Below are 138893 nucleotides of genomic sequence, written 5' to 3' on the forward strand. Positions count from 1 at the left end.
GGCCCTGAGGCGCGGGGCAGTCGCGGGGCAGCCGCGCTCCGGCCCCGTCAGCGGCAGCGCCGCTTCGTGCCGGGCAGGAGCGGCAGAAGGAGCCGGGCGGCGGCGGGGGCTGAATCCCGGCAGGAGGAGGAGGAAGAGGAAAGGGCCGGGGCCGCCCGCGGTGTCCGATCCCCGGCAGCAGCGGCGAGGCCTCGGGGAGCGGCGGCGGGCGGGGCCCTTTGGAGCCGCCCCGAGGCCTTGGTGCCGTCCCGGGTCCCAGTCACTTCCACTTGCCCCAGTTGCCCCTAGCTTGGTCCCAGTTCAACCCAGCACATTCCCAGTTGCTTCCAGTCCCCACCCAAATGGTCTCAGGCACTCCCAGTATATCCCAGTTATTCTGAACATTCTTGTAGTCATTCCCAGGCATGGTCCAGTTGCCCCCAGTACTATCCCAGTCACTCCCAGTACATCCCAGTTGTCACCAGCATGCACCCTGTCATTCCCCGTTGTTCCCAGCTCCTCCCAGTGTGTGCACAGGTGGCTCCCAGCATGGGCCTGGCAGCTCCCAGTAACCCCCACTCAGGGTCCAATCACACCCACCATTATTCCAGTGTCATTGTAGCCACTCCCAGCATGACCCCCGTCACTCCCAGTCACCCCCAGTATGATGCCAGTGGCCCCCAGTGTGATCCCAGTCACTCCCAGTCACTCCCAGTCACTCCCAGTATGATGCCAGTGGCCCCCAGTGTGATTCCAGTCACTCCCAGTCACTCCCAGTATGATGCCAGTGGCCCCCAGTGTGTTCCCAGCTGCTCCTGGGTCATGCTGTCAATGCCAGCATGACCCCAGGAGCCTCCAGGATGATCCCAGTGACTCCCTGTCTCTCCCGCCTCCTCCCAGTTGCTTTCAGCTTGATTCCAGTTGCTCACAGCCACTCCCAGTCGATGCCAGTATGATTCCAGTCACCCTCAGTGTGATCCCAGTCTCACCCACCATGGATCCAGCTGCTCCCACTGTGCTCCCAGTATGAACCCAGTTGCCTCTAGAGTAGTTCCAGTTGTCCCCAGTTCCTCCCAGTATGAACCCATTTGCCCCTAGGATAGTCCCAGTCCCTCCCAGGGTAGATCCCAGTCACACCCAGTTGCCCCCAGTGTAGATCCACTGCATCAGGCCAGCTGTTCCCAGTGTGGTTCCAGTTCCCCCAGTATGGTTACAGACACTCCCAGTAGATCCCAGTTGCCCTCAGCATGTTCCTAGTCATACCCAGGCACTCCCAGTGTCCCCAGTAAGGTTCTAGTTACCTCAGAATGATCCCAGTCTTTCCCAGTTTCTCCTGGTTACCTCCAGGACAATCCCAGTTTCTGTCAGTGTCCCAAAGTGTGGTCGCAGTTGCTCCCAGTATCATCCCAGTTGTCCCAGTTGTGGTCTCAGTCCCCACAGCATGGTTCCAGTAACTTCCATTGTATCCCAGTTGTTCCCAATGTTGCCCCATTTTCCTCCCAACATGGGCCCAGTAGTTCCCAGTAACCCCCAGTCAGGTTCCATTCACACCCACTGTAATCCCAGTGGCTCCCAGCATGATCCAATAGGACCCAGAGTCACTCCCAGTATGGTTCCAGTCACTTCCAGGATGACCCCACTCACTCCCAGTATAATGCCAGGTTCCCCAGTCGTGATCCCAATTGCTCCCTCTCAATACCAGTATGATCCCAGTAGCCTTCTGTATAATTCCAATCCCTTCCCACCACTTCCAGTATGATCCCAGTTGCACCCAGTCACCTCCAGTCTGGCCCAAGTCACTCCCAGATACTCCCAGTATTATTCCAGTCACACCCAAAGTGAGACCCTGTTACTCCCAGTCTGGGCCCAGTTGCTCCAAGTCTCTTCCAGTATGGTTCCAGTCATGGCCAGCACCTTTCCAGTCAGTCCCAGTCTGATTCCAGTAGGATCCCAGGCACTCTCAGATACTGCCAGTACTATTGCAGTCACTCCCAGTATGATCCCAGTCAATTGCAGTAGGATCCCAGTATGACCCCAGCATGGGCACAGCTGCTCCCATTATCATCCAGTGTGATTCCAGTTGCTCCCAGTTACCCCCACTGTGGTTTCAATCTCTCCCAGTGCATCCCAGTTGCACCCAGCATGTTCCCAGTCACTCCCACTTGCCCTGAGCTGCTTCCAATGTGATCCCAGTGTCTCACAGCCACTCCCAGTCACCCTCAGTGCAGTCCCAGTTGCCCCAAATATGATCCAGTAGGATCACAGTGCAGTTGTCCCTAGAATAGTCCCAGTCCCTCCCCATATGATCCCAGTTCCTCCCAGCATGGTCCCAGTCATGCCCAGTTGCCCCCAGTTCAGACCCAGTCACTCCCACTCGCTCCCAGTTACCCACAGTGTGGCCCCATTTCTCCCCACCATGGTCCTGGTTGTTCCCAGTGTGGTTCCAGTCACCCCAGGATGGTTGACAGATGCTCCCAGTATATCGCAGCTGCCCTCAGCATGCTCCTAGTCATTCCCAGTCACTCCCAGTGGCCCCAGTAAGGTTCCAGTTATCCCAGTACAAACCACTCAGTGCCAGTGGTGCCACTGCTGGGATCCCCCAGCCCTCTCTGCGTTCCCCCTCCCGGCTCTCCAGGCTCTCGAGAGGAGCCCCAAGGGCTGCAAGTCCCCAGGCAAGGTCCCCAGCAAGGCCCAGTTTGGATCTGCAGCCCCCAATGTTCCCAGTTTCCCTCTCCTTTTCCCCGGGCCGGGTTCCCCCGCCCCCAGCGGGTGGGAGCAGCCGAGAGCCCCGCGCTGCCCATCCCGACCTGTCCCGGCTCCATCCCCGCTGCTCCCGCGGGCTGCGAGCGGCTCGGGAACGGGGCAGGAGGAGAGAGGGAGGGAGGAGGGGGAGGTGGGATTGGGACGGGGCGGGAGGAGGAAGAGGAGCAGGAGGAGGGAGGAAGAGGCGGAGCGGCAGCGGGAAGCTGGAAGAGAGGAGGAGAGGCGGAATCTCGCGGCTCCAGCGCTCGCTGAAGTCGCAGCCCCCCGGGAGCATCGCCCCCCATCCCGCAGGTGCGGCTCGGGGGGAGATCGGGGGTCCCCGGGAGGTGTTTTTGGGGCTCCCGGTGGCGGTGGCGGCAGAGCCCCGGCGGGGGCGGGGGGATGCGGGTCCCCCCGCGGTGGGGGTTGGGCTTCCCGGGCCGGGCCCTCCGAGCTCTGCCGGGGCCGCGTGGGGAGCGCGCGGGGCCGGCGGGGCCGGGGGGACACCGGTTTTGGGGAGCCCCGGGAGCCCCGGCTTCCGTAAGCGGGACCGCAGAGAGAGGAGAGCCCCAGGACCCCAAAGCGGGGACCCCGAGAGGGGGGACCCCTGGGATTGGCGGGACCCCGGCGGGGGGGTCTGGGGGCTGCAGGGGCGGCACGGCCGGGAAAGGGGCTCAGGGGTCCCGGGGCCCGCAAGTGGCTGCTCCCAGTAGGAGCCCAGTCAGTCCCAGTATGATCCTGGTCACTTCCCCTCCCTCCGTGCATGATCCCTGGTGCTCCCAGTAGGAGCCCAGTCACTCCCAGTCATTCCCTATTGTGATACCATTTTCCCCCAGCACGCTCCCAGTTGCTCCCAGTTCCTCCTCCAGCTTTTGTCCAGTGTGTTCCCAGTTCTCCCAGTTGCCCCTAACATAGTCCCAGTCAGTCCCAGTATGAAGGCAGTCTTTCTCAGCAAGGCCCCAGTCAGTTCCACTTGCCCCCAGTTGCTTCAAGCTTGGTCCCAGTTCTCCCCAGCACATTCCCAGTTGCTCCCAATGTGGTTGCAGTCCCGACCCAAATGGTCTCAGGCACTCCCAGTATATCCCAGTTATTCTGAACATTCTTGTAGTCATTCCCAGGCACTCCCAGTTACCTCAGCATGGTTCAGTTGCCCCCAGTATCATCCCAGTCACTCCCAGTACATCCCAGTTGTCACCAGCATGCGCCCTTGTCACGTTTCTGTTGTCTGGTGTTGTGTCACGACCTTCCCCAAAGCGCCTCCAAGAAAGCCTCTCGGTGCCGCCGGCACATTGCACACACCCACGGATCGCCCGCGAAACAGTCCGAGGATGACGGAGCAAGAAGAGTTTTCGCAGAAGGGTTTGCAGGAGAGCTTTAATGCATCCGCACTCGTGCGAGGTCTCAGAGAAGTCCCGGGGCAGAGCAATGGGGGGCCCAGGGTAAAGGAACTCATTGGGAAACTCTGAGGGGGTATCAGGTAACCAGGGCTGTGGCGGCCAAGGGAGCCAAGGAGGGGAGCAGAACTGGGGTACATGAACAGAACAGAACAAAGCATTCTGGGCAAGGTTTTCAGTCGCCATGAGCTGGAAAGGGACCGAGGACTTATCCCACCGTAGGACTCCTTTGGTTCCTTGTCCAGCAGGCCCAGCGGCCTCCACACACCCTGTCATTCCCAGTTGCTCCCAGTTGCTCCCAGCGTGTGCACAGGTGGCTCCCAGCATGGGCCTGATAGCTCCCAGTGACCCCCAGTCAGGGTCCAATCACACCCACTATAACCCAGTGTGATTGTAGCCACTCCCAGTATGATGCCAGTCACTCCCAGTATGACGCCAGTAGCCCGCAGTGTATTCCCAGTTGCTCCCTATCAATGCCATTGTGACCCCAGGAGCCTCCATTATGATCCCCGGGGCTCCCTGTCTCTCCCAGTATACTCCCAGTCACTCCCAGCATAATCCCAGTTTCTTTCAGCGTGATTCCAGTTGCTCACAGCCACTCCCAGTCAATGCCAGTGTGATTCCAGTCACCCTCAGTGTGATCGCAATCTCACCCAGCATGGACCCAGCTGCTCCCACTGTGGTCCCACTATGAACCCAGTTGCCTCCAGAGTAGTTCCAGTTATTCCCAGTTCCTCCCAGTATGAATCCATTTGCCCCTAGGATAGTCCCAGTCCCTCTCAGCATGGTCCCAGTCATCCCAGTTGCCCCAGTGTAGATCCAGTCACTCCCAGTTGCCCCCCAGCATGGGCCCAGCTGTTCCCATTGTGGTTCCAGTTCCCCCAGTATGGTTACAGAGACACCCAGTAGATCCCAGTTGCCCTCAGCATGTTCCTAGTCATACCCAGGCACTCCCAGTGTCCCCAGTAAGGTTCTAGTTACCTCAGAATGATCCCAGTCTTTCCCAGTTTCTCCTGGTTACCTCCAGGACAATCCCAGTTTCTGTCAGTGTCCCAAAGTTTGGTCTCAGCTGCTCCCAGTATGTTCCCAGTTGCCCCAAATGTGATCTCAGTCCCCACAGCATGGTTCCAGTACCTTCTAGTTGTTCTCAGTTGCTCCCAATGTTGCCCCATTTTCCTCCCAACATGGGCCCAGTAGTTCCCAGTAACCCCCAGTCAGGTTCCATTCACACCCACTGTAATCCCAGTGGCTTCCAGCATGATCCAATAGGACACCAAGTCACTCCCAGTATGGTTCCAGTCATTTCCAGGATGGTCCCAGTCACTCCCAGTATGATCCCAGTCACTCCCAGATACTCCCAGTATTACTCCAGTCATGCCGAGAGTGACTCCCTGTCACTCCCAGTCTGGGTCCAGTTGCTCCAAGTCACTTCCAGTATGGTTCCAGTCATGGCCAGCACCTTTCCAGTCAGTCCCAGTCTGATTCCAGTAGGATCCCAGGCACTCTCAGATACTGCCAGTACTATTGCAGTCACTCCCAGTATGATCCCAGTCAGTTGCAGTAGGATCCCAGTATGACCCTGTCGAGGGTTGGGTTTGTAACCGGGCAGAAACACCAATTTAGTGTAGTGGTTTGGTCTAAAATACTCATTACTGTTTATCTTCTGTGAGATAAGAATTAGGAGAAATGCAAAGCAGGCACCAACTTGAATGAATATAAAGAAGTTTATTAACAGACCTAAAAGAAGAAAAGAAAAAAAAATTATCACACCTTCAGAACTCTCCTCCTCCCCCCACCTTCCTCCCGTCTCCCACTGACAATGTAAAGACAACCCTTAAGATGTTCAGTCTGTTTACCACTTCCATAATAACCTTGTTCAGTCCATTTAGAAAGAGAAGTCTCTTCTTGCTCATGCTATGAAAACAGTATCACACCGAGACAGCCACCCACTTCCAAATATTGTTCAGTCCATTTAGGAAGAGGAGTCTCTCTGCTTGCGATGTAAGTCCCTTCCCCCGACTTGCAGCTTTTCCCGCAACTGCTTTCGAGGGTCCACTCTTGAAAGTTTTCTGGGGTACAATTTCAAGGTTGAGCTGTTCAGAAACAAAGAAACAGAGGCCCTTCTCCTTCCCTGGGAGCAAAGGGTCTTTCTTATCTTCAAGACTATCTCTGGGAGCATCTCTAGGAATTGAGGTTTTTCTCCTTTCCTCTTTGGAGCAAAAGTCCTCATCTGGTTCATCTCTCTCTGTCCAAACTTCTCATGAAATTACAGCTGCGTCAGCATCTGCTTATTGCTCACGAGTTGAACACTCCACCCCCCATATCTTCATGAAATTACAACGGGATACTCTGATATATCATAGCTTCACAACAGACTTTCAGCTTTAAGCATCTCCTCTCTCTCTTCCCTCAGGTTTTCAGCTCTTCACAGCAATAAAAAGGGTTAATCTCACCTCGGCCTTACAGCTGGAATGTGGCTTATCGCTGTTGGTCACCTGACCTCTGCCGGACAGAGGTGCCGCTTTGCTGAATCTCGGCCGCAGTGGAGGAGGGGGGGGAGTTCCGAGCCTCTCTGGCCGCCCACGGCAAGGCAGTGGGGGGGGGTTCCATGGCTGGAACAGGCCCATGGCTCCAGGCTGGCCGTGGCCCGGCCCGGCCCGGCCCAAGCAGGGCCTGGCCGGGCCTGCTGGCCCCCGCACGGGGCCTGCAGCCACCTGTGCCAGCGCCGGAAACGAGAGAGAGCTTGGGGGGGAGTTTGTCTATTCTTAAGTGTGTATCACAGAGGCGGTCACAACTTTAAGTGGCTTAAAGAATTGTCCATATTCAAACTGGCCACTGATAGGTTCTATCAGGTCCCAGAGGAAACTGTAAGCACCCCTTAGCAAGGATATCCCTTCCGGGACTATGCTTGCTAACCTATGACAGACCCCAGCATGGGCACAGCTGTTCCCATTGTCATCCAGTGTGGTTCCAGTTGCTCCCATTTACCCCCACTGTGGTTTCAATCTCTTCCAGTGCATCCCAGTTGCTCCCAGCACCTTCCCAGTCACTCCCATTTCCCCTGAGCTGCTTCCAGTGTGATCCCAGTGTCTCACAGCCACTCCCAGTCACCCTCAGCGCAGTCCCAGTTTCTCCAAGTAGGGTCCAGTATGATCCCAGTCTCCCTCCGCATGGGCCCAGCTCCTCCCACCGTGATCCCAGTTGGATGCCAGTTGCCCCCACCATGGTTCCAGTTGCTCTCTGTTCCTTCCAGTGTGATCCCAGTTGAACACGATTCAGTCCCAGTCACACCCCATATGACCCAAGTCCTTCCCAGCATGGTCCCAGTCATGCCCAGTTACCCTCAGTGTAGCCCCATTTCTCCCCACCATGGTCCCAATTGTTCCCATTGTGGTTCCAGTCGTTCCCAGGATGGTTGACAGACACTCCCAGTATATCCCAGCTGCCCTAAGCAGGCTCCTAGTCATTCCCAGTCACTCCCAGTGGCCCCAGTAAGGTTCCAGTTATCCCAGTACAAACCACTCAGTGCCAGTGGTGCCACTGCTGGGATCCCCCAGCCCTCTCTGCGTTCCCCCTCCCGGCTCTCCAGGCTCTCGAGAGGAGCCCCAAGGGCTGCAAGTCCCCAGGCAGGGTCCCCAGCAAGGCCCAGTTTGGATCTGCAGCCCCCAATGTTCCCAGTTTCCCTCTCCTTTTCCCCGGGCCGGGTTCCCCCGCCCCCAGCGGGTGGGAGCAGCCGAGAGCCCCGCGCTGCCCATCCCGACCTGTCCCGGCTCCATCCCCGCTGCTCCCGCGGGCTGCGAGCGGCTCGGGAACGGGGCAGGAGGAGGGAGGGAGGGAGGAGGGGGAGGTGGGATTGGGACGGGGCGGGAGGAGGAAGAGGAGCAGGAGGAGGGAGGAAGAGGGATGGGAGAGGACCCTCAACAGCCTGGAGAGGGGCAGGGGGGACTCCTTGGAGCCCATCACCCCCAGCATTCCTAAGTGGGGAGACGGAAGAGGGGGGAGCTTTTCGGATTCCTGGGACTCCCAGCAGCCTGGGGAGGGCGGGGACCAAGTAGAGAGGGGGATCCCCAATACAAGCGTGACCCCCAGCAGCTGGGACAGGGGGGAACCCTGAACACCAAAAGGGAAAGACCAGACACAGGGAACACCTGAGAGGCTTTTTCAGAGCAGGTTTTTATGGATGGTGGCTGTCTAGATGTCTGGTGGCTTCTAGAGATGGACTTGGGCAGAGGGACCTTCAAACACAACGTGCTTATCCCTTGTTTTCCCCCAGACCAGGATTTCCCTTTCCCAAACCTTGGCCAGATACAGGAGGAGGCTGCGAGGAAGAGGAAGATGCCCCGGGACCCCCAGGCAGGTGAGGAGGAAGTCAGTGCCCCTTTCCCCCTCTCTCCTGCTCCATCTCCCAGCCCAGCATCGCCCCCGGCTGCAGGACAACCCCGCTGCCGACGCCGTCCTGCCGGGGACGGACTGGGGGGATCTCCTTGCCCTTCCCTGTGGCATGGAGGCAAATCCCGTCCTCTCCTTGTCCTTCCTCCCCAGACAAGGAGCTGAGGACGGAGCCCAGGGAGGACAAATCCCCACAGTGGAACCTGGTGGAAGAGGCCGTTTTGAGCAGCTCCACAGTGCAGGAATCCAACGGGGAGGAAACAGCGTGGAGAACCCGCAGGAGGAGGGGCTGCAAACGCAGCCCAGGGTGCTCTGAGGAGGAAAGACCAACCCTGTGCCGGGAAGGCGGCCGGAGATCGAGCCAGAGCTCGGACCTGATGGTCCGTGAGCGGCTTCACACTGGGGAGAAGCTCTACAAGTGTGGGGAATGTGGGAAGACCTTCAGCCAGAGCTCCCACCTGATCCGCCACCAGATGATCCACACTGGGGAACGGCCCTATGAGTGTGGGGAATGTGGGAAGGGCTTCAGAGACAGCTCCACCCTTCTCCGCCACCAGAGGGTCCACACTGGGGAACGGCCCTATGAGTGTGGGGAATGTGGGAAGAGCTTCAGCCGGAGCTCCAGCCTGATCCACCACCAGATGATCCACACTGGAGAACGGCCCTATGAGTGTGGGGAATGTGGGAAGAGCTTCCGAGACAGCTCCACCCTGCTCCGCCACCAGAGGATCCACACGGGAGAGAGGCCCTACAAGTGTGATGAATGCCAGAAGAGCTTCAGCACGAGCTTCACCCTCCTTCAGCACCAGATGACCCACACTGGGGAACGGCCCTATGATTGTGGGGAATGTGGGAAAAGCTTCAGCACGAGCTCCAGCCTGATCGTCCATCAGAGGATCCACACTGGGGAACGGCCCTTTGAGTGTGGGGAATGTGGGAAGAGCTTCAGCCAGAGCTCCAGCCTGATCGTCCACCAGCGCATCCACACGGGAGAGAGGCCCTATGAGTGTTCCGAGTGTAGGAAGAGGTTTCACACCAGCTCCAGTCTCCTCCTGCACCAGCGGATTCACACAGAGGAGAGGCCCTTCCGCTGCCCCGACTGCAGGAAGGGCTTCAGGCAAAACTCCGGCCTCGTCAGGCACCGGCGCATCCACACCAGGGAGAGGCCCTAGGAGTGTCCCCAGTGTGGGAAGAGCTTCTCCAGGAGCTCTCACTTGACCCATCACCAACGGAGGCACCGGTAAGGGAAGCCCTGCGAGTGCCCCGAGTGCAGGAAGAGCTTCATCCTCTACTCCAACTCCATCCCCCAATTGGGGGACCCACGTTTGGCAGAGCCCTGGTGACCCACATTCCCCGTGATCCAGTTTGGGAAGAGCCCTGGCTGGTGCTCTCCACGTCCTCCTGGATCCCTGTAGGCACCTGGGTGAGCGCCGGGGCTGGAACATCCATCGGGACTCTGATTGAAATTGGAAATTCATTGGGAAGAGCTGATTTGTTGAGTTTACGGCCCAAAAATTCTCACCTGCTCTGTCCAGTTGTTTCTTCTGGTGGCATCCAGCAATCCTGGATGATCTTGGAGGTCTTTTTCAACCTAAATAGTTTCCTCCTTCATCCTGTCAAAACAAGCAAAATTGGGGTAGAAATAAAGGAATTCAACAAAGGTATCTAAAGCAGCACCATTTTACCGGGATTTGGGGGTGAATTTGGGGTTGGTTCAGGGGAATATTCGGGAGGATTTGGGTGTTGTGAGGCCATTGGCTGGGCAGACGGGGCCACGATCTCGTAGTTGTGCTGGCAGAACGTGTCCACCTGAGCCCGTCTGTCCTCCAGGGATTGCAGGTGTCTGTCCCAGTCCCTGGCCTGGGTCTCCCCGTTTGGGGTGTGCCCCCCAAAGTGCCCAAATCGCTGCTGAAGTGCCTGAGCTGCTCTGGGCTGGGGATGTTCCTGTCCACCAAGCTCTCCTGGTCAGTGCCATGGGGGGCTGGGAGGGGATTGAGGGGCTCGTGGGGGGATTGGGAGGGGCTTCTGTCACTCTGGATGGGCATTTGTGGTGTTTGGAGGGGGCTTTTGGGGTGGTGTGTAAGGGAGTTTTGGGGATCTTGCCTTGGCTGTGTGTCTTGGAGAGAATTTGGGTGGTTCTTGGGGTCTTTTATGTTGCGGGGAATGGTTGAGGGAGTTTCTGGCACAGAGCTGTGGGGTGGTTTGAGGGGTCTGGGCGTGGCTGTGGGGCTGGGAGGGGTTTTTGGGCTGCTTGTGATCCCCCAGAGCCCCAAAACTGCCACCAGACCCTGCCCCCCAAGATGCTGCTGGGCTTTTGGGGCTTCATGTTGGGGTTCATCCTCCTGGCGCTGCGGGAGAAGGTGAGGGGGTGTCCCCAGGGGCTGTGCATGTCCCCCCCAGAGCGTGTGTGGCCCCCCCATCCCGGTGTCACCCCCTTTTCCCTCCCCACAGAGCTCCTGCCCCAGCCCATGCTGCCGCAGGAGGGAATTTGGGGAGGGGGCAGAGGGGGTGCGCAGCCCCCGCCGTGGGATGACCCCGGCCCAGCGCCCTTTGTTCAGCACCGAGCTGGGCTTGAGGCCGCAGGAGGAAGAGGCCGATGGGAAGCAGATCCTGCAGGGGGGACAGGGCTTGGGCTCAGGGCAAGGTCCTGCCCTGCACACCTGGCTCAGGTGTGAGCCTGCCCCAGGAAGGGAGCGGGACATTCCCATCCCCATGGATCAGGGCTGGGAGCAGCACTGGGACCAGGGACATGGAAATACTGGGAACCGCTGGGACCGCACTGGGGGGTGAATTATCGCCCCCAGCACCTTTCCAGGCTGCCCTGTGACCTGAGAAATGCTCGCTGGGCCTCGGCCTTGGCCAAGAGCCCCCGGGCTCAGCTGCTCTGAGCTCAGCCGCTGCCGGCTCCCGCAGCCCGCCCAGGGCCGCCCTGCCCGTGCCGGGGCTGTGCTGGAATTCTCTGCTGCTGCTGGGCCACTCGGGGGGTCTGACCCAGCAGGAAAGGTGACCTTGAGCCAGGAGCTTTCCTTGGCCGCAGCAAAGCCTCAGCATGGAAAGACCTTCCCAGCGCTGTGCCCTGGGCCGGGAGGGATTGTGCCACCAGAGCCGTCCCTCCATTTCTTCTGCCCGGCAGCTCTAGGACATGGAAAGTGGAGAAGCCAGAGCTGCCTCTCAGCTTTCCGCAGCCCTCCAGAGGAATCCTGTGTGGGAAGCAGCCTGGGAACAGGGTTTCTGTGCCAGGGCAGGGGAATTCAGAGCCCTTTCCTCCCCCGTGGGCCGAGGCTCTGGCCCTTGCCCTTTGCAATGGCCCTGCAGCTGCCAGAGGGGCCTTTTTGGCTCAGCTGAGAGCAGTCCTGCTGCAAGGCTGTCCTCGAGCTGCTTGGGCTGCACATGTGCCCAGGGAATGCTCATTGCTTGCAGTCTCAGGTGCTGTGGGTGTGCAGGTGTAACTACTGCAGGAGGGAACAGCTCTGCTGGGGGGAGTTCTCTTTTTCTTGGTGTTTTTTATGTTGAATGAACGTTCCCTGCCAGCTCTGGGCAGAGCTGTGCAGCTGTATGTGCCACTTGTCTGTGGCACTGTGGCTCAGGAGGTGTGGCCAAGGGGAGCTTGTCCGAGGTGTGGGCAGAGGAATGGCCATCAGGCCAGGCTGGGGGGTCAGCGGCCGGTCAGTTGCGTTGCGTGGCCGCGGCTCTGGACGCTTGTGTGGGAGCGTGTGCAGGGCTGGAAGGCCGGGGCTGCCGCCGCTGTGTCGCAGAGCCGGGAAGGCCGGGGCTGGCCCGGCCCTGGCCCGGCCCCGCCAGCTCTGCCAGCTGCCGGCGGGGACACAAAGGGCAGCTCCGAGCTGCGGCCGCTGCGCTGCGGCCGCACAAACGCAGCGCCCGCAGAGCTCCAGGGCAAGGTGCTGGCCCTGGCTCGGGGCTGGGCCGGGGCCAGCGGCAGAAAATCAACTTGCAGCTCGGGCCCCGCAGCAGGGAGGAGCAGCAACTGCTGGGGGAGAGAGACTCTTGCCAAGGGCCTGCGGGGCCGGGCCCCAGGGAACGGCTTCCCGCTGCCCGAGGGCAGGCTGAGATGGGATGTGGGGCAGCAATGGTTCCCTGGCAGGGCGCTCAGGGCCTGGCACAGGCTGGCCCCAGAAGCTGCGGCTGCCCCCGCATCCCTGCAAGTGTCCCAGGCCGGCTCGGCCATTGGGGCTTCCTGCCCAGGAGGGCTGGGCTGGGCTGGGGCTGCTGAGGGCGGGATGGGCTCTGGCTGAGCCAGCTGAAGGCTGCGCATGATGAGGCTGGGGAGACCCCATTCCTGAGTGGGTTCTGGGGTATCCCACTTTCCTGAAGGGATTTTAGGGTATGTCCCATTCCTGAGGCAGTTTTGGGGTCCCCCCAATGCTTCAGGAGGGGTTCTGAGAGGGGGGCTCTGGTGCTTGGAAGGGGGACCTATTGTCAGGGAGCCGGGGAGCCCATTTTGGGAAGGATGCTGCTGTTTCTGGCAATGTTGAGAGGTTCTGAATGGCCTGAGGGACCCTGGCTCTCCTTTTGGGACTTGAGGTGAGCCCATGGGCACAGCAAGGGCTGAGGAGAGGTTCCAAGCTCCCATTTGGGATGGAGGGATTGAGCGGGTGCCTCCAATAAACTCAATCCCAGCCCCAATGTGTCGATGGCAGCCCCAAATGGCTCGATCCGTCAGCCCCAAGCCCCGTGTGTGGGGAGTCAGGAACCACAGAAGGGGAATTGGTGTCCAGGAGGGATGGGATGGGATGGGATGGGGATGGGGATGGGATGGGATGGGATGGGATGGGATGGGATGGGATGGGATGGGATGGGATGGGATGGGATGGGATGGGATTTTGGGGGTGCGATGAAATTTGGGAGGGATGGGGTGCTTTGGGCACTTGGAGTGGGGCACTCCCGGGAGGAAAACCAGGAGCTGCTTTTGGGGAGGCTCCTGCTCCTTTTGACAATTTTGGGGCCTCTAAGTGGCTTCTGGGAGGTTGCAGGGAATTTGGGGAAAGGGACGTAAACCCATCACAATTTGGGGGCTGAGGTAAAGTCCCCACATTTTGGGAGGGTGAGGGTACCCCAATTGGGAGGGGACCCTGCTGCATTGCACCCCTTCAATGGGGTGAGAAGTGGCTTGACAAGCTGGAAAGAAAGAAAGAACGAAAGGCGGCAGAAAAGTACAAGAGAAGTAAGAAAAAAAGAAAGGAAACAAGCAGGAAAGCAACAAGAAGCAGGAAAGAAATGAAAAAAAGAAAGAGAACAAAGGGGAAAAAGATCGAAAAGAAAAAGAAAGAGAGATAAGAAAAATAAAGGAAGGAAATGGAAAGACAGAAATCAACAAGAAAATGAGAAAAGAAAAGGAAAAGGAAACGACAAGAAGAAAGAAAGGATGAAAATTTGTTCTTAATAAATATGAAAGAAAGAAACTGAATGGAAGAGAGAAAGGGAGAAAGCAGCAATAAAAGGAAAGAGGAAAGTGAAAAGAAAAAAGAAAAGGAAAAAAATAAGCAGAAAGATACAAAGGAAGGAAGGAAGGGAGGACGGATGGACGGAAGACTAAATAAAATGAAACCAACCAGAAAATAGAAAATAAAAAAAAAGATAAAGAAAGAAAGAAGGAAGGACGGAAACAAAGAAGGAGAGAAAGACCAAAAAAAGAGGGGGAAAAGATAGAAAAAACAGAAAGAAAACAAGAAAGCAAGCAAGAAAATAGATTAAAAAACAGGGGGAAAGGAGAAAGAAATCAAAAAGAAATAATGAAAGTATGTGTCATACATGAAATCCCTATTTGTGCTTGGTCTTTGCATATTAAGTGCTCTAATTAATTAATTTTGAGTTAAATATTTTTAAATTGAATGTTAAAATTAACCCATCAGCCCAGGTACCAAAAATTAAGTTCCATTAATCACTTGTACACCCTAAGAGTTATCTTTCCTGTGTTTACTGTATACTTGTACAAGTGTTTCAAGATGTGTTGGATGTATTATTTTTATGTTTTTACTTGTACTTTGGTTCCAAGGCAGATTTCAAAACCCCAGTTCCAACAAACAGCCCAGCCCCCATAGCCATTACCCTATAAGCTCCATGGCAACCTGAATTTTAATGACCCTTATCTCAGATAATACCACCCCTCTGACAAGGATGAGCCATTGGTGGACAGAGATAATCTGTCAAAGGGAAAACACCAATCACCTTAAACCTGTGGGCAGGCTGTGGGCAGAGCAAAGGCACTATAAAACAAGGAGTATGAGAAAGACACGCCCCTTCTCTCCAGTCTTGAGGTGGAGTTCAGTGCTGGGAAGGCGTATTCCTATCAAGGAACTTTTAGTAATTTTTTTTGGCTTCTGGACCAGCCAAAGGCCAGCCTAGCACTGCAAGCCCTTTTTCTCTACCTGAGGTCGAGTGCTGTTTCAGCTAGAAGATCTAACATCCCTGCGCTCCTGGGGCATACCTCCTGAGCCACTAGGATCCCAAATTTTTATATTTTTCTAATTTCTGTAATTTTTCAATTTTTCCATTTTAATAAATTGTTTTAATTTTTAACTAAGCGTTGTCTCATTTCTCACAACTCTTTTGGCGGTCTCGTCCGGGATCCTATTTTTGCCCTAAAATCCAGGTATTTTGGTTAATTTTACTATTTTCGAATTTTTGCAATTTTTTGGGGTTTTTTTCCCTTGGATTTTCTGGGCTCCCACAAGGATTACTGCAGCAGAGAAAGGACACCTCCGGTGGAGAAGGACTTTGTGGTAAGGCTTGAACCCTTCTTAAAGGGATTTTAGTTAGGGACTTACCCTTTTTAAGGGCTACTAGTTTTTGGGGAGCCTCCGAGTGGAATTCCTTTGTGAGAGTGTGTGTGTGGGGGTTGGCCGCCCCCAGTGTGTGTGTGAGTGTGCTTGAAAGGGTTCATTTTTAAGGGCACCATGAGGGATCACCCTTTAGAGACACAGAGGGGAGGATCGAGTGTGGTGATCAGCCTTTCTGGGGGGAGGTTTCCACGTTTTAGGGGTGTGCGCAGCCCCAAATTCAGTTTTATTAGTGTCTCAGTCTCCTCGGGTCTATGACTGAGGAGAAACCTCATTTTAAACCCCTTCTTTTCTTCTTTTCGGCGGGGGCGGCCGCCATTTTGAAGTTTTGAATTTCGGCGTGGTCTGCTGCCGCGTGGTCAGCCGCCATTTTGAAATTTCGGGCCGCCGCGTGGTCGGCTGCCATTTTGAAATTTCGAGCTTCGGTGTGGTCGGCTGCCACGTGGTCGGCCGCCATTTTGAAATTTCGAGCCGCTGCGTGGTCAGCCGCCATTTTGAAATTTCGAGCCTCCACGTGGTCGGCCGCCAATTTGAAATTTCGGGTTTTGGCAGGGGCAGCCGCCATTTTGTCTCCTTTTAATTTGAACTGCACCCTTTTGCTGTTCTAAGTGCATGTGTGAACTTGTTTTAGCTGCACTCTTGTGGTCAGTGCTATCTAGCACCTTTATACTTCCTGTTAGTTTGGAGTGTTTGAGTTATTGGATTATAGTTGTAATTTGCTTTATCTGCTTTAATCATAAGACACCACCTTGATATTTTGAATTACTGTTTGAGTTATTCATTATAATCTTTTTCCTTTAATTCGGTTATAAATATTTTAAATTTTTTTTTCTCCTTTGCTAATAAAGACAACTCTTGTTTCTTAAGTTTTAAGTATTATATATATATATAGCCATCTAAATTTCAGTTATACTTTAAACAATTTAAATACACATGAATTATTCTTATTATAATTAAAGTTCTTTTTTTGCACCATATTTGTTTCTCACCAGCCTACCATATTTTTCCCACAGATTCACCATCATTAATTCCCTTATATATCTATTATCCCTACTTACTTTTCTCTACATTAGTTGTATTGTATTTTATGCTTATAAATCTATTATAATTGTGATTTTTTTTTTATTGTGATAGTGTATTGATTCTAGGTTATTTTGTAATATTATCTCCTTATACAATATCCTAATTGTTTTATATAATATAATACTTTGGTTTATTTAATTAAAAAAAAAAATTTTCTTCTGCACAAGCTACTTGTTTGTTTCCCAGTAACAAAATGGGACAAGCAAATAGCAAAAAGAAAGACCTAATGAAGAAATACAAAATCTTCCCAGAGAGTCCATTAGGACAAATGCTCCTAAAGTGGGAAGAAAATCTTCTAACTAAAGAAAAAGACCAGTGCCAAATGATTAGGTACTGTGTTTTTAAGTGGCCAAAACATAAAATTAACAAAGATGGTCTCAAATGGCCCAAGTATGGGTCTTCTGAAAAATGGCTTTGTGAGGCTTTGCATTCTTATGTACATTACAAAGCTCCAAAACATTCTGACGAATTAGACTATGCTAAAATTTGGTCAAATTATCGGCAAAACCAAAATGAAGACCAAGGTAAAAAAATAGAATTGGAAGACGAAACTAATTCTAATTCAATTGGACTTAATAAAAATTCAAACCAAATTTTTCCATTGCAGAAGAACACAAACAGAAAGAAAAACAAAAACCTAAATCAAGTCAACCAAAGTGGGACCCCCTAGACTACCTTCCTCCAGTAACTCCTCCAGAAAGGAGGGTCCAAATTGAACAAGAAAGGGTCCTTCCTTCATCAAGCCATCCAACCGAAAGGGACTCAGAAAGTGAAAAAGAAAATTCTGTTCCTTCCTACTCTCACAAAAAGACAACCGGACAAAGGATTTCTTCTAGCCAGGATGGCCCAGCATCTTGCACTAGAAAGAAATCATTTAAAACACCTGACTGTCCCACGTGCCTTAGCACTCCCCATGAGTCTAAAATTTTACCTCTTAGAGAGGTACCCATGGGAAATGCTCAAGGAGGAATTGGTTATGTAGTTGTACCTCTAGCTTCATCTGAGGTACGAGAATTTTAAAAAGAAATGAAAAGCCTGATGGCTGACCCAATTGGTCTAGCTGACCAATTTGATCAATTCCTCGGCCCTAATATTTATAATTGGGGAGAGATACAATCCATCCTACACTCCTTATTCACCATTGAGGAACGAAAACTGATTAGAGCCGCAGGAGTGACAGTCTGGGACAGAGAAAATAATTCTAATCAGGGCCCAATTGGAGAACAAAAATTACCACTGACAGACCCTGAATGGAACCCAAATTCAGAAGAGGGCAGGAGGAACATGAAAGACTACAGAAATTTAATTATAAAAGGGATTAGAGAAGCTGTTCCTCGAGTTAATAATATGAAAAAGGCATTTTGGGGGGAGCAGGAAAAGGATGAGTCCCCAACAGCTTGGATGGCCCGGTTGAGGAATAACATCCAACTCTATTCTGTCATTGATTTAGACAGTGAAGGAGGCAAAACTATGCTAAAGGTACATTTTGTGCTTCACTCCTGGCCTGACATCAGGAAAAAAATGGAAAAATTGGAAAAATGGCCAGAGAGGGAACTAGATGAATTACTGGAGGAAGCCCAAAAAGTCTTTGTTAGGAGGGATGAAGAGAGAATGAAGGCTAAAAGCGGAATAATGAACAACAGTACTAGTGCTCCAATCCACAACCCTCCTACACAAAGAACTTTCCAAAGGGGCATCCCACAACAGCAAACCCAAATTTGCCCTCAGCAACAGCCACAGGTTTGCGCTTGCAATACACAATCTACCTCGATTGTTCAAAGACCTGAGAGGTTAATTTGCACATACTGTAATAAACCAGGCCACAGGCAGTGGTACTGTTTTAAAAAGCAGAGAGACCAAGGAGTCCTTCAAATGGAGGGACAAATTTTGAACAACTGAAGGGGTCAGGGGCTTTATTCTCTGGGGCAAAAACATCTTAAAGAGCCCTTGATAAAGTTAGAAGTTGGATCCCAGAGACAACAAGTGGAGTTTTTAGTGGACACAGGTGCTGAAAGAACCTGTGTCACTGAAACACCTCCAGGATGTTTTATTTCTCAAGATACATTAGATATATATGGTGCTAATGGTGAAAGCTTTGCTGTTCCTGTAATTAAAAATGTAACCATTTCCATACAAGGACGCACCCATACAGGGGATGTGCTATACCTACCTCAAGCTGGGATCAATCTTTTAGGACGTGACTTCCAAATACCTCTGAGGGTTGGGGTGGTACCGCAAGGTGGAAAAATGACCACTAAATTGTTTGTTTTATCTTTAGTAGATGAGCAACACATTGACCCAGTAGTGTGGGCCAAACCTGGCAACCAGGGAAAAATGGACATCACACCTCTAACAATTGAGTTGCTCCCAAATAGCCAGCCAGTACGTGTACCACAATATCCCCTCTCCAAGGACAAAAGAAAGGGCCTGAAGCCTGTTATCATGGACTTATTACAAGATGGAATTCTTAAGACCTGCAAATCCACTTACAACACTCCAATTTTGGCTGTCCAGAAACCAGATAAGTCATTCCGGCTTGTACAAGATCTGTGTGAGGTCAATAAGAGAGTCCAAACCAGGTACCCACTGGTGCAGGACCCCTATACACTCCTGAGTCGGGTACCCCCAGCACATGCCTGGTTCTCTGTTATTGACCTTAAAGATGCTTTCTGGTCATGTCCTCTGGATTCTCATTGCAGAGACATCTTTGCATTTACCTGGGAGGATCTGGACACTGGACGGAAGCAGCAGCTGCGCTGGACTCATTTGCCTCAAGGTTACACCGAGGCACCAAGCCAAGCGCTAGAAGATTTGCTAAGTTCCTTTTCTCCACCCGAAGGGATTCAGGTAACTCAGTACGTAGACGACCTGCTCCTCTCTGGGGAACAGGAGTCTACGGTAAGAACTGCTACAATTCAGTTACTGAATTTTCTAGGGAGGAACGGGCTGAGGGTGTCAAAACCTAAATTACAATTTGTGCTACAGGAGGTGAAGTATTTGGGACATCTAATTGGCCATGGCACAAAAAAACTCAGTGCTGAAAGAGTAGAAGGAATCCTAAATTTACCACCTCCAACTTCAAAACGAGAAATTCGGCAATTATTAGGCCTATTTGGATACTGCAGACGGTGGATTGATCAGTATTCACAATCTGCCAAATTTTTATATGAAAAACTAATGGAAGAAGAACCTTTTAATTGGACTAATTCAGACACACAAAAATTACAAAATCTGAAAGAGAAATTAACAAAAGCACCTGTTTTAAGCCTCCCTTCACTAGAAAAGCCCTTCGATCTATTTGTTAATGTGGAGAAGGGAATTGCCTATGGCGTCTTGACCCAGGAGTGGGGTGGAGTCAGGAAGCCAGTTGCTTTTCTTTCCAAATTACTAGATCCAGTGTCCAGAGGATGGCCCGTCTGCATCCAGTCCATCGCCACAGCAGCCGTTCTGGTCTCGGAGAGTCAAAAACTCATTTTTGGTGGAGACTTGACAGTGCATACACCACACTCAATCAAAACCATTTTAGCTCACAGGGCTTCAGAGTGGTTAACTGACCCAAGAGTAGTCAAATATGAAGCCATTCTCATGCACTCGGACCACCTGAGGTTAGTTGTGTGTACACACCAAAATCCAGCTCAATTTCTTTATGGGACCCCATCAGAAAAAGAAATTGAACACAATTGCATTGAGATAATTGACATCCAAACAAAAGTTAGAGAGGACCTGGTGGACTGTCCCCTCAATGAAGGGGAAATCCTCTTCATTGACGGGTCATCTCGAGTGGTGGATGGAAAACGATGCTCTGGGTATTCAGTGGTCGATGGACACCAAATGTGCGTGCTAGAAAAGGGCAAATTGCCACCAACCTGGTCAGCTCAAGTCTGTGAGCTCTATGCCCTAGAAAAAGCACTCCACCGACTAGCAGGAAGCATCGGGACCATTTACACTGACTCCAGATACGCTTATGGCGTAGTCCACACCTTTGGAAAAATCTGGTCCGAAAGGGGGTTCCTAAACACCAAAGGGAAAGATATCCTACATAAGGAATTGATCCTAAAAATTCTAAAAGCACTGCAACTGCCTCAGGTGATCTCAGTGGTGCATATTCCAGGCCATCAATCAGGAACCACAAAAGAAGCTCGAGGGAACAACCTAGCAGACTTGGCAGCAAAAGAAGCAGCAGTGGAAGAAGAGGTAAAAGTGATGGAAGTGAACCAACTTCCAACCAACACCACCACAACTGACACTATTCCACAAACTAACATTTTACCCATGCCCATTTTTACTGATCAGGAAAAACAAAAATTAGCTTTAATTGGAGCTAATGAGGATTCTCAAGGCCGCTGGTATTTACCAGATAAATGCCAAATTTTAAACAAAAATTTAACCCGAGAAATTCTACAAAATATCCACCAAAGCAATCATTGGGGTTCAAAGGCTCTGGCGGATCACTATCTCAGAACCTTTGGATGCACTGGTGTTTATGAAATAGCCAACCAAATAACCCGGGACTGTGTAATCTGTCAAAAAGTTAACAAAAAGGCAATGAAAAAGAACACTGGCGGAGGAATTGAATTAGCAATCAGGCCTTTCCAAAACATTCAAATTGACTTTACAGAAATGCTGCCTGTCCAGAGGTGGAAATACCTATTGGTAATCGTTGATCACCTTACTCACTGGGTGGAAGCTATTCCAACTGCCAACGCAACAGCCCAGACAGTGAGTAAGGTGATCCTCGAGCAAATTATCCCTCGTTATGGGATAGTCCACCGCATAGATTCAGATCGAGGTACCCATTTTACCTCCCAAATTGTACAACAATTGGCTCAGCAATTAGGAACAAATTGGAGATTACACACCCCGTGGCATCCACAGAGCTCTGGGAGAGTGGAACGGATGAACCAGCCAATCAAGAACACCCTCACAAAATTAATGCTGGAAACAAAATGGACCTGGGTAAAATGCCTTCCACTTGCTCTTCTTAGAATTAGAACGCAGCCAAGATCTGATTTGGGTTGTTCACCATATGAGATGTTGTATGGATTGCCCTACCTTGCTACACCACAAGAGCTAAATGTGAAAGAGTGTGGAAACACCAGTGTACAACAATATGTACAGATAATTGCCAAAAATCTGGAGTTGCTAAGGGAAAGAGGTTTTCTTCCACAAACTCCCCCACTTGATTTTAATTTACATTGCATCGATCCAGGTGACTGGGTGTTAATAGAATCCTGGAAAGAAAAGTCATTAACCCCATCCTGGGAAGGTCCATTTCAGGTCCAGCTAACCACTGAAACAGCTGTCCGAACATTTGAAAAGGGCTGGACGCATGTCAAGAGGGTGAAGGGTCTGGTAACACCACCAATTGAAGAAAAGAAACCTCCAGACAAACCATCAAACTAAACACCCTGCTTGAAAGCTCCACTCAGCATCCCTCAGTCCAAGTTAATAAAATCTTGTACTCCCAGTTCTTCCCCAGTTATACCTCAGTAATAAGTGCTAGCTACAAGTTGTTAAATTAAGTTGAAAATATTTCGCTGTTAATTCTGTTCTTTGTTATTCCCTTTTACAGATTCTGCCTTCACACAACCATATTGTCACATCAACTGTATAGTAAGGCTCCATTTGAAGCCAGCATTCTCTTTCAATAACAGTCCAATCAGACTCCAAAATTACGGGCACGATAACTCTAATCTTTGACAAGGCCAACCCTAAAATAACCATGAGTTTCCAGAAGCCTGAGATCACTGAAGAACCATCTGAAGGTGAGAAGCCTGAAGAAAGGACTAAAGAAACAAAGATGACAAGCCCCACCAGCAGAGGCAAACCAAATGCTGACAGCTCCTCTCGGGTATGCCTAAAGGGGAAAGTGAGCAACATCCTGCTACTAAATGTCATCTGTCTCTGGGTCCTCTGGCCTCCCTTCACCCAAGCAGCCGACAGCCGCTGTAACAGATGTTACAAGACTGTGTATCAGGCAGAAGGAGGCTCATTCCAAATCCGACACTTTTTCCGAGCACATACCTATGTTAATCCATCTTGTTACAACATAACAGGGTTGAGTATCTGCTCAGAAAAAGGTCACAGGTATTGGATTGGCAGAAACATTGGCACCCAAATACATAAGCAGAAGGGAGAGTGCCCCTCCCAAGACAATTGGCTCTGTTTCAATTTTAGATACATAACCAAGAGAGAAGATTTGTTAAAAAGAAAGACCTATGACGCTGACCTGATCCAAGAGGTGGTCATAGAAGAAAAGGAAAAACAAAAAGAAAACAATCCTTTGATGTCAAGGAAAAACTTGTTTATTGACCTGGCAGAAAGGATTGGACAACAGCTAAATTTAACAAATTGCTGGGTGTGCGGAGGAACTTTAGAATCGGAAAGTTGGCCTTGGCGGGGAGTCAGTCTTGGACCCCCCGATTTACTCCAACTGAGTAATCTTTCCCCCACAACCCGACATGACAATGAAACCTGGCTGCTAAGCAATACCGTTATTGGAGAAGAATGCATCTGGAGGAAAGGAAGAAAACTTTTAGAAGAAGTTGGTGAGACAATATGCAAAAGGTACCTGGTAACTGATGGGCAAAACCACTGGTGGATACCCCAAGAACCAGATGTATTCTGGTCTGCAGAAAAGATTAAAAACAAAAATTGCATTTTGAATCCTGTTAAAAAACTCTGGCAGTGCTGGGATCAAGGAAATCCATACTCTGTCCTGCCACAAATTTCCAAGTACTGGATCACAGCAGCAAGTATACAACCCCACTTCTGGGAAGCACCACAAGACCTCTATTGGATCTGTGGTAACCGAGCTTATTCCAACTTACCACCTCGCTGGAAAGGGAGCTGCACTCTCGGAGCCATTCAACCAAACTTCTTCCTACTTGCTGAAAACGCTGGAGCCCACCTTGGAATCTCCCTTTATGATGAACTTTCCCGTGCTAAGAGACATGTAATAGGAGGGACCCAGAGATGGGGAGAAGAAGAGTGGCCAGCCAAGAGGATCCTAGAGACTTACAGACCTGCAACATGGGCACAGGATGGGAGCTGGGGGTACCGAACTCCCATCTACATGCTAAACCGAATCATCAGACTGCAAGCACTAATTGAGGTAATCACTAAGGAGACCTCTCTTGCTCTTGAACTGCTTAACACACAGCAAAGGCAAACTCGAGCAGCCGTGTACCAAAATCGGCTAGCATTGGACTATTTACTAGCAGAAGAAGGTGGAGTATGTGGCAAGTTTAACACCTCAGACTGCTGCATCCACATTGATGATCACGGTGAAGCCATCACCAAGATTACCCAAAACATCAGGAAACTAGCCCACATGCCAGTGCAGAAATGGCAGCCCCTGATCACTTCTGAATGGTGGGGAAATATTTTTCAAGGAGAATGGTGGAAGAAAGCTTTAATTATTGTTGGACTTTCCCTTACAGGACTTATTTTTCTCCCTTGTTTAATCCCTTGTTTCATCCGTCTAATCACCACTGTTGTCCAAAGCATGCCACTGATCCAGGATCTTCAAGGACAACAGCAGCATCCACCATTTGCTCAAAAGATTATGTATATCAATAATAGTAATAATAAGAAAACCAGAAAGGAGAGAAAAATTGCCCAGCAAGTGTGGGACAGTTTTAAAGAGCTTGAATCTATCCCTGAAGAGCTATCCACCTCCACTTAAATGCAAAGACCAAAGATGCAAGCATAAGAGAAAAAGGGGGGACTTGTCATACATGAAATCCCTATTTGTGCTTGGTCTTTGCATATTAAGTGCTCTAATTAATTAATTTTGAGTTAAATATTTTTAAATTGAATATTAAAATTAACCCATCAGCCCAGGTACCAAAAATTAAGTTCCATTAATCACTTGTACACCCTAAGAGTTATCTTTCCTGTGTTTACTGTATACTTGTACAAGTGTTTTAAGATGTGTTGGATGTATTATTTTTATGTTTTTACTTGTACTTTGGTTCCAAGGCAGATTTCAAAACCCCAGTTCCAACAAACAGCCCAGCCCCCATAGCCATTACCCTGTAAGCTCCATGGCAACCTGAATTTTAATGACCCTTATCTCAGATAATACCACCCCTCTGACAAGGATGAGCCATTGGTGGACAGAGATAATCTGTCAAAGGGAAAACACCATTCACCTTAAACCTGTGGGCGGGCTGTGGGCAGAGCAAAGGCACTATAAAACAAGGAGTATGAGAAAGACACGCCCCTTCTCTCCAGTCTTGAGGTGGAGTTCAGTGCTGGGAAGGCGTATTCCTATCAAGGAACTTTTAGTAATTTTTTTTTGGCTTTTGGACCAGCCAAAGGCCAGCCTAGCACTGCAAGCCCTTTTTCTCTACCTGAGGTCTAGTGCTGTTTCAGCTGGAAGATCTAACATCCCTGCGCTCCTGGGGCATACCTCCTGAGCCACTAGGATCCCAAATTTTTATATTTTTCTAATTTCTGTAATTTTTCATTTTTTCCATTTTAATAAATTGTTTTAATTTTTAACTAAGAGTTGTCTCATTTCTCACAGAATGGAAAAAAGAGAAAAAGAAAGAAAAAGAAAGGAAGCAAGAAAGAAAGCAGCAAGAGAAGGAGAGAGAAAAGGAAAAAGAAATGCAGAGAAGAAGAAAGAAAGAAAGAAAGAAAGAAAGAAAGAAAGAAAGAAAGAAAGAAAGAAAGAAAGAAAGAAAGAAAGAAAAAGAAAGAAAGAAAAGAAGAAAGAAGAAAGAAGGAAAGAAAGAAAGAAAGAAAGAAAGGAAAGAAGAAGAGAAAAGAAAGAGAAGAGAAGAAAGAAAGAAAGAAAGAAAGAAAGAAAGAAAGAAAGAAAGAAAGAAAGAAAGAAAGAAAGAAAGAAAGAAAGAAAGAAAGAAAGAAAGAAAGAAAGAAAGAAAGAAAGAAAGAAAGAAAAAAGAAAGAAAGAAAAAGAAAGAAAGAAAAAGAAAGAAAGAAAGAAGAAAGAAGAAAGAAAGAAAGAAAGAAAGAAGAGAAGACAAGAAAGAAAGAAAGAAAAGAAAGAAGAGAAGAAAGAAAGAAAGAGAAGAAAGAAAGAAGAAAGAAAGAAAGAAAGAAAGAAAAAAGAAAGAAAAAAGAAAGAAGAAGAAGGAAGGAAGGAAGGAAGGAAGGAAGAAAGGAAGGAAGAAAGTAAGGAAGGAAGAAAGAAAGAGAGGAAGAAAGAGAGGAAGAAAAGAGAAGGAAGGAAGGAAGGAGGGAAGGAGGGAAGGAGGGAAGGAAGGAAGGAAGGAAGGAAGGAAGGAAGGAAGGAAGGAAGGAAGGAAGGAAGGAAGGAAGGAAGGAAGGAAGGAAGGAAGGAAGGAAGGAAGGAAGGAAGGAAGGAAGGAAGGAATTCGGAAGGAAGGAAGGAAGGAATTCGGAAGGAAGGAATTCGGAAGGAAGGAATTCGGAAGGAAGGAAGGAAGGAAGGAATTCGGAAGGAAGGAAGGAATTCGGAAGGAATTCAGAAGGAATTCGGAAGGAAGGAAGGAATTCGGAAGGAAGGAATTCGGAAGGAAGGAATTCGGAAGGAAGGAAGGAAGGAAGGAAGGAATTCGGAAGGAATTCGGAAGGAATTCGGAAGGAAGGAAGGACATTCGGAAGGAATTCGGAAGGAATTCGGAAGGAATTCGGAAGGAAGGAAGGAATTCGGAAGGAAGGAATTCGGAAGGAAGGAATTCGGAAGGAAGGAATTCGGAAGGAAGGAAGGAATTCGGAAGGAAGGAAGGAATTCGGAAGGAATTCGGAAGGAATTCGGAAGGAATTCGGAAGGAATTCGGAAGGAATTCGGAAGGAAGGAAGGAAGGAAAGAAAGAAAGAAAGAAAGAAAGAAAGAAAGAAAGAAAGAAAGAAAGAAAGAAAGAAAGAAAGAAAGAAAGAAAGAAAGAAAGAAAGAAAGAAAGAAAGAAAGAAAGAAAGAAAGAAAGAAAGAAAGAAAGAAAGAAAGAAAGAAAGAAAGAAAGAAAGAAAGAAAGAAAGAAAGAAAGAAAGAAAGAAAGGAAAGAAAGGAAGAAAGGAAGAAAGGAAGGAAGAAAGGAAGGAAGAAAGGAAGGAAGAAAGGAAGGAAGAAAGGAAGAAAGAAAGGAAGAAAGAAAGAAAGAAAGAGAGAAGAAAGAGAGGAAGAAGAAAGAAAGAAAAGAAGAAAGAAAGAAAGAAAGAAAGAAAGAAAGAAAGAAAGAAAGAAGAGAAAGAAAGAAAGAAAGAAAGAAAGAAAGAAAGAAAGAAAGAAAGAAAAGAAAGAAAGAAAGAAAGAAAGAAAGAAAGAAAGAAAAGGAAAGAAAGAAAGAAAGAAAGAGAAGAAAGAAAGAAAGAAAGAAAGAAAGAAAGAAAGAAAGAAAGGAAGGAAGGAAGAAAGGAAGGAAGAAAGTAAGGAAGGAAGAAGAAAGAGAGGAAGAAAGAGAGGAAGAAAGAGAAGGAAGGAAGGAAGGAGGGAAGGAGGGAAGGAGGGAAGGAGGGAAGGAAGGAAGGAAGGAAGGAAGGAAGGAAGGAAGGAAGGAAGGAAGGAAGGAAGGAAGGAAGGAAGGAAGGAAGGAAGGAAGGAAGGAAGGAAGGAAGGAAGGAAGGAAGGAAGGAATTTGGAAGGAAGGAATTCGGAAGGAAGGAAGGAATTCGGAAGGAAGGAAGGAAGGAATTCGGAAGGAAGGAATTCGGAAGGAAGGAATTCGGAAGGAAGGAAGGAAGGAAGGAATTCGGAAGGAAGGAAGGAATTCGGAAGGAATTCAGAAGGAATTCGGAAGGAAGGAAGGAATTCGGAAGGAAGGAATTCGGAAGGAAGGAATTCGGAAGGAAGGAAGGAAGGAATTCGGAAGGAATCGGAAGGAATTCGGAAGGAAGGAAGGAATTCGGAAGGAATTCGGAAGGAATTCGGAAGGAAGGAAGGAATTCGGAAGGAATTCGGAAGGAATTCGGAAGGATTCGGAAGGAAGGAAGGAATTCGGAAGGAAGGAATTCGGAAGGAAGGAATTCGGAAGGAAGGAAGGAAGGAAGGAAGGAAGGAAGGAAGGAATTCGGAAGGAAGGAAGGAATTCGGAAGGAATTCGGAAGGAATTCGGAAGGAATTCGGAAGGAATTCGGAAGGAAGGAAGGAAGGAAGGAAGGAAGGAAAAGAAAGAAAGAAAGAAAGAAAGAAAGAAAGAAGAAAGAAAGAAAGAAAGAAAGAAAGAAAGAAAAGAAGAAAGAAAGAAAGAAAGAAAGAAAGAAAGAAAGAAAGAAGAAAGAAAAGAAAAGAAAGAAGAGAAAGAAAGAAAGAAAGAAAGAAAGAAAGAAAGAAGGAAGAAAGGAAGAGAAGGAAGGAAGAAAGGAAGGAAGAAAGGAAGGAAGAAAGGAAGGAAGAAAGGAAGGAAGAAAGAGAAGAAAGAAAGAAAGAAAGAAAGAAAGAAAGAAAGAAAGAAAGAAAGAAAGAAAGAAAGAAAGAGGAGTGGGGAGGAGGGGAGGGAGGGAGGGAGACCTCAAGGATGACAAGCTCTTGCTCAGCCTGGGCACCTTCTCCAAAGACACGCTCCACGCCCCATGTGCAGGTGAGTCCAGAGCCAGGGGGATGCTGCCAGAGCTGGGCATGGCACGGCCTGGCCGGGCACCAAAGGTTCCCCCTTTGCTGGGGCGGCTGCAGGGAATTCTTCAGTGGCTGCCAAGCTGCTTTTGGGCTCTGGGCAGCTGCGTGAGGAGGTGGCTGTGCCATAGCTGGCTGGGCACATGTCCTCTGCCCTCCTGCTCTGCTCCCCACGGCAGCAATGCTGGGCAGCTTTGGGCCCAGCTCTGAGCACGGCCAGCATGGCCTGGGCACTGCGGGCGGCTGGGACAATGTTCCGGTTTGGCCAAATTTAGAAATATATCCTCTGAGGGAAGGCACAACCACCCTTCCCCCCACCAGGTTCGGGAAAAATAAATTTTCCTCAAAGGAAAGTGAAAGAGATAAAACTATTTATTTAACAAACACACGGGAAAAGGATAATAATGCTAAATAATAAAAATCTCTCGCTGTGGAGGAAAAGCTGGGAAAGTGTCAGAGTCCGCCCTTTGGTCTCCTCGGAGCTGGGGCTTGGCCCAGGGCCAGGCCCTCTGTGCCCGGTGGAAAGTCCTCCCGATGTGCTCTGATGTCCACAGCAATCAAGCAGTCCAGTAGAAAAGGAGAAAATCTGAAATTCCAGGGAAGAAAAAAATTTAACTCTCAGTCTCTCTCTGGAGAAAAAACAGCTGAACCAGTGGCCAAAAAAACTGTCCTGGGAGCAGCAAGCCGGGTGCTTCCTCCCTCCCCTGCCTCTGCTGGGAAACCAATTGCTATCTGTGTGTGACCTTGAACAAGCTGCAAACTGCTTTGAAAAAGTTTTGCTCAGTTTTTCTTTCCCCCTCTCAGGCTCAGTCTAGAGGCATAGAAAGGCACAGGAATTAATTTCTGGGCATGGGCAGTGATGTGGGATACACACCATAAGGTCACCCCAAGACAGACAAGGGGACAGGAGGCTTCAGCTGACGGGCGGGTTCTGCTTTCTCTCCTTGCAGCCGGGCTCTGCCGATGCTGAGGCTGCTCCGAGCTCTGCCAGGGCTCTGCTGGGGCTCAGCCCCGGGCACGGCTGGGCCCGCTCTCCCCTCACAGGGCTCTGACAGCTTTGCATCAGACGAGCCCCTTGCGAGCACAGCGACGGAGCTTTCTGCTTTTGCAGGTGAGTGAGACTCTGGTGCCGGCCAAGAGATTGCAGTCAGGGACACACATGCCACTGGCAAGAACCCAAACTCTCCACAGTGCCAGCGGAACGCCTGGATCTGCACAGGATGTTCTGTCTGTCCCACTCTTCCTTCCTTTTGGGCTGGAATTGTGCCGTTGCACTTTCTTCCTCCTCTGGAAGTGCCACGAGTGGGCCAAAGCTGGCGAGTGGGCCGTGTTCCTGAGGCAGTGCAGCCTGGAGCTGATGGAGGAAGAATTGCCCTTCTCCACTGCCAAACCAGAGCAAAAAGCCCGAAGTGGGACTTTGCATCTTTAAGAAAGCCCTGACAGTTTCCGAGGGAATGTGCAGCTCATTGGCAGGGTGAGAAGGAAGGGCATCTTCTCAGAGACTTGGGGTGGGACAGAGTTTAGATTGCCAGTCCTGCTCGGAGCTGGCAGGGCACAGAGCCGTGCTCAAGGCCAGCTGTGCCCCACAGCAGTGTCTCAGGGCTGCTGTGCCAGGTTACGGTGTCATTCAGAGCCGCTCTGCAGCCCTCAGCTGTCCTCACTGCCGTGTTCCCACTGCCTTTTCCTCGGCCCTCCACCACGATGAGCTCTGTGAATTTTTTCCCAGCTCTGTGCACAGAGCAGCTGTCCAAGAGCTGAAGGGAGCAGCGTTTAGAAGCAGTTCCAAGATTTCTAGGCAGAAAGGGGAGCTGGTGGCCATCCACGGAACTCGCCATGTTCATCAGGAGGGGGTGCTGGTTCTTTGGGAATATGGAACAATGGGAACACAAGAGTTGGGAAAATCCCAGTTTTCTGTGGATCTGTGCAAAGGGGGGAGCAGCAGAAACACTTTGTGTCTGCTTTTGGGGACACAAGGTCCAAGGAGCTGCGGTGGCAGAGGGGGACCTGGGCTGGTGGCCGCTGAGGTCGTGTTTCAGGACATCCTGCAGTGGCACAGGACAGAGCTCCAAGCACCCACAGCCACACTGCTGCAGTCTCTGGGATGCTGCACATCCTCCAGGAAAAGCTGCTGTCACACAATGCACTGGGATTGGTAATCTCTATTTGCAGCGCTTTAGGTCCGTGTTTCAAACTGCAATAGTTTTACACTCAGGACACAAGCCATGCCCAATCCATATTTCAATTGCTTTAGCCACAATTTAAATTAGCAGTATTGGAAACAAACCTCAAAATCCTTTAAAAAGGCTAAAGAGCTCAGTTAGGTGGATCCACACCATCAGCACATTCACAAAGTAAATTCCTGAGTTCTTTTTTTAAAAGACCTCTTCATCCAGAGTTACAGGAGATTTCTTCACTACACATTTGGGGTTTGATTTTATCTTTCATAGCTTTTCTTTTCTTTTCTTTTCTTTTCTTTTCTTTTCTTTTCTTTTCTTTTCTTTTCTTTTCTTTTCTTTTCTTTTCTTTTCTTTTCTTTTCTTTTCTTTTCTTTTCTTTTCTTTTCTTTTCTTTTCTTTTCTTTTCTTTTCTTTTTTCTTTTCTTTTCTTTTCTTTTCTTTTCTTTTCTTTTCGCTTTGCTTTTCCTAACTTTTAAACTGAAACCACAACCTGAAAAAGGAGTGTCCTTTGCTCCTTGTTCCCGTGTGGAGCAGCTCCCTTCCCGCTGGCTGAGCTGCTCAGGCAGAGCCCGGCAGCTCCTGACCCTGCAGGGCTGAGGCTTTTCCCCATTGCTGTGCACAGAGTGATGGAGCAGCACTGCTGAACACGGGCACACGCAGAGGGACCAGAAGCAGCTGCCTTTGTCCACCTGAAGCTCCCAGGCCCAATCTCAGAGCAGACAGGGCTGGCAGAGACTGGCAGGCTCCCTGTTTGCTGTGCTGCCCCACTTGTGAGCGGCCCAGCTTTGCGTGAGGCACAGGGAGAACAAGGGGCAGCTCCCTGCCAGCCCCGCAGCCCAGGCACCCCTCGGGCCCCGGGGCTTGGGGCACTGTCAGCACCCACTGCTCCAGCGCCCGCTCCTGCTGGCACTGACAGCAACACCCAAACTGTGGCTGATCCCGAGGGAGCAGCAGCAGGGCCTGGATCTGATCCCTGACTCTGGGGCAGGGCTGGACAAATGACCCCCACAGCAGCAGCAGCAGCAGCAGCAGCAGCAGCAAATGGAGCTGACTTTCAGCACAGCCCCTGCCGCTGTTCCCTCCCATTGGCAGCGGTGTCACAGCAGCCTGGGGCACCTGGGAGCCCTCAGTGCCAGCAGGGACTGGAGATGGCAGCCCTGGGCTCCTGGAGGGTGTGCAAGGAGCAGAGGTGGGCATTCCCTGTCCATGTGGAGCGTCCAGGTGGCAAAGGCTGCTGTGAGCAGGCAGCTCCAAGGGCAGGGAAAGGAGGGTCTCGAGCACTTGATCTGTGCCAGTTCCAGAGCCCTGGGCAGCAGCCACCGAGCCCCGGGGCCACAGAGGGCACAGCAAGAGGGACAAAAGCAGTCAAGGGCAGAGACTGGGAAGGGTGAGAGCTGGGAGCAGGAACAGCTGCTTCATTGCACTCTTGGAGAAAGCTCTTGGCTGTTTCAAAGCGCTGAAAGGCGTGAAGGGCACAGAGGAGGCCACAGCAAACAATGCTCCTGTTTTCACAGCCTCCCCTCTCCATGTGCCAGAAGGAATTGGATGAACTGTATTCTTCTCTCCGAGTCGTCGCGTTCAGCATGAGCAGCTCAGCACCAGGAGCTGAAGGAGCTGAAGCCTTGAGCCACAAGAGCTGAGCAAGAGGAGACTTTTGGGCAAAGTAATGCTGGTGCCATGGACCTGGCTGAATGCAGCAGACAGAATCCTGGAATTACAGAATCCTTCCTGTTGGAAAAGACCTCTGAGCTCATCAAGTCGCACTGTTAACCCAGCACTGTCAAGCCCAGCCCTAAACAATGTCCCTGAAGTGCCAAGGCCTGAACAAGAGGCCTGACTGAGGCCTGAACAACAGGCCCTGAGCCAAAGGTGACCTCTGGATGAACCTTCCAACCAAAGGTTATCTTTGTATCTGCTCATTAACGACATTTGCATGATCATTAGCACTGTAATAGATGTATCCCATCATTAGTGAAACATGTACTGACCTTTCTATCTTTAGAAGCTGGACAAGGCCATGAAATCCGACATCTGGCCTTGTTTGGGGCTGTATGGTCAAAGTCAGCTCCCTTGGCTCCTCCTTGAGCCCTGGCCAGGCTTAGGAGGAAGCCAAGAGGAGGATGAAAGCAGATGTTCCTGTACTAGAAGTGCTGTCAGTTTGTTTCTCCAGCACTGTCAAAGCTGGGCCCTCTCCCAGTGGGGTTGGAGCCTCAGCTGTGGCTGGAGGCAGCTGCAGGAATTCCCAGTGTCCGGGAGTGGCTCTCCAGTCCTTGGCTGGGACAGCTTCCCCCAGCTGATGGGTGGCTCTGGGTGATGGTAAAGTCTGAGGGTCACTGGGGCTGGATCTTGGTTAATCACTGCAGGCAATCTTTGGCACTGATGACTGGGGGCATTGCTGAGCTGCTCCTGCTGTGATTCTTTGCAGATCTGCATTCTATAAATTACACAATTGCTTCAGTTGGTGTCTGTGTCTTTGGTGCTGACCCTGCCCACCGGCAAAACAGGGCCCTGTCCTGCCTGAGTGTTACTTGAGAAGACAAAAACCCTCACTGCAAATGTCCCCCCTTCCTCCTTGTTCCCCCCACTTTATACACTGGCCATGATGTCCTGTGGTCTGGGATATCCCTGGGGTCAGTTGGGGTCACCTGTCCTTGCTGTGACCCCTGCCAAGCTCCCCCTCACCCCCAGCCCCTCCCCAGCGTGGCCGGACGAGGGGCAGGAAAGGCCTTGGCTCTGTGCAAGCTCAGCAAGAACAAAACCATCTCCGTGTGAGCAACGCTGTGCTCAGCCCAGAGCCAAACACAGCCCCAGAGAAAGGCCTGGCAAGGAAATTCCCTCTGCCCCAGCCCACAGCAGCACCCCATGGCCATCCACCATCACCACGGCTCCACGGGTTCCTTTCCATGCCCCCAGCCCTGGCTACGGGACCTTGGGCTGGTGGCCACGGCAGCCGACTGTGGCCCAGGGCTCAGTGCCCGTGTCCATGGCAGCAGTGCCCGGCCACGGGCCCTGAGTGCAGGTGACCGTGCCAATCCCCATGGCAGTGGGGCCAAGCGTTGGTGTCCGTGGCACCAAAGGGAGGAACGGGTCCCTGTGGCCGCTGCCGTGGCACCTGAGGGCATCAGCGAGTGTCAGTGCAATTGTAGCTGGCACCAGCCCCGGCACCGCTCTGTCCTGAGGGCTGCCATGGCAGCCGAGGGCAGCCACAGGTCTGCGGGCAAGTGGCCACGGACCCTGAGTGCAGCAATGGGTCCTGGGGGGGTTTCCAAGGGAACTGGAACTGCTGAGGGTTGCCATGGCATCCAACCCCCTGGGATGTCACACAGCCACCCTGGGATGTCCCACAGCCAACCTGGGATGTCACAACTCATTCTGTGATGTCACAGCCTGATCTGTGATGTCACAACCACCCAGTAATGTCATAGTCCACTCTATGATGTCAGACCTCTGCCCTGGGATATCACAGCCATATCTGCGATGTCACAGATCACTCACTGTGATGTCACATAGCCAGCCTGTAATGACACAACCCACTCTGTGATGTCACAGCACCCATCTGTGACGTCACAGTCCTCTCTGTGATATCACACAGTTGCTCTGTGATGTCACAGCTGACTCGATGATGTCATACAGCCACCCTGTGATGTCACAACCCACTCTGCCTGTTCTGGGATGTCACATGACCACTCTGTGCTATCACACAAGTTCCCTGTGATGTCACAGCCTTAACGGTGATGTCACAACTCCTATGTGTGAGGTCAAACCTGTGATGTCACAGCCTGCTCTGTGATGTCACTATTGCTCTGTGATGTCATAGTCTGCTAGATTATGACTGACCTCTGACTTGTGATATCAGACCCCGTTCTGTGATGTCAGAGCTCACTCTGTGATGTCACAGCACCACTCTGTGATGTCACAGAGCTGCTCCATGATGTCACTGTCGACTCTATGATGTCATACAGCAACCCTGTGATGTCACAACCCATTTTGTGATGCCACAGCCTGTTCTGGGATGGCCCAGCCCTCTCTGTGATGTCACACCAATACCCTGTGATGTCACACAGCCCCTTTCTGACATCACAGCTGCTCTGTGGCTCTGTGACACAGGCACAGAGGTGTTACCAAAACTTCAGTGAAACAAAACCTCCTCAGCACCAGCGCAGCACGAAGCAGCAGCATTCTTTATTGGGCCGGATGCACGAGGGGAGAGCCCCTCCCAAGGTCGTGTGTGCCGAGTTCAGGAATGTTCCTGTTTGCAGACTGTGTTTCACAGACACATTCCCAGATTGTCCCACAATAAACACACACACGACAATCATTTCCCCAAAATCATTGCATATTTCCCCCACCCCTTTGCACATCCGTTCTTCTGCCCTGGGGCTCTCTTTGGGGGTCCCTGGTGGTCGGTGACCCCAAAGCCAGCCCTGACTGCCCGGTGAACTGGTGAAAGTTGGCACACCTGGGCTGGTTGCTGCCTACAGAATCAGCCTTGTGCGGTTCCATGGCCAGTGGCTTTTGGAGAAGAAGCATTGTATGAACCCAGCAGGTGCAAATGATTTTTCATCTGGAAAATTTCCCCTCCTTGGAGGGTTGGGAAGCTTCTCTTCCCTTCAAGCCTTCGTAAGCCTCACTCTGCTCCTTTACTCACATCCCATGAGTTCCTCAGCTGCTTTCACAACCACGTTCTTTACACAGCTCAAAGCAAGTGTCACAAGCACAAGTAGTGCTGTGATCCCAATTATACCTGACAAAAGTGAGGCCAACCATCAGTCAGAGAAAATCCAAGTCCTTAAATATTTTATCCAGCCAGTTACTGTCCAACCCTCCCCTTAATTCCCTGCTGGACGCAGCAACTGATTTTATCCTCTCTACCCGATTATCCAATCCAGCATCACATTTGGAATGTGCACACAACAAGTGCTGCTGTTTCAGTTCAAGAATCCACATACTCCCTGTCCGTGTAACAGCAATAGGGCTAAAGCCAATCTGCTCTGTGAGGTCATTTTAGCTGTGGCTGGCAATTGTTCCTTTATTTCAGCAAACCCCAAAGGAGCTGCATTCACTCAAGTTTCCATCTGCAGAGCCCAATGGTGTGTGGCTGCTCTGTTCCTAAAGGCAGATCTTTGCGGAGCAGAGATGAATTCTAAAATCCATCCCGCTGTAGTTCCCGCACTGGGATGTTTCCAAGTTCCATCCCCTTTAACCTTTCCCCACAGTCGGGTTCCCGGTGGGGACTCCTTGCACGAGGGACGGAACGTTAATACCCCCAGTGTCCATGGTGCTCCTGATTCTCCCAGGGCCAAACGTGTGCTCCAAATTCCATCACTTCCCACCCATCCCGGGGCTCCTAAGGATCTGACCGTGTCCTGCTGACACTGTGTCTCTCCAAATCTCGTTGTTTGTTGGCTGAGCCCAGGTGCCACTGAGAAAGGCAGAATCATTTCTACAAACACAGCCCAGCCTCAGAGCCTGGGCCACAGCCAGGAGCTGCTGCACCTCAGGATTCCAAACAGCTCAAGTGTCTGTCCCAGGGCAATCCCACTTTTCCTTTGTCCTGGGATCCTTTGGCCTTGACCTTGTTAAATCAGGATATTTTATACCCACCTGTAAGGGGACCTGTGGGAGGCCTGGGCTCCCTTCCCAGCCCAGACACCCCTGAACTGCCTGGAAACATTCCCATTGTCCTGTCTGAGGGCAATTCCATACTGCTGGAATTTGACAGCCCCAGGGGCTATCAGTGCAATCTGTCAGATGATAAATATTTCCTGAGGTAATTTCCAGATCCAGTTTGGAAATGTTACAATTCTCAGCAGTATTGTTCTGATGTGCCCATGGTAAGGAATATTCTCCTTCCATTCCTGTCCAGGTGCCCTGGGTGCTATTTCCTTCCCACACGCGTTCCCAGATTTTTGTCAAATTGCTGACTGAAGCTCCCCACGGAACTGGATTTTCTGCACAGGTTGGTGTTGGCAAACAAGCTGTTACAGGGGTCACATTCTGTCATCTGCCAACATCTTGCAGTGACTTTGAAAACCGCATTTCCCTTCCCAGAAGTCAGGAACATATTTTCTATTATTATTATTATAGATACACAATTATTGATCATCTTCATCTAGATCCAATAAATAGTATCCCCTTAGAAAATCCTATTTGATACTTAAAACAACAGGATTTATGTAAAAACCCCAAACTCCACGGGTTTCAGTCAATCTTGTTTCTGCTGTGTTTAATGTGTGCTTGCTGGTTTTACCCACATGTGATGAACCCTGAGTTTGATTCCTTCTACCTTGAGTGCAGGGGAGGTTACCAGGAGGACTTGAGATGGTCCCTTCCACTTTGGCTGGATTGTTCCAAAATTCCAGGTTCTGATGCACACCGCATCTCCTGGTTGGAAAGAATGTACAGGTGAGTCCAGCCCCAATGATCTGTTGAGAACCATGCACCTTTTAAGGCTTACAAGAGTTAGTCCCAGTGCTATTAAATATTCATTGCAGCAAAACTTCTGAGACTTCCCTTGTCGGTGCCACATGGGAAAGCTTCTGGCCATCCAGAAAAAGGATCCACCAATACCAAAATGTGCCAGTCCCCCTTCTGCCTGGGCAGTTCTGCAAAATCAGTTAGCCAAAATCACCTGGTGATTCCCATGTAACGAGCCCTGGAGGCAGCCTTCTTCCTTCAAAACCAATCACTTCTTTCTCAACAACTGATCTATTATTTTTTGCCATTTTTGTGCTTACTAGATGCCTTTGTAAACTGGCCACCATATTCTCCATTTCCTAATGTGTTTCCTGGTGTTTTAGTTCCATTATACGTTAATTGTGGAGCTACAATTACCTGCCCACACGGGGTTACCAATCACCTGCTGGGATTTTCCGTAGCTGCTGCTGCTGGGGCTGACTGCCTGTCCTGATCACTGGAATCTGGCTTTTGTTGCAGAACGTTCACGTTTTTGCTAGGTATTAGTGCAAGGAGAGCTTTTTCAGCAATCTCTTGAGCTGTTTGGTCAGCCAATGGATTCCTGTTGGAAACAGTCCGTGGACCCCAGCGGGGGGAGGAATTGCAGTCCAAGTTGATAAAAGCAAGCTCCCTTTATTATCAATCCAGAGGCACTTATATAGTATCCCAGCTTGTTAACTCTTAAGTGGCTTAAAACCTATCAAAGCACATTTCTGCTTCTACGTAATTAGACTACATTGGCAAGCTTCTACTAGTTATGTTATGATTAAAAGAATTCAGAGTTCACCCTCCCTTCTCCTAGTAAGCACATCTTATCTGCACAGCTGCATCTCTTCAATCTCCCTTTTTGTTCTCAGGCCTGTTTCTCACACAGGCACTTATCATGCAGGCAATTTCTCACACAAAACTTTGCTTTCAGGCCTTTTGCTTGTACAGTTATTGATTTGTTCCCTTTATCAATGATCCATGTCCCTGATCCTCTAACCATTTCCCAAGAGATTCCCTGTATTAACTGGGGAGTCTCCAAACCCATGGGCTTTTACAAGGGCATCAGGGCCACTTCTTTTGGCTTTGGCACACTCTGCAGTAGGTGACTGATTTCTTTTTGTACTCACTGGAGACCTCTGTGCCCTTTCCTTCCATGTGGCTCCCTGGGCGTCTATTATTCCAAACCCATAGTTCAAATCAGTCCATATGTTCACCCTTTTTCCTTCAGTGATTTCTAGGAAAGGTCATTCATTCTGCTTTTTGTGCTGATGTGTTCAAGGCTAAAGCCTGGGCTTCTGTGACCTGGGTTGAGGTTCCCACTGCACACCCAGCTGCCCGTTTTCCATCCGTACCACGCTGCTCCCACCAGGGTGCAGGTCCAGTGCTGCCTCCTGGATGGGATTGCTCTCGAGGTCCCAGAGTCTGCCAGAACACACTTGTTCCATGGATCCCAGGTAGTCATAGCACAAAGACTCCAACCCTTCTCTTAGAAGGGACTCGAACACTTCCCTGTTCCAACCTTGGGTACCTTGAACCAAACCCTGCAAAGCTTTTGCTGCACCTTACAGGCAACAATCATCACTACCATTACAGGCAGGCTAGCACTTTACACGTTGAAAGGAAAAGGGAAAGGGAAAGGGAAAGGGAAAGGGAAAGGAAAAGGAAAAGGAAAAGGAAAAGGAAAAGGAAAAGGAAAAGGAAAAGGAAAAGGAAAAGGAAAAGGAAAAGGAAAAGGAAAAGGAACTTCTCTTAAGATTTATTTTCCGGTTGGTTTCATATTATTGTGTCTTTCTTCCTTTCTTCCTTTCATTTTTATTATCTTTTTGCTTTTTTCTCTCTTTCTTCATTTTTAAATTTTTTTTTCTTCATTTTTTAATATTTTTTATTCTTTCTTTTTGCTTTCTTCTTTCCTTATTTTTTTTTTCATTTTTCTTCTTGGTTTTGCGGTATCGAGTCTTTCTTTCTTTTATCTTTAATTTTCTTTGTTTTTTAATTTTCTTGTGTATTTCTTTTCATTTTCTTTCTTCATTCTTTAATCTTTTGTCTTTCTTTTTCCTGTTTTTTCTGTTGCTTTCTTTCTTCTTTCTTCTCTTTTGGCTTTCATTTTCCTTTTTTTTTTCTTGTGTATTTCTTTCTGTTCTTTTTTTCTTTCTTCCTTGTTTATTTCTTTCTACATTTTTTTCTTTTTATTTTCTTGTTGGTTTCATGTTATTTACTCTTGCTTTCTTTGTTTCCTTCTTCTTTTATTTTTCTTCACTTTTTTTGTTTTCTTGTTGATTTATCTTTTCATCTCCTTCCTTCCTGCCTGCCTTCCTGCCTCCCCCCTCCCTCCTTCCCTCCTTCTTTTCTGCTTTTCTTTCCTTTTCTTTATATCTTTCCTATTATTGCCGCTTTCTCACTTCCATTCAAGCTCTTTCTTTCATATTTAAAAACAAACTTTCTTTCTTTCTTCTTTTCATTTCTATTTCCATCCCTATTATAATTTTCTTGTTGATGTCTATCTTTTAATTTCCTTTCTTTCTTTTTTCCTTTCTTTTTCTTTTCAATAATTGTTTATCTCTGTTTTCTTTCTTTTTTTTCTTTTCTTTTCTTTTTTTTGTTAATGGCTTCCTTGGTTTCTTTCTTTTTTCTTTCTTCTATTCTACTTTTCTTCCTCCTTTCCTTGTTGCTTGCTCTTTCTTTCTTTCTTTCTTTCTTTCTTTCTTTCTTTCTTTCTTTCTTTCTTTTTCTTTCTTTCTTTCTTTCCAACCTCTCAAGCCACTTCTCACCCCATTGAAGGGTGCAAAGAAGCAGGATCCCCTCCCAACTTGGATCCTATCACCCTCCAAAACTATAGGGGACATCACCTCAGTCCCCCAAATTGCATGGGGTTTAAGTCACTTTCCCCAAATTCCCTGCAACCTCCCAGAAGCCACTTAGAGGCCCCAAAATTGTCAAAAGGAGCAGGAGCCTCCCCAAAAGCGGCTCCTGCTTTCCCTCCCTGGAGTGACACATGCCAAGTGCCCAAACCACCCCATCCCTCCCAAACTTCATCCCACCCCCAAAATGCCACCCCCATCCCATCCCATCCCATCCCATCCCATCCCATCCCATCCCATCCCATCCCATCCCATCCCATCCCATCCCATCCCATCCCTCCTGGACACCAATTCCCCTTCTGTGGCTCCTGACTCCCCACAGCCAGGCCTTGGGGCTGACGGATCGAGCCATTTGGAGCTGCCATCGACACATTGGGGCTGGGATTGAGTTTATTGGAGGCACCCGCTCAATCCCTCCATCCCAAATGGGAGCTTGGAACCTCTCCTCAGCCCTTGCTGTGCCCATGGGCTCACCTCAAGTCCCAAAAGGAGAGCCAGGGCCCCACAGCCCATTCAGAACCTCTCAACATTGCCAGAAACAGCAGCATCCTTCCCAAAATGGGCTCCCCGGCTCCCTGACAATAGGTCCCCCTTCCAAGCACCAGAGCCCCCCTCTCAGAACCCCTCCTGAAGCATTGGGGGGACCCCAAGACTGCCTCAGGAATGGGACGTACCCTAAAATCCCTTCAGGAATGTGGGATACCCCAGAACCCACTCAGCAACGGGGTCCCCCCGGCCTCATCATGCGCAGCCTTCAGCTGGCTCAGCCAGAGCCCATCCCGCCCTCAGCAGCCCCAGCCCAGCCCAGCCCTCCTGGACAGGAAGCCCCAATGGCCGAGCCGGCCTGGGACACTTGCAGGGATGTGGGGGCAGCCGCAGCTTCTGGGGCCAGCCTGTGCCAGGCCCTGAGCGCCCTGCCAGGGAACCATTGCTGCCCCACATCCCATCTCAGCCTGCCCTCGGGCAGCGGGAAGCCGTTCCCTGGGGCCCGGCCCCGCAGGCCCTTGGCAAGAGTCTCTGTCCCCCAGCAATTGCTGCTCCTCCCTGCTGCGGGGCCCGAGCTGCAAGTTGATTTTCTGCCGCTGGCCCCGGCCCAGCCCCGAGCCAGGGCCAGCACCTTGCCCTGGAGCTCTGCGGGCGCTGCGTTTGTGCGGCCGCAGCGCAGCGGCCGCAGCTCGGAGCTGCCCTTTGTGTCCCCGCCGGCAGCTGGCAGAGCTGGCGGGGCCGGGCCAGGGCCGGGCCAGCCCCGGCCTTCCCGGCTCTGCGACACAGCGGCGGCAGCCCCGGCCTTCCAGCCCTGCACACGCTCCCACACAAGCGTCCAGAGCCGCGGCCACGCAACGCAACTGACCGGCCGCTGACCCCCCAGCCTGGCCTGATGGCCATTCCTCTGCCCACACCTCGGACAAGCTCCCCTTGGCCACCTCCTGAGCCACAGTGCCACAGACAAGTGGCACATACAGCTACACAGCTCTGCCCGGAGCTGGCAGGGAACGTTCATTCAACATAAAAAACACACCAAGAAAAAGAGAACTGCCCCCAGCAGAGCTGTTCCCTCCTGCAGTAGTTACACCTGCACACCCACAGCCCCTGAGACTGCAAGCAATGAGCATTCCCTGGGCACATGTGCAGCCCAAGCAGCTCGAGGACAGCCTTGCAGCAGGACTGCTCTCAGCTGAGCCAAAAAGGCCCCTCTGGCAGCTGCAGGGCCATTGCAAAGGGCAAGGGCCAGAGCCTCGGCCCACGGGGGAGGAAAGGGCTCTGAATTCCCCTGCCCTGGCACAGAAACCCTGTTCCCAGGCTGCTTCCCACACAGGATTCCTCTGGAGGGCTGTGGAAAGCTGAGAAGCAGCTCTGGCTTCTCCACTTTCCATGTCCTAGAGCTGCCTGGCAGAAGAAATGGAGGGACAGCTCTGGTGGCACAATCCCTCCCGGCCCAGGGCACAGCGCTGGGAAGGTCTTTCCATGCTGAGGCTTTGCTGTGGCCAAGGAAAGCTCCTGGCTCAGGGTCACCTTTCCTGCTGGGCCAGACCCCCCGAGTGGCCCAGCAGCAGCAGAGAATTCCAGCACAGCCCCGGCACGGGCAGGGCGGCCCTGGGCGGGCTGCGGGAGCCGGCAGCAGCTGAGCTCAGAGCAGCTGAGCCCGGGGGCTCTTGGCCAAGGCTGAGGCCCAGTGAGCATTTCTCAGGTCACAGGGCGGCCTGGAAAGGTGCTGGGGGGGATAATTCACCCCCCAGTGCGCTCCCAGTGGCTCCCAGTATTTCCATGTCCGTGCTCCCAGCGCTGCTCCCAGCCCTGATCCGTGGGGATGGGAATGTCCCGCTCCTTTCCCGGGGCAGGCTCACACCTGAGCCAGGTGTGCAGGGCAGGACCTCGCCCTGAGCCCAAGCCCTGTCCCCCCTGCAGGATCTGCTTCCCATCGGCCTCTTCCTCCTGCGGCCCCAAGCCCAGCTCGGTGCTGAACGAAGGGCGCTGGGCCGGGGTCATCCCCCGGCGGGGGCTGCGCACCCCCTCTGCCCCCTCCCCAAATTCCCTCCCGGGGCAGCAGGGGCTGGGGCAGGAGCCCTGAGGGCAGGGAAAAGGGGGTGACACTGGGATGGAGGGGTCACACACGCTCTGGGAGGACATGCACAGCCCCTGGGGACGCCCCCTCACCTTCCCCCGCAGCGCCAGGAGGATGAACCCCAACATGGAGCCCCAAAACCCCAGCAGCATCTTGGGGGGCAGGGTCTGGTGGCAGTTTTGGGGCTCTGGGGGATCACAAGCAGCCCAAAAACCCCTCCCAGCCCCACAGCCACTCCCAGACCCCTCAAACCACCCCACAGCTCTGTGCCAGGAACTCCCTCAACCATTCCCTGCAACATAAATGACCCCAAGAACCACCCAAATTCTCTCCAAGACACACAGCCAAGGCAAGATCCCCAAAACTCCCTTACACACCACCCCAAAAGCCCCCTCCAAGCACCACAAATGCCCATCAAGAGTGACAGAAGCCCCTCCCAATCCCCCCACGAGCCCCTCAATCCCCTCCCAGCCCCCCATGGCACTGACCAGGAGAGCTTGGTGGACAGGAACATCCCCAGCCCAGAGCAGCTCGGGCACTTCAGCAGCGATTTGGGCACTTTGGGGGGCACACCCCAAACGGGGAGACCCAGGCCAGGGACTGGGACAGACACCCGCAATCCCTGGAGAACAGACGGGCTCAGGTGGACACGTTCTGCCAGCACAACTATGAGATCGTGGCCCTGTCTGCCCAGCCCGTGGCCTCACAGCACCCAAATCCTCCTGAATATTCCCCTGAACCAACCCCAAATTCACCCCCAAATCCCGGTAAAATGGTGCTGCTTTAGATACCTTTGTTGAATTCCTTTATTTCTACCCCAATTTTGCTTGTTTTGACAGGATGAAGGAGGAAACTATTTAGGTTGAAAAAGACCTCCAAGATCATCCAGGATTGCTGGATGCCACCAGAAGAAACAACTGGACAGAGCAGGTGAGAATTTTTGGGCCGTAAACTCAACAAATCAGCTCTTCCCAATGAATTTCCCATTTCAATCAGAGTCCCGATGGATGTTCCTGCCCCGGCGCTCACCCAGGTGCCTACAGGGATCCAGGAGGACGTGGAGAGCACCAGCCAGGGCTCGTCCCAAACTGGATCACAGGGAATGTGGGTCACCAGGGCTCTGCCAAACGTGGGTCCCCCATTGGGGGATGAAGTTGGAGTAGAGGATGAAGCTCTTCCTGCACTCGGGCCACTCGCAGGGCTTCCCTTACCGGTGCCTCCGTTGGTGTTGGGTCAAGTGAGAGCTCCTGGAGAAGCTCTTCCCACACTCAGGACACTTGTAGGGTCTCTCCCCGGTGTGGATGCGCTGGTGGGTGACGAGGTGGGAGTTGTGCCTGAAGCCCTTCCTGCAGTCGGGGCAGCGGAAGGGCCTCTCCTCTGTGTGAATCCGCTGGTGCAGGAGGAGATTGGAGCTGCTGTGAAACCTCTTCCCACACTCGGAACACTCGTAGGGCCTCTCTCCCGTGTGGATGCGCTGGTGGCGGATCAGGTTGGAGCTCTGGCTGAAGCTCTTCCCACACTCCCCACACTCAAAGGGCCGTTCCCCAGTGTGGATCTTCTGGTGGCAGAGCAGGGCGGAGCTCGTGCTGAAGCTCTTCTGGCATTCATCACACTTGTAGGGCCTCTCTCCCGTGTGGATCCTCTGGTGGCGGAGCAGGGTGGAGCTGTCTCTGAAGCTCTTCCCACATTCCCCACACTCATAGGCCCGATCCCCAGTGTGGATCCTCTGGTGGTGGATCAGGCTGGAGCTGTGGCTGAAGCTCTTCCAGCATTCCCCACACACATAGGGCTGTTCCCCACACTCATAGGTCCGTTCCCCAGTGTGGATCCTCTGGTGGCGGAACAGGCTGGAGCTCCGGCTGAAGCTGTTCCCACACTCCCCACACTCGTAGGGCCGTTCCCCAGTGTGGATCCTGTGGTGGTGGACCAGGCTGGAGCTCTGGCTGAAACTGTTCCCACATTCCCCACACTCATAGGGCCGTTCCCCTGTGTGGATGCGCTGGTGGGCAATCAGGGTGGAGCTCTCGCTGAAGCTCTTCCCACACTCCCCACACTCATAGGGCCGTTCCCCAGTGTGGATCCTCTGGTGGCGGATCAGGTGGAAGCTCCGGCTGAAGCTCTTCCCACATTCCCCACACTCATAGGGCCGTTCCCCAGTGTGGATCATCTGGTGGACAATCAGGTGGGAGCTCTGGCTGAAGCTCTTCCCACATTCCCCACACTTGTAGGGCTTCTCCCCAGTGTGAAGCCGCTCATGGACCACCAGGTCTGAGCTCTGGCTCGATCTCCGGCCGCCTTCCTGGCACAGGGTTGGTCTTTCCTCCTCAGAGCACCATGGGCTGCGTTTGCAGCCCCTCCTCCTGCGGGGTCTCCGCACTTTTTCCTCCCTGTTGGATTCCTGCACTGTGGAGCTGCTCAAAACGGCCTCTTCCACCAGGTTCCACTGTGGGGATTTGTCCTCCCTGGGCTCCGTCCTCAGCTCCTTGTCTGGGGAGGAAGGACAAGGAGAGGATGGGATTTGCCTCCGTGCCACAGGGAAGGGCAAGGAGATCCCCCCAGTCCGTCCCCGGCAGGACGGCGTCGGCAGCGGGGTTGTCCTGCAGCCGGGGGCGATGCTGCGCTGGGAGATGGAGCAGGAGAGAGGGGGAAAGGGACACTGACTTCCTCCTCACCTGCCTGGGGGTCCCGGGGCATCTTCCTCTTCCTCGCAGCCTCCTCCTATATCTGGCCAAGGTTTGGGAAAGGGAAATCCTGGTTTGGGGAAAACAAGGGATAAGCACGTTGAGTTTGAAGGTCCCTCTGCCCAAGTCCATCTCTAGAAGCCACCAGGCATCGTGTGTCCATAAAAACCTGCTCAGGAAAAGCCTCCCAAGTGTTCCCCATCTCTGGTCCCTCCCCTTTGGTGTTCTGGTTTCCCCCTGTCCCAGCTGCTGGGGGTCACGCTTGTATTGGGGATCCCCCTCTCTACTTGGTCCCCGTCCTCCCCAGGCTGCTGGGAGTCCCAGGAATCCGAAAAGCTCCCCCCTCTTCCGTCTCCCCACTTAGGAATGCTGGGGGTGATGGGCTCCAAGGAGTCCCCCCTGCCCCGCTCCAGGCTGTTGAGGGCCCTCTCCCATCCCTCCTCCTCCTCCTCCTGCCCCGTTCCCGAGCCGCTTGCAGCCCGCGGGAGCAGCGGGGATGGAGCCGGGACAGGTCGGGATGGGCAGCGCGGGGCTCTCGGCTGCTCCCACCCGCTGGGGGCGGGGGAACCCGGCCCGGGGCAAAGGAGAGGGAAACTGGGAACATTGGGGGCTGCAGATCCAAACTGGGCCTGGCTGGGGACCCTGCCTGGGGACTTGCAGCCCTTGGGGCTCCTCTCGAGAGCCTGGAGAGCCGGGAGGGGGAACGCAGAAAGGGCTGGGGGATTCCAGCAGCGGCACCACTGGCACTGACTGGTTTGTACTGGGATAACTGGAACCTTACTGGGGCCACTGGGAGTGACTGGGAATGACTAAGAGCATGCTGAGGGCAGCTGGGATATACTGGGAGCATCTGTCAACCATACTGGGAACAACTGGAACCACAATGGGAACAATCAGGACCATGCTGGGGAGAAATGGGGCTACACTGTGGGTAACTGGGCATGACTGGGACCATGCTGGGAAGGACTTGGGTCATATGGGGTGTGACTGGGACTGAATCACGTTCAACTGGGATCACACTGGAAGGAACAGAGAGCAACTGGAACCATGGTGCGGGCAACTGGCATCCAGCTGGGATCACGGTGGGAGGAGCTGGGCCCATGCTGAGGGAGACTGGGATCATACTGGATCCTACTCGGAGAAACTGGGACTGCACTGAGGGTGACTGGGAGCGGCTGTGAGACACTGGGATCACACTGGAAGCAGCTCAGGGCAAATGGGAGTGACTGGGAACATGCTGGGAGCAACTGGGATGCACTGGGAGAGATTGAAACCACAGTGGGGGTAAATGGGAGCAACTGGAACCACACTGGATGATAATGGGAGCAGCTGTGCCCATGCTGGGGTCATACTGGGATCCTACTGGAACTGACTGGGATCATACTGGGAATGACTGCAATAGTACTGGCAGTATCTGAGAGTGCCTGGGATCCTAATGGAATCAGACTGGGACTGACTGGAAAGGTGCTGGCCATGACTGGAACCATACTGGAAGAGACTTGGAGCAACAGGACCCAGACTGGGAGTGACAGGGAGTCACTCTGGGCATGACTGGAGTAATACTGGGAGTACCTGGGAGTGACTGGGATCATACTCGGGAGTGACTGGGATCATCCTGGAAATGACTGGTACCATACTGGGGGTGACTCGGTGTCCTACTGGATCATGCTGGGAGCCACTGGGATTACAGTGGGTGTGAATGGAACCTGACTGGGGGTTACTGGGAGCTACTGGGCCCATGTTGGGAGGAAAAAGTGGAAACATTGGGAGCAACTGGGATACACTGGAAAGTTCTGGAACCATGCTGTGGGGACTGAGACCATAACTGGGACAACTGTGATCATACTGGGAGCAGCTGGGACCACACTTTGGGACACTGACAGAAACTGGGATTGTCCTGGAGGTAACCAGGAGAAACTGGGAAAGACTGGGATCATTCTGAGGTAACTAGAACCTTACTGGGGACACTGGGAGTGCCTGGGTATGACTAGGAACATGCTGAGGGCAACTGGGATCTACTGGGAGTGTCTGTAACCATACTGGGGGAACTGGAACCACAATGGGAACAGCTGGGCCCATGCTGGGGGGCAACTGGGAGTGACTGGATCTACACTGGGGGCAACTGGGATGACTGGGACCATGCTGAGAGGGACTGGGACTATCTTGGGGCACATGGATTCATACGGAGAGGAACTGGGAACAACTGGAACTACTCTGGAGGCAACTGGGTTCATATTGGGAGCACAGTGGGAGCAGCTGGATCCATGGTGGGTGAGACTGGGATCACACTGAGGGTGACTGGAATCATACTGGCATTGACTGGGAGTAGCTGTGAGCAACTGGAATCACACTGAAAGCAACTGGGAGGAGGTGGGAGTGACTGGGATTATGCTGGGAGTGACAGGGATATACTGGGAGAGACAGGGAGTCCCTGGGATCATACTGGAGGCTCTTGGGGTCACACTGGCATTGACAGGGAGTGACTGGGATCACACTGGGGGCCACTGGCACCATACTGGGAGTGACTGGGATCACACTGTGGGCCACTGGCATCATACTGGGAGTGACTGGGATCACACTGGGGGCCACTGGCACCATACTGGGAGTGACTGGGAGTGACTGGCATCATACTGGGAGTGGCTACAATCACACTGGGTTATAGTGGGTGTGATTGGACCCTGACTGGGGGTCACTGGGAGCTACCAGGCCCATGCTGGGAGCCACCTGTGCACACGCTGGGAGCAACTGGGAGCAACTGGGAATGACAGGGTGTGTGGAGGCCGCTGGGCCTGCTGGACAAGGAACCAAAGGAGTCCTACGGTGGGATAAGTCCTCGGTCCCTTTCCAGCTCATGGCGACTGAAAACCTTGCCCAGAATGCTTTGTTCTGTTCTGTTCATGTACCCCAGTTCTGCTCCCCTCCTTGGCTCCCTTGGCCGCCACAGCCCTGGTTACCTGATACCCCCTCAGAGTTTCCCAATGAGTTCCTTTACCCTGGGCCCCCCATTGCTCTGCCCCGGGACTTCTCTGAGACCTCGCACGAGTGCGGATGCATTAAAGCTCTCCTGCAAACCCTTCTGCGAAAACTCTTCTTGCTCCGTCATCCTCGGACTGTTTCGCGGGCGATCCGTGGGTGTGTGCAATGTGCCGGCGGCACCGAGAGGCTTTCTTGGAGGCGCTTTGGGGAAGGTGGTGACACGACACCAGACAACAGAAACGTGACAAGGGCGCATGCTGGTGACAACTGGGATGTCCTGGGAGTGACTGGGATGATACTGGGGGCAACTGAACCATGCTGAGGTAACTGGGAGTGCCTGGGAATGACTACAAGAATGTTCCGAATAACTGGGATATACTGAGAGTGCCTGAGACCATTTGGGTGGGGACTGCAACCACACTTCGAGCAACTGGGAATGTGCTGGGGAGAACTGAGACCAAGCTTGAGGCAACTGGGGGCAAGTGGAACTGACTGGGGCCTTGCTGAGAAAGACTGCCTTCATACTGGGACTGACTGGGACTATGCTAGGGGCAACTGGGAGAACTGGGAACACACTGGACAAAAGCTGGAGGAGGAACTGGGAGCAACTCGGAGCGTGCTGGGGGAAAATGGTATCACAATAGGGAATGACTGGGAGTGACTGGGCTCCTACTGGGAGCACCAGGGATCATGCACGGAGGGAGGGGAAGTGACCAGGATCATACTGGGACTGACTGGGCTCCTACTGGGAGCAGCCACTTGCGGGCCCCGGGACCCCTGAGCCCCTTTCCCGGCCGTGCCGCCCCTGCAGCCCCCAGACCCCCCCGCCGGGGTCCCGCCAATCCCAGGGGTCCCCCCTCTCGGGGTCCCCGCTTTGGGGTCCTGGGGCTCTCCTCTCTCTGCGGTCCCGCTTACGGAAGCCGGGGCTCCCGGGGCTCCCCAAAACCGGTGTCCCCCCGGCCCCGCCGGCCCCGCGCGCTCCCCACGCGGCCCCGGCAGAGCTCGGAGGGCCCGGCCCGGGAAGCCCAACCCCCACCGCGGGGGGACCCGCATCCCCCCGCCCCCGCCGGGGCTCTGCCGCCACCGCCCCCGGGAGCCCCAAAAACACCTCCCGGGGACCCCCGATCTCCCCCCGAGCCGCACCTGCGGGATGGGGGGCGATGCTCCCGGGGGGCTGCGACTTCAGCGAGCGCTGGAGCCGCGGGATTCCGCCTCTCCTCCTCTCTTCCAGCTTCCCGCTGCCGCTCCGCCTCTTCCTCCCTCCTCCTGCTCCTCTTCCTCCTCCCGCCCCGTCCCAATCCCACCTCCCCCTCCTCCCTCCCTCCCTCCTCCTGCCCCGTTCCCGAGCCGCTCGCAGCCCGCGGGAGCAGCGGGGATGGAGCCGGGACAGGTCGGGATGGGCAGCGCGGGGCTCTCGGCTGCTCCCACCCGCTGGGGGCGGGGGAACCCGGCCCGGGGAAAAGGAGAGGGAAACTGGGAACATTGGGGGCTGCAGATCCAAACTGGGCCTTGTTGGGGACCCTGCCTGGGGACTTGCAGCCCTTGGGGCTCCTCTCGAGAGCCTGGAGAGCCGGGAGGGGGAACGCAGAGAGGGCTGGGGGATTCCAGCAGCGGCACCACTGGCACTGACTGGTTTGTACTGGGATAACTGGAACCTTACTGGGGCCACTGGGAGTGACTGGGAATGACTAGGAGCATGCTGAGGGCAGCTGGGATATACTGGGAGCGTCTGTCAACCATACTGGGAACGACTGGAACCACAATGGGAACAACCAGGACCATGGTGGGGAGAAATGGGGCCACACTGTGGTAACTGGGAGCGAGTGGGAGTGACTGGGTCTGAACTGAGGGCAACTGGGCATGACTGGGACCATGCTGGGAGGAACTGGGATCATATGGGGATGGACTGGGACTATTCTAGGGACAACTGCACTGTGATCCTACTGGATCATATTTGGGGCAACTGGGACTGCACTGAGGGTGACTGGGAGTGGCTGTGAGACACTGGGATCACACTGGAAGCAGCTCAGGGCAAGTGGGAGTGGCTGGGAACATGCTGGGAGCAACTGGGATGCACTGGGAGAGATTGAAACCACAGTGGGGGTAAATGGGAGCAACTGGAACCACACTGGATGATAATGGGAGCAGCTGTGCCCATGCTGGGGTCATACTGGGATCCTACTGCAACTGACTGGGATCATACTGGGAATGACTGCAATAGTACTGGCAGTATCTGAGAGTGCCTGGGATCCTACTGGAATCAGACTGGGACTGACTGGAAAGGTGCTAGCCATGACTGGAACCATACTGGAAGTGACTTGGAGCAACTGGGCCCAGACTGGGAGTGACAGGGAGTCATTCTGTGCATGACTGGAATAATACTGGGAATCTCTGGGTGTGACTGGGACCATACTGGAAGTGACTGGGAGCATCTGGGCCCAGGCTGAAATAATTCTGGGAGTGACTGGGATCATACTGGGGGTGACTGGGTACAACTGGGATCATACTGGAAGTGGCAGGAAGTGACTGGAATTATACAGGAGGCTACTTAGATCATAGTGGCATTGAGAGGGAGCAACTGGGATCACGTTTGGGGAACCTGGAATGATACTCGGAGTGACTGGGATCATCCTGGAAATGACTGGAACCATACTGGGAGTGACTCCGGGTCCTATTGGATCATGCTGGGAGCCACTGGGATTACAGTGGGTGTGAATGGAACTTGACTGGGGGTTACTGGGAGCTACTGGGCCCATGTTGGGAGGAAAAAGTAGAAACATTGGGAGCAACTGGGATTCACTGGAAAGTACTGGAACCATGCTGAGGGGATTGAGACCACAACTGGGACAACTGGGATGATACTGGGAGCAGCTGGGACCACACTTTGGGACACTGACAGAAACTGGGATTGCCCTGGAGGTAAGTGGGAGAAACTGGGAAAGACTGGGATCATTCTGAGGTAACTAGAACCTTACTGGGGATACTGGGAGTGCCTGGGAATGACTGTGTGCATGCTGAGGGTGACTGGGATCTACTGGGAGTGTCTGTAACCATACTGGAGTGACTGGAACCACAATGGGAACAGCTGGCCTGATGCAGTGGATCTACACTGGGGGCAACTGGGATGACTGGGATCATGCAGAGAGGGACTGGGACTATCCTAGGGGCAACTGGGTTCATACTGGGACCACAGTGGGAGCAGCTGGATCCATGGGGGGTGAGACTGGGATCACACTGAGGGAGACTGGAATCATACTGGCATTGACTGGGAGTGGCTGTGAGCAACTGGAATCACGCTGAAAGAAACTGGGATTATGCTGGGAGTGACTGGTATTTACTGGGAGAGACAGGGAGCCCCGGGGATCATAATGGAGACTCCTGGGGTCACACTGGCATTGATAGGGAGCAACTGGGAATACACTGCGGGCCACTGGCGTCATACTGGGAGTGACTGGGATCATGCTGGGAGTGGCTACAATCACACTGGGTTATAGTGGGTGTGATTGGACCCTGACTGGGCGTTACTGGGAGCTACCAGGCCCATGCTGGGAGCCACCTGTGCACACACTGGGAGGAGCTGGGAACTGGGAATGACAGGGTGCATGCTGGTGTCAACTGGGATGTACTGGGATTGACTGGGATAATTTTGGGGGCAACTGAACCATGCTGAGGTAACTGGGAGTGCCTGGGAATGACTACAAGAATGTTCAGCACTACTGGGATATACTGGGAGTGCCTAAGACCATTCGCGTGGGGACTGGGAACAACTGGGAATGTGCTGGGTTGAACTGGGACCAAGCTGGGGGCAACTGGGGCAAGTGGAAGTGACTGGGACCCGGGACGGCACCAAGGCCTCGGGGCGGCTCCAAAGGGCCCCGCCCGCCGCCGCTCCCCGAGGCCTCGCCGCTGCTGCCGGGGATCGGACACCGCAGGCGGCCCCGGCCCCTTCCTCTTCCTCCTCCTCCTGCCGGGATTCAGCCCCCGCCGCCGCCCGGCTCCTTCTGCCGCTCCTGCCCGGCACGAAGCGGCGCTGCCGCTGACGGGGCCGGAGCGCGGCTGCCCCGCGACTGCCCCGCGCCTCAGGGCCGGGCCGGGCAGTGACCGCACGGCTGGGGAGGGACCCCCCGCTGGCCAGGGCAGGGACTGACCCCATGGGAGGGACCCCCCGCTGGCCAGGGCAGGGACTGACCCCATGGGAGGGACCCCCGCTGGCCAGGGCAGGGACTGACCCCATGGGAGGGACCCCCCGCTGGCCAGGGCAGGGACTGACCCCATGGGAGGGACCCCCGCTGGCCAGGGCAGGGACTGACCCCATGGGAGCGACCCCCCGCTGGCCAGGGCAGGGACTGACCCCATGGGAGGGACCCCCCGCTGGCCAGGGCAGGGACTGACCCCATGGGAGGGACCCCCGCTGGCCAGGGCAGGGACTGACCCCATGGGAGCGACCCCCCGCTGGCCAGGGCAGGGACTGACCCCATGGGAGCGACCCCCCGCTGGCCAGGGCAGGGACTGACCCCATGGGAGGGACCCCCCGCTGGCCAGGGCAGGGACTGACCCCATGGGAGCGACCCCCCGCTGGCCAGGGCAGGGACTGACCCCATGGGAGGGACCCCCCGCTGGCCAGGGCAGGGACTGACCCCATGGGAGCGACCCCCCGCTGGCCAGGGCAGGGACTGACCCCATGGGAGGGACCCCCCACTGAACAGGGCAGGGACTGACCCCATGGGAGGGACCCCCCACTGAACAGGGCAGGGACTGACCCCATGGGACGGACCCCGCGCCGGAGCAGGGAAGGATTCCTGTCCCCGAGGGGAAGCAGCGGCACGAACTGAGCGCGACTCCCATCCCTTCTCCCTGCCCCGCTGGGCACAGCAGGGAGGAGCTGGGAATAAAGGGAACTCCGGCAAGGAGAAAGAGGTCGCGGGAAGGTTCTGTACCAGGGTTTATTTTCCTCCTCACTCTCCTGTTCTGATCCGCTCCGTCCCAAATGCACTTCATCTCCCCACGTCGGGGCTCTTGTGGCCGCGATGGCGATCCCTGAGTGACCTCTCCCTGCCCTTAGGCCGAGCCACGAGGACTCGCATCTGTTCCAGTTCCGTGCAATTCACGGGCATTTGGGGCAGCTGGAGCGAAGCAGCTGGAAAGCACAGCGGGCTCGAGAGGGACTCAAGCAGGGCAGGAGCCGGGGCTGCCCCGAGGGAGCTCTCCCAGCACGAACCTTCCCGGGCTCTTTCTAGGGGAATTTCCTTGAATGTTTCCATTCATCGCTACAAAGCAGAGTCACAAGTGGAGCTGAGTCTTCACCTTGAAATGAGGGAATCGAACGCGTGCGCTGGGACTGCTGCAAACTCAAGGTGTTTCTTGATACTTTAATCTTGCAAATATTCAGCCCCTCAGCAGCGATATGTCTGCCAGCCCACCGGTTTCTTGCTCAGACGTGGCTCGGAGCTTGGAGGGAAATCCAAAGTCCCAACAGAATAACCTCTGCCATCATTTTATTTTTTTCATAAGTACGATGTCTTATTTTATTGTATATACTATTTTACTTTGATTTTTTTCTCTTATTCTTTTTTTTTCTTCTATTTTATTGTGGTTTTTCTCTATTCCCTTCCCCTCTCCCCCCGCCGTTGTTCTCCTCCCGGAGGTTTGTGGTGAGGGGTTTTCCCACCGGTTCTCCCCCGGAAACCAACGAAATCGATCAAAATAATGATGAATTTTTGAATTCTTTCCGCTGCTGTTTCCAGAAGGTCCCGGGAGGAGCCGTGGGCGGGGAGGGGGTTCCCGGTGCCGGGGGCAGTCAGCGGTCGCCGGGCAGATCCCGGCGGCGAAGGTCCGGAGGCAGAGAAGCCAAAGTGTCCGAGGGAGCGCGGGGGGAGGGGACGGGGCAATTCCAGGGAATTCACCTGGATCCCCTCCTGGCATCCCCCGGGACCCTCCTCGGCCGCGCCCTGCGGGACCCCCGGGCCGGGCTGGGCTGAACTCCCGGGCCCCGCGGCCAAACTCTGCCTGGAACCCGCTGGGTTCGGCCCGAAGCGGGGCAAGCTCCGGGACCCGCGGATCCATTTTGTCCTGCGGCTGCGGGGCCCCAGCCCCGGCGGAGCAGGACGGGGCGCTGTGACCCCGATCCCTGACTCCCAATCTGCTTCTCTCTCGCCTCTCCTGTCCCTTTCCTTTGGGTGATCGTAAATCCCGGAGCGGCTGCAGAGCCCCGTGCCCAGCTCGGGTTTCCCAGGAAAGGGAGGCCTGGGGCTGAGGTGCCCCCGGGGTCAGGGAAACAGGGGATGCAGGGGCTGGGAGAGGAGGATACCCGGGAAAGGGGGTGCAGGGTGGTGTTGGTGCAGGATGAGGCGTGCAGGGGGGTCCCAGTGCCCAGGAATGGGGATTCAAGGGGGTCTCAGGGTGGGTCCCCAAAGCCCCTTGCAGGGAGGAGCAGGAGCTGGGTCAGGAGCGCTGTGGGAGAGAAAAGGGGTGACCCTGGCATGGGGGGACATGGGGGAGTCACACGCACTCCGAGGGGGGGGACACGACCCCCGGGGACCCCCCTCACCTTCCCCCGCAGGTGGAGGCCGAGCCCCAGCCCAGGAGGACGAAGCCCAACACGAAGCCCCCGACCCCCGTCAGCGTCTTGGGGGCCGTCCGGCGGCAGCTCCGGGGGCGGGAGGGGCAGGATCCGGGAAACGGCGGCGGCTGCCGGGAAGGGACCCGGACGGAGTGGGACAGGCTGGGATGGACTGGGACACATTGGGACCCAGCGGGATACACCAGGACCAGGACTGGAACCCACTGGCACCAGAATTGGGGTAACAGGGGCCACACTGGGAGCAACTGGGACCACACTGAGGGCTAGCGGGAGCAGCTGGGAGTGGCTGGGAGCAGCCGGGACAAACCGGGCGAACATGGAACAGACAGGGGACACGGAACAGCCAAGGGACACGGGATGTCCAAGGACCGTGGAAGGTCCATGGAACGCTGAGCGTCGCTGCCGCGGCTGGAAAAGGTTGAATGGAGTTTTTATCCCGTGCCGTTCCCGGCGAGCAGCGGCAGCTCCGCGTCCCCGGCCCGGGGGTTGGGGCAGGGGAGCCGCTGGCAGCACCTTCGGGGCACAGCCGGGGGCTGGGGGGCTCCTCGCCACAGTTCCTTTTCTCTCCCCAGCTAAAATCGTTCCCTCCCATTCCAATCCCCTCCATTCACATTTTCTCCCCAGAATTAAAGTTTTCTCACTCCAGTTAAACTCTTCTCCCCAGTTAAGCCCTGAGGCTCCTCCGTGCCCCCGGCTCCTCCTGGCAGGACGTGGCCGGGACCTTCTGGAAACAGCAGCGGAAAGAATTCAAAAAGTCATCATTATTTCGGTTGATTTCGTTGGTTTGCGGGGGAGAATCGGTGGGACAGCACCTCACCACAAACCTCCGGGAGGAGAACAACGACGGGGGGGAACGGGGTGGAGGGAATTGGAAAAAAACCACAATAAAATAGGAAGAAAAAAAAGAAAAAAACGAAAATAAGAATAAGAGCAAAAATAAAGTAAAATAGAATATACAACAAGATAGCATAACGTACCTATGAAAAAAATTAAATAACGGCAGGGGTTGTTGTGTTGGGACTTCTGATTTCTTCTCCAAGCTCCGAGCCGGGTCTGAGCCAGAAACCGGTGGGCTGGCAGAGACATCGCTGCTGAGGGGCTGAATATTTCCAAGACTGAAGTATCAAGGAACACCTGCGGTGTCCGATCCCCGGCAGCAGCGACGAGGCCTCGGGGAGCGGCGGCGGGCGGGGCCCTTTGGAGCCGCCCCGAGGCCTTGGTGCCGCCCCGGGTGCCTGAAGGAGCCGCTCGGCGGGACGGGGGAGCTGGGAACGAGAGAAAACACAGAGAAAAGAATAAAATCCTATCAAAGAGCCGCACCGAGGGGAGGGGGATGAGAGGTGTGAATGGAATAAAATGTAGAGATTAGAATAAAAAATTATGAAAGAACCGCCCCGGGAGTGGCCGCTGCGCAGCGACTAAAAAGCGGCACCGGGGGGTTCCGGGGGTTGTTCCCGTCAGCTCCGCTCAGCCCTCGGGCACCGCGCTGGGGCCCCGCGCACTTTTCCAGCCCGGCCGCCCCCACGGGCCGGACCCCGCGGCTCCCGCTGCCGCCGCCTCGGACCCGGAGAGCCAAAAAACCCCGGAAAATCGCTGCCAAGCACTAAAGAACCTTTCCGTGCTCAGCGAGGGGCGCAGAGGGGGGATCCTTATGAAGTCCCCTCAGTCCCTGCTGGGCACGGCCGGGCATTAGCGCAGCTCCCGGGGCTGTGTCCCGGCACCGGCTGCTGCCACAGGGCACGGCGCTGCCGCGCTTGGGCATCAAACGCGACAGATTTGGGGAGCAGGGACGGCCACAGAAACCCTCGGGGAGCCCTCGGGAGCCTGGAGCTGCACGAGGGACACAAAGGATGCCCCGGACACAGCGATGGCCCCAGCAGCGGCTCTGTCCCCCAGCACGGGGCTGTGTCCCAGACCCCACGCTCCAGCCCGAGGTTCGGGGGCGGCAGCGGAGCTGCTGGACGGAGCTTCCAGCCCCGCCAGCTGCAGCTCCGATCCCTTGGGCCGTGACGCCGGTGACGGGTGTCCGTCGGCGCTCGGCGTCTGTCAGCTTTTGCAATGCAGAGGGAGAAACTGAGTCCCAAGTGGAGTCGGTTTCCATCAATTGCTATTTCTCCTTTCTTTTCCATGACGGATTTCACAGCGCTTCCTTTCGGCCCGGAGATTTGGAGAACAAAATTCCCGGCTGCCCCGGCATCCCTGCAGCTCTCCACAGCCCCAGCCTCGTCCCTCCTCTCCCGTTTCCTTCTCTCCAGTCTCTCCCTCGTGGCGCTGCCGGCTCAGAGGAAGGACATTCCCCCGGCACCCGCTGCCTCCTCCTCCTGTCCCGTGGGGCGCAGTTGGTGCTTCTGGAGCCGCCTGCCCGCGCAGCCGGACCCGCCCTGCGGCCGCTCAGCGCCGGAGCCGAGGGAATGAACTGCAGGCACCGCTGGGCTGGGCTGGCCCCGGCCGGGTGCCCGGTGCCACCAAAGCCGCTCTGGCACTCTGCTCACAGCCGCAGCACACGGAACACAGAAGGAAAGGCTTGTGGGCTGGGATCGGGGCAGGGAGAGCTCACTCACTGCTCACTGCCAGCGCCACAACAGACCCGAGCTGGGGAAATTAATGGAATTTATTTCCAAACCAATCACACCAGGAGAAGGAGAACTAAAACAAATCCTAAAAAACACCTTCCCCACCCCTCCCTCCTTCCCGGGCTCCCAGTCTCCGCCCGCAGTCCCTTCTCTGCCCTCCCTGCACGGCAATCTTGTCACCAGCCATGAACTTGGCTTTTGCCTCATCCCGGGATCTCTTCCCAGACAGGAAGAACTTTCCCCAGCAGAGATGCAGGCCCTGACGGCCTTTGAGGCTCAGGGTGTTTCTCCTGCAGCTCCTTGCAGGTCTCCTATTCCCGAGCCGGCTCTCCTGCGCCACAGGACTCTGCCGGCTGCAGCTTTGCAAACGACAGGTCCAGGTCTGGATGTTCCTGCACGATTTGCTCGAGGTCCTTGGGGGCTGCAGCCGATCCATTGTTGCTCTGTTCCTCCTCGGCACGGAGCCCATGGATCTGATGGCCCCTGGCCAGGCCCTGGCACAGGAGGTGGAACCCGGGTGCTGCTGCAGCGGTGCCGGGGGAGCCCCAGGACTCGCTGTGGCCGCTGTGGCAGCCGCAGCACAGCCCGTTCCCAGCGAGGAGCCGAGGGCTCCGTGGGGCTCTGCAGGACCTCGGCCCTGGGGCTCATCTGCATCAGCCCGGGCAGCTGGGCTGGACTTGGCTTCGTCTGTGTCTCGGGCTGCCCTGGCACAGCAGCTGCCCAGCGCCCAGGGGACAGCAAAGGGAGAGGGGCAGGTCGGGGTGAGCTTCAGTGTCTGTGCCCGGCAGAAATGCCAAAGCCTTCCCTAAGGAGCAGGGAGTGCTGCCAGAGCACAGGATGCTGCTGCTGCTGCTGCTGAGCACGGCACGGCCCCAGGGCTGATGTCAGACAAAGCCGGGATGGGAGCCACAAACAACAGGAGGAGGAGGAGGAGGGGCAGGAGAGGAGGAGAAAGGACAGAAGAGCAGGAATAGCGATGGGGGAGGATGGATGGAGGATCTGGAGCGGGAGGAAGAGGAGGGATAAAGGGGGAGGAGCGGGAGGAAGAGGAGGGAGACAGGAGGCAGGAAGAGGAGCCGCCACGTGCATCCATCGCTCTCTGTGTCCGCAGCTCTCGGCCTCGCTCCCCCCATCCCGCAGGTGACCGGCGAGGGGCAGCTGGCCCCAAATATCTTGGGCGGTGCCTGGGGTTGTTTTGGGAGAGGGGATTTTTGGAGCTTGGAGGACTCCAGCACCGAGCCCCAAATATCTTTGTTGGTTCTTGGGGGAAGGGGGGTTTGGTGGGGCGGGGGGGGAGGCGAATGTTTGGATCATGCAGGACTCCGAAGGTGAGTCACAAATGCCCCTTAGGGGATCTTGGGGAGCTCCCGGGACGCGGGATGGGGCCCGGGAAGGGTGGGATGTGGATTGGGGTGTGGGATGAAGTCTGGGGGAGGGGGATGGGCGGGATGGGGCCTGGGATGAGGCAGCCGAAGGTTGGGGATGATGAGGCCGGGGGGACTCCACTCCTTAGGGCCCTGCGGGGTATCCGCCGGCTCCGAGGGAGTTTTGGGGCACCCCTAATCCTGAGGGGGGTGGTGCTGGCAGCGGGGGGACACGTGGCTCCGGAACCTCCCGACCCAACCGGCGCCCCCCTCGCCCCCAGCGCCCCCCGGAGCGGAATTTGGGGAGGGGGAGGTGGGGGCGGATTGCTTGCGGGAGCCCCGCGGGGCCCGGCCCTGCCCGGGCACGGCTGATGCCGCCCGCCCGCGCTCCGCACTGGTCCGGACTGGTGCTCCCAGTGCCGTGCGGGGCGGGGCCACTCTGGGGACCCCCCAGGGCACAGCGCGGCTGCTTTGGGGCTGTCGGCAGCGCCCGGCGCTGGGCATGGGGCGTGTGGGGGAAGCTGGGGCCGCACTGGTGGCACTGGGGGTGCTGGGAGCCCCCTCGGCCGCGGGCGAGGAGCTCTGGGATGAGGGTAGGGGTGGAAAAGGGGGAACCCGTTGGCAACAGGGGGAGAGCAGTGAAAAGGGGATCGGACTCCTCAAACTGAGTGGGAGAGGGGACTGAGGGCCCCAAACCAAGCGTGTGGGACACTGAGGCTTTGGGGAAAGATGAGAAAGGAGGCGGATTGGGGGGAGAGGGAGGAAAAAGGGAGTGGGATCCTTCCCCTTAGTGGGGTCGGTTGGTGGCTTAGGAATGGGGCATGATGGGAAAAGGGTGGAGGAGGGGGAAAAATGGGGGGTGGGACCTCCAGTCGAAGTGGGAGGGGTGTGGGGAACCCCAAAGTTGCCATCATGGCAAGGGACTGATCTCCTGTGGGAAGAGCTTTGGCTGGAGCACGGAGCTGATCGCCCAGCACAGGATCCAAGTGGGGGAGAAGTCCTGTGTCTGCCCAAGCTTTGCCCAGAGGTCCTATCTCAGAGGAGAGAGACCCTACAGGGGCCAGGAGTGCAGGAAAAGCTTTGATAGGAGTCCCAACCTCACCAGGTACCAGGGGATCCACACTGGGGAGCCCCTATGGATGCCCAGACTCTGAGAAGGGCTTCACCGTGAGCCCCAAGGCCCTGGAACACCTGGAGGAGACACCTGGAGGAGGGTCCCTACAAGTTCTCGGCTGGAGGACGAGCTCCAAGGAGCCCAGGTCCCCCCAGAACCACCACCTGAAACAGAAGGTGGTGACAACTCTCCATCCCAGGGCCCTGGGAACACTGTGGGGTCTCCAGCCTGACCCCCTCCAGCAGGGGCTCCCACCAGCCCTCATCCTGCCCCTAAAATCCCTTGGGATCTCCCATCAATCTCTGCATCCCCCGTTTCCCTCTCTATCCTGATATGAGACCAAAGGGCTGGAAGTCCCCACCCATGGTGACCACAACACCAAATTTTTATCTCCAACCACCAGTTTTGCATCTTTTCCCTTGGCCAGGTTCCCCCTCAGTGGGTGGGAGCAGCCCAGAGCCCTGCACTGCCCATCCCGACCTGTCCTGGCTCCATTCCCATTCCTCCCGTGGGGTGTGAGGGGTTTGGGGAATCAGGGGAGGAGGAGGAGGGATGGAAGAGAAGAAGGAGGGAAGAAGGAGTGGGAGAAAGGATGAAGAGAGGAGGAGCAGGAGATGGGATTAGGGAGAAGGAGGAGAATGGATGGAGTAAGATGAGAAGAAGGCAGAGGAAGAGGAGGAAGCTCATGGGTCCAGCGCTCCCAGAATTTGCAGGCCCCTCACCCCAAGGAACATTGACCCCCCCCATCCCACAGGTACCGGGGGAGGGGGAGCTTGGCCCAAATATTCTGGGGAATCCCTGGGCCGGTGTTTTTGGGGGGGATGTTTGGATCTTGTGGGACTCCAAAGCTGAACCGCAGGTGCCCCTTGGGGGGACACTGGGGGGTCCCCAGGAGGTGTTTTGGGGGGTTCCTGTGGTGGCTGCTGGCAGAGCCCTGGTGGGGTCGGAAGCATGCGAGTCCCTCCCGCAGTGGGGGTTGGATCCACCTGGGTCAGGCACTGCTGCCTCCATCCAGGAGTCAGGGGCCTGCAGGACCCATCAGTGGAGACAGAGGGGGAACCTCGGGAGCCCCAGAGTGAGGAGAACAGGGAGGGGCAATACTGGGACCAGGGGACCCCCGGCAGTCTGGAGGAGCGAACCCCTGTGACGCCCAGGACCCCAAAGTGGAGAGCCCAGAGAGGGGGGAGCGCTGCGATTTGTGGGACCCTCAACAGCCTGGAGAGGGGAAGGGGGGGACTCCTGGGACCCGCTGTACCCTGAAGCCGAGAATAAGGGGAGAAGGGACCCCAGGACCATAAGTGGAGTTCCCTGGCATCCCTAATTGGGGAGACAGAAGAGGGGGGAACTTTTTGGATTCCTGGGACTCCCAGCAGCCTGGGGAGGGCGGGGACCAGGTAGAGAGGGGGACCGCCAATACAAGCGTGACCCCCAGCAGCTGGGACAGGGGGAACCTTGAACACCAAAGGGGAAGGACCAGAGACTGGGAACTCCTGGGAGGCTTTCTCAGGGCTGACTCTTGGTGTTTGGGAGGTTTTTATGGATCCTAGATGCCTGGTGACTTCTAGAGCTGGACTTGGGCAGAGGGACCGTCAAACTCAGCGTGCTCATCCCATTTTCTCCCCAAACCAGGATTTCCCATTCCCAAACCTTGGCCAGATGGAGGAGGAGGCTGCGAGGAAGAGGAAGATGCCCCGGGAGCCCCAGGCAGGTGAGGAGGAAGTCAGTGCCCCTTTCCCCCTCTCTCCTGCTCCATCTCCCAGCGCAGCATCGCCCCCGGCTGCAGGACAACCCCGCTGCCGACGCCGTCCTGCCGGGGACGAACGGGGGGGATCTCCTTGCCCTTCCCTGTGGCACGGAGGCAAATCCCATCCTCTCCTTGTCCTTCCTCCCCAGACAAGGAGCTGAGGACGGAGCCCAGGGAAGACAAATCCCCTCAGCAGAACCTGGTGGAAGAGGCCATTTTGAGCGGCTCCACGGCGCAGGAATCCAACGGGGAAGAAAAACCGCAGAGACCCCACAGGAGGAGGGGCTGCAAACGCAGCCCAGGGTGCTCTGAGGAGGAAAGACCAACCCTGTGCCGGGAAGGCGGCCGGAGATTGAGCCAGAGCTCAGACCTGGTGGTCCATGAGCGGCTTCACACTGGGGAGAAGCCCTACAAGTGTGGGGAATGCCGGAAGAGCTTCAGCCAGAGCTCCCACCTGATCCGCCACCAGATAATCCACACTGGGGAACGGCCCTATGAGTGTGGGGAATGCCAGAAGAGCTTCAGCTGGAGCTTCCACCTGACACGCCACCAGAGGATCCACACTGGGGAACGGCCCTATGAGTGTGGGGAGTGTGGGAAGAGCTTCAGCCAGAGCTCCAGCCTCATCTGCCACCAGAGGATCCACACTGGGGAACGGCCCTATGAGTGTGGGGAATGCCAGAAGAGCTTCAGAGACATCTCCACCCTGCTCTGCCACCAGATGATCCACACTGGGGAACGGCCCTATGAGTGTGGGGAATGCCAGAAGAGCTTCAGAGACAGCTCCACCCTGCTCTGCCACCAGAGGATCCACAGTGGGGAACGGCCCTATGAGTGTGGGGAATGTGGGAAGAGCTTCAGCCAGAGCTCCACCCTTCTCCGCCACCAGAGGATCCACACTGGGGAACGGCCCTATGAGTGTGGGGAATGTGGGAAGAGCTTCGGCCAGAGCTCCACCCTGCTCCGCCACCAGATGGCCCACACGGGAGAGAGGCCCTACAAGTGTGATGAATGCCAGAAGAGCTTCAGCACGAGCTCCACGCTCCTCCAGCACCAGATGATCCACACGGGGGAACGGCCCTATGAGTGTGGGGAGTGTGGGAAAAGCTTCAGCACGAGGTCCAGCCTGATCGTCCACCAGCGCATCCACACGGGAGAGAGGCCCTACGAGTGTTCCGAGTGTAGGAAGAGGTTTCAGACCAGCTCCAGTCTCCTCAGGCACCAGCGGATTCACACAGAGGAGAGGCCCTTCCGCTGCCCCGACTGCAGGAAGGGCTTCAGGCACAACTCCACCCTCATCAGGCACCGGCGCATCCACACCAGGGAGAGGCCCTAGGAGTGTCCCCAGTGTGGGAAGAGCTTCTCCTGCAGCTCCCACTTGACCCATCACCAACGGAGGCACTGGTAAGGGAAGCCCTGCGAGTGGCCCGAGTGCAGGAAGAGCTTCATCCTCTACTCCAACTTCATCCCCCAGTGGGGGACCCACTTTTGGCAGAGCCCTGGTGACCCACATTCCTCGTGATCCAGTTTGGGAAGAGCCCTGGCTGGTGCTCTCCACGTCCTCCTGGATCCCTGTAGGCACCTGGGTGAGCGCAGGGGCTGGAACATCCATCAGGACTCTGATTGAAATTGGAAATTCATTGGGAAGAGCTGATTTGTTGAGGTTACAGCCCAAAAATTCTCACCTGCTCTGTCCAGTTGTTTCTTCTGGTGGCATCCAGCAATCCTGGATGATCTTGGAGGTCTTTTTCAACCTAAATAGTTTCCTCCTTCCTCCTGTCAAAACAAGCAAAATTGGGGTAGAAATAAAGGAATTCAACAAAGGTATCTAAAGCAGCACCATTTTACCGGGATTTGGGGGTGAATTTGGGGTTGGTTCAGGGGAATATTCGGGAGGATTTGGGTGTTGTGAGGCCATGGGCTGGGCAGACGGGGCCATGATCTCGTAGTTGTGCTGGCAGAACGTGTCCACCTGAGCCCGTCTGTTCTCCAGGGATTGCGGGTGTCTGTCCCAGTCCCTGGCCTGGGTCTCCCCGTTTGGGGTGTGCCCCCCAAAGTGCCCAAATCGCTGCTGAAGTGCCCGAGCTGCTCTGGGCTGGGGATGTTCCTGTCCACCAAGCTCTCCTGGTCAGTGCCATGGGGGGCTGGGAGGGGATTGAGGGGGTCGTGGGGGCATTGGGAGGGGCTTCTGTCACTCTTGATGGGCATTAGTGGTGCTTGGAGGGGGCTTTTGGGGTGGTGTGTAAGGGAGTTTTGAGGGTCTTGCCTTGGCTGTGTGTTTGGAGAGAATTTGGGTGGTTCTTGGGGTCATTTATGTTGCAGAGAATGGTTGAGGGAGTTCCTGGCACAGAGCTATGGGGTGGTTTGAGAGGTCTGGGAGTGGCTGTGGGGCTGGGAGGGGGTTTTAGGGCGCTTGTGATCCCCCAGAGCCCCAAAACTGCCACCAGACCCTGCCCCCCAAGATGCTGCTGGGCTTTTGGGGCTTCATGTTGGGGTTCATCCTCCTGGCGCTGCGGGAGAAGGTGAGGGGGTGTCCCCAGGGGCCGTGCGTGTCCCCCCCCAGAGCGTGTGTGACCCCCCCCATCCCGGTGTCACCCCCTTTTCCCTCCCCACAGAGCTCCTGAGCCAGCCCCTGCTGCCCTGGGACGGAATTTGGGGAGGGGGCAGAGGGGGTGCGCAGCCCCTGCCGGGGGATGACCCCGGCCCAGCGCCCTTCGTTCAGCACCGAGCTGGGCTTGGGGCCGCAGGAGGAAGAGGCCGATGGGAAGCAGATCCTGCAGGGGGGACAGGGCTTGGGCTCAGGTCAAGGTCCTGCCCTGCACACCTGGCTCAGGTGTGAGCCTGCCCCGGGAAGGGAGCAGGACATTCCCATCCCCACGGATCAGGGCTGGGAGCAGCACTGGGAGCAGGGACATGGAAATACTGGGAGCCACTGGGACCACACTGAGGGGTGAATTATCCCCCCCAGCACCTTTCCAGGCCGCCCTGTGACCTGAGAAATGCTCGCTGGGCCTCAGCCTTGGCCAAGAGCCCCCGGGCTCAGCTGCTCTGAGCTCAGCCGCTGCCGGCTCCCGCAGCCCGCCCAGGGCCGCCCTGCCCGTGCCGGAGCTGTGCTGGAATTCTCTGCTGCTGCTGGGCCACTCGGGGGGTCTGGCCCAGCAGGAAAGGTGACCCTGAGCCAGGAGCTTTCCTTGGCCGCAGCAAAGCCTCAGCATGGAAAGACCTTCCCAGCGCTGTGCCCTGGGCCGGGAGGGATTGTGCCACCAGAGCTGTCCCTCCATTTCTTCTGCCAGGCAGCTCTAGGACATGGAAAGTGGAGAAGCCAGAGCTGCCTCTCAGCTTTCCGCAGCCCTCCAGAGGAATCCTGTGTGGGAAGCAGCCTGGGAACAGGGTTTCTGTGCCAGGGCAGGGGAATTCAGAGCCCTTTCCTCCCCCGTGGGCCGAGGCTCTGGCCCTTGCCCTTTGCAATGGCCCTGCAGCTGCCAGAGGGGCCTTTTTGGCTCAGCTGAGAGCAGTCCTGCTGCAAGGCTGTCCTCGAGCTGCTTGGGCTGCACATGTGCCCAGGGAATGCTCATTGCTTGCAGTCTCAGGGGCTGTGGGTGTGCAGGTGTAACTACTGCAGGAGGGAACAGCTCTGCTGGGGGCAGTTCTCTTTTTCTTGGTGTGTTTTTTATGTTGAATGAACGTTCCCTGCCAGCTCCGGGCAGAGCTCTGTAGCTGTATGTGCCACTTGTCTGTGGCACTGTGGCTCAGGAGGTGTGGCCAAGGGGAGCTTGTCCGAGGTGTGGGCAGAGGAATGGCCATCAGGCCAGGCTGGGGGGTCAGCGGCCGGTCAGTTGCGTTGCGTGGCCGCGGCTCTGGACGCTTGTGTGGGAGCGTGTGCAGGGCTGGAAGGCTGGGGCTGCCGCCGCTGTGTCGCAGAGCCGGGAAGGCCGGGGCTGGCCCGGCCCTGGCCCGGCCCCGCCAGCTCTGCCAGCTGCCGGCGGGGACACAAAGGGCAGCTCCGAGCTGCGGCCGCTGCGCTGCGGCCGCACAAACGCAGCGCCCGCAGAGCTCCAGGGCAAGGTGCTGGCCCTGGCTCGGGGCTGGGCCGGGGCCAGCGGCAGAAAATCAACTTGCAGCTCGGGCCCCGCAGCAGGGAGGAGCAGCAATTGCTGGGGGAGAGAGACTCTTGCCAAGGGCCTGCGGGGCCGGGCCCCAGGGAACGGCTTCCCGCTGCCCGAGGGCAGGCTGAGATGGGATGTGGGGCAGCAATGGTTCCCTGGCAGGGCGCTCAGGGCCTGGCACAGGCTGGCCCCAGAAGCTGCGGCTGCCCCCGCATCCCTGCAAGTGTCCCAGGCCGGCTCGGCCATTGGGGCTTCCTGCCCAGGAGGGCTGGGCTGGGCTGGGGCTGCTGAGGGCGGGATGGGCTCTGGCTGAGCCAGCTGAAGGCTGCGCATGATGAGGCCGGGGGGACCCCGTTGCTGAGTGGGTTCTGGGGTATCCCCCATTCCTGAAGGGATTTCAGGGTATGTCCCATTCCTGAGGCGGTTTTGCGGTCCCCCCAATGCTTCGGGAGGGGTTCTGAGAGGGGGGCTCTGGTGCTTGGAAGGGGGACCTATTGGCTGGGAGGTTCGGAGCCCATTTTGGGAAGGATGCTGCTGTTTCTGGCAATGTTTGGAGGTTCTGAATGGCCTGAGGGGCCCTGGCTCTCATTCTGGGACTTGAGGTGAGCCCATGGGCACAGCAAGGGCTGAGGAGAGGTTCCAAGCTCCCATTAGGGATGGAGGGATTGAGCGGGTGCCTCCAATAAACTCAATCCCAGCCCCAATGTGTCGATGGCAGCCCCAAATGGCTCGATCCATCAGCCCCAAGGCCTGGCTGTGGGGAGTCAGGAACCACAGAAGGGGAATTGGTGTCCAGGAGGGATGGGATGGGATGGGATGGGGATGGGGATGGGATGGGATGGGATGGGATGGGATGGGATGGGATGGGATGGGATGGGATGGGATGGGATGGGATGGGATGGGATGGGATGGGATGGGATGGGATGGGGGTGGCATTTTGGGGGTGGGATGAAGTTTGGGAGGGATGGGGTGCTTTGGGCACTTGGAGTGGGGCACTCCAGGGAGGGAAAGCAGGAGCCGCTTTTGGGGAGGCTCCTGCTCCTTTTGACAATTCTGGGGCCTCTAAGTGGCTTCTGGGAGGTTGCAGGGAATTTGGGGAAAGTGACGTAAACCCACCACAATCTGGGGGGCTGAGGTGAAGTCCCCACATTTTTGGGAGGGTGAGGGGACCCCAATTGGGAGGGGATCCTGCTGCTTTGCACCCCTTCAAGGGGGTGAGAAGTGGCTTGACAAGCTGGAAAGAAAGAAAGAAGGAAAGGCGGCAGAAAAGTTCAAGGGAAGTAAGAAAAAAAAGAAAGGAAACAAGCAGGAAAGCAACAAGAAGCAGAAAAGAAATGAAAAAAGGAAAGAAAAGAAAGGGAAAAAGATCGAAAAGAAAAAGAAAGAGAGATAGGAAAAAGAAAGGAAGGTAATGGAAAGACAGCAATCAACAAGAAATTGAGAAAAGAAAAGGAAAAGGAAATGACCATAAGAAAGGATGAAAATTTGTTCTTAATAAATATGAAAGAAAGAGCTTGAATGGAAGAGAGAAAGGGAGAAAGCAGCAATAAAAGGAAAGAGGAAAGTGAAAAGAAAAAAGAAAAGGAAAAAAATAAGCAGAAAAATACAAAGGAAGGAAGGAAGGAAGGGAGGAAGGAAGGAAGGACGGAAGACTAAATAAAATGGAACCAACCAGAAAATAGAAAATAAATAAAAGATAAAGAAAGGAAGAAGGAAGGACGGAAAGGAAGAAGGAGAGAGAGAAAGAACGACCAAAAAAAGAGGGGGAAAAGATAGCAAAATCAGAAAGAAAACAAGAAAGCAAGCAAGAAGATAGATTAAAAAACAGGGGGAAAGGAGAAAGAAATCAAAAAGAAATAATGAAAGTACGGAAAAAGAGAAAAAGAAAGAAAAAGGAAGCAAGAAAGAAAGCAGCAAGAGAAGGAGAGAGAAAAGGAAAAGGAAATGCAGAGAAGAAGATGGAAAGATGGAAAGATGGAAAGATGGAAAGATGGAAAGATGGAAAGATGGAAAGATAGAAGGAAAGATAGAAAGAAAGATGGAAAGATAGAAAGAAAGATGGAAAGATGGAAAGATGGAAAGAAAGAAAGAAAGAAAGAAAGAAAGAAAGAAAGAAAGAAAGAAAGAAAGAAAGAAAGAAAGAAAGAAAGAAAGAAAGAAAGAAAGAAAAAGAAAGAAAACAAAGAAAAAGGAAAGAAAGAAAAGAAAAGAAAAGAAAAGAAAAGAAAAGAAAAGAAAAGAAAAGAAAAGAAAAGAAAAGAAAAGAAAAGAAAAGAAAAGAAAAGAAAAGAAAAGAAAAGAAAAGAAAAGAAAAGAAAAGAAAAGAAAAGAAAAGAAAAGAAAAGAAAAGAAAAGAAAAGAAAAGAAAAGAAAAGAAAAGAAAAGAAAAGGGAAGAGAGAAGGAAGGAAAGAAAAGCAAGAAGAGAAAACAGGGAGGGAGGGAGGGAGGGAGGGAGGGAGGGAGACCTCAAGGATGACAAGCTCTTGCTCAGCCTGGGCACCTTCTCCAAAGGCACGCTCCACGCCCCATGTGCAGGTGAGTCCAGAGCCAGGGGGATGCTGCCAGAGCTGGGCATGGCACGGCCTGGCCGGGCACCAAAGGTTCCCCCTTTGCTGGGGCGGCTGCAGGGAATTCTTCAGTGGCTGCCAAGCTGCTTTTGGGCTCTGGGCAGCTGCTGAGGAGGTGGCTGTGCCATGGCTGGCTGCAGGCTGGGCACATGTCCTGCCCTCCTGCTCTGCTCCCCAAGGCAGCAATGCTGGGCAGCTTTGGGCCCAGCTCTGAGCACGAACAGCACGGCCTGGGCACTGCGGGCGGCTGGGACAATGTTCCGGTTTGGCCAAATTTAGAAATATATCCTCTGAGGGAAGGCACAACCACCCTTCCCCCCACCAGGTTCAGGAAAAATAAATTTTCCTCAAAGGAAAGTGAAAGAGATAAAAACTATTTATTTAACAAACACATGGGAAAAGGATAATAATGCTAAATAATAAAATCTCTCGCTGTGGAGGAAAAAGCTGGGAAAGTGTCAGAGTCCTCCCTTTGGTCTCCTCGGAGCTGGGGCTTGGCCCAGGGCCAGGCCCTCTGTGCCCGGTGGAAAGTCCTCCCGATGTGCTCTGATGTTACAGCAATCAAGCAGTCCAGCAGAAAAGGGAGAAAATCCGAAATTCCGGGGAAGGAAAAATTCAACTCTCAGTCTCTCTCTGGAGAAAAAACAGCTGAACCACTGGCCAAAAAACTGTCCTCGGGAAAACAGCAAACCAGGTGCCTCCTCCCTCCCCTGCCTCTGCTGGGAAACCAATTGCTATCTGTGTGTGACCTTGAACAAGCTGCAAACTGCTTTGAAAAAGTTTTGCTCAGTTTTTCCTTCCCCCTCTCAGGCTCAGTCTAGAGGCATAGAAAGGCACAGGAATTAATTTCTGGGCATGGGCAGTGATGTGGGATACACATCATAAGGTCACCCCAAGACAGACAAGGGGACAGGAGGCTTCAGCTGACGGGCGGGTTCTGCTTTCTCTCCTTGCAGCCGGGCTCTGCCGATGCTGAGGCTGCTCCGAGCTCTGCCAGGGCTCTGCTGGGGCTCAGCCCCGGGCACGGCTGGGCCCGCTCTCCCCTCACAGGGCTCTGACAGCTTTGCATCAGACGAGCCCCTTGCGAGCACAGCGACGGAGCTTTCTGCTTTTGCAGGTGAGTGAGACTCTGGTGCCGGCCAAGAGATTGCAGTCAGGGACACACATGCCACTGGCAAGAACCCAAACTCTCCACAGTGCCAGCGGAACGCCTGGATCTGCACAGGGTGTTCTGTCTGTCCCACTCTTCCTTCCTTTTGGGCTGGAATTGTGCCATTGCACTTTCTTCCTCCTCTGGAAGTGCCACGAGTGGGCCAAAGCTGGCGAGTGGGCCGTGTTCCTGAGGCAGTGCAGCCTGGAGCTGATGGAGGAAGAATTGCCCTTCTCCACTGCCAAACCAGAGCAAAAAGCCCGAAGTGGGACTTTGCATCTTTAAGAAAGCCCTGACAGTTTCCGAGGGAATGTGCAGCTCATTGGCAGGGTGAGAAGGAAGGGCATCTTCTCAGAGACTTGGGGTGGGACAGAGTTTAGATTGCCAGTCCTGCTCGGAGCTGGCAGGGCACAGAGCCGTGCTCAAGGCCAGCCGTGCCCCACAGCAGTGTCTCAGGGCTGCTGTGCCAGGTTACGGTGTCATTCAGAGCCGCTCTGCAGCCCTCAGCTGTCCTCACTGCCGTGTTCCCACTGCCTTTTCCTCGGCGCTCCACCACGATGAGCTCTGTGAATTTTTTCCCAGCTCTGTGCACAGAGCAGCTGTCCAAGAGCTGAAGGGAGCAGCGTTTAGAAGCAGTTCCAAGATTTCTAGGCAGGAAGGGGAGCTGGTGGCCATCCTTGGAACTCGCCGTGTTCATCAGGAGGGGGTGCTGGTTCTTTGGGAATATGGAACAATGGGAACACAAGAGTTGGGAAAAATCCCAGTTTTCTGTGGATCTGTGCAAAGGGGGGAGCAGCAGAAACACTTTGTGTCTGCTTTTGGGGACACAAGGTTCAAGGAGCTGCGGTGGCAGAGGGGGACCTGGGCTGGTGGCCGCTGAGGTCCTGTTTCAGGACATCCTGGAGTGGCACAGGACAGAGCTCCAAGCACCCACAGCCACACTGCTGCAGTCTCTGGGATGCTGCACATCCTCCAGGAAAAGCTGCTGTCACACAATGCACTGGGATTGATAATCTCTATTTGCAGTGCTTTAGGTCCGTGTTTCAGACTGCAATAGTTTTTCACTCAAGACACAAGCCATGCCCAATCCATATTTCAATTTCCTATTGCTTCAGCCACAATTTAAATCAACAGTATTGGAAACAAACATCAAAATCTTTAAAAAAGGCTGAAGAGCTCAGTTAAATGGATCCACACCATCAGCACATTCACAGAGTAAATACCTGAGTTCTGTCAGAAAAATTAATCCACAAACACCAGAGGTTTGTGTCCAAAAAGGAGACAGAGGAGTCCTGTTTCTTTATTCGAATCAAGGGAGAGGCCATGGGGCATTTCCCCTGGGGTCTCTCAGATTTTTGGAGGGTGCAGCCTCCTTTTTATCCTGATTTCCCGGCCGCATTTCCCTCTCTGTTCCCCCATTGGCTGAGGTACTTGCGAGGTGCAGACTTCCAAAAATGCCTAATACCCAAGACTCCCTTCTAATGTATAACCCCGGCCCTCTGTATTTTCATTCTTATGGAATTTAATGGTTCTTCCCATTGTTTCTTTCATTTCTCAATATCCAATTTCATTTATCAGCAGACCTACAGCTTATTTGTAAGGACAAATCTCTTTCTTTCCAGTCATCACTCAGTGGAATCCTTCCCTTTGTTTCTTTTATCTCTCAGTACAGTTTTATCTTCCAGCGGGCCCACAGCTTGTTTGTAAGGACAAGTCCCTCATCCCTTTCAGTAGAAACGAGATGAAGGTAAATTGTAACTTCGAAATAGTTGTAATATGTGAAGAAATGTATTAATACTGACGTGGTAATAAGTGTCTTTTGAGTTGAGAAACTACAGAGGCAGGAGCCAGGACACCTTAAAGAAACAGAGAAGATAAACCGCACATGCCAGGAAGATTGTTATCTCATCAAAGCTCACACCTCGCAAGGAAACTGTCAGCTACAAATTAGGCTGGAGGCTGGGGAGGCACCGGAGAGAGGGGTCCGTCTTCAATTCTGAAGCCATCCCGAGGACAGAAGCGGCGGCGTGCTGGGGGAAGGGGGCAGCGACCGGAGAGGGGGGAAAGGTGAGTGAAGTGTAAATTACTTTCTGGGATTAATGAATATGTAACAGTTTAAGAGAATACTTAAGTGCACAGTAAAATGAATGGAGTGCGCCTCTGGCAATATTGCCAAGCGCCCCAGCGCTCTGACACGCCTTTGTTCTACTAATAAATGTTCATTAATATATTGCTAAAAATTTTAACTCCTGAATTCATTTTCCTGAAGAGGAGACCTGCAAGGAGCTGCAGGAGAAACACCCTGAGCCTCAAAGGCCGTCAGGGCCTGCATCTCTGCTGGGGAAAGTTCTTTCTGTCCGGGAAGAGATCCCGGGATGAGGCAAAAGCCAAGTTCATGGCTGGTGACAAGATTGCCGTGCAGGGAGAACAGAGGAGGGACTGCGGGCGGAGGCTGGGAGCCCGGGAAGGAGGGAGGGGTGGGGAAGGTGTTTTTTAGGATTTGTTTTAGTTCTCCTTCTCCTGGTGTGATTGGTTTGGAAATAAATTCCATTAATTTCCCCAGCTTGAGTCTGTCGTGGCCCTGACAGTGAGCAGTGAGTGAGCTCTCCCTGCCCCGATCCCAGCCCTCGAGCCTTTCCTTCTGTGTTCCGTGTGCTGCAGCTGTGAGCAGAGTGCCAGAGCGGCTTTGGTGGCACCGGGCACCCGGCCGGGGCCAGCCCAGCCCAGCGGTGCCTGCAGTTCATTCCCTCGGCTCCGGCGCTGAGCGGCCGCAGGGCGGGTCCGGCTGCGCGGGCAGGCGGCTCCAGAAGCACCAACTGCGCCCCACGGGACAGGAGGAGGAGGCAGCGGGTGCCGGGGGAAATGTCCTTCCTCTGAGCCGGCAGCGCCACGAGGGAGAGACTGGAGAGAAGGAAACGGGAGAGGAGGGACGAGGCTGGGGCTGTGGAGAGCTGCAGGGATGCCGGGGCAGCCGGGAATTTTGTTCTCCAAATCTCCGGGCCGAAAGGAAGCGAAAAGAAAAGAAAGGAGAAACAGCGATTGATGGAAACCGACTCCACTTGGGACTCAGTTTCTCCCTCTGCATTGCAAAAGCTGACAGACGCCGAGCGCCGACGGACACCCGTCACCGGCGTCACGGCCCAAGGGATCGGAGCTGCGGCTGGCGGGGCTGGAAGCTCCGTCCAGCAGCTCCGCTGCCGCCCCCGAACCTCGGGCTGGAGCGTGGGGTCTGGGACACAGCCCCGTGCTGGGGGACAGAGCCGCTGCTGGGGCCATCGCTGTGTCCGGGGCATCCTTTGTGTCCCTCGTGCAGCTCCAGGCTCCCGAGGGCTCCCCGAGGGTTTCTGTGGCCGTCCCTGCTCCCCAAATCTGTCGCGTTTGATGCCCAAGCGCGGCAGCGCCGTGCCCTGTGGCAGCAGCCGGTGCCGGGACACAGCCCCGGGAGCTGCGCTAATGCCCGGCCGTGCCCAGCAGGGACTGAGGGGACTTCATAAGGATCCCCCCTCTGCGCCCCTCGCTGAGCACGAAAAGGTTCTTTAGTGCTTGGCAGCGATTTTCCGGGGTTTTTTGGCTCTCCGGGTCCGAGGCGGCGGCAGCGGGAGCCGCGGGGTCCGGCCCGTGGGGGCGGCCGGGCTGGAAAAGTGCGCGGGGCCCCAGCGCGGTGCCCGAGGGCTGAGCGGAGCTGACGGGAACAACCCCCGGAATCCCCCGGTGCCGCTTTTTAGTCGCTGCGCAGCGGCCACTCCCGGGGCGGTTCTTTCATAATTTTTTATTCTAATCTCTACATTTTATTCCATTCACACCTCTCATCCCCCTCCCCTCGGTGCGGCTCTTTGATAGGATTTTATTCTTTTCTCTGTGTTTTCTCTCGTTCCCAGCTCCCCCGTCCCGCCGAGCGGCTCCTTCAGGCACCCGGGGCGGCACCAAGGCCTCGGGGCGGCTCCAAAGGGCCCCGCCCGCCGCCGCTCCCCGAGGCCTCGTCGCTGCTGCCGGGGATCGGACACCGCAGGTGTTCCTTGATACTTCAGTCTTGGAAATATTCAGCCCCTCAGCAGCGATGTCTCTGCCAGCCCACCGGTTTCTGGCTCAGACCCGGCTCGGAGCTTGGAGAAGAAATCAGAAGTCCCAACACAACAACCCCTGCCGTTATTTAATTTTTTTCATAGGTACGTTATGCTATCTTGTTGTATATTCTATTTTACTTTATTTTTGCTCTTATTCTTATTTTCGTTTTTTTTCTTTTTTTTCTTCCTATTTTATTGTGGTTTTTTTCCAATTCCCTCCACCCCGTTCCCCCCCGTCGTTGTTCTCCTCCCGGAGGTTTGTGGTGAGGTGCTGTCCCACCGATTCTCCCCCGCAAACCAACGAAATCAACCGAAATAATGATGACTTTTTGAATTCTTTCCGCTGCTGTTTCCAGAAGGTCCCGGCCACGTCCTGCCAGGAGGAGCCGGGGGCACGGAGGAGCCTCAGGGCTTAACTGGGGAGAAGAGTTTAACTGGAGTGAGAAAACTTTAATTCTGGGGAGAAAATGTGAATGGAGGGGATTGGAATGGGAGGGAACGATTTTAGCTGGGGAGAGAAAAGGAACTGTGGCGAGGAGCCCCCCAGCCCTCGGCTGTGCCCCGAAGGTGCTGCCAGCGGCTCCCCTGCCCCAACCCCCGGGCCGGGGACGCGGAGCTGCCGCTGCTCGCCGGGAACGGCACGGGATAAAAACTCCATTCAAGCTTTTCCAGCCGCGGCAGCGACGCTCAGCGTTCCTTGGACCTTCCACGGTCCTTGGACATCCCGTGTCCCTTGGCTGTTCAGTGTCCCCTGTCTGTTCCATGTTCGCCCGGTTTGTCCCGGCTGCTCCCAGCCACTCCCAGCTGCTCCCGCTAGCCCTCAGTGTGGTCCCAGTTGCTCCCAGTGTGGCCCCTGTTACCCCAATTCTGGTGCCAGTGGGTTCCAGTCCTGGTCCTGGTGTATCCCGCTGGGTCCCAATGTGTCCCAGTCCATCCCAGCCTGTCCCACTCCGTCCGGGTCCCTTCCCGGCAGCCGCCGCCGTTTCCCGGATCCTGCCCCTCCCGCCCCCGGAGCTGCCGCCGGACGGCCCCCAAGACGTTGACGGGGGTCGGGGGCTTCGTGTTGGGCTTCGTCCTCCTGGGCTGGGGCTCGGCCTCCACCTGCGGGGGAAGGTGAGGGGGGGTCCCCGGGGGTCGTGTCCCCCCCCTCGGAGCGCGTGTGACTCCCCCATGTCCCCCCCATGCCAGGGTCACCCCTTTTCTCTCCCACAGCGCTCCTGACCCAGCTCCTGCTCCTCCCTGCGAGGGGCTTTGGGGAGCCTCCCTGGGACCCCCTTGAATCCCCATTCCTGGGCACTGGGACCCTCCTGCACCCCTCATCCTGCACCAACACCACCCTGCACCCCCTTTCCCGGGTATCCTCCTCTCCCAGCCCCTGCATCTCCTGTTTCCCTGACCCCGGGGACCCCCGGACCCCCATTCCCGGCCATCCCGGGGCACCTCCGCCCCAGGCCTCCCTTTCCTGGGAAACCCGAGCTGGGCACGGGGCTCTGCAGCCGCTCCGGGATTTACGATCACCCAAAGGAAAGGGACAGGAGAGGCGAGAGAGAAGCAGATTGGGAGTCAGGGATCGGGGTCACAGCGCCCCGTCCTGCTCCGCCGGGGCTGGGGCCCCGCAGCCGCAGGACAAAATGGATCCGCGGGTCCCGGTGCTTGCCCCGCTTCGGGCCGAACCCAGCGGGTTCCAGGCAGAGTTTGGCCGCGGGGCCCGGGAGTTCAGCCCAGCCCGGCCCGGGGGTCCCGCAGGGCGCGGCCGAGGAGTGTCCCGGGAGATGCCAGGAGGGGATCCAGGTGAATTCCCTGGAATTGCCCCGTCCCCTCCCCCCGCGCTCCCTCGGACACTTTGGCTTCTCTGCCTCCGGACCTTCGCCGCCGGGATCTGCCCGGCGACCGCTGACTGCCCCCGGCACCGGGAACCCCCTCCCCGCCCACGGCTCCTCCCGGGACCTTCTGGAAACAGCAGCGGAAAGAATTCAAAAATTCATCATTATTTTGATCGATTTCGTTGGTTTCCGGGGGAGAACCGGTGGGAAAACCCCTCACCACAAACCTCCGGGAGGAGAACAACGGCGGGGGGAGAGGGGAAGGGAATAGAGAAAAACCACAATAAAATAGAAGAAAAAAAAAGAATAAGAGAAAAAAATCAAAGTAAAATAGTATATACAATAAAATAAGACATCGTACCTATGAAAAAAATAAAATGACGGCAGAGGTTATTCTGTTGGGACTTTGGATTTCCCTCCAAGCTCCGAGCCACGTCTGAGCAAGAAACCGGTGGGCTGGCAGACACATCGCTGCTGAGGGGCTGAATATTTGCAAGATTAAAGTATCAGGTAACACCTTGAGTTTGCAGCAGTCCCAGCGCACGCGTTCGATTCCCTCATTTCAAGGTGAAGGCTCAGCTCCACTTGTGACTCTGCTTTGTAGCGATGAATGGAAACATTCAAGGAAATTCCCCTAGAAAGAGCCCGGGAAGGTTCGTGCTGGGAGAGCTCCCTCGGGGCAGCCCCGGCTCCTGCCCTGCTTGAGTCCCTCTCGAGCCCGCTGTGCTTTCCAGCTGCTTCGCTCCAGCTGCCCCAAATGCCCGTGAATTGCACGGAACTGGAACAGATGCGAGTCCTCGTGGCTCGGCCTAAGGGCAGGGAGAGGTCACTCAGGGATCGCCATCGCGGCCACAGGAGCGCCGACGTGGGGAGATGAAGTGCATTTGGGACGGAGCGGATCAGAACAGGAGAGTGAGGAGGAAAATAAACCCTGGTACAGAACCTTCCCGCGACCTCTTTCTCCTTGCCGGAGTTCCCTTTATCCCCGGCTCCTCCCTGCTGTGCCCAGCGGGGCAGGGAGAAGGGATGGGAGTCGCGCTCAGTTCGTGCCGCTGTTTCCCCTCGGGGACAGGAATCCTTCCCTGCTCCGGCGCGGGGTCCGTCCCATGGGGTCAGTCCCTGCCCTGGCCAGCGGGGGGTCGCTCCCATGGGGTCAGTCCCTGCCCTGGCCAGCGGGGGTCCCTCCCATGGGGTCAGTCCCTGCCCTGGCCAGCGGGGGGTCCCTCCCATGGGGTCAGTCCCTGCCCTGGCCAGCGGGGGTCCCTCCCATGGGGTCAGTCCCTGCCCTGGCCAGCGGGGGGTCCCTCCCATGGGGTCAGTCCCTGCCCTGGCCAGCGGGGGGTCCCTCCCCAGCCGTGCGGTCACTGCCCGGCCCGGCCCTGAGGCGCGGGGCAGTCGCGGGGCAGCCGCGCTCCGGCCCCGTCAGCGGCAGCGCCGCTTCGTGCCGGGCAGGAGCGGCAGAAGGAGCCGGGCGGCGGCGGGGGCTGAATCCCGGCAGGAGGAGGAGGAAGAGGAAGGGGCCGGGGCCGCCTGCGGTGTCCGATCCCCGGCAGCAGCGGCGAGGCCTCGGGGAGCGGCGGCGGGCGGGGCCCTTTGGAGCCGCCCCGAGGCCTTGGTGCCGTCCCGGGTCCCAGTCTCTTCCACTTGCCCCAGTTGCCCCCAGCTTGGTCCCAGTTCAACCCAGCACATTCCCAGTTGTTCCCAGTCCCCACGCGGATGGTCTCAGGCACTCCCAGTATATCCCAGTAGTGCTGAACATTCTCATAGTCATTCCCAGGCACTCCCAGTTACCTCAGCATGGTTCAGTTGCCCCCAAAATTATCCCAGTCAATCCCAGTACATCCCAGTTGACACCAGCATGCACCCTGTCATTCCCAGTTGTTCCCAGCTCCTCCCAGTGTGTGCACAGGTGGCTCCCAGCATGGGCCTGGCAGCTCCCAGTAACCCCCAGTCAGGGTCCAATCACACCCACTATAACCCAGTGTGATTGTAGCCACTCCCAGCATGATCCCAGTCACTCCCAGTATGATGCCAGTAGCCCGCAGTGTATTCCCAGTTGCTCCCTATCAATGCCAGTGTGACCCCAGGAGTCTCCATTATGATCCCCAGGGCTCCCTGTCTCTCCCAGTAAATACCAGTCACTCCCAGCATAATCCCAGTTTCTTTCAGCGTGATTCCAGTTGCTCACAGCCACTCCCAGTCAATCCCAGTATGATTCCAGTCTCCCTCAGTGTGATCCCAGTCTCACCCACCATGGATCCAGCTGCTCCCACTGTGCTCCCAGTATGAACCCAGTTGCCTCCAGAGTAGTTCCAGTTCTTCCCACTTCCTCCCTGTATGAATCCATTTGCCCCAAGATAGTCCCAGTCCCTCTCAGCATGGTCCCAGTCACACCCAGTTGCCCCCAGTGTAGATCCACTGCATCAGGCCAGCTGTTCCCATTGTGGTTCCTGTCACTCCAGTATGGTTACAGACACTCCCAGGATGATCCCACTCACTCCCAGTATAACGCCAGGTTCCCCAAACGTGATCCCAGTTGCTCCCTCTCAACGCCAGTAGCCTCCAGTATAATTCCAATCACTTCCCGCAACTTCCTGTGTGATCCCAGTCACTCCCAGTCACACCCAGTAGGGTCCCAGTCACTCCCAGATACTCCCAGTATTACTCCAGTCACACCCAAAGTGACACCCTGTTACTCCCAGTCTGGGCCCAGTTGCTCCCAGTCACTTCCAGTATGGGCCCAGTTACAGCCAGCACCTTTCCAGTCACTCCCAGTCCGATCCCATTAGGATCCCAGGCACTCTCAGATACTGCCAGTACTATTGCAGTCATTCCCAGTATGATCCCAGTCAGTTCCAGTAGGATCCCAGTATGACCCCAGCATGGGCACAGCTGCTCCCATTATCATCCAGTGTGGTTCCAGTTGCTCCCATTTATCCCCACTGTGGTTTCAATCTCTCCCAGTGTATCCCAGTTGCTCCCAGCATGTTCCCGGTCACTCCCACTTGCCCTGAGCTGCTTCCAGTGTGATCCCAGTGTCTCACAGCCACTCCCAGTCACCCTCAGTGCAGTCCCAGTTGGCCCAAATATGATCCCAGTATATCCCAGTGCAGTTGTCCCTAGAATAGTCCCAGTCCCTCCCCATATGATCCCAGTTCCTCCCAGCGTGGTCCCAGTCATGCCCAGTTGCCTCCAGTTCAGTGCTCCCAGTTACCCCCAGCATGGCCCCCTTTTTTCCCACCATGGTCCTGGTCGTTCCCAGTGTGGTTCCAGTCACCCCAGTATGGTTGACAGACGCTCCCAGTATACCCCAGCTGCTTTAAGCATGCTCCTAGTCATTCCCAGTCACTCCCAGTAGCCCCAGTAAGGTTCCAGTTATCCCAGTACAAACCAGTCAGTGCCAGTGGTGCCACTGCTGGGATCCCCCAGCCCTCTCTGCGTTCCCCCTCCCGGCTCTCCAGGCTCTCGAGAGGAGCCCCAAGGGCTGCAAGTCCCCAGCCAGGGTCCCCAGCAAGGCCCAGTTTGGATCTGCAGCCCCCAATGTTCCCAGTTTCCCTCTCCTTTTCCCCGGGCCGGGTTCCCCCGCCCCCAGCGGGTGGGAGCAGCCGAGAGCCCCGCGCTGCCCATCCCGACCTGTCCCGGCTCCATCCCCGCTGCTCCCGCGGGCTGCGAGCGGCTCGGGAACGGGACAGGAGGAGGAGGAGAGAGGGAGGGAGGAGGGGGAGGTGGGATTGGGACGGGGCGGGAGGAGGAAGAGGAGCAGGAGGAGGGAGGAAGAGGCGGAGCGGCAGCGGGAAGCTGGAAGAGAGGAGGAGAGGCGGAATCCCGCGGCTCCAGCGCTCGCTGAAGTCGCAGCCCCCCGGGAGCATCGCCCCCCATCCCGCAGGTGCGGCTCGGGGGGAGATCGGGGGTCCCCGGGAGGTGTTTTTGGGGCTCCCGGTGGCGGTGGCGGCAGAGCCCCGGCGGGGGCGGGGGGATGCGGGTCCCCCCGCGGTGGGGGTTGGGCTTCCCGGGCCGGGCCCTCCGAGCTCTGCCGGGGCCGCGTGGGGAGCGCGCGGGGCCGGCGGGGCCGGGGGGACACCGGTTTTGGGGAGCCCCGGGAGCCCCGGCTTCCGTAAGCGGGACCGCAGAGAGAGGAGAGCCCCAGGACCCCAAAGCGGGGACCCCGAGAGGGGGGACCCCTGGGATTGGCGGGACCCCGGCGGGGGGGTCTGGGGGCTGCAGGGGCGGCACGGCCGGGAAAGGGGCTCAGGGGTCCCGGGGCCCGCAAGTGGCTGCTCCCAGTAGGAGCCCAGTCAGTCCCAGTATGATCCTGGTCACTTCCCCTCCCTCCCTGCATGATCCCTGTTGCTCCCAGTAGGAGCCCAGTCACTCCCAGTCATTCCCTATTGCGATACCATTTTCACCCAGCACGGTCCCAGTTGCTCCCAGTTCCTCCTCCAGCTTTTGTCCAGTGTGTTCCCAGTTCTCCCAGTTGCCCCTAGCATAGTCCCAGTCAGTCCCAGTATGAAGGCAGTCTTTCTCAGCAAGGCCCCAGTCAGTTCCACTTGCCCCCAGTTGCCTCAAGCTTGGTCCCAGTTCCCCCCCAGCACATTCCCAGTTGCTCCCAGTGTGGTTGCAGTCCCCACTCAAATGATCTCAGGCACTCCCAGTATATCCCAGTTATTCTGAACATTCTTGTCATTCCCAGGTGTGATTGACGGAGGCAGACAAAAAAGTTTAATTAAATTGGAGAATTTATTAATTACAACAAGCAAGGCATAAGCAAAATCAGCGCTGGGCGACAGGGGTGTCTCTGCTCCACCAACTGCCGCGCGGTTGCAAGTTTCAGTCCTTCTTTTATGCAGGATCATTTCCTGTTAACGTGTCTTTAAGGAAGTACTCTGCGCATGTGTGAGCTTGTTGCTAGGGGGTCGTTTTCTGCCTTCTGGTGGTCGATGGATGAAGGCTAGTAGTCTTCTTCAAGTGTCCTCTGGGTGACCCTTTCCCTATTTGGTCAGTTAGTATCCCCTGCTTTTCTTCCTGGAGCTTAGGGGCGGTTAAACAATGGTACACTTACAACACTTACAAGCTTTACATATGGATTTGTTAAGATACTTCCTGTTATGTACTTTGTGGCCTGTGTCAGCTCTTTTCAATGAAGAAAATACCCTTATTTATTACAATCCCCCCTTTTTCTCTTGTTCATTTTTGTTCATTGAATCTTTTTAGCTCTTGTCTTGCTAATTCTAACATTTCTTCTTCATGATTTTTTGGTATTTGCTGGTATGTAGCCCTAAGGAGCATTAAATGTGTTACTTCTAAGCGTCCTTTTACTATGGAGATCAACTTATTGAATATACACGGCCCAAATGTGAGTCCTAGGACTAACAGAATTAGAGGCCCTGCGATGGTAGATAACAAAGTGGTTAACCAGGGTGAATGATTAAACCAGGATTCATACCAGCTCTGTTGTGCCTCTCTTTCTCTTTCTCGTTGTTCTAGCTGTTTTCTTAGTTCAGTCATGGTGTCTATCACTACCCCAGTGTGGTCTGCGTAGGCACAACATTCTTCTTTGAGTGCTACACACAGTCCTCCCTGCTGAAGGAATAATAAGTCTAAACCCCTCCTATTTTGTAGGACTACTTTTGATAGAGATCTTACTGACTTTACTAGGCCATCAATTGCTTGTTCTATTCGGCTTAGATCTTCATCTACTGAGACCCTTAGTGCTCTTAACTCTTTTTGCTGGGTGACTAAGGATGCTACTCCAGTTCCCTCCCCAACTCCTCCTATAGTGAGAAGGGTTGCTATAGTTAATGCAGTAAAAGGTTCTCTCTTTACTAGGTGATGATCTGCTGTGGTGTGTTGTTGGTACATGTATTCACTAGGATGATATGTGATTTGGGGTATGATGGACACTTGAATACAGTAATTGTGGGTGTAATTAAATAGTTTGAGCGAAAGGCAGGGTGTGATTCCTATATTGTCACATACCTATCTAGTATTTGCGGCTGGGAGCAACCAATCTGCGGGTCTCTCATCTTCTTTAGGTGATATCTTTACCTCACACAAATGTTCTTTATGTTTTGGAACGTTTCCTATACATCTTCCTTTCCCAGTTACCTGAGACAAAGTCAGCCCTTGAATTGATTCCTTTCTCTGTTTCTAAAGACATTGTGCTGGGTTTGTGCCGTTAATTCTTCTAGCCTTTGCAGTCACACCTATTCTTTCATAAAAAGGCGGCCTGATGTTGTAACATAACCAGCATTCCTTAGTTAACTCTGGATTGGTCTTATTTATTACACCATAACTGGCTTGCATGACCTTCCATAGAACACTATACTCTAAAGCTGTTTTAACATCAGTTGGATTCTCGCTCTGGGGAGTGATTGTTATACTACCAACCTGCTGAGTTTTGTTTATATTGTCTATTTCCTCTAATTCCCCTAGACCCTGGTTTGGTCCAACTAGTTCTGGATCAGGGGGTGCGCGTTCTTTCTTAATCATGATTAGGTTTCCTCTATCTTTCCTGGGTTCCCAGTGTCTGATTCCCCAGATTTTCCCCAGTAACCAATCCGGATTAGTGGGTTGCGTTATATTTATATATATAAAGGAACAGGTCCCCATATATGTCATCTCTCCAGAAAGTCCTCTTTGTGGCTTAGTGCACCCTACGGGCCCGAACCCAGCTTTCAGAAATTTGTCTGGTCCCCCTCCCGGGATCCAGTCGGAGGCTATTGTCTCGCACCCCCAATATCCACAGAAATATTCTCCTGGATAGTTACAGTATGATTTCCCTCGATTAGTGGTTGGACACATATAAAATCCTGTTAGGTTTAGTTCTTTTCTACAATGTTCAATAGCCGTTAGATCACATAATCCCACTCGAAAACTTGGTGCCCCCACAGTGGTATTTGTTTGTAGTATCCTTTTATCACTCAACTTAACTAATGACCATTTAAAGGGTTTGTGCGGAAAGTGTGTCTCTTCTAAAGTCTCAACTCCGTTCAATTTAATTAAGCAAAGCATGATTAGTAGAAAAATATTACGCTGGGCTAACTGGTGGAGTCGATTTGTGGTAATCGTTATTTGGTTACTATAATTTGGTGGTGTCTTTCCCCCTTTCACATGTCACGGGTCACACTGAGGCTTTCTAGTCCCACTCCTGAGGCAGTTCCGCAAGCATTGCTCTAGTATCCCAATACAGGGGTTCTTTCCTCCACAGCTTTTTACTCCTCTGCCTCGCTCGTCGACTCGGTTGCTTCGAGCCACGAGGGGTACCATCTTCTCGGCAGCAGGGGTATTCTTCAGGAAGTCCTTGGGATTGAGCCTGTCGGATTTCTTGCCTCTTAATGTAGGAGTTCCAGTTATGTCTCTTGACTCCTGGGGTATTGCACCGGACTCCCCTCAGGTGTTTGCGACATGTGCTATCAATGATTTTGGCTATAAAAGGGATTGGTTCATTAGAATGGTAGCAATAATAGTTGGGATTGATTCCTTTAGTAGATATTTCCCACCATTCTTCTGATCCTTTTTCTAATTCTCCTTGTGATATTTTATATGCTAAAGTCCAATCAGTAATCTTTCGCTGGGATTCCCAGCAAGGGGTACAAACTCCTCTAGGTGGAGTTCCCCTCCAACAGTGACTCCACCACTTTTCCCTACACACTATACAAATATAACAAACAAAAGGATAACACTCACAATTACAATTCCCACACTTTATTCTAACATCATCATTACAGATTAGTCCATCATCAGTAAAATATGGATTAGGTAAATACTCAATTTGGTATTTGTTCATCTACAGTCTTTTTTTTGAATTTTTAGTTTTAAGTCCCCAGGAGGACTGGTCACTTGCCACTGGGGTGATGGTTTTTCCACAGGTCCTTTAATTCTGCTGGCATGTGTCTATCCTCTTTCAGCTGTTCTTATTGCCGTTTCTGTAGCGAGTAAAACAAGATAAGGTCCTTCCCATTGTGGAGTTAGTGAAGTCTCTTTCCATGATTTTATCAATACCCAGTCTCCTGGTTGGACTTGATGTAGTTTAAGTTCTAGCGGGGTCCCCTGAGTTATCATGCCCTTTTTCTGTAATTCTTCTCTATATCTCATTAAGGTAGTGATAGAATGATTCATGTTCTGGTCCCTCAGATTTGGGTGGTCCTGAGGTTCTTCCATATTATAAGGCATTCCATACAGCATCTCAAACGGGGAAATTCCCATGTCAGATCTTGGTTGAGTTTGTATGTTTAATAGAGCTAATGGTAAACATTTTACCCACGACAGCCTGGTTTCCAGCATAAGCTTTGTCAATTGCTTCTTTATTTCCCTATTCATTCTTTCAACTCGTCCTGAACTTTGAGGATGCCAAGGGGTATGATATTCCCACTTTATTCCCATAATTTCCATTACTTCTTTGATGATTTTAGATACAAAGTGGGGTCCCTGGTCGGAGTCAATAGTCTCAGTCACTCCATATCTAGGAATAATATTTTCTAATAGGACTTTGACCACTGTCTGTGCCGTTGCCCTTGCTGTGGGAAATGCTTTGACAAAATGCGTTAAATGGTCTACTATAACTAATAAGTATTTATTTCTTCCTGCTTTAGGCAATTTGGTGAAATCTAGTTGTATGTTAGCAAAGGGCCTGTGTGCTAGTGGTCTCCCTCCCAATGGGCGTTCTCTTAAATAAGCCTTATTCACTTTAAGGCAAGTTATGCAGCCTTTAACAATTTGTTTTGCTAAATTATATATTTTAATGCACATATACTTGGCAGCAAATTGGTCTGCCAGTGCTTGTGTTCCCCAATGAGTTTGGCTATGTATTCTTTGTAAAATTTCTACTGCTATTGATTTAGGTAGTACTATTCTTCCATCTGGGAGTTTCCATTCTCCTCCTGAATTTTCTTTTAACCCCATTTGTGATAGTTTTTCTTTTTCTTGTTCTATATAAAGCTATAAATGTGCATAGTTTCATTGGGGGATTTCTCCTCTGGTTGGTCCTTATCCTGAACTTGCCGTATAACCAAAAGTGCTGCCCTTTTTGCTTCTTGGTCTGCTGCGTTATTACCTCTACTCCTAAAATCTATTCCTTTCTGGTGACCTCTGAGATGTACTACAGCAATTCTTCTAGGCTCCCGTAAGGCCTGGAGTAGCTGTCTTATTAGTTCCTGATGGACTAAGTCTTTCCCTTGAGAGTTTATTAACCCTCGTTCTTCCCATATTTTTCCAAATGTATGTACCACTCCATACGCATATTTGGAGTCTGTATATATTGTCCCTGTTTTATTTTTTAGCAATTTCAGAGCCCGTAAGACTGCATACAATTCACAAGCTTGAGCTGACCAGGATCTACTTAGAGGTCCTGACTCTAAGACTTCTGACCCTTCCCCTTTAATGATTGCATAGCCAGATACTCTCTTTCTCTCTATTACCCGAGATGATCCGTCTACAAACAGCCTCTCCCCTTCTTCTAATTCTTCTTCTTCTGAGTCCGGTCGGATTTTGGTTTGTTCTTCTATAGTTAACATGCAATCATGGGCTAATTTATTCTCATTTGGTTCTCCGTACAAGAACGGGGCAGGATTTTGTAGTGTTGTGACCTCTAGTGTTAGTTTTGGGGAATCCAATAAGATCCCTTCATACTTTAAAAGTCTCGAATCTGTTATCCATTTTTCAGCTTTTTGTTGCAATATTCCCCTAATATTATGTGGAGATAATACCTTGAGTTCCCCATTTAAAGTTATTTTACGTGCTTCTTCTACCAAGAGAGCACAGGCTACCACTGCCTGTAGGCATGTAGGCCATCCCTTGCTTACTGGATCTAATAGCTTTGACAAGTATCCTACCGGTTTCTTTCTCCCAGCCCAATCTTGAGTTAATACTCCATATGCTGTCCCATTTTCAATGTTTACAAATAGATAAAATGGTCTTTTTAAATCAGGTAAACTTAGTACTGGAGCGTTAATTAAATCCTGTTGCAGTTGTTCTAAGCTCTGCTCATCCTCTCTGCTCCATTTCAATAACCCGTCATGACTGAGCTTGTTGTACAGAAATTTGACCTTGGTACTATAATTATCAATCCATTGTCTACAGTAGCCTACTAATCCTAGCAATTGCCTTACTTGTCTCTTGCTTCTTGGTGGCGGGAGTGAGAGGATTCCTTTCACTCTTTTGGGGTCTATTTTCTTCTCTCCTTTACTCAAATAATGGCCTAAATATTTTACTTCTTCCTCTACAAATTGTAATTTTGCCTTTGATACTTTTAGTTCCTTCAAGCTTAAAAAGTTTAACAGTTTAATGCTCTTCTCCTGAACTTCTTCTTCTTCTTTTCTTCCTGCAATCAGGAGGTCATCCACATACTGAATCAAAGTAATGTCTTCTCTTGTTTGATATTCTTGGAGGATTTGTTCTAATGCTTGTCCAAATAAATTTGGTGATTCTGTGAACCCTTGTGGCAGCACGGTCCACCGCAACTGTTGTCGCCTATGAGTATCTGGGTCCTCCCATTCAAAGGCAAAATAATCTCTACTATTTTCGTCTAAGGGGCAGGTCCAAAATGCATCTTTTAGATCAATTACACTATACCAGTGATTTTCTGGCCCTAGTCTACTTAATAGGGTGTATGGGTTAGCAACCACCGGGAACCGGGCCACTGTCCTCTTATTAATTTCTCTTAAATCATGTACTAATCGATAGGATCCATCTGGTTTCTTTACTGGTAAGATGGGTGTATTAAAAGGGGACATACAGGGCTCTAGGAGTCCCTTGCTTATTAGTCTGTCTATTTCAGGTTTTAGTCCTCGTTTCCCTTCTGGGGATATGGGATACTGCTTAATCCTTATTGGAATTTCTGGATCTTTTATAGTTACGGAGAAGGGCGGAATGTTTAGTTGACCCACACTGTCAGGCGTGTACCATACCTCGGGGTTAATCTTCTCTTCATCCTCTACTCTAAGGGGGCATAGTTTGATTCTCAATTCCTTATTCATTACCTCTAGGTTTATTCCTAATTCTACTATGAGATCTCTACCCATGAGGTTATACTCTGTTTCTGGTGCTAACAAAAGGTTTCCTATTCCTATTTTTGATTCGGTCTCTATTAAGACATCCTTAATGACAGGAACCTCAAAAGGTTCACCCTTGGCACCCACTACAAGGGCGGTGTCTCGGGAGACTTTACATCCAGATGGTGAAACTTGGATGGTTGATTTTTCTGCTCCCATATCTACCAGGAATTCAAATTCCTGGCGCTGGGGACCGACTTTTATTTTTATCAAGGGCTCCGGGTGTTTCTGAGTCCCTAGTAAGTAGAGCCCCTGACCCCTCTAATCTTCCTTAAACATCTTTTCGTCTCTTATCCTCTTTCTACAGTCCCTCCTGATATGTCTTTTTCCTCCACAATAAAAGCACACGATTGCTTCTCTCCTTTCCACTCTCAGATCTCCTTCCGTATTCCTAGGGGCCCTTCTGGGTGTTTGCCCTATTCGGCGAGGAGAGTCCTGTTCCCTGCTCTCTCTCACTGCTGCTACCATCATTCTTACTTGCCTCTTGTGGTTCTCTTCATCCCTTCTGACATATACTTTCTGTGCTTCCCTCAATAACTCGTCTAATCCTCTCTCTTGCCAGTTTTTTAGCTTTTTTAACTTTTTCCTGATGTCATCCCATGATTTGGCTACGAATTGGGTTTTCAAAAGTGCCTGACCCAACTGTGTATCTGGGTCCAGGCCTGAATACAGCTGTAGATTCTTTCTTACCCTTTCTAGCCAGTCTGTTGGAGTTTCCTCCTTTCTCTGCCTCTCATTAAAGGCCTTATTAATGTTTTGTCCTCTTGGTACTGCCTCTCGGACCCCTTGTATAACTATTGTCCTTAAGTCCTGCATATGAGTTCTGTGTGCTTGATCCTGATGATCCCAATTAGGGTTTTGTAAAGGCCATTTGATATCTGCCTGTGGGCCCTGGGCATGTTGGGCATCCCAAATTTGCATTCCCGCTCGCCTAATCATGTTCTTTTCTTCTGCAGTAAAAAGAATATTAAGAATTGGCTTCAACTCATCCCAGGTGTATATATTAGGGCCTAAAAATTGATCTAGCTTCTCTGCAACTCCCAGGGGGTCTTCTAATAGGTTCCCCATTTCCTTCTTAAAGTCCCGTACATCTCCAGAGCTAAGGGGGACTGAAATAAAGCCAATTCCTGGTTGGGGTCCCCCCATAGGCATCTCTCTTAATGGATAGAGGCTATGACGTCTAGCTCTGCCCCTTGTCATTGGTCCCTCCCATTCGGGTTCAGGATTCCCATCTTCTTCATCTAGGGGCTGCTCAGGGAGTGGGAGTGGGGGTGCCTGCGGGGCCTGCGGAGGTATATAGGGGGGTGGAATCAACGGGACTTCCTCTTTCTTTTTATCTTTTCTTCTTACCCCAGAGTCTTCAGATTTTTTCTTTAGGGTACACAGGAACACCCCGGGGGTCTCTATCCATATTTTTGCATAATCACTCTCCTCCTGATTAAAAGGGGTTTTGGAATTTACCCATAGATTTAAATCTTGTCTCATCCAGTCCTCATAGGACCCAAATACAGGCCAGAAAACACTTTGTGATATCTGTTTTCCTCCCTAGACCTCTATACAGTAATAAATCATCTTGGCCTTATCTTTATCCTTTGTAGTCGAATATCGCCTCCAATTATCTAACAGAAGTCCCAGTGGACTATCTTCAGGTACTGGGGGAAATCTCATGGGGGTAGAGGGCTTTCTTTTCCCCTGTCCCATCTTCTGGAGTGCTCTCAATCGTTCTGCACAATCACTCGCTTCCCCTGGTTCGTGGCCCACGCCCTCGCGGGCAATGGGAGCCGCACTACTGAGGGTCCACGCTCGCTTGGGGAGTCTGGCTGCCGGCCCCCCTCTCACACGCCACACTCCAGGATACCCGACCCCGACCGAACGGATCCTTTTTCCGCAAATACTCACGCTTCCAGTGTCTTCGTCCGGACCTCTGTGCACAAAGTTTATGGGGTCGACCGGTTCCCTTTGCTTAATGCCTTGAGTTTAGGTTCGTCAGTGGGAGCGAGGTAAAGACTGAGGATACCGAGGCCACCAGAGATGGGGCGCCTCCCCGATATCTCTGTCTTACCGTACCATTCCCATCCGAGTCACGGCACCAAAATGTGGTTGACGGAGGCAGACAAAAAGGTTTAATTAAATTGGAGAATTTATTAATTACAACAAGCAAGGCATAAGCAAAATCAGCGCTGGGCGACAGGGGTGTCTCTGCTCCACCAACTGCCGCGCGGTTGCAAGTTTCAGTCCTTCTTTTATGCAGGATCATTTCCTGTTAACGTGTCTTTAAGGAAGTACTCTGCGCATGTGTGAGCTTGTTGCTAGGGGGTCGTTTTCTGCCTTCTGGTGGTCGATGGATGAAGGCAAGTAGTTTTCTTCAAGTGTCCTCTGGGTGACCCTTTCCCTATTTGGTCAGTTAGTATCCTCTGCTTTTCTTCCTGGAGCTTAGGGGCGGTTAAACAATGGTACACTTACAACACTTACAACCTTTACATATGGATTTGTTAAGATACTTCCTGTTATGTACTTTGTGGCCTGTGTCAGCTCTTTTCAATGATCAAAATACCCTTATTTATTACACCAGGCACTCCCAGTTTCCTCAGCATGGTTCAGTTGCCCCCAGTATCATCCCAGTCACTCCCAGTACATCCCAGTTGTCACCAGCATGCACCCTTGTCACGTTTCTGTTGTCTGGTGTCGTGTCACGACCTTCCCCAAAGCGCCTCCAAGAAAGCCTCTCGGTGCCGCCGGCACATTGCACACACCCACGGATCGCCCGCGAAACAGTCCGAGGATGACGGAGCAAGAAGAGTTTTCGCAGAAGGGTTTGCAGGAGAGCTTTAATGCATCCGCACTCGTGCGAGGTCTCAGAGAAGTCCCGGGGCAGAGCAATGGGGGGCCCAGGGTAAAAGAACTCATTGGGAAACTCTGAGGGGGTATCAGGTAACCAGGGCTGTGGCGGCCAAGGGAGCCAAGGAGGGGAGCAGAACTGGGGTACATGAACAGAACAGAACAAAGCATTCTGGGCAAGGTTTTCAGTCGCCATGAGCTGGAAAGGGACCGAGGACTTATCCCACCGTAGGACTCCTTTGGTTCCTTGTCCAGCAGGCCCAGCGGCCTCCACACACCCTGTCATTCCCAGTTGCTCCCAGTTGCTCCCAGCGTGTGCACAGGTGGCTCCCAGCATGGGCCTGGTAGCTCCCAGTGACCCCCAGTCAGTGTCCAATCACACCCACTATAAACCCAGTGTGATTGTAGCCACTCCCACTATGACCCCAGTCACTCCCAGTCACTCCCAGTATGATGCCAGTGGCCCCCAGTGTGATCCCAGTCACTCCCAGTCACTCCCAGTATGGTGCCAGTGGCCCCCAGTGTGATCCCAGTCACTCCCTGTCAATGCCAGTGTGACCCCAAGAGCCTCCAGTATGATCCCAGTGACTCCCTGTCTCTCCCAGTATATCCCAGTCACTCCCAGCATTCTCCCAGTCACTCCCACCTCCTCCCAGTTGCTTTCAGTGTGATTCCAGTTGCTCACAGCCACTCCCAGTCAATGCCAGTGTGATCCCAGTCTCACCCACCATGGATCCAGCTGCTCCCACTGTGCTCCCAGTATGAACCCAGTTGCCTCCAGAGTAGTTCCAGTTGTTCCCAGTTTCTCTCCGTATGAATCCATTTGCCCCAAGATAGTCCCAGTCCCTCTCAGCATGGTCCCAGTCATCCCAGTTGCCCCCAGTGTCCCCAGCTGGGACAGGGGGGAACCCCGAACACCAAAGGGGAGGGACCAGAGATGGGGAACTCCTGGGAGGCTTTTCCTGAGCAGGTTTTTATGGACACACAATGCCTGGTGACTTCTAGAGATGGACTTGGGCAGAGGGACCTTCAAACTCAACGTGCTCATCCCTTATTATCCCCCCAGACCAGGATTTCCCATTCCCAAACCTTGGCCAGATACAGGAGGAGGCTGTGAGGAAGAGGGAGATGCCCGGGGAGCCCCAGGCAGGTGAGGAGGAAGTCAGTGCCCCTTTCCCCCTCTCTCCTGCTCCATCTCCCAGCCCAGCATCGCCCCCGGCTGCAGGACAACCCCGCTGCCGACGCCGTCCTGCCGGGGATGGACTGGGGGGATCTCCTTGCCCTTCCCTGTGGCACGGAGGCAAATCCCGTCCTCTCCTTGTCCTTCCTCCCCAGACAAGGAGCTGAGGACGGAGCCCAGGGAGGACAAATTCCCCCAGCAGAACCTGGTGGAAGAGGCCGTTTTGAGCGGCTCCATGGTGCAGGAATCCAACAGGGAGGAAAAAGCGCGGAGACCCCGCAGGAGGGGGGGCTGCAAACGCAGCCCAGGGTGCTCTGAGGAGGAAAGACCAACCCTGTGCCAGGAAGGCGGCCGGAGATCGAGCCAGAGCTCAGACCTGGTGGTCCATGAGCGGCTTCACACTGGGGAGAAGCCCTACAAGTGTGGGGAATGCCAGAAGAGCTTCAGCCGGAGCTCCAACCTGGTTGTCCACCAGATGATCCACACTGGGGAACGGCCCTATGAGTGTGGGGAATGCCAGAAGAGCTTCAGCCGGAGCTTCAGCCTGATTGTCCACCAGAGGATCCACACTGGGGAACGGCCCTATGAGTGTGGGGAATGCCAGAAGAGCTTCAGAGACAGCTCCACCCTGTTCCGCCACCAGAGGATCCACACAGGGGAACGGCCCTATGAGTGTGGGGAGTGTGGGAAGAGCTTCAGAGACAGCTCCACCCTGCTCTGCCACCACAGGATCCACACGGGGGAACGGCCCTATGAGTGTGGGGAATGTGGGAAGAGCTTCAGCCAGAGCTCCAGCCTGATCCACCACCAGAGGATCCACACTGGGGAACGGCCCTATGAGTGTGGGGAGTGTGGGAAGAGCTTCAGAGAGAGCTCCACCCTGCTCTGCCACCAGAGGATCCACAGTGGGGAGAGGCCCTGCGAGTGTTCCGAGTGTGGGAAAAGGTTCCACAGCAGCTCCAATCTCCTCCTGCACCAGCGGATTCACACAGAGGAGAGGCCCTTCCGCTGCCCCGACTGCAGGAAGGGCTTCAGGCACAACTCCACCCTCATCAGGCACCGGCGCATCCACACCGGGGAGAGGCCCTACGAGTGTCCCCAGTGTGGGAAGAGCTTCTCCTGCAGCTCCCACTTGACCCAACACCAACGGAGGCACCAGTAAGGGAAGCCCTGCGAGTGGCCCGAGTGCAGGAAGAGCTTCATCCTCTACTCCAACTTCATCCCCCAGTGGGGGACCCACGTTTGGCAGAGCCCTGGTGACCCACATTCCCTGTGATCCAGTTTGGGAAGAGCCCTGGCTGGTGCTCTCCACGTCCTCCTGGATCCCTGTAGGCACCTGGGTGAGCGCAGGGGCTGGAACATCCATCGGGACTCTGATTGAAATTGGAAATTCATTGGGAAGAGCTGATTTGTTGAGTTTACGGCCCAAAAATTCTCACCTGCTCTGTCCAGTTGTTTCTTCTGGTGGCATCCAGCAATCCTGGATGATCTTGGAGGTCTTTTTCAACCTAAATAGTTTCCTCCTTCCTCCTGTCAAAACAAGCAGAATTGGGGTAGAAATAAAGGAATTCAACAAAGGTATCTAAAGCAGCACCATTTTACCGGGATTTGGGGGTGAATTTGGGGTTGGTTCAGGGGAATATTCGGGAGGATTTGGGTGCTGTGAGGCCATGGGCTGGGCAGACAGGGCCACGATCTCGTAGTTGTGCTGGCAGAACGTGTCCAGCTGAGCCCGTCTGTTCTCCAGGGATTGCAGGTGTCTGTCCCAGTCCCTGGCCTGGGTCTCCCCGTTTGGGGTGTGCCCCCCAAAGTGCCCAAATCGCTGCTGAAGTGCCTGAGCTGCTCTGGGCTGGGGATGTTCCTGTCCACCAAGCTCTCCTGGTCAGTGCCATGGGGGGCTGGGAGGGGATTGAGGGGCTCGTGGGGAGATTGGGAGGGGCTTCTGTCACTCTTGATGGGCATTTGTGGTGCTTGGAGGGGGCTTTTGGGGTGGTCTGTGAGGGAGCTTTGGGGATCTTGCCTTGGCTGTGTGTCTTGGAGAGAATTTGGGTGGTTCTTGGGGTCATTTATGTTGCAGGGAATGGTTGAGGGAGTTCCTAGCACAGAGCTGTGGGGTGGTTTGAGGGGTCTGGGAGTGGCTGTGGGGCTGGGAGGGGGTTTTGGGCTGCTTGTGATCCCCCAGCGCCCCAAAACTGCCACCAGACCCTGCCCCCGAAGATGCTGCTGGGGTTTTGGGGGCTCCATGTTGGGGTTCATCCTCCTGGCGCTGCGGGAGAAGGTGAGGGGGCGTCCCCAGGGGCTGTGCATGTCCCCCCAGAGCGTGTGTGACCCCCCCCATCCCGGTTTCACCCCCTTTTCCCTCCCCACAGGGCTCCTGCCCCAGCCCCTGCTGCCCCGGGAGGGAATTTGGGGAGGGGGCAGAGGGGGTGCGCAGCCCCCGCCAGGGGATGACCCCGCCCAGCGCCCTTCGTTCAGCACCGAGCTGGGCTTGGGGCCGCAGGAGGAAGAGGCCGATGGGAAGCAGATCCTGCAGGGGGGACAGGGCTTGGGCTCAGGGCAAGGTCCTGCCCTGCACACCTGGCTCAGGTGTGAGCCTGCCCCAGGAAGGGAGCGGGACATTCCCATCCCCACGGATCAGGGCTGGGAGCAGCACTGGGACCACAGACATGGAAATACTGGGAGCGACTGGGAGCGCACTGGGGCTTGAATTGTCCCCCCCAGAACCTTTCCAGGCTGCCCTGTGACCTGAGAAATGCTCGCTGGGCCTCAGCCTTGGCCAAGAGCCCCCGGGCTCAGCTGCTCTGAGCTCAGCCGCTGCCGGCTCCCGCAGCCCGCCCAGGGCCGCCCTGCCCGTGCCGGGGCTGTGCTGGAATTCTCTGCTGCTGCTGGGCCACTCGGGGGGTCTGACCCAGCAGGAAAGGTGACCCTGAGCCAGGAGCTTTCCTTGGCCGCAGCAAAGCCTCAGCATGGAAAGACCTTCCCAGCGCTGTGCCCTGGGCCGGGAGGGATTGTGCCACCAGAGCTGTCCCTCCATTTCTTCTGCCAGGCAGCTCTAGGACATGGAAAGTGGAGAAGCCAGAGCTGCCTCTCAGCTTTCCGCAGCCCTCCAGAGGAATCCTGTGTGGGAAGCAGCCTGGGAACAGGGTTTCTGTGCCAGGGCAGGGGAATTCAGAGCCCTTTCCTCCCCCGTGGGCCGAGGCTCTGGCCCTTGCCCTTTGCAATGGCCCTGCAGCTGCCAGAGGGGCCTTTTTGGCTCAGCTGAGAGCAGTCCTGCTGCAAGGCTGTCCTCGAGCTGCTTGGGCTGCACATGTGCCCAGGGAATGCTCATTGCTTGCAGTCTCAGGTGCTGTGCGTGTGCAGGTGTAACTACTGCAGGAGGGAACAGCTCTGCTGGGGGCAGTTCTCTTTTTCTTGGTGTTTTTTATGTTGAATGAACGTTCCCTGCCAGCTCTGGGCAGAGCTGTGTAGCTGTATGTGCCACTTGTCTGTGGCACTGTGGCTCAGGAGGTGGCCAAGGGGAGCTTGGCCGAGGTGTGGGCAGAGGAATGGCCATCAGGCCAGGCTGGGGGGTCAGCGGCCGGTCAGTTGCGTTGCGTGGCCGCGGCTCTGGACGCTTGTGTGGGAGCGTGTGCAGGGCTGGAAGGCCGGGGCTGCCGCCGCTGTGTCGCAGAGCCGGGAAGGCCGGGGCTGGCCCGGCCCTGGCCCGGCCCCGCCAGCTCTGCCAGCTGCCGGCGGGGACACAAAGGGCAGCTCCGAGCTGCGGCCGCTGCGCTGCGGCCGCACAAACGCAGCGCCCGCAGAGCTCCAGGGCAAGGTGCTGGCCCTGGCTCGGGGCTGGGCCGGGGCCAGCGGCAGAAAATCAACTTGCAGCTCGGGCCCCGCAGCAGGGAGGAGCAGCAACTGCTGGGGGAGAGAGACTCTTGCCAAGGGCCTGCGGGGCCGGGCCCCAGGGAACGGCTTCCCGCTGCCCGAGGGCAGGCTGAGATGGGATGTGGGGCAGCAATGGTTCCCTGGCAGGGCGCTCAGGGCCTGGCACAGGCTGGCCCGAGAAGCTGCGGCTGCCCCCGCATCCCTGCAAGTGTCCCAGGCCGGCTCGGCCATTGGGGCTTCCTGCCCAGGAGGGCTGGGCTGGGCTGGGGCTGCTGAGGGCGGGATGGGCTCTGGCTGAGCCAGCTGAAGGCTGCGCATGATGAGGCCGGGGGGACCCCGTTGCTGAGTGGGTTCTGGGGTATCCCACATTCCTGAAGGGATTTTAGGGTATGTCCCATTCCTGAGGCATTTTTGGGGTGCCCCCCAATGCTTCGGGAGGGGTTCTGAGAGGGGGGCTCTGGTACTTGGAAGGGGGACCTATTGTCAGGGAAGGATTTTGGGAAGGATGCTGCTGTTTCTGGCAATGTTTGGAGGTTCTGAATGGGCTGTGGGGCCCTGGCTCTCATTTTGGGACTTGAGGTGAGCCCATGGGCACAGCAAGGGCTGAGGAGAGGTTCCAAGCTCCCATTTGGGATGGAGGGATTGAGGGGGTGCCTCCAATAAACTCAATCCCAGCCCCAATGTGTCGATGGCAGCCCCAAATGGCTCGATCCATCAGCCCCAAGGCCTGGCTGTGGGGAGTCAGGAGCCACAGAAGGGGAATTGGTGTCCAGGAGGGGTGGGGTAGGATGGGGATGGTGTCACGGGAGTGGAATTAAGTTTGGGAGGGATGGAGTGGTTTGGGCGCTTGGCGCGTGTCACTCCAGGAAGGGAAAGCAGGAGCCACTTTGCGGGAGGCTCCTGCTGCTTTTTGACAATTTTGGGGCCTCTAAGTGGCTTTTGGGTAGTGGCAGGGAATTTAGGGAAGGTGACGTAAACCCCCTGCAATTTGGGGGGCTGAGGTGAAATCCCCACATTTTGGGAGGCTGAGGGGACCCCAATTGGGAGGGGATCCTGCTGCTTTGCACCCCTTCAAGAAGTGGCTTGGCAAGAAAGAAAGAAAGAAAGAAAGGCGGAAGAAAAGTACAATAGAATTAAGAAAAAAAGAAAGGAAACAAGCGGGAAAGCAACAAGAAACAGAAAAGAAAGATCGACAAGAAAAAGAAAGAGGGATAGGAAAAAAGAAAGGAAGGAAATGGAAACACAGAAATCAACAAGAAAATGAGAAAAGAAAAGAAGAAAGAAAGGATGAAAATTTGTTCTTAGTAAATATGAAAGAAAGAAAATGAATGGAAGAGAGAAAGGGAGAAAGAGAGAAAGCAACATTAAAAGGAAAGAGAAAAGAAAAAAGAAAAGGAGAAAAATAAGCCGAAAAATGCAAAGGAAAAGGGAGGAAGAAAGGACGGAAGACTAAATAAAATGAAACCAACAAGAAAAAAAGAAAAAAAAAAGAAAGAAAGAAGGAAGGATGGAAAGTTAGGAGGAGAGAAAGAGAGAAAGAAAGAAAGACCATAAAAATGGGGAAAAAGACAGCAAAATCAGAAGGAAAACAAGGAAGCAAGCAAGAAGATAGATTAAAAAACAGGGGGAAAGGAGAAAGAAAGCAAAAAGATAAGAAAAAAATGAAAGAATGGAAAAAAGAAGGAGAAAAAGAAAGAAAAAGAAAGGAAGCAAGAAAGAAAGCAGCAAGAGAAGGAGAAAGAAAAGCAGAAAAGCAGAATACCAGAAAGAAAGAAAGAAAGAAAGAAAGAAAGAAAGAGAAAGGAAGAGAGAAAGCCAGAGCAAGAGAGAGAGAAGGAAGGGAAGAAAACAAGAAGAGAAAAGGAGGGAGGGAGGGAGGGAGGGAGGGAGGGAGGGAGGGAGGGAGGGAGGGAGGGAGGGAGGGAGGGAGGGTGACCGCAAGGATGACAAGCTCTTGCTCAGCCTGGGCACCTTCTCCAAAGGCACGCTCCACGGCCAGTGTGCAGGTGAGTCCAGAGCCAGGGGGATGCTCCCAGAGCTGGGCATGGCACGGCCTGGCCAGGCACCAAAGGTTCCCCCTTTGCTGGGGCGGCTGCAGGGAATTCTTCAGTGGCTGCCAAGCTGCTTTTGGGCTCTGGGCAGCTGCTGAGGAGGTGGCTGTGCCATGGCTGGCTGCAGGCTGGGCACATGTCCTGCCCTCCTGCTCTGCTCCCAAAGGCAGCAATGCTGGGCAGCTTTGGGCCCTGCTCTGAGCACAGCCAGCACGGCCTGGGCACTGCGGGCGGCTGGGACAAGGGGACAGGAGGCTTCAGCTGACGGGCGGGTTCTGCTTTCTCTCCTTGCAGCCGGGCTCTGCCGATGCTGAGGCTGCTCCGGGCTCTGCCAGGGCTCTGCTGGGGCTCAGCCCCGGGCACGGCTGGGCCCGCTCTCCCCTCACAGGGCTCTGACAGCTTTGCATCAAACGAGCCCCTTGCGAGCACCGCGACGGAGCTTTCTGCTTTTGCAGGTGAGTGAGACTCTGGTGCCGGCCAAGAGATTGCAGTCAGGGACACACATGCCACTGGCAAGAACCCAAACTCTCCACAGTGCCAGCGGAACGCCTGGATCTGCACAGGATGTTCTGTCTGTCCCACTCTTCCTTCCTTTTGGGCTGGAATTGTGCCATTGCACTTTCTTCCTCCTCTGGAAGTGCCACGAGTGGGCCAAAGCTGGCGAGTGGGCCGTGTTCCTGAGGCAGTGCAGCCTGGAGCTGATGGAGGAAGAATTGCCCTTCTCCACTGCCAAACCAGAGCAAAAAGCCCGAAGTGGGACTTTGCATCTTTAAGAAAGTTCTGACAATTCCCAATGGAATGTGCAGCTCATTGGCAGGGTGAGAAGGAAGGGCATCTTCTCAGAGACTTGGGGTGGGACAGAGTTTAGATTGCCAGTCCTGCTCGGAGCTGGCAGGGCACAGAGCCGTGCTCAAGGCCAGCCGTGCCCCACAGCAGTGTCTCAGGGCTGCTGTGCCAGGTTACGGTGTCATTCAGAGCCGCTCTGCAGCCCTCAGCTGTCCTCACTGCCGTGTTCCCACTGCCTTTTCCTCGGCCCTCCACCACGATGAGCTCTGTGAATTTTTTCCCAGCTCTGTGCACAGAGCAGCTGTCCAAGAGCTGAAGGGAGCAGTGTTAAGAAGCAGTTCCAAGATTTCTAGGCAGAAAGGGGAGCTGGTGGCCATCCTTGGAACTCGCCGTGTTCATCAGGAGGGGGTGCTGGTTCTTTGGGAATATGGAACAATGGGAACACGAGAGTTGGGAAAAATCCAGGTTTTCTGTGGATCTTTGCAAAGGGGGGAGCAGCAGAAACACTTTGTGTCTGCTTTTGGGGACACAAGGTTCAAGGAGCTGCGGTGGCAGAGGGGGACCTGGGCTGGTGGCCGCTGAGGTCCTGTTTCAGGACATCCTGGAGTGGCACAGGACAGAGCTCCAAGCACCCACAGCCACACTGCTGCAGTCTCTGGGATGCTGCACATCCTCCAGGAAAAGCTGCTGTCACACAATGCACTGGGATTGATAATCTCTATTTGCAGTGCTTTAGGCCCGTGTTTCAAACTGCAATAGTTTTACACTCAAGACACAAGTCATGCCCAATCTATATTTCAATTTCCTATTGCTTCAGCCACAATTTAAATTAGCAGTATTGGAAACAAACCTCAAAATCCTTTAAAAAGGCTAAAGAGCTCAGTTAGATGGATCCACACCATCAGCACATTCACAAAGTAAATTCCTGAGTTCTTTTTTTAAAAGACCTCTTCATCCAGAGTTACAGGAGATTTCTTCACTACACATTTGGGGTTTGATTTTATCTTTCATAGCTTTTCTTTTCTTTTCTTTTCTTTTCTTTTCTTTTCTTTTCTTTTCTTTTCTTTTCTTTTCTTTTCTTTTCTTTTCTTTTCTTTTCTTTTCTTTTCTTTTCTTTTCTTTTCTTTTCTTTTCTTTTCTTTTCTTTTCTTTTCTTTTCTTTTCTTTTCTTTTCTTTTCTTTTCTTTTCTTTTCTTTTCTTTTCTTTTCTTTTCTTTTCTTTTCTTTTCTTTTCGCTTTGCTTTTCCTAACTTTTAAACTGAAACCACAACCTGAAAAAGGAGTGTCCTTTGCTCCTTGTTCCCGTGTGGAGCAGCTCCCTTCCCGCTGGCTGAGCTGCTCAGGCAGAGCCCGGCAGCTCCTGACCCTGCAGGGCTGAGGCTTTTCCCCATTGCTGTGCACAGAGTGATGGAGCAGCACTGCTGAACACGGGCACACGCAGAGGGACCAGAAGCAGCTGCCTTTGTCCACCTGAAGCTCCCAGGCCCAATCTCAGAGCAGACAGGGCTGGCAGAGACTGGCAGGCTCCCTGTTTGCTGTGCTGCCCCACTTGTGAGCGGCCCAGCTTTGCGTGAGGCACAGGGAGAACAAGGGGCAGCTCCCTGCCAGCCCCGCAGCCCAGGCACCCCTCGGGCCCCGGGGCTTGGGGCACTGTCAGCACCCACTGCTCCAGCGCCCGCTCCTGCTGGCACTGACAGCAACACCCAAACTGTGGCTGATCCCGAGGGAGCAGCAGCAGGGCCTGGATCTGATCCCTGACTCTGGGGCAGGGCTGGACAAATGACCCCCACAGCAGCAGCAGCAGCAGCAGCAGCAGCAGCAGCAGCAGCAGCAGCAGCAGCAAATGGAGCTGACTTTCAGCACAGCCCCTGCCGCTGTTCCCTCCCGTTGGCAGCGGTGTCACAGCAGCCTGGGGCACCTGGGAGCCCTCAGTGCCAGCAGGGACTGGAGATGGCAGCCCTGGGCTCCTGCAGGGTGTGCAAGGAGCAGAGGTGGGCACTCCCTGTCCATGTGGAGCGTCCAGGTGGCAAAGGCTGCTGTGAGCAGGCAGCTCCAAGGGCAGGGAAAGGAGGGTCTCGAGCACTTGATCTGTGCCAGTTCCAGAGCCCTGGGCAGCAGCCACCGAGCCCCGGGGCCACAGAGGGCACAGCAAGAGGGACAAAAGCAGTCAAGGGCAGAGACTGGGAAGGGTGAGAGCTGGGAGCAGGAACAGCTGCTTCATTGCACTCTTGGAGAAAGCTCTTGGCTGTTTCAAAGCGCTGAAAGGCGTGAAGGGCACAGAGGAGGCCACAGCAAACAATGCTCCTGTTTTCACAGCCTCCCCTCTCCGTGTGCCAGAAGGAATTGGATGAACTGTATTCTTCTCTCCGAGTCGTCTTGTTCAGCATGAGCAGCTCAGCACCAGGAGCTGAAGGAGCTGAAGCCTTAGACCACAAGAGCTGAGCAAGAGGAGACTTTTGGGCAAAGTAATGCTGGTGCCATGGACCTGGCTGAATGCAGCAGACAGAATCCTGGAATTACAGAATCCTTCCTGTTGGAAAAGACCTCTGAGCTCATCAAGTCCCACTGTTAACCCAGCACTGTCAAGCCCAGCACTAAACAATGTCCCTGAAGTGCCAAGGCCTGAACAAGAGGCCTGACTGAGGCCTGAACAACAGGCCCTGAGCCAAAGGTGACCTCTGGATGAACCTTCCAACCAAAGGTTATCTTTGTATCTGCTCATTAACGACATTTGCATGATCATTAGCACTGTAATAGATGTATCCCATCATTGGTGAAACATGTACTGACCTTTCTGTCTTTAGAAGCTGGACAAGGCCATAAAATCTGACATCTGGCCTTGTTTGGGGCTGTATGGTCAAAGTCAGCTCCCTTGGCTCCTCCTTGAGCCCTGGCCAGGCTTAGGAGGAACCCAAGAGGAGGATGAAAGCAGATGTTCCTGTACTAGAAGTGCTGTCAGTTTGTTTCTCCAGCACTGTCAAAGCTGGGCCCTCTCCCGGCGGGGTTGGAGCCTCAGCTGTGGCTGGAGGCAGCTGCAGGAATTCCCAGTGTCCGGGAGTGGCTCTCCAGTCCTTGGCTGGGACAGCTTCCCCCAGCTGATGGGTGGCTCTGGGTGATGGTAAAGTCTGAGGGTCACTGGGGCTGGATCTTGGTTAATCACTGCAGGCAATCTTTGGCACTGATGATTGGGGGCATGGCTGAGCTGCTCCTGCTGTGATTCTTTGCAGATCTGCATTCTATAAATTACACAATTGCTTCAGTTGGTGTCTGTGTATTTGGTGCTGACCCTGCCCACTGGCAAAATAGGGCCCTGTCCTGCCTGAGTGTTACCTGAGAAGACAAAAACCCTCACTGCAAATGTCCCCCCTTCCTCCTTGTTCCCCCCACTTTATACACTGGCCATGATGTCCTGTGGTCTGGGATATCCCTGGGGTCAGTTGGGGTCACCTGTCCTGGCTGTGGCCCCTGCCAAGCTCCCCCTCACCCCCAGCCCCTCCCCAGCGTGGCCGGACGAGGGGCAGGAAAGGCCTTGGCTCTGTGCAAGCTCAGCAAGAACAAAACCATCTCTGTGTGATCAACGCTGTGCTCAGCACAGAGCCAAACACAGCCCCAGAGAAAGGCCTGGCAAGGAAATTCCCTCTGCCCCAGCCCACAGCAGCACCCCATGGCCATCCACCATCACCACGGCTCCACGGGTTCCTTTCCATGGCCCCGGCCCTGGCCACAGGACCTTGGGCTGGTGGCCACGGCAGCCGACTGTGGCCCAGGGCTCAGTGCCCGTGTCCATGGCAGCAGTGCCCGGCCACGGGCCCTGAGTGCAGGTGACCGTGCCAATCCCCATGGCAGCGGGGCCAAGCGTTGGTGTCCGTGGCACCAAAGTGAGGAACGGGTCCCTGTGGCCGCTGCCGTGGCACCTGAGGGCATCAGCGAGTGTCAGTGCAATTGTAGCTGGCACCAGCCCCGGCACCGCTCTGTCCTGAGGGCTGCCATGGCAGCCGAGGGCAGCCACAGGTCTGCGGGCAAGTGGCCACGGACCCTGAGTGCAGCAATGGGTCCTGGGGGGGTTTCCAAGGGAACTGGAACTGCTGAGGGTTGCCATGGCATCCAACCCCCTGGGATGTCACACAGCCACCCTGGGATGTCCCACAGCCAACCTGTGATGTCACAACTCATTCTGTGATGTCACAGCCTGATCTGTGATGTCACAACCACCCAGTAATGTCATAGTCCACTCTATGATGTCAGACCTCTGCCCTGGGATATCACAGCCATATCTGCGATGTCACAGATCACTCACTGTGATGTCACATAGCCAGCCTGTAATGTCACAACCCACTCTGTGATGTCACAGCACCCATCTGTGATGTCACAGTCCTCTCTGTGATATCACACAGTTGCTCTGTGATGTCACAGCTGACTCGATGATGTCATACAGCCACCCTGTGATGTCACAACCCACTCTGCCTGTTCTGGGATGTCACATGACCACTCTGTGCTATCACACAAGTTCCCTGTGATGTCACAGCCTTATCGGTGATGTCACAACTCTTATGTGTGAGGTCAAACCTGTGATGTCACAGCCTGCTCTGTGATGTCACTATTGCTCTGTGATGTCATAGTCTGCTAGATTATGTCTGACCTCTGACCTGTGATATCAGACCCCGTTCTGTGATGTCAGAGCTCACTCTGTGATGTCACAGAGCTGCTCCATGATGTCACTGTCGACTCTATGATGTCATACAGCAACCCTGTGATGTCACAACCCATTTTGTGATGTCACAGCCTGTTCTGGGATGGCCCAGCCCTCTCTGTGATGTCACACCAATACCCTGTGATGTCACAGCCCACTCTGTGATGTCACACAGCCCCTTTCTGACATCACAGCTGCTCTGTGGCTCTGTGACACAGGCACAGAGGTGCTACCAAAACTTCAGTGAAACAAAACCTCCTCAGCACCAGCGCAGCACGAAGCAGCAGCATTATTTATTGGGCCAGATGCACGAGGGGAGAGCCCCTCCCAAAGTCATGTGTGCCGAGTTCAGGAATGTTCCTGTTTGCAGACTGTGTTTCACAGACTCATTCCCAGACTGTCCCACAATAAACACACACACGATAATCATTTCCCCAAAATCATTGCATATTTCCCCCACCCCTTTGCACATCTGTTCTTCTGCCCTGGGGCTCTCTTTGGGGGTCCCTGGTGGTCAGTGACCCCAAAGCCAGCCCTGACTGCCCAGTGAACTGGTGAAAGTTGGCACACCTGGGCTGGTTGCTGCCTACAGAATCAGCCTTGTGCGGTTCCATGGCCAGTGGCTTTTGGAGAAGAAGCATTGTATGAACCCAGCAGGTGCAAATGATTTTTCATCTGGAAAATTTCCCCTCTTTGGAGAGCTGTGAAGCTTCTCTTCCCTTCAAGCCCTCGTAAGCCTCACTCTGCTCCTTTACTCACATCCCACGAGTTCCTCAGCTGCTTTCACAACCACGTTCTTTACACAGCTCAAAGCAAGTGTCACAAGCACAAGTATTGCTGGGATCCCAGTTAGACTTTGCAAAAGTCAGGCCAACCATCAGTCAGAGAAAATCCAAGTCCTTTAAATATTTTATTCAACCAGTTACTGTCCAACCCTCCCCTTAATGCCCTGCTGGATGCAGCAACTGATTTTATCCTCTCTACCCGATCATCCAATCCAGCATCACATTTGGAATGTGCACACAAGTGTTGCTGTTTCAGTTCAAGAATCCACATACTCCCTGTCCATGTAACAGCAATAGGGCTAAAGCCAATCTGCTCTGTAAGGTCATTTTAGCTGTGGCTGGCAATTGTTCCTTTATTTCAGCAAACCCCAAAGGAGCTGCATTCACTCAAGTTTCCATCTGCAGAGCCCAATGGTGTGTGGCTGCTCTGTTCCTAAAGGCAGATCTTTGCGGAGCAGAGATGAATTCTAAAATCCATCCCGCTGTAGTTCCCGCACTGGGATGTTTCCAAGTTCCATCCCCTTTAACCTTTCCCCACAGTCGGGTTCCCGGTGGTGACTCCTTGCACAAGGGATGGAACGTTAATACCCCCAGTGTCCATGGTGCTCCTGATTCTCCCAGGGCCAAACGTGTGCTCCAAATTCCATCACTTCCCACCCATCCCGGGGCTCCTAAGGATCTGACCGTGTCCTGCTGACACTGTGTCTCTCCAAATCTCGTTGTTTGTTGGGTGAGCCCAGATGTCACTGAGAAAGGCAGAATCATTTCTACAAACACAGCCCAGCCTCAGAGCCTGGGCCACAGCCAGGAGCTGCTGCACCTCAGGATTCCAAACAGCTCAAGTGTCTGTCCCAGGGCAATCCCACTTTTCCTTTGTCCTGGGATCCTTTGGCCTTGACCTTGTTAAATCAGGATATTTTATACCCACCTGTAAGGGGACCTGTGGGAGGCCTGGGCTCCCTTCCCAGCCCAGACACCCCTGAACTGCCTGGAAACATTCCCATTGTCCTGTCTGAGGGCAATTCCATACTGCTGGAATTTGACAGCCCCAGGGGCTATCAGTGCAATCTGTCAGATGATAAATATTTCCTGAGGTAATTTCCAGATCCAGTTTGGAAATGTTACAATTCTCAGCAGTATTGTTCTGATGTGCCCATGGTAAGGAATATTCTCCTTCCATTCCTGTCCAGGTGCCCCGGGTGCTATTTCCTTCCCACACGCGTTCCCAGATTTTTGTCAAATTGCTGACTGAAGCTCCCCACGGAACTGGATTTTCTGCACAGGTTGGTGTTGGCAAACAAGCTGTTACAGGGGTCACATTCTGTCATCTGCCAACATCTTGCAGTGACTTTGAAAACCGCATTTCCCTTCCCAGAAGTCAGGAACATATTTTCTATTATTATTATTATAGATACACAATTATTGATCATCTTCATCTAGATCCAATAAATAGTATCCCCTTACTATCAAATCCTATTTGATACTTAAAACAACAGGATTTATGTAAAAACCCCAAACTCCACGGGTTTCAGTCAGTCTTGTTTCTGCTGTGTTTAATGTGTGCTTGCTGGTTTTACCCGCATGTGATGAACCCTGAGTTTGATTCCTTGTACCTTGAGTGCAGGGGAGGTTACCAGGAGGACTTGAGATGGTCCCTTCCACTTTGGCTGGATTGTTCCAAAATTCCAGGTTCTGATGCACACCGCATCTCCTGGTTGGAAAGAATGTACAGGTGAGTCCAGCCCCAATGATCTGTTGAGAACCATGCACCTTTTAAGGCTTACAAGAGTTAGTCCCAGTGCTATTAAATATTCATTGCAGCAAAACTTCTGAGACTTCCCTTGTCTTGTTGGTGCCACATGGGAAAGCTTCTGGCCATCCAGAAAAAGGATCCACCAATACCAAAATGTGCCAGTCCCCCTTCTGCCTGGGCAGTTCTGCAAAATCAGTTGGCCAAAATCACCTGGTGATTCCCATGTAACGAGCCCTGGAGGCAGCCTTCTTCCTTCAAAACCAATCCCATCTTTCTCAACAACTGATCTATTATTTTTTGCCATTTTTGTGCTTACTAGATGCCTTTGTAAACTGGCCACCATATTCTCCATTTCCTAATGTGTTTCCTGATGTTTTAGTTCCATTATACGTTAATTGTGGAGCTACAATTACCTGCCCACACGGGGTTACCAATCACCTGCTGGGATTTTCCGTAGCTGCTGCTGCTGGGGCTGACTGCCTGTCCTGATCACTGGAATCTGGCTTTTGTTGCAGAACGTTCACGTTTTTGCTAGGTATTAGTGCAAGGAGAGCTTTTTCAGCAATCTCTTGAGCTGTTTGGTCAGCCAATGGATTCCTGTTGGAAACAGTCCGTGGACCCCAGCGGGGGGAGGAATTGCAGTCCAAGTTGATAAAAGCAAGCTCCCTTTATTATCAATCCAGAGGCACTTATATAGTATCCCAGCTTGTTAACTCTTAAGTGGCTTAAAACCTATCAAAGCACATTTCTGCTTCTACGTAATTAGACTACATTGGCAAGCTTCTACTAGTTATGTTATGATTAAAAGAATTCAGAGTTCACCCTCCCTTCTCCTAGTAAGCACATCTTATCTGCACAGCTGCATCTCTTCAATCTCCCTTTTTGTTCTCAGGCCTGTTTCTCACACAGGCACTTATCATGCAGGCAATTTCTCACACAAAACTTTGCTTTCAGGCCTTTTGCTTGTACAGTTATTGATTTGTTCCCTTTATCAATGATCCATGTCCCTGATCCTCTAACCATTTCCCAAGAGATTCCCTGTATTAACTGGGGAGTCTCCAAACCCATGGGCTTTACAAGGGCATCAGGACCACTTCTTTTGGCTTTGGCACACTCTGCAGTAGGTGACTGATTTCTTTTTGTACTCACTGGAGACCTCTGTGCCCTTTCCTTCCATGTGGCTCCCTGGGCGTCTATTATTCCAAACCCATAGTTCAAATCAGTCCATATGTTCACCCTTTTTCCTTCAGTGATTTCTAGGAAAGGTCATTCATTCTGCTTTTTGTGCTGATGTGTTCAAGGCTAAAGCCTGGGCTTCTATGACCTGGGTTGAGGTTCCCACTGCACACCCAGCTGCCCGTTTTCCATCCGTACCACGCTGCTCCCACCAGGGTGCAGGTCCAGTGCTGGCTCCTGGATGGGATTGCTCTCGAGGTCCCAGAGTCTGCCAGAACACACTTGTTCCATGGATCCCAGGCAGCCATAGCACAAAGACTCCAACCCTTCTCTTAGAAGGGACTCGAACACTTCCCTGTTCCAACCTTGGGTACCTTGAACCAAACCCTGCAAAGCTTTTGCTGCACCTTACAGGCAACAATCATCACTACCATTACAGGCAGGCTAGCACTTTACACGTTGAAAGGAAAAGGAAAAGGAAAAGGAAAAGGAAAAGGAAAAGGAAAAGGAAAAGGAAAAGGAAAAGGAAAAGGAAAAGGAAAAGGAAAGGAAAAGGAAAAGGAAAAGGAAAAGGAACTTCTCTTAAGATTTATTTTCCGGTTGGTTTCATATTATTGTGTCTTTCTTCCTTTCTTCCTTTCATTTTTATTATCTTTTTGCTTTTTTCTCTCTTTCTTCATTTTTAAATGGTTTTTTTCTTCATTTTTTAATATTTTTTATTCTTTCTTTTTGCTTTCTTCTTTCCTTATTTTTTTTTTCATTTTTCTTCTTGGTTTCGCGGTATCGAGTCTTTCTTTCTTTTATCTTTAACTTTCTTTGTTTTTTAATTTTCTTGTGTATTTCTTTTCATTTTCTTTCTTCATTCTTTAATCTTTTGTCTTTCTTTTTCCTGTTTTTTCTGTTGCTTTCTTTCTTCTTTCTTCTCTTTTGGCTTTCATTTTCCTTTTTTTTTTTCTTGTGTATTTCTTTCTGTTCTTTTTTTCTTTCTTCCTTGTTTATTTCTTTCTACATTTTTTTCTTTTTATTTTCTTGTTGGTTTCATGTTATTTACTCTTGCTTTCTTTGTTTCCTTCTTCTTTTATTTTTCTTCACTTTTTTTGTTTTCTTGTTGATTTATCTTTTCATCTCCTTCCTTCCTTCCTGCCTTCCTGCCTCCCCCCTCCCTCCTTCTTTTCTGCTTTTCTTTCCTTTTCTTTATATCTTTCCTATTATTGCCGCTTTCTCTCTTTCTCACTTCCATTCAAGCTCTTTCTTTCATATTTAAAAACAAACTTTCTTTCTTTCTTCTTTTCATTTCTATTTCCTTCCCTATTATAATTTTCTTGTTGATGTCTATCTTTTAATTTCCTTTCTTTCTTTTTTCCTTTCTTTTTCTTTTCAATAATTGTTTATCTCTGTTTTCTTTCTTTTTTTTCTTTTCTTTTTTTTTCTTGTTAATGGCTTCCTTGGTTTCTTTCTTTTTTCTCTCTTCTATTCTACTTTTCTTCCTCCTTTCCTTGTTGCTTGCTCTTTCTTTCTTTCTTTCTTTCTTTCTTTCTTTCTTTCTTTCTTTCTTTCTTTCTTCCTTTCTTTCTTTTTCTTTCTTTCTTTCTTTCTTTCTTTCTTTCTTTCTTTCTTTCTTTCTTTCTTTCTTTCTTTCTTTCTTTCTTTCTTTCAAACCTCTCAAGCCACTTCTCACCCCATTGAAGGGTGCAAAGAAGCAGGATCCCCTCCCAACTTGGATCCTATCACCCTCCAAAACTATAGGGGACATCACCTCAGCCCCCCAAATTGCAGGGGGTTTAAGTCACTTTCCCCAAATTCCCTGCAACCTCCCAGAAGCCACTTAGAGGCCCCAAAATTGTCAAAAGGAGCAGGAGCCTCCCCAAAAGCGGCTCCTGCTTTCCCTCCCTGGAGTGACACATGCCAAGTGCCCAAACCACTCCATCCCTCCCAAACTTCATCCCACCCCCAAAATCCCATCCCATCCCCATCCCATCCCATCCCATCCCATCCCATCCCATCCCATCCCATCCCATCCCATCCCATCCCATCCCATCCCATCCCCATCCCCATCCCCATCCCATCCCATCCCTCCTGGACACCAATTCCCCTTCTGTGGCTCCTGACTCCCCACAGCCAGGCCTTGGGGCTGACGGATCGAGCCATTTGGGGCTGCCATCGACACATTGGGGCTGGGATTGAGTTTATTGGAGGCACCTGCTCAATCCCTCCATCCAAAATCGGAGGTTGGAACCTCTCCTCAGCCCTTGCTGTGCCCATGGGCTCACCTCAAGTCCCAAAATGAGAGCCAGGGCCCCTCAGGCCATTCAGAACCTCTCAACATTGCCAGAAACAGCAGCATCCTTCCCAAAATGGGCTCCCCGGCTCCCTGACAATAGGTCCCCCTTCCAAGTACCAGAGCTCCCCTCTCAGAACCCCTCCCTATGCATTGGGGGGACCCCAAAACTGCCTAAGAATGGGACATACCCTAAAATCCCTTCAGGAATGTGGGATACCCCAGAACCCACTCAGCAACGGGGTCCCCCCGGCCTCATCATGCGCAGCCTTCAGCTGGCTCAGCCAGAGCCCATCCCGCCCTCAGCAGCCCCAGCCCAGCCCAGCCCTCCTGGGCAGGAAGCCCCAATGGCCGAGCCGGCCTGGGACACTTGCAGGGATGTGGGGGCAGCCGCAGCTTCTGGGGCCAGCCTGTGCCAGGCCCTGAGCGCTCTGCCAGGGAACCATTGCTGCCCCACATCCCATCTCAGCCTGCCCTCGGGCAGCGGGAAGCCGTTCCCTGGGGCCCGGCCCCGCAGGCCCTTGGCAAGAGTCTCTGTCCCCCAGCAATTGCTGCTCCTCCCTGCTGCGGGGCCCGAGCTGCAAGTTGATTTTCTGCCGCTGGCCCCGGCCCAGCCCCGAGCCAGGGCCAGCACCTTGCCCTGGAGCTCTGCGGGCGCTGCGTTTGTGCGGCCGCAGCGCAGCGGCCGCAGCTCGGAGCTGCCCTTTGTGTCCCCGCCGGCAGCTGGCAGAGCTGGCGGGGCCGGGCCAGGGCCGGGCCAGCCCCGGCCTTCCCGGCTCTGCGACACAGCGGCGGCAGCCCCGGCCTTCCAGCCCTGCACACGCTCCCACACAAGCGTCCAGAGCCGCGGCCACGCAACGCAACTGACCGGCCGCTGACCCCCCAGCCTGGCCTGATGGCCATTCCTCTGCCCACACCTCGGCCAAGCTCCCCTTGGCCACCTCCTGAGCCACAGTGCCACAGACAAGTGGCACATACAGCTACACAGCTCTGCCCGGAGCTGGCAGGGAACGTTCATTCAATATAAAAACCCACCAAGAAAAAGAGAACTCCCCCCAGCAGAGCTGTTCCCTCCTGCAGTAGTTACACCTGCACACCCACAGCCCCTGAGACTGCAAGCAATGAGCATTCCCTGGGCACATGTGCAGCCCAAGCAGCTCGAGGACAGCCTTGCAGCAGGACTGCTCTCAGCTGAGCCAAAAAGGCCCCTCTGGCAGCTGCAGGGCCATTGCAAAGGGCAAGGGCCAGAGCCTCAGCCCACGGGGGAGGAAAGGGCTCTGAATTCCCCTGCCCTGGCACAGAAACCCTGTTCCCAGGCTGCTTCCCACACAGAATCCTTCAGGAGGACTGTGGAAAGCTGAGAGGCAGCTCTGGCTTCTCCACTTTCCATGTCCTAGAGCTGCCTGGCAGAAGAAATGGAGGGACAGCTCTGGTGGCACAATCCCTCCCGGCCCAGGGCACAGCGCTGGGAAGGTCTTTCCATGCTGAGGCTTTGCTGTGGCCAAGGAAAGCTCCTGGCTCAGGGTCACCTTTCCTGCTGGGCCAGACCCCCCGAGTGGCCCCGCAGCAGCAGAGAATTCCAGCACAGCTCCGGCACGGGCAGGGCGGCCCTGGGCGGGCTGCGGGAGCCGGCAGCGGCTGAGCTCAGAGCAGCTGAGCCCGGGGGCTCTTGGCCAAGGCTGAGGCCCAGCGAGCATTTCTCAGGTCACAGGGCGGCCTGGAAAGGTGCTGGGGGGGATAATTCACCCCCCAGGGCGCTCCCAGTGGCTCCCAGTATTTCCATGTCCGTGCTCCCAGCGCTGCTCCCAGCCCTGATCCATGGGGATGGGAATGTCCCGCTCCCTTCCTGGGGCAGGCTCACACCTGAGCCAGGTGTGCAGGGCAGGACCTTGACCTGAGCCCAAGCCCTGTCCCCCCTGCAGGATCTGCTTCCCATCGGCCTCTTCCTCCTGCGGCCCCACGCCCAGCTCGGTGCTGAACGAAGGGCGCTGGGCCGGGGTCATCCCCTGGCGGGGGCTGCGCACCCCCTCTGCCCCCTCCCCAAATTCCCTCCCGGGGCAGCAGGGGCTGGGGCAGGAGCCCTGAGGGCAGGGAAAAGGGGGTGAAACCGGGATGGGGGGGGTCACACACGCCCTGGGGGGGACACGCACAGCCCCTGGGGACACCCCTCACCTTCTCCCACAGCGCCAGGAGGATGAACCCCAACATGGAGCCCCCAAAACCCCAGCAGCATCTTCGGGGGCAGGGTCTGGTGGCAGTTTTGGGGCTCTGGGGGATCACAAGCAGCCCAAAACCCCCTCCCAGCCCCACAGCCACTCCCAGACCCCTCAAACCACCCCACAGCTCTGTGCCAGAAACTCCCTCAACCATTCCCTGCAACATAAATGACCCCAAGAACCACCCAAATTCTCTCCAAGACACACAGCCAAGGCAAGATCCCCAAAGCTCCCTCACAGACCACCCCAAAAGCCCCCTCCAAGCACCACAAATGCCCATCCAGAGTGACAGAAGCCCCTCCCAATCTCCCCACGAGCCCCTCAATCCCCTCCCAGCCCCCCATGGCACTGACCAGGAGAGCTTGGTGGACAGGAACATCCCCAGCCGGGAGCAGCTCGGGCACTTCAGCAGCGATTTGGGCACTTTGGGGGGCACACCCCAAACGGGGAGACCCAGGCCAGGGACTGGGACAGACACCTGCAATCCCTGGAGGACAGACGGGCTCAGCTGGACACGTTCTGCCAGCACAACTACGAGATCGTGGCCCCGTCTGCCCAGCCCATGGCCTCACAACACCCAAATCCTCCCGAATATTCCCCTGAACCAACCCCAAATTCACCCCCAAATCCCGGTAAAATGGTGCTGCTTTAGATACCTTTGTTGAATTCCTTTATTTCTACCCCAATTTTGCTTGTTTTGACAGGATGAAGGAGGAAACTATTTAGGTTGAAAAAGACCTCCAAGTTCATCCAGGATTGCTGGATGCCACCAGAAGAAACAACTGGACAGAGCAGGTGAGAATTTTTGGGCCGTAAACTCAACAAATCAGCTCTTCCCAATGAATTTCCCATTTCAATCAGAGTCCCGATGGATGTTCCTGCCCCTGCGCTCACCCAGGTGCCTACAGGGATCCAGGAGGACGTGGAGAGCACCAGCCAGGGCTCTTCCCAAACTGGATCACAGGGAATGTGGGTCACCAGGGCTCTGCCAAACGTGGGTCCCCCATTGGGGGATGGAGTTGGAGTAGAGGATGAAGCTCTTCCTGCACTCGGGGCACTCGCAGGGCTTCCCTTACCGGTGCCTCCGTTGGTGTCTGCTCAAGTGCGAGCTCTGTGAGAAGCTCTTCCCACACTGGGGACACTCGTAGGGCCTCTCCCCGGTGTGGATGCGCCGGTGCCTGACGAGGGTGGAGTTTTCCCTGAAGCCCTTCCTGCAGTCGGGGCAGCGGAAGGGCCTCTCCTCTGTGTGAATCCGCTGGTGCAGGAGGAGATTGGAGCTGCTGTGAAACCTCTTCCCACACTCGGAACACTCGTAGGGCCTCTCTCCCGTGTGGATGCGCTGGTGGCGGAGCAGGGTGGAGCTCTCTCTGAAGCTCTTCCCACATTCCCCACACTCATAGGGCCGTTCCCCAGTGTGGATCCTCAGGTGGACGATCAGGCTGGAGCTTGTGCTGAAGCTGTTCCCACACTCCCCACACTCATAGGGCCATTCGCCCGTGTGGATCCTGTGGTGGCGGAACAGGGTGGAGCTGTGGCTGAAGCTCATCCCACACTCCCCACACTCATAGGGCCGTTCCCCTGTGTGGATCCTCTGGTGGCGGAACAGGGTGGAGCTGTCTCTGAACCTCTTCCCACATTCCCCACACTCATAGGGCCATTCCCCAGTGTGGATCCTCTGGTGGACAATCAGGCTTGAGCTCTGGCTGAAGCTCTGCCCACATTCCCCACACTCATAGGGCCGTTCCCCTGTGTGGATCCTCTGGTGGCAGATCAGGTGGAAGTTCCGGCTGAAGCCCTTCCCACATTCCCCACACTCATAGGGCCGTTCCCCAGTGTGGATCCTCTGGTGGACAATCAGGCTGGAGCTCCACCTGAAGCTCTTCCCACATTCCCCACACGTATGGGGCTTCTCCCCAGTGTGAAGCCGCTCATGGACCATCAGGTCTGAGCTCTGGCTCGATCTCCGGCCGCCTTCCCGGCACAGGGTTGGTCTTTCCTCCTCAGAGCACCCTGGGCTGTGTTTGCAGCCCTTCCTCCTGCGGGGTCTCCGCGCTTTTTCCTCCCTGTTGGATTCCTGCACCATGGAGCCGGTCAAAACGGCCTCTTCCACCAGGTTCTGCTGAGGGGATTTGTCCTCCCTGGGCTCCGTCCTCAGCTCCTTGTCTGGGGAGGAAGGAGAAGGAGAAGATGGGATTTGCCTCCGTGCCACAGGGAAGGGCAAGGAGATCCCCCCAGTCCGTCCCCGGCAGGACGGTGTCGGCAGCGGGGTTGTCCTGCAGCCGGGGGCGATGCTGGGCTGGGAGATGGAGCAGGAGAGAGGGGGAAAGGGGCACTGACTTCCTCCTCACCTGCCTGGGTGTCCCGGGGCATCTCCCTCTTCCTCACAGCCTCCTCCTATATCTGGCCAAGGTTTGGGAATGGGAAATCCTGGTCTGGGGGGATAATAAGGGATGAGCACGTTGAGTTTGAAGGTCCCTCTGCCCAAGTCCATCTCTAGAAGCCACCAGGCATCGTGTGTCCATAAAAACCTGCTCTGAAAAAGCCTCCCAGGAGTTCCCCATCTCTGGTCCCTCCCCTTTGGTGTTCGGGGTTCCCCCCTGTCCCAGCTGCTGGGGGTCACGCTTGTATTGGGGGTCCCCCTCTCTACTTGGTCCCCGCCCTCCCCAGGCTGCTGGGAGTCCCAGGAATCCGAAAAGCTCCCCCCTCTTCCGTCTCCCCACTTAGGAATGCTGGGGGTGATGGGCTCCAAGGAGTCCCCCCTGCCCCTCTCCAGGCTGTTGAGGGTCCTCTCCCATCCCTCCTCCTCGTCCTCCTGTCCCGTTCCCGAGCCGCTCGCAGCCCGCGGGAGCAGCGGGGATGGAGCCGGGACAGGTCGGGATGGGCAGCGCGGGGCTCTCGGCTGCTCCCACCCGCTGGGGGCGGGGGAACCCGGCCCGGGGAAAAGGAGAGGGAAACTGGGAACATTGGGGGCTGCAGATCCAAACTGGGCCTTGCTGGGGACCCTGCCTGGGGACTTGCAGCCCTTAGGGCTCCTCTCGAGAGCCTGGAGAGCCGGGAGGGGGAACGCAGAGAGGGCTGGGGGATCCCAGCAGTGGCACCACTGGCACTGACTGGTTTGTACTGGGATAACTGGAACCTTACTGGGGCCACTGGGAGTGACTGGGAATGACTAGGAGCATGCTGAGGGCAGCTGGGATATACTGGGAGCATCTGTCAACCATACTGAGAACGACTGGAACCACACTGGGAACAATCAGGACCATGCTGGGGAGAAATGGGGCTACACTGAGGGCAACTGGGCATGACTGGGACAATGCTGGGAAGGACTTGGGTCATATGGGGTGTGACTGGGGCTATACTGAATCGTGTTCAACTGGGATCACACTGGAAGGAACAGAGAGCAACTGGAACCATGGTGGGAGCAACTGGCATCCAACTGGGATCACAGTGGGAGCAGCTGGGCCCATGCTGAGGGAGACTGGGATCATACTGGATCCTACTTGGAGAAACTGGGACTGCGCTGAGGGTGACTGGGAGTGGCTGTGAGACACTGGGATCACACTGGAAGCAGCTCAGGGCAAATGGGAGTGACCGGGAACATGCTGGGAGCAACTGGGATACACTGGGAGAGATTGAAACCACAGTGGGGGTAAAAGGGAGCAACTGGAACCACACTGGATGACAATGGGAACAGCTGTGCCCATGCTGGGGTCATACTGGGATCCTACTGCAACTGACTGGGATCATACTGGGAATGACTGCAATAGTACTGGGAGTGTCTGAGAGTGCCTGGGATCCTACTGGAATCAGACTGGGACTGACTGGAAAGGTGCTGGCTGTGACTGGAACCATACTGGAAGAGACTTGGAGCAACTGGGCCCAGACTGGGAGTGACAGGGAGTCACTCTGGGCATGACTGGAGTAATACTGGGAGTATCTGGGAGTGACTGGGATCACTCGGAGTGACTGGGGTCATCCTGGGAATGACTGATACCATACTGGGGGTGACTCCGGGTCCTTTTGGATCATGCTGGGAGCCACTGGGATTACAGTGGGTGTGAATGGAACCTGACTGGGGGTTTCTGGGAGCTACTGGGCCCATGTTGGGAGGAAAAAGTGGAAACATTGGGAGCAACTGGGATACACTGGAAAGTACTGGAGCCATGCTGTGGGGACTGAGACCACAACTGGGGCAACTGGGATGATACTGGGAGCAGCTGGGACCACACTTTGGGACACTGACAGAAACTGGGATTGCCCTGGAGGTAAGTGGGAGAAACTGGGAAAGACTGGGATCATTCTGAGGTAACTAGAACCTTACTGGGGATACTGGGAGTGCCTGGGAATGACTAGGAGCATGCTGAGGGCAACTGGGATCTACTGGGTGTCTCTGTAACCATACTGGGGGAACTGGAACCACAATGGGAACAGCTGGGCCCATGCTGGGGGGCAACTGGGAGTGACTGGATCTACACTGGGGGCAACTGGGATGACTGGGACCATGCTGAGAGGGACTGGGACGATCCTAGGGGCAAATGGATTCATACGGAGAGGAACTGGGAACAACTGGAACTACTCTGGAGGCAACTGGGTTCATACTGGGAGCACAGTGGGAGCAGCTGGATCCATGGTGGGTGAGACTGGGATCACACTGAGGGTGACTGGAATCATACTGGCATTGACTGGGAGTGGCTGTGAGCAACTGGAATCACACTGAAAGCAACTGGGAGGAGGTGGACGTGACTGGGAGAATGTTGGGAGTGACTGGGATATACTGGGAGAGACAGGGAGTCACTGGGATCATACTGGAGGCTCTTGGGGTCACACTGGCATTGACAGGGAGTGACTGGGATCACACTGGGGGCCACTGGCACCATACTGGGAGTGACTGGGAGTGACTGGGATCACACTGGGGGCCACTGGCATCATACTGGGAGTGACTGGGAGTGACTGGGGTCATAGTGGGAGTGGCTACAATCACACTGGGTTTATAGTGGGTGATTGTGACTATGTGGGGACCCTGACTGGGGGTTACTGGGAGCTACCAGGCCCATGCTGGGAGCCACCTGTGCACACGCTGGGAGCAACTGGGAATGACAGGGTGTGTGGAGGCCGCTGGGCCTGCTGGACAAGGAACCAAAGGAGTCCTACGGTGGGATAAGTCCTCGGTCCCTTTCCAGCTCATGGCGACTGAAAACCTTGCCCAGAATGCTTTGTTCTGTTCTGTTCATGTACCCCAGTTCTGCTCCCCTCCTTGGCTCCCTTGGCCGCCACAGCCCTGGTTACCTGATACCCCCTCAGAGTTTCCCAATGAGTTCCTTTACCCTGGGCCCCCCATTGCTCTGCCCCGGGACTTCTCTGAGACCTCGCACGAGTGCGGATGCATTAAAGCTCTCCTGCAAACCCTTCTGCGAAAACTCTTCTTGCTCCGTCATCCTCGGACTGTTTCGCGGGCGATCCGTGGGTGTGTGCAATGTGCCGGCGGCACCGAGAGGCTTTCTTGGAGGCGCTTTGGGGAAGGTCGTGACACAACACCAGACAACAGAAACGTGACAAGGGCGCATGCTGGTGACAACTGGGATGTACTGGGAGTGACTGGGATGATACTGGGGGCAACTGAACCATGCTGAGGTAACTGGGAGTGCCTGGGAATGACTACAAGAATGTTCAGAATAACTGGGATATACTGGGAGTGCCTGAGACCATTTGGGTCGGGACTGCAACCACATTGGGAGCAACTGGGAATGTGCTGGAGGGAACTGGGACCAAGCTTGAGGCAACTAGGGGCAAGTGGAACTGACTGGGGCCTTGCTGAGAAAGACTGCCTTCATACTGGGACTGACTGGGACTATGCTAGGGGCAACTGGGAGAACTGGGAACACACTGGACAAAAGCTGGAGGAGGAACTGGGAGCAACTGGGAGCATGCTGGGGGAAAATGGTATCACAATAGGGAATGACTGGGAGTGACTGGGCTCCTACTGGGAGCAACAGGGATCATGCAGGGAGGGAGGGGAAGTGACCAGGATCATACTGGGACTGACTGGGCTCCTACTGGGAGCAGCCACTTGCGGGCCCCGGGACCCCTGAGCCCCTTTCCCGGCCGTGCCGCCCCTGCAGCCCCCAGACCCCCCCGCCGGGGTCCCGCCAATCCCAGGGGTCCCCCCTCTCGGGGTCCCCGCTTTGGGGTCCTGGGGCTCTCCTCTCTCTGCGGTCCCGCTTACGGAAGCCGGGGCTCCCGGGGCTCCCCAAAACCGGTGTCCCCCCGGCCCCGCCGGCCCCGCGCGCTCCCCACGCGGCCCCGGCAGAGCTCGGAGGGCCCGGCCCGGGAAGCCCAACCCCCACCGCGGGGGGACCCGCATCCCCCCGCCCCCGCCGGGGCTCTGCCGCCACCGCCACCGGGAGCCCCAAAAACACCTCCCGGGGACCCCCGATCTCCCCCCGAGCCGCACCTGCGGGATGGGGGGCGATGCTCCCGGGGGGCTGCGACTTCAGCGAGCGCTGGAGCCGCGGGATTCCGCCTCTCCTCCTCTCTTCCAGCTTCCCGCTGCCGCTCCGCCTCTTCCTCCCTCCTCCTGCTCCTCTTCCTCCTCCCGCCCCGTCCCAATCCCACCTCCCCCTTCTCCCTCCCTCCCTCCTCCTGCCCCGTTCCCGAGCCGCTCGCAGCCCGCGGGAGCAGCGGGGATGGAGCCGGGACAGGTCGGGATGGGCAGCGCGGGGCTCTCGGCTGCTCCCACCCGCTGGGGCGGGGGAACCCGGCCCGGGGAAAAGGAGAGGGAAACTGGGAACACTGGGGGCTGCAGATCCAAACTGGGCCTTGTTGGGGACCCTGCCTGGGGACTTGCAGCCCTTAGGGCTCCTCTCGAGAGCCTGGAGAGCCGGGAGGGGGAACGCAGAGAGGGCTGGGGGATCCCAGCAGTGGCACCACTGGCACTGACTGGTTTGTACTGGGATAACTGGAACCTTACTGGGGCCACTGGGAGTGACTGGGAATGACTAGGAGCATGCTGAGGGCAGCTGGGATATACTGGGAGCATCTGTCAACCATACTGAGAACGACTGGAACCACACTGGGAACAATCAGGACCATGCTGGGGAGAAATGGGGCTACACTGAGGGCAACTGGGCATGACTGGGACAATGCTGGGAAGGACTTGGGTCATATGGGGTGTGACTGGGGCTATACTGAATCGTGTTCAACTGGGATCACACTGGAAGGAACAGAGAGCAACTGGAACCATGGTGGGAGCAACTGGCATCCAACTGGGATCACAGTGGGAGCAGCTGGGCCCATGCTGAGGGAGACTGGGATCATACTGGATCCTACTTGGAGAAACTGGGACTGCGCTGAGGGTGACTGGGAGTGGCTGTGAGACACTGGGATCACACTGGAAGCAGCTCAGGGCAAATGGGAGTGACCGGGAACATGCTGGGAGCAACTGGGATACACTGGGAGAGATTGAAACCACAGTGGGGGTAAAAGGGAGCAACTGGAACCACACTGGATGACAATGGGAACAGCTGTGCCCATGCTGGGGTCATACTGGGATCCTACTGCAACTGACTGGGATCATACTGGGAATGACTGCAATAGTACTGGGAGTGTCTGAGAGTGCCTGGGATCCTACTGGAATCAGACTGGGACTGACTGGAAAGGTGCTGGCTGTGACTGGAACCATACTGGAAGAGACTTGGAGCAACTGGGCCCAGACTGGGAGTGACAGGGAGTCACTCTGGGCATGACTGGAGTAATACTGGGAGTATCTGGGAGTGACTGGGATCATACTCGGAGTGACTGGGGTCATCCTGGGAATGACTGATACCATACTGGGGGTGACTCCGGGTCCTTTTGGATCATGCTGGGAGCCACTGGGATTACAGTGGGTGTGAATGGAACCTGACTGGGGGTTTCTGGGAGCTACTGGGCCCATGTTGGGAGGAAAAAGTGGAAACATTGGGAGCAACTGGGATACACTGGAAAGTACTGGAGCCATGCTGTGGGGACTGAGACCACAACTGGGGCAACTGGGATCATACTGGGAGCAGCTGGGACCACACTTTGGGACACTGACAGAAACTGGGATTGCCCTGGAGGTAAGTGGGAGAAACTGGGAAAGACTGGGATCATTCTGAGGTAACTAGAACCTTACTGGGGATACTGGGAGTGCCTGGGAATGACTAGGAGCATGCTGAGGGCAACTGGGATCTACTGGGTGTCTCTGTAACCATACTGGGGGAACTGGAACCACAATGGGAACAGCTGGGCCCATGCTGGGGGGCAACTGGGAGTGACTGGATCTACACTGGGGGCAACTGGGATGACTGGGACCATGCTGAGAGGGACTGGGACGATCCTAGGGGCAAATGGATTCATACGGGGAGGAACTGGGAACAACTGGAACTACTCTGGAGGCAACTGGGTTCATACTGGGAGCACAGTGGGAGCAGCTGGATCCATGGTGGGTGAGACTGGGATCACACTGAGGGTGACTGGAATCATACTGGCATTGACTGGGAGTGGCTGTGAGCAACTGGAATCACACTGAAAGCAACTGGGAGGAGGTGGACGTGACTGGGAGAATGTTGGGAGTGACTGGGATATACTGGGAGAGACAGGGAGTCACTGGGATCATACTGGAGGCTCTTGGGGTCACACTGGCATTGACAGGGAGTGACTGGGATCACACTGGGGGCCACTGGCACCATACTGGGAGTGACTGGGAGTGACTGGGATCACACTGGGGGCCACTGGCATCATACTGGGAGTGACTGGGAGTGACTGGGGTCATAGTGGGAGTGGCTACAATCACACTGGGTTTATAGTGGGTGATTGTGACTATGTGGGGACCCTGACTGGGGGTTACTGGGAGCTACCAGGCCCATGCTGGGAGCCACCTGTGCACACGCTGGGAGCAACTGGGAATGACAGGGTGTGTGGAGGCCGCTGGGCCTGCTGGACAAGGAACCAAAGGAGTCCTACGGTGGGATAAGTCCTCGGTCCCTTTCCAGCTCATGGCGACTGAAAACCTTGCCCAGAATGCTTTGTTCTGTTCTGTTCATGTACCCCAGTTCTGCTCCCCTCCTTGGCTCCCTTGGCCGCCACAGCCCTGGTTACCTGATACCCCCTCAGAGTTTCCCAATGAGTTCCTTTACCCTGGGCCCCCCATTGCTCTGCCCCGGGACTTCTCTGAGACCTCGCACGAGTGCGGATGCATTAAAGCTCTCCTGCAAACCCTTCTGCGAAAACTCTTCTTGCTCCGTCATCCTCGGACTGTTTCGCGGGCGATCCGTGGGTGTGTGCAATGTGCCGGCGGCACCGAGAGGCTTTCTTGGAGGCGCTTTGGGGAAGGTCGTGACACAACACCAGACAACAGAAACGTGACAAGGGCGCATGCTGGTGACAACTGGGATGTACTGGGAGTGACTGGGATGATACTGGGGGCAACTGAACCATGCTGAGGTAACTGGGAGTGCCTGGGAATGACTACAAGAATGTTCAGAATAACTGGGATATACTGGGAGTGCCTGAGACCATTTGGGTCGGGACTGCAACCACATTGGGAGCAACTGGGAATGTGCTGGAGGGAACTGGGACCAAGCTTGAGGCAACTAGGGGCAAGTGGAACTGACTGGGGCCTTGCTGAGAAAGACTGCCTTCATACTGGGACTGACTGGGACTATGCTAGGGGCAACTGGGAGAACTGGGAACACACTGGACAAAAGCTGGAGGAGGAACTGGGAGCAACTGGGAGCATGCTGGGGGAAAATGGTATCACAATAGGGAATGACTGGGAGTGACTGGGCTCCTACTGGGAGCAACAGGGATCATGCAGGGAGGGAGGGGAAGTGACCAGGATCATACTGGGACTGACTGGGCTCCTACTGGGAGCAGCCACTTGCGGGCCCCGGGACCCCTGAGCCCCTTTCCCGGCCGTGCCGCCCCTGCAGCCCCCAGACCCCCCCGCCGGGGTCCCGCCAATCCCAGGGGTCCCCCCTCTCGGGGTCCCCGCTTTGGGGTCCTGGGGCTCTCCTCTCTCTGCGGTCCCGCTTACGGAAGCCGGGGCTCCCGGGGCTCCCCAAAACCGGTGTCCCCCCGGCCCCGCCGGCCCCGCGCGCTCCCCACGCGGCCCCGGCAGAGCTCGGAGGGCCCGGCCCGGGAAGCCCAACCCCCACCGCGGGGGGACCCGCATCCCCCCGCCCCCGCCGGGGCTCTGCCGCCACCGCCACCGGGAGCCCCAAAAACACCTCCCGGGGACCCCCGATCTCCCCCCGAGCCGCACCTGCGGGATGGGGGGCGATGCTCCCGGGGGGCTGCGACTTCAGCGAGCGCTGGAGCCGCGGGATTCCGCCTCTCCTCCTCTCTTCCAGCTTCCCGCTGCCGCTCCGCCTCTTCCTCCCTCCTCCTGCTCCTCTTCCTCCTCCCGCCCCGTCCCAATCCCACCTCCCCCTTCTCCCTCCCTCCCTCCTCCTGCCCCGTTCCCGAGCCGCTCGCAGCCCGCGGGAGCAGCGGGGATGGAGCCGGGACAGGTCGGGATGGGCAGCGCGGGGCTCTCGGCTGCTCCCACCCGCTGGGGCGGGGGAACCCGGCCCGGGGAAAAGGAGAGGGAAACTGGGAACACTGGGGGCTGCAGATCCAAACTGGGCCTTGCTGGGGACCCTGCCTGGGGACTTGCAGCCCTTGGGGCTCCTCTCGAGAGCCTGGAGAGCCGGGAGGGGGAACGCAGAGAGGGCTGGGGGATCCCAGCAGTGGCACCACTGGCACTGACTGGTTTGTACTGGGATAACTGGAACCTTACAGGGGCCACTGGGAGTGACTGGGAATGACTAGGAGCATGCTGAGGGCAGCTGGGATATACTGGGAGCATCTGTCAACCATACTGGGGTGACTGGAACCACACTGGGAACAACCAGGACCATGGTGGGGAGAAATGGGGCCACACTGGGGGTAACTGGGAGTGAGTGGGAGTGACTGGGTCTGAACTGGGGGCAACTGGGCATGACTGGGACCATGCTGGGAGGAACTGGGATCATATGGGGAGGGACTGGGACTATACTAGGGGCAACTGAACTGGGATCCTACTGGATCATATTTGGGGCAACTGGGACTGCACTGAGGGTGACTGGGTGTGGCTGTGAGCAACTGGGATCACGCTGGAAGCAGCTCAGGGCAAATGGGAGTGACCGGGAACATGCTGGGAGCAACTGGGATACACTGGGAGAGATGGAAACCACAGTGGGGGTAAATGGGAGCAACTGGAACCACACTGGATGATAATGGGAGCAGCTGTGCCCATGCTGGGGTCATACTGGCATCCTACTGGAACTGACTGAAGGTGACTGCAATAGTACTGGGAGTGTCTGAGAGTGCCTGGGATCCTACTGGAATCAGACTGGGACTGACTGGAAAGGTGCTGGCCATGACTGGAACCATACTGGAAGTGACTTGGAGCAACTGGGCCCAGACAGGGAGTGACAGGGAGTCACCCTGGGCATGACTGGAATAATACTGGGAGTATCTGGGAGAGACTGGGACCATACTGGGTGTGACTGGGTGCAACTGGGATCATACAGGAAGTGGCGGGAAGTGACTGGAATTATACTGGAAGCTACTGGGATCATACTGGCATTGAGAGGGAGCAACTGGGATCACGACTGGGGAACCTGGCGTTATACTGGGAGTGAGTGGGATCATCCTGGAAATGACTGGAACCATACTGGGAGTGACTCCGGGTCCTATTGGATCATGCTGGGAGCCACTGGGATTACAGTGGGTGTGAATGGAACCTGACTGGGGGTTACTGGAAGCTGCTGGGCCCATGTTGGGAGGAAAATGGGGCAACATTGGGAGCAACTGGGATTCACTGGAAAGTACTGGAACCGTGCTGAGGGGACTGAGACCACAACTGGGGCAACTGGGATCGTACTGGGAGCAGCTGGGACCACACTTTGGGACACTGACGGAAACTGGGATCGTCCTGGAGGTAAGTGGGAGACACTGGGAAAGACTGGGATCATTCTGAGGTAACTAGAACCTTACTGGGGACACTGGGAGTGCCTGGGAATGACTGTGAGCATGCTGAGGGCAACTGGGATCTCCTGGGAGTGTCTGTAACCATACTGGATTGACTGGAACAGCAATGGGAACAGCTGGGCCCATGCTGGGGGGCAACTGGGAGTGACTGGATCTACACTGGGGGCAGCTGGGATGACTGGGACCATGCTGAGAGGGACTGGGACGATCCTAGGGGCAAATGGATTCATACGGGGAGGAACTGGGAACAACTGGAACTACTCTGGAGGCAACTGGGACCACAGTGGGAGCATCTGGATCCATGGTGGGTGAGACTGGGATCACACTGAGGGTGACTGGAATCATACTGGCATTGACTGGGAGACGCGAAAGTGACCGAGGGAGCGCGGGGGGCGGGGTGAAAGGGGGTGCAAGGGGGTCCTGATGTCCAGAAATGGGGGATGCGGGGCAGTCCCTGCGCAGGATAAGGGGAGCAGGGGGGTCCCGGCGTCGGAAATGACGGCTCAGGGTCCCGGTGCCGGGGTCCCACTCGCCCCTCGCCCCCCCCAGGAGCGCCCCCGGCCCCAGCGCTGGAGCCATCGCGCTGCTCCGCTGGGCCCCGCCCCCAGCGCGGCCCCGCCCCCAGGGCCGCCTCCGGCCCCGCCATTGGCGCCGCTCTTTCCCGCCCGCCAATGGCAGCCCGTGCTGCTTGTGACGTCACCGGTCGCTTGGCAGATCCCGGCGGCGCAGGGCGGGAGACGGAGAAGCCAAAGGGAGCGAGGGAGCGCGGGGGGAGGGGACGGGGCAATTCCAGGGAATTCCCCTGGATCCCCTCCTGGCTCCTGCTGCTCCCGGGAGGGAATTTGGGGAGGGGGCAGAGGGGGTGCGCAGCCCCCGCCAGGGGATGACCCCGGCCCAGCGCCCTTCGTTCAGCACCGAGCTGGGCTTGGGGCCGCAGGAGGAAGAGGCCGATGGGAAGCAGATCCTGCAGGGAGGACAGGGCTTGGGCTCAGGGCAAGGTTCTGCCCTGCACACCTGGCTCAGGTATGAGCCTGCCCCGGAAAGGGAGCGGGACATTCCCATCCCCACGGATCAGGGCTGGGAGCAGCACTGGGACCAGGGACATGGAAATACTGGGAGCCACTGGGAGCGCACTGGGTGGTGAATTATCCCCCCCAGCACCTTTCCAGGCCGCCCTGTGACCTGAGAAATGCTCGCTGGGCCTCAGCCTTGGCCAAGAGCCCCCGGGCTCAGCTGCTCTGAGCTCAGCCGCTGCTGGCTCCCGCAGCCCGCCCAGGGCCGCCCTGCCCGTGCCGGAGCTGTGCTGGAATTCTCTGCTGCTGCTGGGCCACTCGGGGGGTCTGACCCAGCAGGAAAGGTGACCCTGAGCCAGGAGCTTTCCTTGGCCGCAGCAAAGCCTCAGCATGGAAAGACCTTCCCAGCGCTGTGCCCTGGGCCGGGAGGGATTGTGCCACCAGAGCTGTCCCTCCATTTCTTCTGCCAGGCAGCTCTAGGACATGGAAAGTAGAGAAGCCAGAGCTGCCTCTCAGCTTTCCGCAGCCCTCCAGAGGAATCCTGTGTGGGAAGCAGCCTGGGAACAGGGTTTAGGTGCCAGGGCAGGGGAATTCAGAGCCCTTTCCTCCCCCGTGGGCCGAGGCTCTGGCCCTTGCCCTTTGCAATGGCCCTGCAGCTGCCAGAGGGGCCTTTTTGGCTCAGCTGAGAGCAGTCCTGCTGCAAGGCTGTCCTCGAGCTGCTTGGGCTGCACATGTGCCCAGGGAATGCTCATTGCTTGCAGTCTCAGGTGCTGTGCGTGTGCAGGTGTAACTACTGCAGGAGGGAACAGCTCTGCTGGGGGCAGTTCTCTTTTTCTTGGTGTTTTTTATGTTGAATGAACGTTCCCTGCCAGCTCTGGGCAGAGCTGTGTAGCTGTATGTGCCACTTGTCTGTGGCACTGTGGCTCAGGAGGTGGCCAAGGGGAGCTTGGCCGAGGTGTGGGCAGAGGAATGGCCATCAGGCCAGGCTGGAGGGTCAGCGGCCGGTCAGTTGCGTTGCGTGGCCGCGGCTCTGGACGCTTGTGTGGGAGCGTGTGCAGGGCTGGAAGGCCGGGGCTGCCGCCGCTGTGTCGCAGAGCCGGGAAGGCCGGGGCTGGCCCGGCCCTGGCCCGGCCCCGCCAGCTCTGCCAGCTGCCGGCGGGGACACAAAGGGCAGCTCCGAGCTGCGGCCGCTGCGCTGCGGCCGCACAAACGCAGCGCCCGCAGAGCTCCAGGGCAAGGTGCTGGCCCTGGCTCGGGGCTGGGCCGGGGCCAGCGGCAGAAAATCAACTTGCAGCTCGGGCCCCGCAGCAGGGAGGAGCAGCAATTGCTGGGGGAGAGAGACTCTTGCCAAGGGCCTGCGGGGCCGGGCCCCAGGGAACGGCTTCCCGCTGCCCGAGGGCAGGCTGAGATGGGATGTGGGGCAGCAATGGTTCCCTGGCAGGGCGCTCAGGGCCTGGCACAGGCTGGCCCGAGAAGCTGCGGCTGCCCCCGCATCCCTGCAAGTGTCCCAGGCCGGTTCGGCCATTGGGGCTTCCTGCCCAGGAGGGCTGGGCTGGGCTGGGGCTGCTGAGGGCGGGATGGGCTCTGGCTGAGCCAGCTGAAGGCTGCGCATGATGAGGCCGGGGGGACCCCGTTGCTGAGTGGGTTCTGGGGTATCCCACATTCCTGAAGGGATTTCAGGGTATGTCCCATTCCTGAGGCGATTTTGCGGTCCCCCCAATGCTTCGGGAGGGGTTCTGAGAGGAGGGCTCTGGTGCTTGGAAGGGGGACCTATTGTCAGGGAGCCAGGGAGCCCATTTTGGGAAGGATGCTGCTGTTTCTGGCAATGTTTGGAGGTTCTGAATGGGCTGTGGGGCCCTGGCTCTCATTTTGGGACTTGAGGTGAGCCCATGGGCACAGCAAGGGCTGAGGAGAGGTTCCAAGCTCCCATTTTGGATGGAGGGATTGAGGGGGTGCCTCCAATAAACTCAATCCCAGCCCCAATGTGTCGATGGCAGCCCCAAATGGCTCGATCCGTCAGCCCCAAGGCCTGGCTGTGGGGAGTCAGGAACCACAGAAGGGGAATTGGTGTCCAGGAGGGGTGGGATGGGATGGGATGGGATGGGATGGGATGGGATGGGATGGGATGGGATGGGATGGGATGGGATGGGATGGGATGGGATGAGGTGGGATGGGATGAGGTGGGATGGGGTGGGGTGGGATGGGATGGGATGGCATGGGATGGGATGGCATGGGGGTGGCATTTTGGGGTTGGGTGAAGTTTGGGAGGGATGGGGTGGTTTGGGCACTTGGAGTGGGGCACTCCCGGGAGGGAAAGCAGGAGCTGCTTTTGGGGAGGCTCCTGCTGCTTTTTGACAATTTTGGGGCCTCTAAGTGGCTTCTGGGAGGTTGCAGGGAATTTGGGGAAAGTGCCGTAAACCCCCTGCAATTTGGGGGCCTGAGGTGATGTCCCCAGATATTGGGAGGGTGGAGGGAAGCCCAGTTGGGAGGGGATCCTGCTGCTTTGCACTCCTTCAATGGGGTGAGAAGTGGCTTGTGAGGGAAAGAAGGAAGGAATTCGGAAGGAATTCGGAAGGAATTCGAAAGGAAGGAATTCGGAAGGAGGGTAGGAAGGAAGGAGGGAAGGAAGGAATTAGGAAGGAAGGAATTCGGAAGGAATTCGGAAGGAAGGAAGGAATTCGGAAGGAATTCGGAAGGAAGGAAGGAATTCGGAAGGAAGGAATTCGGAAGGAAGGAAGGAAGGAATTCGGAAGGAAGGAAGGAATTCGGAAGGAATTCGGAAGGAATTCGGAAGGAATTCAGAAGGAAGGAAGGAAGGAAGGAAGGAAGGAAGGAAGGAAGGAAGGAAGGAAGGAATTCGGAAGGAAGGAAGGAATTCGGAAGGAATTCGGAAGGAAGGAGGGAATTCGGAAGGAAGGAATTCGGAAGGAAGGAAGGAATTCGGAAGGAATTCGGAAGGAATTCGGAAGGAATTCGGAAGGAATTCGGAAGGAATTCGGAAGGAAGGAAGGAAGGAAGGAAGGAAGGAAGGAAGGAAGGAAGGAATTCGGAAGGAATTCGGAAGGAAGGAAGGAAGGAAGGAAGGAAGGAAGGAAGGAAGGAAGGAAGGAAGGAAGGAATTCGGAAGGAATTCGGAAGGAAGGAAGGAATTCGGAAGGAAGGAATTCGGAAGGAAGGAATTCGGAAGGAATTCGGAAGGAATTCGGAAGGAATTCGGAAGGAAGGAAGGAAGGAAGGAAGGAAGGAAGGAAGGAAGGAAGGAAGGAAGGAAGGAAGGAAGGAAGGAAGATTCTGCAGTGCATAAACTAAGGAAAAAAGTCAATCTCTACTTCCCATTAGCAGCAATGTTTGGACCCTTCCCGGCAAGCTGGGCTTCAGCACAGGGAATGGTTTGTCCAGGAGGCAAACGTTGAGGAATCACGAAAGCCCCCCCACACCCTTCCTCCTCTCTCCCTTAGCTTCAGCTATCTGAGCTGGAGTCATACGGTATGGAACATCCCCTTGGCTAATTGGGGTCAGCTGGCCTGCTTGTGTTCCCTGCCAGGATCTTCTAAATGCTGCTGCTCCCTTTAGCTCTTGGACACCTACTGACACAGAGCTGGGAAAAAACATCCCCTGGCCGCCAGCTTACAAGGTGAGTTACGCCAAAGTAAGAGCTCTGTGGGAAATCTCTATCCATGCCCATCCTTTTAATCCATCTGTGCACATAGGGGCTGCCCATAGATGTGTCTGGTATCTGAAGAAGGAGTGCACAAGCACCGGGACTGACACTTTCCCTCTCCATGTGCGTTCCACAGCTATGGGTACACAGACGTGATGGAAAGCCTGGTACAGCCAGAGCCTTCCGTCCCTGTAGAAGGGAGCGCGGCGGGTGGGGGCGGTTGGCGGGCAGCGAGCCCCGGACAGCGGGCGAGATCCGGCTCCACAGCTGCCAGGCCCTGCTAAGGCTCCATGCCGGCTCCTCTGCAACAGCAAAGACCTTCAGCCGTGTCACTGCCCAGAGGGGCGGTGCTGGCCCGGCCGCACAGCTCCTTTTGCCCACAGGTTGCAGGAGATGAGAACACAACGCTTGCAAACACCGACTGTGAGCCACAGCTCTGGGTGCTCAGCGTTAAGCTCAGCTCTGGGAGCGCTGCACCAAGCTTCAGGGGATGCACTGGGAGCCCGGCTGGGCTCTGCCCTGGGGCCATCCTCCAGGGACAGCTGCAAACAGGGAGCATTTGGTTGCCACAAAGAGCCAAGCCATGGCTGCAGGGGAGCTGCTCCGGCTGCGGCCTGCACTGCTGTGTGCTGCGCTCTGGGGCTGCTGCTCCCCGCAGAGGGGACTGCACTGGGGTGCCAGAGGAGACAGAGAAGCTCCAGCTTAAGCCTAACTGGGCTGGGTGGTTGGGCTGGGAAGAGTGGCGAGGGTCAAGGGCATTCACAGAGCTCATCCTGCTCTGTGAAGAATGAGGAAAAGGAAGTGGGAAGCCAGCAGTGAGCAGAGCTGAGGCCTGGAGAGCAGCTCTGAATGACCCCCAAATCTCACCAGACCTCTGAGACATTGCTGTTCTTCAGCCAGTGACAGCATGAGTCCCTAAACCTGGGGCTCACTCTTCCTCGTGGCCAGGGGCATCAAGGAAGGCTACAGTGCACTGGGGACTGCGGTGAGCTGGGAACTCACTGGGGGAAAGAGGGAGCACTTGTGGAGCAAAAGGCAGGTGGGGGAGAGAACTGCTCAGAGAAGAGCTGAGCTTCAGCTTGAGTAAGCTGAAAAATGGCATTGGGGGTCATCCCAGACGGATTTCATTTCAGAAGTTATTGAACAAGTCTGTTATTGGGGGGGTGTCGTATTTTGCCCTGAGGTGCACACTCTGCAAACTTGAGCTGCACTGCCGAGCTACTCAAGCACGTCTCTGCTGCAGGTCACGGCGTTTCTTCTTTGGCTTCTCGTGGCCCCGGGGCTGAGCCGCAGCAGAGCCCTGGCGGAGCCCAGAGCAGCCTCAGCATCCACAGAGCCCAGCTGCAAGGAGAGAAAGCAGAAAGCACCCGTCAGCTGAAGGCTCCCGTCCCCCTTGTCCCAGCCGCCCGCGGTGCCCAGGCCGTGCTGGCCGCGCTCAGAGCGCTGCCCAAAGCTGCCCAGCATTGCTGCCTTTGGCAGGAGAGCAGGAGGGCAGGACACGTGCCCAGCCTGCAGCCGGCCGTGGCACAGCCACCTCCTCAGCAGCTGCCCAGAGCAGGATGCTGCTGCGCTCGCTGCCGTCTCCCAAAAGCTCTTATCCCAGCCGTGCCAAGAGGACGGGCACCCACCTCAAGCCTCCCGCCGCCAGAAGAAAAGCTGCTCCCAAATGGTGTCCTCAGCCCTTCTCCAAGGGCACGTCCCATCCACGCCACAGCTGCTCCCAAGCACTTCGCCATCCGGACCAGACAGCACCTAGAATGCTTCCTTTGGAAAAACAAACCATAAATCAATGAAAAGAGATTACAGACAAAAAGGGAAAACAAGGAAAAAGGTAAAAAATCTTCTCTCTGCTGGGGCCTTGAGGAAGGCCCTAGCCCGCCATGCGAGGGAAAAACCCACCCACAGGCCAGGGCAGCCCACGCTTTCTGCCTTCCCCCTGCACTGCCCCCAAAAGTCATGCTGAGCCCAAAGCCAACAAGGGCAGTGGAGCAGCCCAAGCCCTTCCTTGCCTGCAGAGCAAAGCAGCCCATGCACAGCTTCTGGTGTCCAACCTCTGCTCCCACCATGGGGCTTTGTTTGTGTCGGGCTGGCTGCCCCAGCCCCAGCCCCAGCGCGGGCCACGGTGGGTGCTGGGGGCTGTTGGATCTGGGAGCATATTCCCAGTTCAAAACCAGTCCAGCCCATCCCCCCAGCCCTGCCAAAAAGCAGCTTGGCAGCCGACTGAAGAATTGGCTGCATCTGCCCCAGCAAAGGGGGAAACCTTTGCTTCCCGGCCAGGCTGTGCAATGCACAAATCTGGGAGCATCCCCCTGCGTGTGGACTCATCTGCAAATTCGCTGTGGAGCCTGGCTTTGGAGAAGGTGCCACAATTGAAGTCCATCATCTTCAGCTTGCCAGGTGGAGGAAGAGCTTGTCATCCTTGATGTCACCCTCCATGTCTCCAGCAGCAGCAGCCGCACCTGGCACAGTTCTCCAGGGGCTCCTTCTTCCCTGGGGCTGGAGCAGGCTGGCAGTGCTCTGCCCAGGGCCCCGGCTGTCGCTGAAGCAGAACAAGCAAAAGCAGCTGGCATGGGGGCCACCAGTGCTGGGAAGAGCAGCTCAGCTCCAGCAGCAGGGCTGCGCGTGCCCAGCTGAGGAGCCCTGCGCAGCGATTCAGGCAGGACAAAATCTCTGCCTTTCTTTGCTGCTTCTTGCCAAGGCGCGTGTGCAGCTGTAACTTACCGGCTCCCTGGGTCAAAGCGTGCGTGTGGCTCTCTCCCTTCTCCTATGGCATGTGAATATCCTGCATCCAAGGATCACAGGACAGGTCTTCTAATGAGGGCCTTTCCGAGGAGAGCACAGATAAACACCGACGGATGAGACTCTGGCACTCTGTGGAGAGAAAGCAGAAAGCGCCAGTCAGTTGCAGAAGGCTCCTGTCCGCTTTGCCCCACTCTTGCCAAGGCCAGGCCATGCTGCGTGTGCTCAGGGCAGTGCCTAAACTTTGCCATCAATTCTTTCTTTTGGAGGAGAGCAGGAGAGCAGGACATTGCCACCTCCTCAGCAGCTGCCAGTGCGGGATGTTCCTGAGCCCGCTGCTGTCTCCCAGTACTGCTATTCCCCCCGTGCTGCAGAGATGAAGATCCACCTGGAGAGAGCCGTCGTGGGAGCGAGAGCCGGCCCCAGGTGCTGTTCCAGCCCCTCCTGAAAGGGTGCTCCCCGCAGACCATCTGGTGCAGAACGATGCCCAGGGACCAGACGGTCGCTGCCTCGCCGTGGTACCAGCCTAACAGGGTCCATTCCGGGGGGCTGTAGGACGGTGTTCCTATGGAATAGAGGTGGAGTTCTTCAGGGGGACGCTGCCTGCTCCCAGAGCCTTGCCCCAGCATCCCTGCGCATGCGGGGGCCGCAGCAGCGGCACGCGGCGTGACCCGCTGCCCTCTCGCCAGCACCTGGGACTTGCGTACAAACTGGGGGTTGTAAAAGAAGCCGCTGGTGTCGCAAGAGGGCAGCGGAAGCCCTGGCAAGGCCCGAGCATTCCATGCAAAGGAAAAACCCACTTGGTGCTGGGGAAAAGCCATGCTTTCATCCTCCCTGCCTGCACTGCCCCAGAAACCATTCTTAAGCCAAGGCAAGCACGGGCAGCAGAGCAGTCCGAGCCCTGTCTCGCCTGCACACCAAACGGGCTGGAGCACAGGTTCTGGGCCCCGCTCTCTGCTACCCCCACCCACAGGTGTTTCTGTGGCGCTGGCTGCCCCAGCCCCAGCGCCAGTCCTGGGCAGAGTGGCTGTCAAAGGCTGCCAGCAGGGCTGGAAGATGGCCCCTCAGCCAGCGCCGCTCAAAAGCAGCTCAGCTGAAGACTCCGGCTGCCATGACTGGCAGCAAAAGGGAGAATCCCCCCCTGCCACAGCCAGCTTGGGCTGTGAGATGTTGGGCTGTGAGATGTTGGGCGGTGAGATGCCGCTACCAGGAGCCTCCCCCTGAGTGGGCTCACCTGCAAAGCTGGTGTAGGCTGCGGCTTGCAGGTAGGTGCCACAGCCAAAGTCAATGAGCTTGGTGTCTCGGTTTGAAAGACAGGTGTCTGCTAAGGAAGGCAGAAGCCTCCCTTGGAGTGGCAGATGTAACCCCTTTCCCTCTGAGTTATGATTTTGGAATCAAGGGTCTTTAGGCAAAGATGTGGGAAATAGGAATAACAGTTCTTTACTAGATAGATAGATAGATAGATAGATAACCAGTCGAACAAAAGAACAACAACTATGGCAGTAACAGCAAACACAAACCCAGTCCCAGCCTTCTTGGCTGTCAGGCTATTTCCCCTCGGGTGCAGTTCCGCTCGCAGCCGACAGGGATCGCTGGCGGCTCCCGGTGAGCAGGGCAGGTGCGATGGTTCTCCCGCGGCTGCAGGGGGCGCTCCGGAGCGAGCTCGGGGAGCACGCGGCTGCTTTGGTGCCCTGGGATCCCGGGGAAGGATGGAACAAAAAAACTTCACAAATCCCGGCTGGTCAGCCGGTCCTGGACTCCCAGAACCGCAGGCTGGAATGGCAGGCTGGAGCGGCAGGCACAAACACAAATCCCGGGTGGCAGACGAGATGTATCCAAAAGGGGAACCCCCTGGGGCTCCAGGCAGGCAGGGTGAGCACGGCTACAGCGTAGCGAAGGCTCGAAACAGCAGCGGTGCAGGGCGGCCCCAGCCCCAGCCTCCAGCAGGGCAGGGAAAGCAGCCTTGGGATCCCGGTGGTGTTTCCAGCAGAAAGGAAAGACGCCGAAAACGGGAACCAGCAGCTCTTCTCTCCGCGGCCTCTCTCTCCAGACGCTGAGAGCGAACTCCCAACACGCTCAGGTGGAACAAAGAGTAGCCAGGCCCACCCCACCCCCCAAAACGGGCTGCTCTGCTGCTTTTGTCCTTCTTAAGTATAGTCATTTGTCCCCTAGCAACATGCATATGGGAGAAAATTCCTCTAACAGAAGAAAAACTAGGACAAAACTAAAACCCCAACATTATCCACCCCGAATTTTTCCCATACTAACATGTTACATGAAACTTAACCTTTTTAACCATATAAATACATGCATCACCCGAATTATATACATATGTACATGCTGATACTGATACAAGTACAGAGCCATGGGTAGTTCACCCTAAAACAAGGTCCCCTTGAGGTATGCATCGGGTCTCTCCATCCCTTTGCATCACCCACCAGGTACAACCTGGTCCCTGAGCAAAAACAACCCCACGGATGGGTTTGTCTTTGCTCAAGGCAGACTTTACCCAAACAGTTTTTCCAAGCATACCTCTCACGTGCACCACTGGAACCTTATCCCCATCTGTCGTTTGTAGGGGTTCGGATTGGGCAGGGCCTGCTCGGCTGGTGGAGCCTCGGGTGTTAACTAACCAGGTGGCTCTTGCTAAATGCACCTCCCAGTTTTTGAAAGTCCCCCCACCCAGTGCCTTCAAGGTGGTTTTAAGCAGTCCATTACACCGCTCAACCTTCCCAGCTGCTGGTGCATGGTAAGGGATGTGGTACACCCACTCAATGCCATGTTCTCTAGCCCAGGTGTTTATAAGGTTGTTCTTGAAGTGAGTCCCATTGTCAGATTCAATCCTCTCAGGGGTGCCATGCCTCCAAAGGACTTGCTTTTCGAGGCCCAGGATGGTGTTCCGGGCCGTAGCGTGAGGCACAGGGTAGGTCTCCAGCCATCCTGTGGTGGCTTCTACCATTGTGAGCACATGGCGCTTGCCTTGGCGGGTTTGAGGCAGTGTGATGTAATCAATCTGCCAGGCCTCCCCATACTTGTATTTGGACCACCGCCCACCATACCACAGGGGCTTCACCCGCTTGGCCTGCTTGATCGCAGCACATGTCTCACAATCATGGATGACCTGGGAGATACTGTCCATGGTTAGATCCACCCCTCGGTCTCGTGCCCACTTATAGGTGGCGTCTCTGCCCTGATGGCCTGAGGCATCATGGGCCCATCGAGCTAGGAACAACTCTCCTTTATGTTGCCAATCCAGGTCTATCTGGGACACCTCTATTTTCGCAGCCTGATCTACCTGCTTGTTATTACAATGTTCTTCATTAGCCCGGCTCTTGGGAATGTGAGCATCTACATGACGGACCTTCACAGATAGCTTCTTTACCCGAGTGGCAATGTCTTTCCACTCCTCAGCAGCCCAGATTGGTTTTCCTCTGCGCTGCCAGTTTGCCTTATTCCGCCTTTCCAGCCAACCCCACAGAGCATTGGCTACCATGCATGAATCAGTGTAGAGGTAGAGCTTTGGCCACTTCTCTCTTTCAGCTATGTCCAGAGCTAATTGAACGGCTTTGAGCTCAGCAAATTGGCTCGATCCACCTTCTCCTTCTGTAGCCTGTGCAACTTGTCGTGTGGGGCTCCATACAGCGGCTTTCCATTTCTGGCTAGAGCCTACAATTCGGCAGGAACCATCAGTGAAGAGGGCATATTGTCTTTCACTCTCTGGTAGCTTGTTATACGGTGGGGCTTCTTCGGCACGCGTCACCTGCTCCTCTTCTTCTTCAGAAGATAACCCAAAAGTCTCACCTTCTGGCCAGTTCGTAATTATTTCCAAGATCCCAGGGCGACTTGGGTTTCCAATTCGGGCGCGCTGCGTGATGAGGGCGATCCATTTGCTCCAAGTAGCATCGGTGGCATGATGCGTGGAGGGAACCTTTCCTTTGAACATCCACCCCAGCACTGGTAGTCGGGGTGCCAGGAGGAGTTGTGCCTCTGTGCCGATTACTTCTGAGGCAGCTTGGACTCCTTCATAAGCTGCCAAGATTTCTTTCTCTGTGGGAGTGTAGTTGGCTTCAGACCCTCTGTAACTTCGGCTCCAGAATCCTAGTGGTCGGCCCCGAGTCTCACCAGGCACCTTCTGCCAGAGGCTCCAGGACAGGCCATTGTTCCCGGCTGCAGAGTAGAGCACGTTCTTCACCTCTGGTCCTGTCCTGACTGGGCCAAGGGCTACGGTGTGAGCAATTTCCTGCTTGATCTGGGCAAAGGCTTGCTGCTGTTCAGGGCCCCAGTGGAAATCGTTCTTCTTGCGGGTAACCAGGTAGAGAGGGCTCACGATCTGGCTGTACTCAGGAATGTGCATCCTCCAGAAACCTATGGCGCCTAGGAAAGCTTGTGTTTCCTTCTTGCTGGTCGGTGGAGACATCGCAGTGATCTTATTGATGACCTCAGTGGGAATCTGACGTCGTCCATCTTGCCACTTTACTCCCAGGAACTGGATCTCTCGGGCAGGTCCCTTGACTTTGCTCTTCTTGATGGCGAAACCAGCTTCCAGGAGAATTTGGATTATTCTCTCTCCTTTCTCAAACACTTCTGTTGCGGTGTTCCCCCACACAATGATGTCATCAATGTACTGCAGATGTTCTGGAGCCTCACCCTTTTCCAGTGCAGCCTGGATCAGTCCATGGCAGATAGTGGGACTGTGCTTCCACCCCTGGGGCAGTCGGTTCCAGGTGTACTGCACACCCCTCCAGGTGAAAGCAAACTGAGGCCTGCACTCTGCTGCCAGAGGAATGGAGAAAAATGCATTGGCAATGTCAGTAGTAGCATACCACTTCGCTGCTTTGGACTCCAGCTCATACTGGAGCTCCAACATGTCCATGAGCAGCGCTCAGTGGTGGAGTCACTTCATTCAAGCCACGATAGTCCACAGTCAATCTCCATTCCCCATCAGACTTGCGCACAGGCCAAATGGGGCTGTTGAAGGGTGAGTGGGTCTTGCTGACCACCCCTTGACTCTCCAGCTCACGAATCATCTTGTGGATGGGAATCACAGCATCTCGATTTGTCCGATACTGCTGGCGGTGCACTGTCGAGGTGGCAATTGGCACTCGTTGCTCTTCCACTTTCAGGAGCCCAACTGCAGAAGGATCCTCTGATAGTCCAGACAGGGTATTCAATTGCCTAATGCCCTCTGCCTCCACAGCAGCAATCCCAAATGCCCACCTGAGTCCCTTTGGGTCTTTGTAATAGCCATTCCGGAGGAAGTCTATGCCCAGAATACACGGGGCCTCTGGGCCGGTCACAATCGGATGCTTTTGCCACTCCTTCCCAGTCAGGCTCACCTCAGCTTCCAAACGGGTCAACTGCTGTGATCCCCCGGTCACCCCAGCAATGGATACAGGTTCTGCCCCCACATGTCCCGATGGCATTAAAGTACACTGTGCCCCAGGATCAACCAATGCATCATATTTTTGTGGCTCTGATGTGCCAGGCCATCGGATCCACACCGTCCAGAAAACGCGGTTCTCCCGTGCCTCTTCCTGGCTAGAGGCAGGGCCCCTCTAGCCCTGGTTATCATTCTTTCCCTGGGCATACATACTAGAGGTACCTTCGAGGGGATCTGACATATCATCCTCCCTTCTGTAATACCTGGCAGCTCGGTCACGGGAGGCTGAGGCTACTTTCACCTTAGTGGAACCCCCTCAGTTAGTGCCTCCCTCCTTGAGTTCACGCACCCGCGCTGCCAGGACAGAGGTGGGTTTCCCATCCCACCTTCTCATGTCTTCCCCATGCTCACACAGGAAAAACCACAGCTCAGCTCGTGGGGTGTACCCTCTCTCTCTCGCAGGGGGACGACGGGCTCTGACCTGGGGGCCTGTGACTCGCACTGGTGCCACACTGACCTTCCTCATCTCCTCCCTTATCTCCTTTATCTCCTCTTTGAGGTCCTGGACCACAGCAGAGACATGAGCTTTCAGTGGGCTATTGACCATACTGTCATAATTCCTGAGCTTGTTGGCAACAGAGCCCACTGTTTCTCGGTTATTGTCAGCATCAATGGTTGCAATGAAGGTGGTGTATTGCGATGGCCCTAGCCTTGCCAGGTTCCACATCATCTGTCCTGTGCACCTGACCTTATCGGGGTCATTACCGTGCTGTCCGTCCCTCCCAAAGAGTACCTCTAATACTGCCACTTCTCTTAGCTGTTGGATCCCTTCCTCAAGTGTCTTCCACTGCATTCTATGATGGTACTCCTGCATTCTCTCTTTGTGAATGAACCTTTCTCTCACACTCATTAAGAGCCGGTCCCAGAGAGAAAGGGGTCCTGGCTCCCTCACAAATACCTGGTTCACACCTGGGTCCTGGGTCAACGATCCCAGATACCTTGCCTCACCACTATCCAGTTGCACACTTGTGCCCATAAGGTCCCAAACCTGAAGCAGCCAGGTTGTATAAGGCTCACGCCCCCTTCGCACAATGTCATCTCGCATACCACGGAGACTGTCGTACGAGAGGGACTCAATGATGATTTCTGGCTCTGGCTCCCCTGCTGGTTGTGAGGGCCCTGGTTCCCCATCATCATTAACTGGTCGTACTGATTTGGTCTTACACTTCCTCCTTTGCACAGGGGCGACTGCTGCTGGCTGTGCTTGTCCTTGGGGTTCAGCTGAAACCTGGGTGGTTGTAACATCCGTGGGTTCCACTGCTGCACCGTCAGACTCACCCTTTTTGGGGCAGGGAGAGGTTTTTTCACTAGCTGAGGAGGTGTATTCCCTTAGCAATTGGCATATCCCCTGGTGCACCTGGCCCATCTCCTGGCGCACCTGGCCCATCTCCTGGCATATCTCCTTGCGCACCTGGCCCATCTCCTGGCACATCTCCTGCATCCCTTTCGCCAGTACCCCCACCCATTTCGGGTAGTCCATTTCTGAGGTGGGCTGTTGGGCGGTATCTGGCTGTGGGGGAGGGTCTCTAGTGTCTGGGGCTGTGTCAGGCTCTGGGGCTGAATCAGGCTCTGGGGTAGGATCTCTAGTGTCTGGGGCCGTGTCAGGTTCCGGGGCAGGATCAGGCTCTGGGGTAGGAACTTTACTCTCTGGGGCCATGTCAGGTTCTGGGGCAGGATCAGGCTCTGGGGCAGGATCTCTAGTCTCTGGGGCTGGTGTCTGGGTAGTTATCCAAGCCAATCTCAACTTATCCTTGAATGCGAAATAGAGTAGGCCTACCAGCAGCAGGTGGTTAGTATTCAGAGGGAATCTAAACCCTTCGAAAATTGATGGGGTGGGTCCAAAGAACTGGTTGAGGGGTTGGGGAAAACTTCCCCTGGTGTCATTTCCTCACAGAAGGTACCATTGTTAACATAACCCCAAAAACATGCGCTCAGTGTGTGATAGCCATTTATCCACGTGCCCACATTCCGGAGGAAGTTAAAAACCCATGAATTCCTCACCTTCTCGACCCATAGCGCAAGCTGGATAACAGCAATGGTAGCCTTAGTCAGAGGACCCATATTCAAGTAAGGAGCTGCAAAGGGGAAGAATATAGCCACGGCCACATGCCACCCGAACCAGGGCAAAGTAGACCACATAGTGCTGCCTAACAAGGTTCCTATATCCAACACACCAAATTAAGTTATCCAGGAACTGTTATTCCTTTTTCACCTCTCTCTCTTAATGCCCTCAGGCCCCACGGTTGGGCGCCAAGATCTGTCTCGGTTTGAAAGACAGGTGTCTGCTAAGGAAGGCAGAAGCCTCCCTTGGAGTGGCAGATGTAACCCCTTTCCCTCTGAGTTATGATTTTGGAATCAAGGGTCTTTAGGCAAAGATGTGGGAAATAGGAATAACAGTTCTTTACTAGATAGATAGATAGATAGATAGATAGATAGATAGATATATAACCAGTCGAACAAAAGAACAACAACTATGGCAGTAACAGCAAACACAAACCCAGTCCCAGCCTTCTTGGCTGTCAGGCTATTTCCCCTCGGGTGCAGTTCCGCTCGCAGCCGACAGGGATCGCTGGCAGCTCCCGGTGAGCAGGGCAGGTGCGATGGTTCTCCCGCGGCTGCAGGGGGCGCTCCGGAGCGAGCTCAGGGAGCACGCGGCTGCTTTGGTGCCCTGGGATCCCGGGGAAGGATGGAACAAAAAAACTTCACAAATCCCGGCTGGTCAGCCGGTCCTGGACTCCCAGAACCGCAGGCTGGAATGGCAGGCTGGAGCGGCAGGCACAAACACAAATCCCGGGTGGCAGACGAGATGTATCCAAAAGGGGAACCCCCCGGGGCTCCAGGCAGGCAGGGTAAGCACAGCTACAATGCAGCGAAGGCTCGAAGCAGCAGCGGGGCAGGGCGGCCCCAGCCCCAGCCTCCAGCAGGGCAGGGAAAGCAGCCTTGGGATCCCGGTGTTGTTTCCAGCAGAAAGGAAAGACGCCGAAAACGGGAACCAGCAGCTCTTCTCTCCGCGGCCTCTCTCTCCAGACGCTGAGAGCGAACTCCCAACACGCTCAGGTGGAACAAAGAGTAGCCAGGCCCACCCCACCCCCCAAAACGGGCTGCTCTGCTGCTTTTGTCCTTCTTAAGTATAGTCATTTGTCCCCTAGCAACATGCATATGGGAGAAAATTCCTCTAACAGAAGGACAAAACTAAAACCCCAACACTTGGCCTGCCCGGTGGCCAGGTCAACCAGGATGTTCTCCGGTTTGATGTCCCGGTGCAGGACCCCGCAGCTGGTGCAGTGCCGCACGGCCTCCAGCACCTGGCGGAACAGGTGCCGCGCCACCTCCTCGCACAGGAAGCCCCGTGCCCAAATGAAGTGAAGGAGGTCCTGAGACCGCTCCGGGCGCTCCAGCACCATCACCACGTTGTTGGGGAGCTCCAGCCACTCGTGGAGCTGGACGATGCCAGGGAAGCCAGCGGACACCTTGTCCAGCAGCACGATCTCCAGTGGTGCTCGGGTGCCGTCGGGCTGTGGGAGGAGCACGGTGCTGTCAGCGGGGCTGATGCCGTGCCGGGGCTCGGGAAGCCCTCAGCCAGCCGGGGACGCTCTGCGCGCTCCGCTGGCTCCACGCCCGCTCTCCCTCGAGGCGTTCTGGCGGCTTCCACCCTGCCGGGCCTCGGCTCATCCCCGCCCGTCGCGCCCCGGCTTCTCCCGCTGCCCCTCGCTCACTCACCAGCTCGCCCCAATGGCCGATGCGGTTCCGCGGCACACGTTTGATGGCCACCTGCAAGGCAAGGGGAGCAGCGGGCTGAGCTCGCCGCCCGCCGTGCCCAGCCCCATGCTCCTTCTCCTCCTCCTTTGCCCCCCGCCTCCTGTGCCCGCCGCCGGCCCCGCCACTCACCGGGGCGCCGTCCGAGAGCCGCGTGGCCGCGAAGACGCTGCCGAAGCCGCCGCGCCCCAGCAGCGAACCCAGCCGGTAGCGCTCCTTCAGGCCCTGCTGCGCCTTCCGTGCCCGCGAGACGCGGCCGTCAGCGCTCGGCCCGGGGCCAGGAACGGCCCCCGAGCGCCGCTCAACCGCCCCGGGCCGGCCATCCCCACATGGGGGCTCTTTTGAAGCGGCCACCGGCGGCTCGGGGCCGGCGGCCGCGCTCAAGAGCGGCGGAGCTCGGAGCGGGGAAGACGCTGCGGAGGCGGCGGGAGCGGCCGCGCCGCCTGTGTCCCCGGCGGGCCCCGGGAGGAGCCGAGGCCGGGACCGGGGCCGGGGCCGGGGTCGGGGTCGGGCCAGCCGGAGCCAGGGGCTGGCGATGGTGCCCAGGAGCCAGGCACTGATGCCCGCCCAGCAGCGCCACAGCCAGGACGGCGAGAGCCGGGCGGAGGCGGGACCGCGGCGGGACGCCCGGGGGCGGGGAGGGGGCAGCCCCGCCCGGGGCCGGGGGCGGGCCGGGGGCATGGCCCCGCCTGGCATGGGGAGAGGGAGGCCGCGGGAGGGGGGGTTGGGGAACGAAAGGGAGAGCGGGAGAGGGTGCGAGACACTGGGAGAGGGAGAGGAGGAGCAGGAGAAGGGACGCAGAGGGTTCGTGGACTCGCTGCTTTTGTGCTGCTGCCGCTGCTGCCGCTGAAGCGCTGGGAGCGTTTGTCCGC

At 54.9% G+C, this 138893-nt stretch overlaps 5 protein-coding genes and 1 long non-coding RNA gene across 8 annotated transcripts in view; 3 read left to right on the top strand and 3 right to left on the bottom strand.

Moving 5' to 3' along the window:
• Positions 1-10168, top strand: part of LOC138102228 (zinc finger protein 729-like) — a 427468-nt gene extending 417300 nt beyond the window's left edge. The window contains exon 8 of the mRNA XM_068999958.1: positions 8898-10168. Coding sequence (XP_068856059.1) covers positions 8898-9676 — 779 coding nt within the window. The 3' untranslated portion in view covers positions 9677-10168. The remainder of the gene's footprint in view (positions 1-8897) is intronic.
• Positions 10169-42756: 32588 nt separating this feature from the next.
• Positions 42757-111757, bottom strand: LOC138102231 (zinc finger protein 418-like). Its single transcript, XM_068999960.1, has 2 exons — positions 111731-111757; positions 42757-44455 (listed from the first exon to the last, which is right to left on the bottom strand). Exons 1-2 carry the CDS (start codon positions 111750-111752, stop codon positions 43176-43178), a joined length of 1302 nt encoding a protein of 433 aa, XP_068856061.1. The 5' UTR covers positions 111753-111757; the 3' UTR covers positions 42757-43175.
• Positions 57842-62855, top strand: LOC138102232 (zinc finger protein 551-like). Its single transcript, XM_068999961.1, has 3 exons — positions 57842-57918; positions 60886-60964; positions 61150-62855. Exons 2-3 carry the CDS (start codon positions 60913-60915, stop codon positions 62334-62336), a joined length of 1239 nt encoding a protein of 412 aa, XP_068856062.1. The 5' UTR covers positions 57842-57918; positions 60886-60912; the 3' UTR covers positions 62337-62855.
• Positions 75032-78434, bottom strand: LOC138102240 (uncharacterized). Its single transcript, XR_011147371.1, has 2 exons — positions 78345-78434; positions 75032-75520 (listed from the first exon to the last, which is right to left on the bottom strand). It is a non-coding gene; the product is annotated as an uncharacterized lncRNA (long non-coding RNA).
• On the top strand, positions 78480-91657 carry LOC138102234 (zinc finger protein 211-like). Of its 3 annotated transcripts, XM_068999965.1 has the most exons (4): positions 78512-78597; positions 88468-88652; positions 89664-89747; positions 89933-91657. In XM_068999965.1, the coding sequence occupies exons 3-4, from the start codon at positions 89726-89728 to the stop codon at positions 90937-90939; spliced, it is 1029 nt and encodes a 342-aa protein (XP_068856066.1). In that variant the 5' UTR covers positions 78512-78597; positions 88468-88652; positions 89664-89725; the 3' UTR covers positions 90940-91657. The 3 variants fall into 3 exon arrangements, with proteins under 3 accessions (XP_068856067.1, XP_068856066.1, XP_068856065.1); XM_068999964.1 differs by lacking the exon at positions 88468-88652 and having other exon boundaries at positions 78514-78597; XM_068999966.1 differs by lacking the exons at positions 88468-88652; positions 89664-89747 and having other exon boundaries at positions 78480-78597.
• LOC138102233 (zinc finger protein 256-like) lies at positions 109959-111814 on the bottom strand. Its single transcript, XM_068999963.1, has 2 exons — positions 111731-111814; positions 109959-111545 (listed from the first exon to the last, which is right to left on the bottom strand). Exons 1-2 carry the CDS (start codon positions 111750-111752, stop codon positions 110455-110457), a joined length of 1113 nt encoding a protein of 370 aa, XP_068856064.1. The 5' UTR covers positions 111753-111814; the 3' UTR covers positions 109959-110454.
• Positions 111815-138893: the final 27079 nt, after the last annotated feature.

The sequence above is a fragment of the Aphelocoma coerulescens genome, unplaced genomic scaffold (assembly GCF_041296385.1).
Source record: "Aphelocoma coerulescens isolate FSJ_1873_10779 unplaced genomic scaffold, UR_Acoe_1.0 HiC_scaffold_64, whole genome shotgun sequence".
Lineage (NCBI taxonomy): Eukaryota > Metazoa > Chordata > Aves > Passeriformes > Corvidae > Aphelocoma > Aphelocoma coerulescens.

Coding starts and splice junctions, on each gene's coding strand:
- LOC138102232 (XM_068999961.1), top strand. CDS start 60,913: ATGGAGGAGGAGGCTGCGAGGAAGAGGAAGATGCCCCGGGAGCCCCAG. Junction 60,965..61,149: donor GCCCCGGGAGCCCCAGGCAG/GTGAGGAGGAAG, acceptor CTTCCTCCCCAG/ACAAGGAGCTGAGGACGGAG.
- LOC138102234 (XM_068999965.1), top strand. CDS start 89,726: ATGCCCGGGGAGCCCCAGGCAG. Junction 89,748..89,932: donor GCCCGGGGAGCCCCAGGCAG/GTGAGGAGGAAG, acceptor CTTCCTCCCCAG/ACAAGGAGCTGAGGACGGAG.
- LOC138102231 (XM_068999960.1), bottom strand. CDS start 111,752: ATGCCCCGGGACACCCAGGCAG. Junction 44,456..111,730: donor GCCCCGGGACACCCAGGCAG/GTGAGGAGGAAG, acceptor CTTCCTCCCCAG/ACAAGGAGCTGAGGACGGAG.
- LOC138102233 (XM_068999963.1), bottom strand. CDS start 111,752: ATGCCCCGGGACACCCAGGCAG. Junction 111,546..111,730: donor GCCCCGGGACACCCAGGCAG/GTGAGGAGGAAG, acceptor CTTCCTCCCCAG/ACAAGGAGCTGAGGACGGAG.